The 140833-nt window shown below is 37.5% G+C and overlaps 12 protein-coding genes, 7 long non-coding RNA genes and 1 pseudogene across 22 annotated transcripts in view; 5 read left to right on the top strand and 15 right to left on the bottom strand.

The window, feature by feature from the left end:
• Positions 1 to 584: 584 nt before the first annotated feature.
• On the bottom strand, positions 585 to 5543 carry LOC113678733 (galanin receptor type 1-like). 2 transcript variants are annotated; one of them, XM_089214595.1, is made up of 3 exons: positions 4433 to 5540; positions 4093 to 4184; positions 585 to 3177 (listed from the first exon to the last, which is right to left on the bottom strand). In XM_089214595.1, exon 3 carries the CDS (start codon positions 3141 to 3143, stop codon positions 2103 to 2105), a length of 1041 nt encoding a protein of 346 aa, XP_089070721.1. In that variant the 5' UTR covers positions 3144 to 3177; positions 4093 to 4184; positions 4433 to 5540; the 3' UTR covers positions 585 to 2102. The 2 variants fall into 2 exon arrangements, with proteins under 2 accessions (XP_089070721.1, XP_089070722.1); XM_089214596.1 differs by lacking the exon at positions 4093 to 4184 and having other exon boundaries at positions 4433 to 5543.
• An 805-nt stretch (positions 5544 to 6348) lies between these two features.
• LOC113678760 (matrilysin) lies at positions 6349 to 12611 on the bottom strand. 2 transcript variants are annotated; one of them, XM_089214673.1, is made up of 6 exons: positions 11946 to 12610; positions 11241 to 11623; positions 10177 to 10490; positions 9524 to 9538; positions 8609 to 8719; positions 6349 to 7173 (listed from the first exon to the last, which is right to left on the bottom strand). In XM_089214673.1, the coding sequence occupies exons 1-5, from the start codon at positions 12018 to 12020 to the stop codon at positions 8613 to 8615; spliced, it is 894 nt and encodes a 297-aa protein (XP_089070799.1). In that variant the 5' UTR covers positions 12021 to 12610; the 3' UTR covers positions 6349 to 7173; positions 8609 to 8612. The 2 variants fall into 2 exon arrangements, with proteins under 2 accessions (XP_089070799.1, XP_027051471.2); XM_027195670.2 differs by lacking the exon at positions 6349 to 7173 and adding an exon at positions 7672 to 7794 and having other exon boundaries at positions 11946 to 12611.
• Positions 12612 to 14755: 2144 nt separating this feature from the next.
• Positions 14756 to 15994, bottom strand: LOC113678757 (uncharacterized). Its single transcript, XR_003446923.2, has 2 exons — positions 15772 to 15994; positions 14756 to 15026 (listed from the first exon to the last, which is right to left on the bottom strand). It is a non-coding gene; the product is annotated as an uncharacterized LOC113678757 (long non-coding RNA).
• Positions 15995 to 17070: 1076 nt separating this feature from the next.
• Positions 17071 to 19345, top strand: LOC149041426 (uncharacterized). The gene is made up of 2 exons (XR_016188990.1): positions 17071 to 17219; positions 18282 to 19345. It is a non-coding gene; the product is annotated as an uncharacterized LOC149041426 (long non-coding RNA).
• Positions 17753 to 18947, bottom strand: LOC113678768 (uncharacterized). The gene is made up of 3 exons (XM_089214017.1): positions 18811 to 18947; positions 18276 to 18610; positions 17753 to 17912 (listed from the first exon to the last, which is right to left on the bottom strand). The coding sequence occupies exons 1-3, from the start codon at positions 18945 to 18947 to the stop codon at positions 17905 to 17907; spliced, it is 480 nt and encodes a 159-aa protein (XP_089070143.1). The 3' UTR covers positions 17753 to 17904.
• A 3072-nt stretch (positions 19346 to 22417) lies between the features above and the next one.
• LOC113678772 (collagenase 3) lies at positions 22418 to 24438 on the bottom strand. The gene is made up of 4 exons (XM_027195678.2): positions 24204 to 24438; positions 23454 to 23827; positions 22944 to 23278; positions 22418 to 22579 (listed from the first exon to the last, which is right to left on the bottom strand). The coding sequence occupies exons 1-4, from the start codon at positions 24300 to 24302 to the stop codon at positions 22572 to 22574; spliced, it is 816 nt and encodes a 271-aa protein (XP_027051479.2). The 5' UTR covers positions 24303 to 24438; the 3' UTR covers positions 22418 to 22571.
• A 9860-nt stretch (positions 24439 to 34298) lies between these two features.
• Positions 34299 to 38970, bottom strand: LOC113678765 (collagenase 3). The gene is made up of 4 exons (XM_027195674.2): positions 38400 to 38970; positions 37367 to 37746; positions 36165 to 36499; positions 34299 to 35303 (listed from the first exon to the last, which is right to left on the bottom strand). Exons 1-4 carry the CDS (start codon positions 38529 to 38531, stop codon positions 35257 to 35259), a joined length of 894 nt encoding a protein of 297 aa, XP_027051475.2. The 5' UTR covers positions 38532 to 38970; the 3' UTR covers positions 34299 to 35256.
• A 2585-nt stretch (positions 38971 to 41555) lies between these two features.
• Positions 41556 to 42552, top strand: LOC149041427 (uncharacterized). The gene is made up of 2 exons (XR_016188991.1): positions 41556 to 41699; positions 41927 to 42552. It is a non-coding gene; the product is annotated as an uncharacterized LOC149041427 (long non-coding RNA).
• Positions 42553 to 45687: 3135 nt separating this feature from the next.
• On the bottom strand, positions 45688 to 47662 carry LOC149041428 (matrix metalloproteinase-18-like). Its single transcript, XM_089180869.1, has 4 exons — positions 47570 to 47662; positions 46827 to 47209; positions 46026 to 46342; positions 45688 to 45695 (listed from the first exon to the last, which is right to left on the bottom strand). Exons 1-4 carry the CDS (start codon positions 47660 to 47662, stop codon positions 45688 to 45690), a joined length of 801 nt encoding a protein of 266 aa, XP_089036995.1.
• A 1412-nt stretch (positions 47663 to 49074) lies between these two features.
• Positions 49075 to 57271, top strand: LOC113678735 (uncharacterized). The gene is made up of 6 exons (XR_016188994.1): positions 49075 to 49227; positions 50636 to 50739; positions 53142 to 53195; positions 53810 to 53832; positions 56001 to 56069; positions 56801 to 57271. It is a non-coding gene; the product is annotated as an uncharacterized LOC113678735 (long non-coding RNA).
• A 333-nt stretch (positions 57272 to 57604) lies between these two features.
• On the bottom strand, positions 57605 to 61152 carry LOC149041429 (uncharacterized). Its single transcript, XR_016188995.1, has 3 exons — positions 61003 to 61152; positions 58170 to 58239; positions 57605 to 57813 (listed from the first exon to the last, which is right to left on the bottom strand). It is a non-coding gene; the product is annotated as an uncharacterized LOC149041429 (long non-coding RNA).
• Positions 61153 to 61442: 290 nt separating this feature from the next.
• Positions 61443 to 76311, bottom strand: LOC113678740 (uncharacterized). The gene is made up of 2 exons (XR_003446919.2): positions 76102 to 76311; positions 61443 to 62430 (listed from the first exon to the last, which is right to left on the bottom strand). It is a non-coding gene; the product is annotated as an uncharacterized LOC113678740 (long non-coding RNA).
• LOC149041430 (uncharacterized) lies at positions 63074 to 68338 on the bottom strand. The gene is made up of 2 exons (XM_089214018.1): positions 67039 to 68338; positions 63074 to 66027 (listed from the first exon to the last, which is right to left on the bottom strand). The coding sequence occupies exons 1-2, from the start codon at positions 68285 to 68287 to the stop codon at positions 65441 to 65443; spliced, it is 1836 nt and encodes a 611-aa protein (XP_089070144.1). The 5' UTR covers positions 68288 to 68338; the 3' UTR covers positions 63074 to 65440.
• Positions 63112 to 65452, bottom strand: LOC149041431 (uncharacterized). The gene has a single exon (XM_089214019.1). The coding sequence runs from the start codon at positions 65416 to 65418 to the stop codon at positions 63976 to 63978; it is 1443 nt and encodes a 480-aa protein (XP_089070145.1). The 5' UTR covers positions 65419 to 65452; the 3' UTR covers positions 63112 to 63975.
• On the bottom strand, positions 69508 to 71393 carry LOC149041432 (uncharacterized). 2 transcript variants are annotated; one of them, XR_016188992.1, is made up of 3 exons: positions 71200 to 71393; positions 70969 to 71017; positions 69508 to 69668 (listed from the first exon to the last, which is right to left on the bottom strand). It is a non-coding gene; the product is annotated as an uncharacterized LOC149041432 (long non-coding RNA). The 2 variants fall into 2 exon arrangements; XR_016188993.1 differs by lacking the exon at positions 70969 to 71017 and having other exon boundaries at positions 71200 to 71387.
• On the top strand, positions 71378 to 74338 carry LOC149041433 (uncharacterized). The gene is made up of 8 exons (XM_089214020.1): positions 71378 to 71549; positions 71637 to 71714; positions 71836 to 71961; positions 72344 to 72491; positions 72589 to 72740; positions 72978 to 73051; positions 73301 to 73382; positions 73799 to 74338. The coding sequence occupies exons 1-8, from the start codon at positions 71474 to 71476 to the stop codon at positions 74197 to 74199; spliced, it is 1137 nt and encodes a 378-aa protein (XP_089070146.1). The 5' UTR covers positions 71378 to 71473; the 3' UTR covers positions 74200 to 74338.
• A 1215-nt stretch (positions 76312 to 77526) lies between the features above and the next one.
• On the bottom strand, positions 77527 to 110364 carry LOC113678739 (dystrobrevin beta). The gene is made up of 20 exons (XM_027195645.2): positions 110198 to 110364; positions 108667 to 108708; positions 107042 to 107109; positions 106360 to 106440; positions 105931 to 106144; positions 105281 to 105366; positions 105007 to 105086; positions 104178 to 104255; positions 102797 to 102914; positions 102323 to 102377; positions 101420 to 101459; positions 100876 to 100947; positions 99565 to 99695; positions 95934 to 96068; positions 93968 to 94009; positions 92404 to 92419; positions 91374 to 91477; positions 90525 to 90732; positions 79690 to 79957; positions 77527 to 79122 (listed from the first exon to the last, which is right to left on the bottom strand). Exons 2-20 carry the CDS (start codon positions 108702 to 108704, stop codon positions 78707 to 78709), a joined length of 2250 nt encoding a protein of 749 aa, XP_027051446.1. The 5' UTR covers positions 108705 to 108708; positions 110198 to 110364; the 3' UTR covers positions 77527 to 78706.
• Positions 110365 to 111868: 1504 nt separating this feature from the next.
• Positions 111869 to 140833, bottom strand: part of LOC149041434 (uncharacterized) — a 30374-nt gene continuing 1409 nt past the window's right edge. Inside the window, exons 3-24 of the mRNA XM_089180870.1 lie at positions 126385 to 126420; positions 125870 to 126038; positions 125563 to 125678; positions 124526 to 124696; positions 123796 to 124136; positions 123262 to 123541; positions 122595 to 122730; positions 121769 to 121877; positions 121565 to 121646; positions 121427 to 121515; positions 118448 to 118537; positions 118031 to 118103; positions 117517 to 117552; positions 115738 to 115906; positions 115351 to 115466; positions 114823 to 114993; positions 114167 to 114507; positions 113745 to 114024; positions 113162 to 113297; positions 112934 to 113042; positions 112737 to 112818; positions 111869 to 111919 (exon numbers count right to left, since the gene is read on the bottom strand). Of these exons, the coding sequence (XP_089036996.1) occupies positions 111882 to 111919; positions 112737 to 112818; positions 112934 to 113042; positions 113162 to 113297; positions 113745 to 114024; positions 114167 to 114507; positions 114823 to 114993; positions 115351 to 115466; positions 115738 to 115906; positions 117517 to 117552; positions 118031 to 118103; positions 118448 to 118537; positions 121427 to 121515; positions 121565 to 121646; positions 121769 to 121877; positions 122595 to 122730; positions 123262 to 123541; positions 123796 to 124136; positions 124526 to 124696; positions 125563 to 125678; positions 125870 to 126038; positions 126385 to 126420 (3170 nt within the window). The 3' untranslated portion in view covers positions 111869 to 111881. The remainder of the gene's footprint in view (positions 111920 to 112736; positions 112819 to 112933; positions 113043 to 113161; positions 113298 to 113744; positions 114025 to 114166; positions 114508 to 114822; positions 114994 to 115350; positions 115467 to 115737; positions 115907 to 117516; positions 117553 to 118030; positions 118104 to 118447; positions 118538 to 121426; positions 121516 to 121564; positions 121647 to 121768; positions 121878 to 122594; positions 122731 to 123261; positions 123542 to 123795; positions 124137 to 124525; positions 124697 to 125562; positions 125679 to 125869; positions 126039 to 126384; positions 126421 to 140833) is intronic.
• Positions 131452 to 133579, top strand: LOC113678767 (uncharacterized; annotated as a pseudogene).
• Positions 133659 to 140734, bottom strand: LOC113678755 (uncharacterized). Its single transcript, XM_089214615.1, has 11 exons — positions 140677 to 140734; positions 140514 to 140549; positions 140004 to 140169; positions 139417 to 139532; positions 138125 to 138295; positions 137343 to 137683; positions 136732 to 137008; positions 135462 to 135597; positions 134669 to 134777; positions 134467 to 134548; positions 133659 to 133828 (listed from the first exon to the last, which is right to left on the bottom strand). Exons 1-11 carry the CDS (start codon positions 140732 to 140734, stop codon positions 133791 to 133793), a joined length of 1530 nt encoding a protein of 509 aa, XP_089070741.1. The 3' UTR covers positions 133659 to 133790.

A 140833-nucleotide genomic window follows, 5' to 3' on the forward strand; every position in this document is an offset into this window, starting at 1 on the left:
TATTCATCGTCTGACAACACAGCATGTCAAAAAGTTACAAAAAAATTGATAGAAAGGGAAATTCACTTTGTGCAGAGGAACAATGTTCTAGCGTTCGAGAAATATTGACTTTGGATTGCTCTTGAACGAAGGAAACTAGGATCAGCAGATATTTTGTTTTTTTTTTTTTTTAACAATCTTGAGCCGCCTGTCAGTATAATCTCCTGATTTATGATAATCATATTCCATCTTGTCTTATGTTAGGAAGTATTGTGGTGATTAAAATTAAGAGCTCTCTTCAAAACCTCCTGGCGTTGTGAGCATCCTGACTAAGTATTATCATTATCATCATAGATTATTATTAACGTTGCTGTCGTCATTCTCATACTATTCATCATCATCGTTATTGTTGTCGTTACTGCTATTTTTATCGTTCAAAATGTAAACGAAATTTCTACGTTCTTTCCAAAGAGATTGATTAAAAAAATAAGAAAAAAAACAATTGCGAAATGAGACCGTTATTTCCCCGGAATGTCTAATCGATAAAAGGTAATAAAATGGGATAACAACGCCAAGTATTTTAAATTTTTTTTTCTATTTACTCATTTTTCCTCGTGCTCTAATTATCGTGACTATAAATTCAGTTTTTGTCTCTCACTGTGGAGCACTATGTCAAATGAATCTCAACAACATGTCAAATTATTTTTGAAAGCTGAAAGTAAATATCTATTCCCCCAAGGAGACCAGAGGTGCAATTCAAGCGCACGGACACACTGATTCTAGCAGCTCCGCACGCCTTGATAGCAAAATTTACCAGCCCGTTAAAATTAGTAAAGGACAGAATGGCGTTTACACTGCGGACGGCTACTCTCTTCCCTCCAGATCAAAAAAGGCCTTATGGAGGTCAAAATGGAAAGCAGGCATCCTGTTTATATAAAAATGGACGTCAAAGTTGTAAAAGCGACAAAAAAAGCTTTTTCAGGTTTTAATTATACATCCTTCTATTCTCAAAGGCAAAGCAAATCACGGACAAGACTGAAATGTAAAATGCTGTACTTATTAACTTCAGGTGATGACATCGAAGGTATACGGTATTTGGACAAGTTCTAAGCCCGGTAAATACTAACTTTAATTTTCATTTAACATCTCTTGCAAATAATTTTGAAATGAAGATCCCAGATCAATTTAAACCTCACTCGTAATTTCAAAATCTACACTGCGCAAACATGTTTGGTCAAATCAAGAAAACAAAGCTCATGCGCGTGCAAAATTATATTGCGAGGGCTTTCTACACGCAAATAAATTGGTGCGTTTTTTCCCCATAACGCTGAGCCAATTTTGCTTCTGTTTGAATAAAATTTCGAGAGATTATTTGGCCATGTTTTTTCTGCATTTAATTGATACTTAAGGGTAGACAGATTGTTGTGTGATCGAAAGAAATTTGCATAGTCGCGACCGTGTTTGCAAAATAATCGTGCGAAAAAAACTGAGCTTTTTGTTATTTTATTATCATCAGTATCATACAAATAACACTTGATATGGCAAGATACACATGCACGCAAGGGCGCATACAATTTGGATAATCTATTTAAACATTTTTATCTCTAAATTTAACTTTTATAATTTCTTTATCGTTTGTTTTGGAAGAAAATGATACATCCAAATTCACCACGCAATGTACATGTTCTTCTCGTTTCTCAGAATTTCATATTTCACGGTTAAAGTAGACGGGCCACTCGGGAGTTAATGGTTTAAGGCTATTCACTTTATCATTATCTCATAATATTTAACGGTTTTTAGATGGCACACATCAAGAAATTATAGTCTCATGCACATTGTCTGGGGAAATTCCGAACTGAAAACGTCTTATAACCCAATTTATGACAGGCCGGTTTGGTTCGATGTTTATTGGAAAAAGACTGCTTGTACGGAGTTTTTCGCAGTATGGACCTCCCACTTGGTAAGCAATTGATAGATAGATATAGATAAAAAGATCAAATAATTTCAGGGTGTTTCTGCTCTAACAATTTTTGGTAGGCTTCATCGTTTTAGTCAAGTTGCACGAAACCTCTTCCATGTTATTCCGAAAGACGAGATCAAAGCATTTCAGGATTTTCCTGCTCTTAAACAACTTCCGGTAGGCTTCTTCGTTTAAGACCAATAGCATGAACCTCCTCTCTGGTATTCCGAAATAATATTTTCTTGATGATGTACCTAAAGCAGCATCTGTAGTTGGTACTCGGGATTGCATAAATAAAAGGATTGGTGGAACAATTGAGAAGCGTTAAATATTGCACGGCGGTCTTGAAGCGACTAAAGATAACGCGTTTTTCATCGCTGCTGTTGGCCATTCCGCTAAACTGCAGAATAAGCGCTACGCCATAAGGAACATATGCGACGAAAAAAACTGACGTTAGAACCATGAGAAGTACGACAAGTCTCTTTTTCTCTCCCAATTCTTGTGGCGTGCTAGGTCCTTGCCCTCTGCTACAAATCGTGTTTTCAAAATACAAGCCGGAGATAATTCGGAAATAGCAGAACGCGATAGCAAGGAAGGGGATTATTGTAAGTAGGGCCATAAGACAATACACGTACACCTTCATCTCATCCATTTTGTTACCTGGAGAGCAAAGACTGTTGGAGTTGGGGCGATGATCGACCGACACAAACAGCGGCAAAACCATCGCTATAGCAACAAACCAAATGCCGACTATGATGTAAGCAATGTTGTCGGTGTTGACCCTCCGTGATGTGATCAGCGGTTTCACCAGAGCGTGGTACCTCTCTACAGCTAGAAGAGTTAGCGTCATTGTAGTTACCAGCAATGTAACCATGGTGATGTTGTTGGTATAAACAAACTTACAAAGGAAGCTGCCAAGAGCGCCATTTGGGAAGGGGCCCCGGATCGGAATGAGGTGCATTGCCGTGAATAACAGGGTTGTTATGTCTGCGGCGGCTACGTTGACAAGAAGATAGTTGGTGGTCGTTCTCATTCTGGGGAAAATTTTGAGTACAGCAACGATGAAAGAGTTACCAACAAGCCCAACTACGATGATGATCCACACAAACACGATACGTACGATGCGCTCCGCTGAAGCTTGATGTCTTTCAGTAGAGTCGTATGCGCTTAAGATGGAACTGTTGTTGAAGTTTACAGACATCATATTTCTTCGTTTGACGGAAACTTACACCTCTGCCCTAAAGAAAAGAAAGAGAGAAGAAGCTATGAACTACATTCGAGAGCTACCAAAATTTATGCAAACACCTGTCCTTAAACTTGTCGTCTGTCAAAACTTACCAGTTGTAAATAACATCATCCAGTGCCGTCCAGACCATAAATTTCATTGGATAATTCTAAATTGAATTTGGATGGCAGATGGCAAAAACAAAGGTTATCTCCGACCTTTTTTCTCCCATAGAGATATCAATGGAGTTCATGACAGTCCTGTTTGCTAATGAGTCCGATGAAAAATTTCCTGTCAACTGCAATGATCATTATTGGCCGAAGTCTCGTGCGTCGAAATTAAAGTAGTGAAAATGGAGATTCTATCAACTTTAGCCGAATAGTTGAAAGTGAATTCAAAGATATTTTGATTGACTCTAGATATTAACTAGTCTCGTTTAAAATTCTCCGAAGGAGGTGGGCAGATATCATCGGCGGCTTGTTTGACAGGCATTAACTTAAATAGCTATTAATACTTTCTGTCGATGGTTAAGTGAGGTATATGCCGCCATTCTATTCCACGAAGATGAAACTTAAATCGTCGTGTGAAATATGCGTTATCGGCAACCTGGTTTTAAAAAGGACAATACTGAGATTACGAGGAAGTTGCGACCGTACATACAAAAATAAATATGTTAAAGTTTATGAAAGACACTAAACCGCATTTGTTTTCCCAATAAAAATTCAGTAATTTCTAGGTTTTCGGATAAAAAAATATTTTAACATAATTTACATGAAAAGAAATTCATGAGAGCTCATAACTGGGAAAAAACGACAAATAAAAGCGTTTGAAAATTTTTTTTTTCTAAGGGTCGAAGCGGCTGTGATGAATTTGGAATATCCATCTATCCCAATTCTTTATGTTTGTTTTAACTTGTTTTAGAAATTACCTCTTTAGGTGGCGAAGTTACCTGCCGAGATGAAGTGACGCAGAACTTCAATTCAAATGCAATTCATGATATCTTTCGCCGCAAGTACAAACCTTTTTACAATCAAAAAAAGATAACGATGTCATTCTGCAGTAAACATTCGGCACTTCTCGTTTCCTCGCACATTTACAACTTAATATAACATTCAACTTTCGAACATAATATGAACACCTCTGACTTCAGCTGAATAGTTTACAAGTCACCGAAAAAGCGGTTTTTTCCTGATGAGCACGGGTCGAGTAAATATGTGGTATCACTCGGTGAAAATCAAACACTAGATTTACAATATTCAAACACATACCACCTGGTTGATTTTTTTTCTTCTTTTTTCCTTCCAAAGTGAATTGCTTCTTATGCTTTCCAGATGAAAGGCAAAAAATTGTCATTAATAGACTCGCGTCGGACGCTTTCATAAAGGTACTTCAAAAGCGTATTTATACTTCTATTACAGTGATTAAGTATTTTTAAAATTATAGATGAGGTTCTTACTTTCACATTTAAAGATCCCAAATAAGTAATCAAGATAATATCAAATAAGGGACTGTAGATAATTTGTCTTTTCCACTTAGACCAGATGTTTTTGTGAATGTTGGTCGGTGATCCAAATTCAAATTTGATGGGAATGAGAGAGATTGAAAAGATTAAGACAATAAATTTTATCAGTGTTTTCAAGTATGCAAATGATTATATCTTCTTTTGCTGTTTGTTAATCCTTCTCACCTGTAGAGAATACTCTATTGTTGATAAGATATGATGTGAAGTCAAAATTGAATCTCTGAAACACACAAACGGAAGCAACCCCCGATTGTATGTAGATTAAGCTGCAAGGCTGTACCATATTCAAGCGAAAACGTCAATGTAAAAAAAAATATGAACTTTCCTAACTGAATAAGTTCACATTTTCCACCGTTCAAGAAAAAAAAATTGTAGATGAACCTTAGTACTCTACATCAAAGATTCTGTTTCCGTAAAACGATATCATGAGGATTCTGCGCGTTAGGTTTTTCAAGGTTCGACAAAGTGGCACCGTGACGTTTCATACCATTCAGCTATTGCCTGCACTAAGTTAATCCCTATTATGTATACTTTTGTGTTATCTTTAGAACGCCGATAGTCAGGTTAGTGTTTTTTTCTCTTAGCTTAACCTTGCTGCCCATTCAAAATTTTCTGGGTCATCAATTTTACACATTCGACCCTTATCCCAAACTTGTCTTCTCTTTCAGCTTGTTATTCAAAAGCGAGGAATAGGAAAGGTAAAATTCATTCCACAGAGGGCTTGTAATAGACTGTTGGTTTCATGGTTTAAAATGACCTTTAAATTTCATCTTACTACGATTACTAATCATTTTTCATATCCTTTTGTAAAGGGATAGAGACATTTGTTACCGAGTTTTACACCGAGCATTCAACTTGCTCTCCTCTTAAACAATAACTTATTTTGGTAAAAAAGAACGAAGATATTAATCAACTCTAAGCGATCTCGTGTACCCCGATAAGCAATCGTCATAAAATTTTCTTTTTAGCTGAGGTCAACTTAAAGTACTTCAGTTGTTTAAACGTACGTCGTCAAACGTTTCCGTTTTTACTGGATGCTTGTATTTACCTCGTTTAAAAATCTTTTGCCATAAAACTTTCATCTAAAAGCTCGTTATAGAGGGCTTGCCCACTTCCTGATCCATAGGAGTCATTGAAGGTCAAGAACCTTTCGATCTACTGTTGAGAATTAGGGGAAAAGCTTACATATAGGAGTTATAGAGATCTTCAACCCTTCCTTGAATATTAATCACAAAAATGATTATAACCAAACAGCACAAGCTGTTTTAACAGCATTGATTACTTTTCTTTGAGGAGACCAATCAGCATCCACGAAAAAATAACGGATATGTGATAAGTAAGGTGATAATGGACTAAAATCCACTTGCAGGTACACCTAATTCAATGCAACAACGGTTGTTATATGAAATTAAGAAAAAAAAAACAGAAAGAGAAAAACCCAGATTAAATAGAGTTCAAATAGCATCTGAAACTAACTTTGGCAGCCGAACGATTTTTTCAGAATTTCCACCGAAAAAAGTTTTGAAACTTCTTGAGAGTGTCAAATGTTGTTTTGAACTTTCAAGCAATACCACAAATTAAAAGATGTGTTTATGCTTGTGCCGTATGATTATGCTATATGCTAATTGTTCAAATTTGGTTTTTCCTTTTTTGCTCTTTTCTATAACAATGTCACTGCAATTAGGTGTAACTACCCTAAGTAATGAAATATGCTAATGATTTTCTTTGACTGGTGAGAGCAGACTGTTGACGAGTCGTCGTGATTCAGGCTGCGAGTTATTTAGTTTTCTTCTAGAAAGAAGTTATTTTTTCTTAAAAGGTTACTAAACGATACAAGTGACTAATCTTACGTTATTGAAATGATGGAAGGCCGGAAGAAATCACAGATTTATTTTCGTAAGGTTTAGACTCTTATACGTATTTATATATTACAATCTCTCCCTTGACCAATAATTCCAAAGTGTATTACAGGGTTAGGAGCATATGCATATTCTCCACAATGTTCTCTATACATTTCCTAAGGTGCTAACAAAGAGAATATGTTTAATAATCAAGAACGTCTTTATTTGTTGATCATTTCCTTGATTCTCGTGACCTTCATGTAATATATAGATTTCGCCAAGCCTAAAAGCGGAGCTCGCATTTTTTTTCCCACACAACTTTTCCCGGCCAGGACTAGAACCTGGGTCGTCCGACTCGGAGCCCAGTGCACTGACCACTGGACTACTGAACAAAGCCGTGGCGTTGGCATGTCCGCGGTACAGTTGACCACGCATGTCAAAAGTAGCACCTTGTACGGTCGTACGGTCGTACATCCAAATTTTTTCGGCTTGATGGGTTACTACTATTTTGTATAATTATGGGGCTACGCTCTGCGAGCTCCGCTATGATAGAAGAGTAATATTGTAAGGAGAAATTAGATGCTTGTCACTCATAGGGATCCAGGCTTTAAGATACATAATCCGCAAGAGTTTCAATTTTCTAGACCTATGAAGTCAAGAAAGTAAAGAGCATTAATCTAAGATTGAGCACCGTTGCCATTTTTGCACCCGTCGTTTATTATTTGTCATCTCTGAGAGTTTTTTTGTGAGGTATCTACTTAGAGTAATTAAAACTTCTAGAGTCTGACGTGTCAAAAATTTTGTTCCCCTTTCGTCAATCATTGGCAGTTATTTTTAATTAACGGATGGCTCATGTGAACAAGCAAAGAAAAATGTCGGTTAAATAGTTAATTCAAAGCAATTTCTTTCGTGCAAAAAGGTGCCTTAACGGTTATTCAAAGTTCTTTCGATTATTTCGATTGGGGGGGGGGGGGGGATATGTCCAATCAGGTATAAATCTTGAAACTAAAGATTTTGTCATCGAACGTCATAAACACAGTGTCCCGAGCAGCCTTGCTTACTGATTTAAAACCCCCAAACTTTACCTCGACTGATCCACACTTTGATGATCTTTACTCGGATGATCGTAAATTGTTCATAATTAACAAGGATACTATCGGTCATAACCAAAAATAATAATTTTTTTTAATAGCATTTTATTTCTAACACACGCGCTTTGCTGAACAATACTATTTAATTCCTTTGCAGACAGTCACTTCTACGTAACCTGTAAAAAGACATAAGTAAACTCCATAAACACTTGAAATAAAAAAAATGAGATCAAACAAAGGGGTTAAATACTAAAGCTAAAGATCTTATTAACCCTTTAACTCCCAAGATCTGATTGTTAATTCTCCCCTCTAGCTCTTACACATATCCTTGTAAATTAGTTATGAGAATTTGGTGTAAGATCAAGATGACAACTTCTACCTGATAAGTTTGAATATTCTCATTACCTGTTTGCTGGATAATGTAAAGCTATTATAGGGAGAAGTTTCCCGTTAATTACTTGTGGGATTGAAAGGGTTAATGAAATTTTTTACTGGCGTAGTTTAACAATGTTAGTTACATCCACCCCCCCTTCCTATTTAAAATCATTCAAAACACCCCTTTGATGTTTCATTGATAACTAATCACGCCTTGGATAGTTTTCAGAGCTTTTTTAGAGAAAAGTATCAAACAAGTGATCTAACGAATACTATTAACGTGTTCCTAGAAAAAGGGAAGACTCGTTTAATAGTAGGACACATAAGTTATTCACGTGGTTTTCAAGTTGCTTTTGTAGCACGTATCTGTATTTCCATGTATCCTCTGTTTCCACAAATATTATGTCGTTTTGCTAATTTGAGTTTTTGACAGAGATACTTGATTCATGTATCTATTCAAAAGAACCTTTTCTTTTGTGTATATCCAGAAGATCTAGTAAAGGAGAGTTGTATTGAGTATGGGGAAGCATTTTTCTTAAAATAACTGCCGTTTTGGGACCTCCATTTCCGTAAGATTTCTCGTTCATAAGCTAAAAAGGCGTGTTAAAGTGATACCTTATTAGCAGAAGTTGCAAGTCGCTCTGCAATGTTCTCTCATGTAGTTCTTAATCTCGTTGCACCTGTACTGGTAATTTACACAATCATCTCTCTTGTCAGCGCAAAGAGCTATTCGAGTTTTATAAAAACACAGAGAAACATATCAATTTAGTACAGCATGATTTACTTTTTTGTTTTTCTACTCGGAGATAACTCTTTACTAGCTGTTTCCGCCCATAAGCGGTGATCATGTGGAACTATGGTATATTGGTTTATGACTAGAGTGGTTAGTTCGATTTGCATAGACGTTAACAAACTATGGTAATAAATTTAAACTTTGCAAAGGATCCTTTATTAGACTGGTATGCACGCGGTCCTTAAACTATCTGAAAACCAGAATCGAAACTCTACATTAGCCCTTTAGGGCGTCAATGAGCTGAAGGTAAAAACGGCATAATAGATTGTCAATCAAGGGATGCAGCCGTGGAAAACTGTTTCGACCTGGTTGTCATGCATGAGTCTCATCTTCTGGGTGTAACAGCGAGAAACAGAGCTACAAGGGCACAGGCCAACTGCCTACAAAATGCACATCGGCAACAACCACAACTGTAACTCAAATCTAGAATAATTTTTGAAATAATCATTATGAATGTTCTTTAATAGACCTGTAGCCAATCAGATGGCACTGGGAGGCCTTGCAAAATTTCCATGCTTTTTTTCGTTGTAGCAATTTGGTTTAAAAGTAATGTTTTAAAAGACTGGATGTTTCTGCCCAAAGAGCTTTAAACTTTGTAGACATCATGTGACCCATAAAACCATTGTTAAATGATAACATGAATAATCAAATAAAAGGAAACATAAATGAATTCGCTCGGTAAAGAATTAATGCTAGTCTCATAGTCACTCAATGTTAGTTTCCGGAGAAAACATTACCTCCACCTCCAGAGCCTGAAATAGAACGAGAAACACAACAGTGGTAAATTCAGACTTCTTCTAATGAAAGGATTGTGGGAGATAAATATTCCAGAGCATCTTATGGAAGATAGGGCTCTCTCCCTTCGGTTACAACACCTTTCATTCAACCAGGTAATTTAGTGTTAACAACTGAGTTGAAAACGTAAATTGGGCATCGTAAAGAGTTAAAAGCCTGACGTTTCGAGCGTTAGCCCTCCGTCAAAGCGATTGGAGGAATTTTGGATAGTGTGTAGGCTTATATGCAGAAAATGGAGCTACGATATATTCCCACCAATAACGTAGCTCCATTTTCTCCACCGACGCAGCATCACAGTTTCTTTAGAAACTTACCACCTTTTTCATTTAACCAACCTACCTTTGATTTGTTTACTTTCTTAGTGTGTCAGTTAAAAGAGGGATGATGTCTCAGTAATTTTGATCCGAAGGAACCTCTAAACAAATGGATGGATTTTCAGTAAATCTGTAAGTCTTTCACGCAGGAAGCTGCTTTTTCAATGATTTGTCTTTTAAAAAGTGGTTCCTCTTTTTTTCAGCTGGCAGGTATAATGAGATCTATACACAAGTTCTGGACTATCTTTTTCAAAATCGGGAGATTAAATAGCAAAACTTACCATAAAGTGATTGAATGCCAGAAATATCATCACTATGAAGCTTCAAATCAGGCTTGTATCCCAGATAAGCCGGGTACATCACTGCATCTCGCACGCTGGAATGCCTCAGACCAAGATTGTGTCCAATCTCATGAACAGCAACGTACAACAAATTGGTTCCTTGTTCAGAGAGGTCGGTGAAAGTTTCTTCTTCATTAAAATGGAGTCGACCATCAGATGGCGCGAATGCATGCGCCAGAACACCACCTTCTCCATCAAAAGGATAACTGCACGTGTTTTCTTCTGAAGTTCCTTCGTGAGTTCTTGGGCCAAAACTATGGTTGAATAAATACAATCGGAGCACCATGGATAAAACTTTTCCACGTTTGATTTAACGACAAGGATTTTTCGTCTGAATCATCCCAAATGTCACGTTTGCGAAACGAATTGTCTGGTAGAAGCGACCTGGTTAGCACCGCAAAACGTTACTTACTTTATTTTGTTTTGTAAAATCAACGGCAACTATAGCATCACAAAAGGATTGATGTAAAAAATATTTTGGCTATTGTCTTTTGTTAAAGTTTACACCGATATAAACTTTATTTCCTAAGCTTAGTTCTGCATCTGGTTTTTATCTCAGGGTCACAATCCTCCCCGTTATTTCCCACATTTCAGTTTTTGGTCATTATTTCTTTAACTATTTCTTTTGACAGGAATACTTTTATTCGATTTCGCCAATTTAGACTTAAAAATTCGTTTTCCTTTCAGACAAATCTTGCATATCCTTCGGCATAGAGAGATTTCCAACAATGAGCTCTGAAAACTGAAAGAGAAGGGGGTGATAGAAATCGTTCACGCTAAAAGATAGTGTTGGATTGGTCACTTGCGGAGAATAATATTGAAATGTATAATAAAAAGAGGCCGTCCCAAATCAACCTAAAAGGGCACTGCGGATGCAGACATAGGAATCTAAGAGAAGAGTAAGCTTCGTGGCTTGCTAAGGACTACCTGAAAGCTTTCTGGTACCCTTTACGCCTTTGGACCGACATTTATAGACAGAATGTCAGGAACCTCATGTAGCTTACCTCATTTTCAAATCTGCCTGGCTTGGATGACCAACGCGCGAAAACGTTAACGGAGACACCTCACTCCAATACTGCAAGGCACGTTCGATTACTCGGTTTTGTGTTGAACGCGGCAGATCCTGGCCGTGTTGGAGATAATAAGTCAGGTGCGTTTTAGACCATCTGGAGCCAAAAACACTGTACCGCCTTCTACGAGTTTTGAAAGCACCATCTTCGACATCTGCTACACCACACCGTGGTTTTCTCATCATTTTTATTGTGGCTTCGTCGACATTCCCAGTGACTGGTAAACCCATGAAATGTTGAAAATTCCTGATTGCTATGTTAAAGTCGTAGTTACCAGAGCGTGTTGGAGATATGTAATGGTAGGCTCGGAGGTATTTCTTAATTGAAAAACGATACACTCAATATAGAATGGGCAGAATATCATATAACTGTGTAGCAGTGTAACGATGCTAAAAAAGACAAGTTAATATTTCATTATCGTCCGTTTCCTTTCTCTCTAAATATAATTACGGTTGTTTGAAAATTGTCTTTCAAGAGTAATATTACCTTACGTTATGAACAAAGCAAACTGAGATCGTAAATTTTTTCCAAAAAAAAATTAGATGAAAATCTTTGGAAAGACGGTTAACTTTAGTGAAGCATCAAATGTTGTACAATGTAATAGTTTGGAACTCTTCACATCTGAGCAAAGTTACTTACATATGCCTCTTCTTCATGGGATGCAGAGAGAGCAACAAACGCCACAAATAAGGCTGGTAGTAGGACTCCAAGCATCACTATGCTTTGCAATTCTATGTTCGAAAACGATTCGTATGCGCATACGAAGCAATGTCAAATGAACAACTGAGATCGCTTATTTCTTTTATAGCTAACGAAAACAAATTTTGATAAGCAAATATTTTTGTTTCAACAGAGCAGCAAGACAAACATGACAGTTCCCCAAGGGAGAAGAGCTAGCAAGAATTTTCGTGCGCCAAACAATCACCACTGTGCGAGCGCATTAACGTTGACTTTGAAGAAACAGGAAATAGGGCACAATGTAGGTGTCACGCATATTGCATGACACGAGAGTCCAAGAATGTATACTTTATCTTTCCCTCTGTAGACTTTTGTTTTAACAGGCACTTCCTCAGTCTTGCTTACAGACAAGTTCTGCATTTAAAGACGTCAGTGCAGCAGTTGTGCAAAAAAATGTAAAAGGTGAAGAAACAAACCCAGGTGCTTCCTAGCATACGTTCCTACTTCATGAGGCAAGCGTACAACATTTGTTTATTAATGTTATCCATCAGACTACATACAGCTGCCTTTTCTACAAGAAAGGGCTATTCTTTGTCAATAAATCGTACGATTCGTGGACACATATAAACAGCTAAAAAACCAAAATTGAACAGATGATTTAACCAGAAAACAGGATCATTACCTTGTTTTGTAGCATGGAAGAGTGCAGTCATTACCAGGTCCCTGGTTCGACTCTCAGCAGTGATAGCCGACTTTGAGGGATAATTCTTAGAGGTAAAATGAATCAAAGACTTTTTCTGAGGCAGGAAACACGATTTTTCATAGGTAATTGACACAAATGATCAATTTTGACCAAAGATGAGATATTTTAGCACACGTCTTCTCTTGTATAGAGTTCGAACAAACAAAGATAGGTTTAACTCTTGCCCATCTAGATTTCCTTTTCTTAAAAACAATAAGAAATTACCAAGAGGTGAAATCTTATAATCTCACAGCTAGGATTACTCATGAATTAGGCATAGGTATATTAACAGTGCTCCTATCGAACAAAATAATTTGAGAAGTTCATGGTTTACTAAAGAACCAATCGTAAGTCAATCAGAGTTACTTTGGAATGGCTGTCTTGGCTAGTAATATATTCCGTATCAATTGAAGAAAAAAGAAGAACAAAAGAAAAGACAATTCATCCCTGTCACACCTGAAACCTTAGCTCGCTTCGCTCCCGCAGCCCGAAAAACAAATTTCTTAACAGTTCTGGAATATTGATTTTGAAGGAGAAAGATTTTTGTCGAGTCAAAGATACAGTTTTTATCGATAAAATTCGAAAAATTCGCTGGCTAGCAACATTTTGAGAGCTGTCCTGTAGGTTTCTATTGACGGGTATGACATTACTCCTTTAGCTCCCAATGCAAAATCGAACTTTTCATTCTCCGCTCCAGCCGTCTCACACAACATGATGCATCACGATAGCGACTTCTACCAAATAAGTTTGTGTTTTCTCGTTACTGTTTTGCTGGATAATGTATGGATATTAAAGGGAGAAGTTACAGGTTAATCACTGTAGGAGTAAAATGGTTAATAATGGAGGATACAATGGATAAAAACCATTCTTCGTTTCTTTGCCCTATAGCTTAAAATTTCACAGAGCACCTACATTTTCAAATTCGCACTTCACTTAATTAAACAATGCACATAATTTTTCAAATACGACCAATTCTTAATACATTTGATTTGGCGAACAATTTCTTAAATTCGACAAATTTTAACCATTTAGCTTATATTCATCTAATCAAGGGAACTTAACTCTTCCACTTACTCCGAAATATAATTATGTGCGCGGTTTTAAATAACTTAAGATAATTGGGCTCAAACTTTGTCACATTTTCATCTCAGCTTCGAGGTTATGCAAATGAAAGATCAATCGGCTTAAATTTTTCGAAAACTCAGCTTTTCCAAGTTTAGGACAGGATGATATATCGTTACCACTTTGGAATTGCGTGAGGTCTTTTGTTCGTCCAGTTTCCCAGCACGTCACTTGCCCACTTAAGAGAGTGGGTTCTTAATTCACTAAATTATAATTATATATAATGGACTTTCAATAATCGGCAAATAATTAATTTTTTTAATTATTTCTAAGCGAATGGTCATTATTTATCGCCGGAGGGGGTGGGAGTGGGGGGTCGGGAGATTTAGGTTGTGTCAAAATACAATTTACCCAATCCCCTCCTAGGGCTCTCCAATATACTTATGATTCCCCCTAATTAGCTGTCAATTTTCTTTAGTCCCCTCTTGTTAGCGATGACTGATCCCCACTCTGTTCCCCCTAAAAACCATATACAATTTACCCAATCTCCTCCTAAGGCCCTGCAGTATTCTTATGATTCCCCCTCATTGGCTGTCAATTTTCTATAGTCCCCTCTTGTTAGCGACGACTGATCCCCACTCTGTTCCCCCTAAAATCCATATGAGCCCCCAAAAATCCACAGACTACCCTCCTCCCCACTCCAGGTGATATTTAAATAGTGACTGATTTCTAAACGATTAAGTTATCCGTTGGTTTCAGTGTTGGTTTTTTTTTCTTTAGTGAGAAATGCTAAAAATAATCCTCTCTGAGTCACTCATGAAATGAGATGACGTGGATCAGTCGTCCTTTTAGAGAGTTCTTCATTCAGTGAGGTTAGCAAAGTTAGGTACTGCCGACATTGTGGTAAAGTGCTAAAACAGTATGCAAACTGAGATACTGGAAAAGAAGCCATATATGAAGCCAGATATTTATTCCTTTATGCCAGATATTTATTCTTTTTCAATTTACATGATTGATAGGTTTCATTTTATCTTCGTTATTCGTTATCAAAGCTTAGACTAATCATATCATTTTCTTGTTGTTACGCGATTCAAGTCTGCTCCTCTGACGGCCGCTCGTCATTGCAAGGAGCCGTTCTACTTTGCGCTTTCATCGGGGTCACGAAACTCCCTCTTTGCCAGGCCCTCACAGTTCAATGATCTAGCTGCAGCACAAATCTCCCTCGTTGCACGTTTCATCTAAAAAACATCAAATACACTGCAGAGTGATTAAACGTCAAAAATGATAATGTTTATTTAATATTTGTAATTTCGTTGCCGAAACATTTCTAGGTCAAGAGGAAAATTCTAGTGCTCTAAGACCATGAGATAAAGAATTTAAGACAAGAGAAATGGTAAACCAGACCACCAGAGTTTATCACAAGTGACCAAGACAGATTTTCTTCTTACCATTCGTTGATCTTCTACCAACTTCTCCATACTAACCTCATAAGAATTGTATGGCAGACAGTGAGGAGAATTACTAAATGAGATCTTGATAGTGGGAGGGTTAAGCATGAAGCGACTAAAATTTTTGCTACTCTCCTTGAGTAGAATGCTTTTGCATCAACGTCAACCGTAACAATTTCACAGGTTTCACCCTCAATTCGCTAAGAACCGATATCTTGATGAGTGAGAACCGTGAGCCTCCCTCAATACCGCAGTGGTTTGAGCGAAGTAAAGCCATGCCCTTTGACTCCGTAGTCTTCCGTGATGATTATTGGGCAAAGGTGTCCATTGTTATAGTCTATGACACAAGAATTGTCGGGAAAGGTCAATTTCTCAGAAATCTAAAAGGGAGGCGGCCTTATGACCTTCGAATTATCACTTTGAATGCTCTGCCCCTGAACAAATATCCACCTCAAGCTATTTACCAGATAATAAAGGTTTCTTATTTCTTGTAGAGTAAACATTTTTTTAAACGTATCTGGGTTACTGGACTAACCTCAAACTCTCTCCTTTGGTGTTTTGTTACAAAACAAGTTGCCTGATCAACCAGGAGAGCAGCGATGAATAAGATACCCAACAGAGCAACAATTTTTTCAGATGTTTTCATCGTCGCTCTAGAGTGTAGATGATCGACTCTTTTCGTTTACCTCGCTCTTCTGCTATAATAAAAAAGATATCTGCTTTTATATGTTCCTACCATTTTAGAAGATAAAACCACAACAATCTTAGATCATCATTTATTTATACACGATGACTTGTGATCGAGTTTTTTCCTCGTCTTTTAATTAAAGAGTGTTTTTGTGGGAAAAATTGTATCCGGTTGTTAAAGCATTTACAGTTCATGACTATTTCATTTAACAGCACCATTGTTAGGATACTGAGTTCTTGGATATATTTTCTTCTTATTCCTTCTTCTAAAAATCTTAATTTAAATGGTACCAGTTCAAAACCGTATTTAATGCCGCATACTTTGATCAAAATATCAAATTGAGAGCTGAAAGGTGAATAAAGATATTCATACACCTATTGGTTAACTGTTTTCACGTTCACTGGAAATTCATATAAAAGCACTGTCACGAAATGTGGAAAAATTCATAAATGACGGTTTTGTTTGTTTGACACTGAACCAATTTAAGACCTCGAATGGCGGAAACCTAAAAGAAAATCTTTAAATGTGACACAAACAATTAGTGTTTGAGCTTAACTACAGACAGTTTTAAGTTCGGTTTCGTGTCTTGCTACGCCCGAATGTTGGAAATTGTTTGTAAACACCCAGAAAAAGAAGGTTCTGGGAGAAGACATGCAACTGAAAATAATTAATTGTTATCTTTACTATCATAATCTATGAGCCCATTAATACAAAAAGAATAATCAAAACCTAAGTCATTCATTAATGGTTCACAGATTAACCTTCGCATGGCCAAAATTCATTTTATCTCTTCTGCCTTTCCTATTTCGTTATTATTTGACTAAGATGAATGAGAAAAGCAAGGAGAACTGAATGGTCAAAAATTAAGGGTGTTTTTGACAGGAATGCGACAAGAATGTAAAGTTCGCCTTGCAAAAGGTAAAACTAATCTTTTTTATTCTAGCATACCAGTATTTTATCTGTTTTGGCGACATGTTCCACAAATTTTAATAAAACCAAACGACTAAGTGCTGATTAATGGATAATATTCCTTTATCTTACATTCTAATTGATTCACCATTTAGTAATAAATAACTCTTGAGAAAACATCAAAGCATTGCAGTCAGAGTAACTCAAGCAATTACTCACCTGTTAATGTCACGCAGCGTAGGTTGTACAAGAGGCAAAAGAAATGTCATTACTTGTTGAATATTGCAGCCCCTTGAAATCGTTTCAACACTCTGTTTCTCTCTTTCTTTCCACAATAATCATTGAAGAAGGAAGGTTTTATAGTGCGAATAAGGGGTGAGTTGAAGGTGGGTGCATGTTCCCTTTGCTATGGCAAAATCGAAAACGGATTTTCGCATTTTCCTTCGACAGTAACTTGTAAGCAGAAAATATTTTCATCTGGCTTTCATCAACCATTTATGAGAAACAAAATGGATGAACACAAAAGGGGCTTTCATTACTTTGACAACAACAATGCTAGTTCACTATACTGCCATGTTAATCTTAAAACTGATGAGCAGAATGTGGCTATGACAATCAAAGGGGTTACATAGCTAGCCGTGGCCAAATATTTATCTTTAAAAAGCTTAAAAAATCTTCGAAGAATACAGAAAAATTGTACAGTAACGAATAAATGCAAATTGGCGATCTCTATCGAGTACATCAGGTCCTCGCTTGTTGATTATTAACCATACCGTTCCTCCATAAGAAGAAAGGTTTTTGCTTTCTAGATGGAAATATTGACTTTGAACTGAAACGACCCAGCAAAGCGAATAAGGATTAAAATTCCTCAGTCAAAATCTATTCTTAGAAAAGCAAGCCACTACCAAACAGAAACCTTACATTTCGACCTTGATCTTTATTGGCTTTATTCCATGTGTTTAGAACTATGATATCCCAACACCTGGTTTTCTCACAATCACTATAATCAAGATCCCTCGTTTTCTATTCATCAACGATTAATACATCTGTCGATCGGCTATTTGCGTTTCTTCACGATCCTGCAATAAACAATAGACATAAACAACTGATCGGCCAAATAAAAAAAAGTTCTAAACGCCGAAATATGAAAAAATATTCCTCGTGGCCGCCTTTCAAATTTTGATCGAGCAAAAGGGGGTCTATGATTGGAAAACAACGAATCAGATACAGAGATTTCGGTTAATTCCTTTTAAGAACTCCTTTATAGCTTTGCTAGCTTAAATTGGTCTAAAAAGTTAATAGAAATGCTACAGTTGTCTCATATTAGTTGAGATCGTAGCAAGATGATAACTTTTTTGTTCATTAGAGTTTTCTTAAAGTGTAGTCTTCTAAGATTTGAAGTTTTCATAATAGAATGTTTCTTATATCTGACATTTGCTCACCAAAAGGGTACTGTATGCCATTGATGTCATCCTCATGTAAGTCGGAATTTCCTATGCGAGCATAGGGCCACATGACGGCGTCTTCATTGTCAGAGTGATCCAGTCCTAAGGTATGACCGAACTCGTGCAAAGCAACATAGCTCAAGCTTCTGTAAGTCTTCGACGTCCCCCACCACGTAATGGTACCGCCACTCTCATTGAAAAATTCATCGTCATCAAAATGGACTCTACCGTCTTCAGGGAAGTACGCATGTCCAAGGACACCTCCCTTTCCGTCGAAATCGTAATAACAGTCTTGCTCATTAGTGACACCAGCATGAGAGTAGGATCCAAAGCTTTGAGGGAAAAACATTACTTTAGCAAGGGAAAAGGTAACTTCAACGAAAGCCCTTGGCTAGATATTCGCAACGGCTCATTCCTTCAACACTATCAATATCACTAACATCATCTTGAATATTATTATTATTATTATTATTATTATTATTATTATTATAAATATTATTAATATTATCGTTTGAACACAAAGTGGTCCAACCTTATCCTTATATCGGCATTGCCGTAGTCATCTGTCCATGTAAACTGAAGACTTGAAGCAGCACCAACCCATTTGTCTAAGGCCTCCTCGATAATACGTAGCTGATCATAGTGATACATATCGTTAACGTACTCCATATAATATGTTAAACTTGTCTTGGACCATTTTCCTTGCGTGGTGAAACGCTTGACGCGTCAATCTTCGTCGACATCGGGCATTCCACATCGTGGTTTTCTCATCAGATATAGAGTGTCTTCGTCCAGTTCCCCCGTTTGTAACAAATGGAAAAACTTCTGGAAGTTTTTATTGCTTTGTTTAGGTCCTGGTTCCCTGATCTTGCTGGTGATATGTAGTGATACTTCCTTAGGTAACTCTCTGTTGATGCGAAAAAATTGACTTGAGTTGAAGTCACCTTGATATTGTGTTCACCTGTTATTATACAAGTTCGCTTGAGCGCTAGTTATGAGGAGAAGCCTTGTAAGTAAGTAAACGGGAAAATAATTAAACAGAAAGGAATGCTTGGTTTAGAGTTCAATTCAAGTGAAATCTAAAGCACTAGATAGAGACTACACATCAATACATTCAGTTGTTTGTGTTAACAAAAGATTTTGCCAGATCAGGAGGCTGACATAAAACTGCTGCACCGTTGTTTCAAGTTGAATTTTACCAGACAAAACACACAACAGTCAAAGAGTCTTAGCACTTGCCTCAGCGAAAGATTCGTCGTCCTCAAACTCGTCAAACGACGATTTTTCCAGCAAACAGCAGGGAAACTAGCAGAAAGGAGACCAACATGGTTGACCTGTTCAGCTTCCTAGCATGAGAAATGCACCTTTCTGCCAATAGGCTACAAATCACAAGACAAAAGATATATCATAACTGGGAAAACTGTTTGCACAGGTGTACAGCGAAGAATATTCTGGTCATTTGTTTTTCAATCTCAGTTACACCAGAAGGTATCCGGTGACCCTGCAGTTGTACTTGAAATGACTTTTGCTGGCGTGTATCTTATTAAACAATAGAAATATTCTGAATCACAATGAACACACAAGATTTCTACATTTTTCCAAAAGGGAGAGAACCTGGTCTAAGTACTGTTGCAAAAATTGCAGCGTTGAGATGGTTTCAAAATATTGGCCGATTTAAACGAATCGAATTAAGTAGAATTTGATACAAAGATCAATGTTTTCACATTTTAGCTATCAACTGTCTTTTGAATAGCTTACTACTCCACTTGGGATGACTATTCAACCAATAAGTTACTCGGATACTGAGAGTTTGAGCGACTTTGCCATACAAGTTTGTCAAATTGCATATACAAGCGTAGTAGGTTGGAGATAGAAACGAATCTAAGAAGTGCCATAGTGACACACATTTCTATACCTCAAAGTTTTCCTCTTCTCTCGCAATTCAACGAACAATCATCTACCAAACACATAACCTCTTATGATTATTTCTAGAGTGTTAGAACTTGATGAAGATTTTTTTACAGCTTTTTAGTCATAAATAACTCTTTCGATCAGACAAATTGCTGTTGAAAACTTTATGAGGTAATAAAAATGATAAAAAAGTTCCAGTTGCCACCTTTAGTTACGTGTAAGTTAAAACATTTTCAAACACATGATTCATGTTTGTCTCGTGTTTATTCCAATGAAAATGTTTTTTCAGATGGTGTGGATGTAGGAAGAACTTAAGTAAGTTGTCATTACCCTTTCATTCGTGGGATCATGTCGCAGGAATTCTTATTATTGCACGTACAGAGATTGTTTAATTAAGAATGATGTTTTAAGCACATAGTTGACAGCCGTGGTATGAGTAAAATATAAGAGGCAGGCTCTCGATTTCGGATTGCCGATGCAATTTCTGTTGTTGTATAACGGTCAGGAAGTTTCCCTTCCTTTCGGGAATCGCGCTGTTGCTCCTTAACAAATTCCTCCCTTGGCCACACTGAAGCTAGATTCTCGGCACTGCTGTTAGATCTCTTAACTATAGTATTTCGAGAAAGAAGGAAGTAAAATTGCGTCAAGTTGTAAGTTGAAAACAAAGTCCTTGTAAAACTTAATGTTACTTAGAATGATTTCAAATCACACATTCAAATTTTTCCAAATTAAAGCTCAAAAAGCAATAGGAACTTTTTGCCTTCAGCAAAAGCACCTTAAAATTCTGTTGCGATTTAGAGGTATATCCCAGTATAGAGGATCTCAACGGGGTGACGGCTTTTACGGTTAACAGTTCAAATTTTGGCTATTTTTTGGCTAACGTTAAATTTCTTTCCATTGTGATCAAAACAAATAATTTTTACGGTTAACTCTTTTTACGCCTAACGGCTACATCTTTCTCCCGTTTTACTCCCATCGATTAACCCTAGCGAGACCTTTACGCAAAGCAATGAAGAATATAAGAATTTTAGAAGCCTAACTTGCGTTTCTAAACCACCAGCTAGTCACGTAACAATTTTCACTCTGCCATTTAATTCTGAAATGTCGAAAGTTCTATGCATCTGGTGTAATGACAGAGGCTGATTGTGGAGCTCAATTTAACTTCTTTAGCTATGTTAAAGCACCATTGAAACAATGAAATATTTGAACAAATGTTTCCAACAGAGATTAAAGTTACCAACAGTCCTAACATCGAGGTTCCTGGGATCACGTTTCAGATATTCTCACAATGCTACTTCGAAAGATTGCTCTATCCACATTTATATGTTCCTGCCATTTTAGAAGATGAAACCACAACAATCTTGGATCATCATCTATTTATACATGATGACTTGTGGTCGAGTTTTTTTCTTCTCTTTTTTTAACTAAAGAGCGTTTTGTTAAGTCAGAACGTAAAAAATAAACATCAGAGCATTGCAGTCAGAGTAACTCAAGCAATTACTCACCTGTTAATGTCACGCAGCGCAGGGTTGTACAAGAAGCAAAAGAAATGTCATTTTATGTTAAATATTGCAGCCTCTTGAAACCGTTTCAACACTCTGTTTCTCTCTTTCTTTCCACAATAACCATTGGAGAAGGAAAAGTAAAAGAGGAAAAAAAATAAAGAAGGTTTTATAGTGCGAGAAAGAGATGAGTTGAAGGTGGGTGCATGTTCCCTTTGTCATGGCAAAATCGAAAACGGATTATCGCATTTTCCCTCGATATCAAGTTGTCAGCAGAAAATATTTTCATCTGGCTTTCATCAACCATCTATAAGAAACAAAATGGATGAACGCTAAAGGGGCTTTGACTTTGACAACGACAATGCTAGTTCAATATACTGCCATGTTAATCTTAAAACTGATGAGCAGAATGTGGCTATGACAATCAAAGGGGTTACATAGCTAGCCGTGGCCAAATATTTATCTTTAAAAAGCTTAAAAAATCTTCGAAGAATACAGAAAAATTGTACAGTAATGAGTAAATGCAAATTGGCGATCTCTATCGAGTACATCTGGTCCTCGCTTGTTGATTATTAACCATACCGTTCCTCCACAAGAAGAAAGGTTTGTGCTTTCCAGATGGAAATATTGACTTTGAACTGAAACGACTCATCAAAGCGAATAAGGATTAAAATTCCTCGGTCAAAATCTATTCTTAGAAAAGCAAGCCACTACCAAACAGAAACCTCACATTTCAACATTGATCTTTATTAACTTTATTCCATGTGTTTAGCACTATGATATCCCAACACCTGGTTTTCTCACAATCACTATAATCAAGACCCCTTGTTTACTATTCGTCAATGATTAATAAATCTGTCGATCAGCTATTTGCGTTTCTTCACGATCCTGCAGTAAACAATAGACACAGACAACTGATCAGCTAAATAACAAAAATCTAAATGCAGAATTATCAAAAATATTCCTCATGGCCGTGTTTCAGATTTTGGTGGAGCAAAAGTGGGTTTACCGGAAAACAACGAATCAGATATAGAGATTTCAGTTAATTCCTTTCAAGAAATCCTTTGTAGCTTTGGTAGCGTAAATTGGTCTAAAAAATGCAATAGAAATGTTGCAATTATCTCATATTAGATGTGATCGTGGCAACGTGATAACTTTTTTGGTCATTAGAGTTTTCTTAATGTGTTGTCTTTTAATGTGTAGTCTATAAGTTTTCATAATAGAATGTTTCTTATATCTGACATTTGCTCACCATAAAGCGACTGTATGCCACTGATGTCATCCGAATGTAAGCTGGGATTTCCTTTTCCAGCATAGGGCCACATGACGGCGTCGTCATTGTCAGAGTGACCCAGTCCTAAGGTATGACCAAACTCGTGCAAAGCAACATAGTTTAAGCTTTGGGATTCCTTCTCCGACCACCACCACCCAGTGGTACCACCATTCTCACTGTACCTTTCATCGTTATCAAAATGGACCCTTCCGTCTTGAGGGTAGTACGCATGCGCAAGGGTTCCTCCCACTCCGTCGAAATCGTAATTACAGTCTTGCTCATTAGTGACGCCAGCATGAGATTTAGATCCAGAGCTTTTAGGGAAAAATATTACTTTAGCGAGGAAAAAGGTTACTTCAGCGAAAATATGAAGGTATCAGCCGTCAAATAGATATTCGCAACAACTCATTCGTTCATCATTATTAGTATGATTGTTATCATCTTTAATATTATCACTAAAATTATCGTTAGAACACAAAGCGGTCCAACCTTATCCTTATATCGGCATTGTCGTAGTCATCTGTCCACGTAAACTTAAGACTTGAAGCAGCACCAACCCATTTGTCTAAAGCTTCCTCGATGATACGAAGCTGAGTGTCCTCACTCATATCGTTACCGTACTCCATATAATATGTTAAACTTGTCTTGGACCATTTTCCTCGCGTGGTGAAACGCTTGACGCGTCCATCTTCGTCGACATCGGGCATTCCACATCGTGGCTTTCTCATCAGGTATAGAGTGTCTTCGTCCAGTTCTCCCGTTTGTGACAAATGGAAAAACTTCTGGAAGTTTTTTATTGCTTTGTTCAGGTCCTGGTTTCCTGATCTAGCTGGTGATATGTAGTGATACTTCCTTAGGTAGCTCTGTTGATGCGAAAAAATTGACTTGAGTTGAAGTCACCTCGATAGTGTGTTCACCTGTTATTATACAAGTTTGCTTGAGCGCTAGTTATGAGAAGATGCCTTGAAAGTAAGCGGCAAAATAATTAAACAAAAAGGAATGAGTGGTCTAGAGTTCAATTTAAGTGAAATCTAAAGCACTAGATAGAGACTACACATCGATACATTCAATTGTGTGTGCGAACAAAAGATTGTGCCAGATCGGGAATCTCCTAACATAAACTGATGCACCGTTGTTTTATGTTGAATTTTACTGGTTTTCCTGACCACCTGCCTATACCAACTATTTTCCTATTCAATGTGACAAAACACACAACAGTCAAAAAGTCTTCACACTTGCCTCGGCGAAAGATTCGTCGTCCTCAAACTCGTCAAACGACTCATAGCAGACGATTTTCCCAGCAAAGAGCAGGGAAACTAGCAGAAAGGAGACCAACATGGTTAACCTGTTCAGCTTCTTAGCATGCGAAGTGCACCTTTCTGCCAATGATAGGCTGCTTTAAATAAAAATTACAAGACAACAGATATATGATAACTGGGAAAACTGTTTGCACAGGTGTACAGCGAAGAATATTCTAGTCATTTGTTTTTCAATCTCCGTTACAACAGGAGGTATCCGGTGACCCTGCAGTTGCACTCGAAATGACTTTTGCTGGTGTGTATCGTATTTAACAATAGAAATATTCTGAATCACATTGTACACAAGATTTCTACATCGTTAGTAAGCGCGTAAAACACTAATATCTTTTTTCAAAAGGGAGAGAACCTTGTTTCAGAGCTGTTACAAGAATTGCAGCGTTGAGATGGTTTCAAAATATTGGCCGATTTAAACGAATCGAATTAAGTAGAATTTGATACAAGGTCAATGTTTTCAAATTACAGCTATCAACTGTCTTTTGAATAACTTACTACTCCACTTGGGATGACTATTCAACCAATAAGTTACTCGGATACTGAGAGTTTGAGCGACTTTGCCATACAAGTTTGTCAAAAGGCATACAACAGCTTAGTCAATTGAGGATAGAAACGAATCTAAGAAGTGCCATAATGGCACAAATTTGTATTCCTCAAAGTTTTTCTCTTCTCTAGTCATTCGACGAACAATCATCTAACAAACACATAACCTCTAATGGTTATTTCTAGTGTTAGGACTTGATAAAGATTTTTTTAAAGCTTTTTAGTCATGAATAACTTTTTGATCTGACCACACTAGATAAACAGACAAATTGCTGTTGAAAACTTTCTGAGGTAATAAAAACGATAGAATAGTTCAACTTGCCGCCTTTAGTTACATGTAAGGTAAAACTTTTTCAAACACATGATTCATGTTTGTCTCGTGTTTATTCCAATGAAAATATTTTTTCAGATGGTGTGGAAGTAGGAAGAACTTAAGTAAGTTGTCATTACCCCTTCATTCGTGGGATCATGTCGCAGGAATTCTTATAATAGAATTTATAGTGATTGTTTAGTTAAGAATGATGTTTTAAGCAGGTGGTTGACGGCCGTTGTATGAGTAAAATATAAGAGGCAGGCTCTCGATTTCGGATTGCCGATGCAATTTCTGTTGTTGTATAACGGTCAGGAAGTTTCCCTTCCTTTCGGGAATCGCGCTGTTGCTCCTTAACAAATTCCTCCCTTGGCCACACTGAAGCTAGATTCTCGGCACTGTTGTAAGATCTTTTAACTATAGTATTTCCAAAAAGAAGGAAGTAAAATTGCGTCAAGTTGTAAGTTGAAAACAAAGTCCTTGTAAAACTTAATGTTACTTAAAATGATTTCAAATCACACATTCAAATTTTTCCAAATTAAAGCTCAAAAAGCAATAGGAACTTTTTGCCTTCAGCAAAGGCACCTTAAAATTCTGTTGCGATTTAGATGTATATCCCAGTATAGAGGATCTCAATGGGGTGATGGCTTTTACCGTTAACGGCTCAAATTTTGGCTATTTTTTGGCTAACGTTAAATTTCTTTCCATTGTGATCAAAACATATAATTTTTACGGTTAACTCTTTTTACGCCTAACGGCTACATCCTTCTCCCGTTTTACTGCCATTTGTTAACCCCAAGAAGTTTAGAAGCCTAAATTGCGTTTCTATACCACCAGTTAGTCATGTAACAATTTTCACTCTGCCATTTAATTCTGAAATGTTGAAAGTTTTATGCATCTGGTGTAACGAGAGAGACTGATTGTGGAGCTCAATTTCGCTTCTTCAGCTATGCTATAGCACCATTAAAACATTGAAATATTTGAACAAAAGTTTCCAACAGAGATTAAAGTGACCAACAGTCTTAACATCGAGGTTCGTGGGGTCACGTTTCAGAAATTCTCACAATGTTACTTCGAAAGTTTGCTCTATTCACATTTATATGTTCCTGCCATTTTAGAAGATGAAACCAAAACAATCTTGGATCATCCTTTATTTACACATGATGACTTGTGATCGAGTTTTTTTTCTTCTCTTTTTTTAATTAAAGAGCGTTTTGTTAAGTCAAAACGTAAAAAATATCTGGAAAAAACTGTGTCTGTTTGTTAACACATTTACAGTTCATGACTATTTCTTTTGACAGTACCATAGTGACTGTTGGGATAGCTGGTTCTTGGGTATATTTTCTGTTTATGCTTTTTTCTAAAAATCCTAAATGAATCGGTATTAGTTTAAATTTGATAAAATATTAAATTGAGATTTGAAAAGTGGATAAAGGTATTCATGCACCTATTGGTTAACTGATCTCACGTTCACTGGAAATTTTTATAAAAGCACTGCCGCGAAATGTGGAAAAATGCATAAATGACCGTTTTGTTTGTTTGACACTGAACCAATTTAAGACCTGGGATGATGGAAACCTAAAAGAAAATCTTTAAACGTGATACAAACAATTAGTGCATGAGCTTAAATACAGATAGTTTTAAGTCCGGTTTTGTGTCTTGCTACACTCGAATGTTAGAAATTGTTTGTTAACACCCAGAAAAATAAGGTTTTGGGAGAAGACATGCAGTGAAAATAATTTATTTTTATTATTGATAGTAATAATAATATGATAACTGGGAAAACTGTTTGCACAGGTGTACAGCGAAGAATATTCTGGTCATTTGTTTTTCAATCTCCGTTACACTGCAAGGTATCCAGTGAATCTGCAGTTGCACTCGAAATGACTTTTGCTGGCGTATATCGTATAAACAATAGAAATATACTGAATCACATTGTACTCAAGATTTCTACATCGTTAGTAAGCGCGTAAAACGCTGATATCTTTTTTCAAAAGGGAGAGAACCCTGTCTCAGAGCTGTTACAAAAATTGCAGCGTTGAGATGGTTTCAAAACGTTGGCCGATTTAAACGAATCGAATTAAGTAGAATTTGATACAAAGATCAATGTTTTCAAATTTTAGCTATCAACTGTCTTTTGAATAACTTACTACTCCACTTGGGATGACTATTCAACCGATAAGTTACTCGGATACTGAGAGTTTGAGCGACTTTGCCATACAAGTTTGTCAAAAGGCATACAACAGCTTAGTCAATTGAGGATAGAAACGAATCTAAGAAGTGCCATAATGGCACAAATTTGTATTCCTCAAACGTTTCCTCTTCTCTTGCAATTCAACGAACAATCATCTACCAAACACCTCCTATGGTTATTTCTTGAGTGTTAGGACTTAATGAAGATTTTTTGGAAGCTTTTTAGTCATAAATAACTCTTTCGATCTGACCACACTAGATGAACAGACAAATTTCTGTTGAAAACTTTCTGAGGTAATGAAAATGATAGAAAAGTTCAACTTGCCGCCTTTAGTTACGTGTAAATTCAAACGTTTTCAAACACATAATTTATGTTTGTCTCGTGTTTATTCTAATGAAAATGTTTGTTTAGATGATGTGGAAGTAGGAAGAACTTAAGTAAGTTGTCATTATCTCCTCATTCGTGGGATCATGCCACAAAAAGAGCCTTCATCAAAATTCTTGAAAGAGCGCACCCGGATAATTTCGGCTTTAGGTTGCGGTAATTTCTTATTTAGAAAAGATTTAGATTTATAAAATAGACAACGATCACTGAGGCCAACCTTCAAAATTCCTGATTCCCTGAAATAACGTGGAACATTCGTCAGGATATCATCTAAGCACGAAGAACGCTGAGAAGATGTTCTTGTGGGTGAATTATCTAAAGAATCCAGATCATAAATGTCACAAATATCCAGCAGACTTCTCCCTTTATTATTATTATTATTATCCAAAGCATAACTAATGTCACAATTCAAATCCCCCAAACAGATAATGCTGTCGCTCTGCGAAGTAGCTTTATTCAATAGACTGTACATGTCGAAAGTAAAGGGGGCTTGTAGGCTGCTATCAGTGCGAATCGAGTTTGACCGATAGTTAAGTCTAGTAGTATTGCTTCCATAAATTTACATACCATCTTGATGGGCATCGCTATGATGCTTTCACGTACAAAGATTATGACGCCACCACCGCCTTTCTTTCTATCTCGTCTGAAGATATTGTACCCATTTACATGGAACTGAGAATTAGAGAAAGCGCTGTTAATTTTCGTTTCTTGAATGCAGAGAATGTCAAAAACACCATCAACAAGCCATTCCTTGATTGCAATAAACTTGCTAGGAAGACTATTTACATTTAGAAGAGCAATTATGCATTCTTTCTTGTTGGTTTTCTGTGGAAACTTGATAGTTGGTTCTCCGTGGGAGCCCATATTTTGAAGAGGGTCGTCATTAGCTGGATCTTGTTCGTTTATATTATCAACATTCGCGAAAGGTAGCTGTTGTGACAAATTTCCTATAGAAATGGGACAGTAGTAGCAATAATTTGAGCAAGACAGAAGCTGTTTGTCGCGTTTCGCAGTTATCCTACCGCACTTTAAGTGAGTCTGTTGGCAACAACTATCACAAGTAATCGCTACTTGATTCTTAACCACGGCACGTCCACAAACGGAACACTTGCTTGCGGTTTTTCCTGCAGTGGGTCCGGGTTGGGATGTCACCACATAAGCTGAAAAACTCCAGATTAAAACTGGCGTCACAGTTGTTGTAATAGTTTACTCTGCAATGAGTAAATCTTACACGCTTGATAAGGTGGATTCCAATATGGCGTCTTACCAAGCCATCGGCCACAAAGCGGCTTGATAAACATTTTGCTGTGGATTCTTGGACTACCAGCTTTCTCACACTATAGCCTAGGGAAAATGAAAGGTTTAAGAATGACTGGAAATCAGGTTTCCAGGGAGCAATGACGCAAAACAAAGTTAAAAGAATAATGTACACGGAGCTCTTCCAAACGTGTCCGACCGCCACCGTCGCGTATCTCAATGTTGGAAATTGTTTGTAAACACCCAGAAAAATAAGGTTTTGGGGAGAAGACATGCAGTGAAAATAATTAATTTTTATCATTACTGTCAATATATATGCCCAATAAATACAAAAAGAATAATCAAACCTGAACCATTCATTAATTGTTCACAGATCAGTAACCTTCACATGGCCAAAATTCATTTTATCTCTTCTACCTTCCTTATATCGTTAATATTTGACTACGATGAATGTTCCACCATATCAGCGATTCACAAATTTTATTAAAATCAAACGATTAAGTGCTCATTAGTGGATACTATTTCATTATCTTACATTCTAATTGATCACCATTAAGCAATAACTCTAATAAGCAATAATCATTGCATTCAGAGTAACTCAAGCAATTGCTCAACTGTTAATGTCACGCAGCGCAGGATTGTACAAGAAGCAAAAGAAATGTCATTTTATATTGAATATTGCAGCCCCTTGAAATCGTTTCAACACTCTGTTTCTCTCTTTCTTTCCACAATAATCATTGGAGAAGGAAAAGTAGAAGAGGAAAAAAAAAAGAAAGAAGGTTTAATTTTGCGAGAAAGAGATGAGTTGAAGGTGGGTGCATGTTCCCTTTGCCATGGCAAAATCGAAAACGGATTTTCGCATTTTCCTTCGATAGTAAGTTGTCAGCAGAAAATATTTTCATCTGGCTTTCATCAACCATTTATAAGAAACAAAGTGGATGAACTCAAAAGGAGCTTTCATTACTTAGAAGACGACAATACTAGTTCAACATACTGCCATGTTAATCTTAAAACTGATGAGCAGAATGTGGCTACGACAAACAAATGGGTTACATAGCTTGCCATAGCCGAATATTTATCTTTAAAAAGCTTAAAAAATCTTCGAAGAATGCATAAAATTGTACAGTGATGAATAAATGCAAATTTGCAATCTCTATCGAGTACATCTGGTCCTCGCTTGTTGATTATCAATCGTACAGTTCCTCCATTAGAAGAAAGGTTTGTGCTTTCTAGATGGAAATATTGACTTTGAACTGAAACGACTCATCAAAGCGAATAAGGATTAAAATTCCTCAGTCAAAATCTATTCTTAGAAAAGCAAGCCACTACCAAACAGAAACCTCACATTTCAACCTTGATCTTTATTAGCTTTATTAGCTCCATGTGTTTAGAACTATGATATCCCAACACCTGGTTTTCTCACAATCACTATAATAAAGATCCCTCGTTTTCTATTCGTCAATGATTAATACATCTGTCGATCGGCTATTTGCGTTTCTTCACGATCCTAAAATAAACAATATCCATAGACAAACTGATCAGCTAAATAACAAAAATCCAAATACATAGATATCAAAAATATTCCTCGTGGTTGTGTTTCAGATTTTGGTGGAGCAAAAGTGGGTTTACCGGAAAACAACGAATCAGATATAGAGATTTCAGTTAATTCCTTTTGAGAATTCCTTGTAGCTTTGGTAGATTAAATTGGTCTAAAAATTGAATAGAAATGCTGCAATTATCTCATATTAGATGTGATCGTGGCAACGTGATAACTTTTTTGTTCATTAGAGTTTTCTTAATCTGTAGTCTTTTCAGATTTGAAGGTTTCAAAATAGAATGTTTCTTATATCTGACATTTGCTCACCATAAAGCGACTGTATGCGGTTGATGTCTTCCGAATGTAAAACGGGATTTCTTGTGCCAATAAAGGGCTACATGATTGCGTCGTCATTGTTAGAGTGACTCAGTCCTAAGGTATGACCGAACTCGTGCAAAGCAACGTAGCTCAGGCTTTCTAAAATCTGCGCCGACCACCACCACTCACTGGTACTACCAATATAGGTGTACCTTTCATCGTTATCAAAATGGACTCTTCCGTCTTCAGGGTAATACGCATGCGCAACGGTTCCTCCCTCTCCGTCGAAATCGAAATTACAGTCTTGCTCATTAGTGACGCCAGCATGAGATTTGGATCCAAAGCTTTGAGGGAAAAACATTACTTCAGCGAGGAAAAAGGTTACTTCAGCTAAAATATGACGGTATCAGCCCTTAGCTAGGTATTCGCAACGGCTCATTCCTTCATCAATATCAATATAACTAATATCATCTTTAATATTATTATTACTATTAATATTATCGTTAGAACACAAAGCAGTCCAGCCTTATCCTTATATCGGCATTGTCGTAGTTATTTGTCCATGCAAACTGAAGACTTGAAGCAGCACCAACCCATTTGTCTAAGGCCTCCTCGATAATACGTGGCTGAATGGACTCAGACATATCGTTACTGTACTCTATATAATATGTTAAACTTGTCTAATACCCCATTCACACCAGCAAAACATGTTTTGTTAAACTGGTTTTCATTGAATGAAAATTATAAACAGAGAACTGAAAAACTTGATTTTCCATAGGATTCAAGTACTTGCTAACTTGCATTTCCGATGTGCTACATTCAAGTCAAAAATATTCGGTTAAATAGTTTCTATGAAGAAAAAAAAAATTAAACTGTTTTTAACAAAACAACTTTTAAACATGTTTAAGCTTTGGTGTGAATGGGGCATTAGACCATTTTCCTTGCGTGGTGAAACGCTTGACGCGTCCATCTTCGTCGACATCGGGTATTCCACATCGTGGTTTTCTCATCAGGTATAGAGTGTCTTTGTCCAGTTCTCCCGTTTGTGACAAATGGAAAAACTTCTGGAAGTTTTTTATTGCTTTGTTCAGGTCCTGGTTCCCTGATCTAGCTGGTGATATGTAGTGATACTTCCTTAGGTAGCTCTATTGATGCGAAAAAATTGACTTGAGTTAAAGGCACCTTGATGGTGTGTTCAACTGTTATTATACAATTTTGCTTGAGCGCTATTTGTGAAAAGAAGCCTTGAAAGTAAGTGGGAAAATAATTAAACAGAAAGGAATGCTTGGTCTAGAGTTCAATTCAAGTGAAATCTGAAGCACTAGATAGAAACTACACATCGATATATTCAGTTGTTTATGTTAACAAAAGATTGTGCCAGATCAGGAGGCTCCTGACATAAACTGCTGCACCTTTATTTCATATTGAATTTTACCGGTTTTCCTGACCTCCTGCCTATACCAACTATTTTCCCATTCAAAGCGACAAAACACACAACAGTCAAAAAGCCTTTACACTTGCCTCGGCGAAAGATTCGTCCTCTTTAAATTCGTGAAACTACTCATAGCAGACGATTTTTACAGCAAACAGTAGGGAAACTAGCAGAAATGAGACCAACATGGTTTACCTGTTTAGCTTCTTATTTAGCATGAGAAAATGCACCTTTCTGCCAATGATAGGCTGCTTTAAATAAAAATTACAAGACAACAGATATATGATAACTGGGAAAACTGTTTGCACAGGTGTACAGCGAAGATATTCCGCTCATTTGTTTTTCAATCTCCGTTACACTGCAAGGTATCTGGTGACCCCCGCAGTTGCACTTGAAATGACTTTTGCTGGAATGTATCGTATTAAACAATAGAAATATTCTGAATCACATTGTACACAAGATCTCTACATCGTTAGTAAGGGCGTAAAACGCCAATATTTTTTTTCAAAAGTGAGAAAACCCGGCCTCAGTGCTGTTACAGAAATTGCAACGCTGAGATGGTTTCAAAATATTGGCCGATTTAAACGAATCGAATTAAGTAAAATTTGATACAAAGGTCAATGTTTTCAAATTACAGCCATCAACTGTTTTTTTAATAGCCTACTACTCTACTTAGGATGACTATTCAACCAATAAGTTACTCGGATACTGAGAGTTTGAGCGACTTTGCCATACAAGTTTGTCAAAAGGCATATACAAGCGTAGTAACTTGGAGATAGAAACCTCTTATCGTTGTTTCTAGAGTGTTAGGATTTGGTGAGGATTTTTTTAAAGCTTGTCGGTCATAAATAACTCTTTCGATCTGACCAAACTAGATGAACAGACAAATTGCTGTTGAAAACTTTCTGAGGCAATGAAGATGATAGAAAAGTTCAACTTGCCGCCTTTAGTTACAAGTAAGGTAAAACTTTTTCAAACACGATTCATGTTTGTCTCGTGTTTATTCCAATGAAAATCTCTTGTTCAGATGGTGTGGGAGTAGGAAGAACTTAACTGAGTTGTCATTACTTCCTCATTCGTAGGATCATGTCGCAGGAATTCTTATAATAGAATGTATAGTGATTGTTTAGTTAAGAATGATGTTTTAAGCAGGTGGTTGACGGCCGTTGTATGATTGAAATATAAGAGGCAGGCTCTCGATTTCGGATTGCCGATGCAATTTCTGTTGTTGTATAACAATCAGGAAGTTTCCGTTCCTTTCGGGAACCGCGCCGTTGCTCCTAAACAAATTCCTTCCTTAGCCACACCCAAGCTAGATTCTTGGCACTGCCTTTAGATCTTTAAGATCGCTTTCCTTAACTACAGCATAATTTAATTCTGAGATGTTGAAAGCTTTATGCATCTGGTGTAATGAGAGAGACTGATTGTGGAGCTCAAATTCGCTTCTTCTGTCATGTTAAAGCACCGAAATCTCAAGAAACCCCCATGAAACATTTGAAATATTTGAACAAATGTTTCCAACCGAGATTTAAGTTACCAAACAATATTAACATTGAGGTTCGTGGGGTCACGTTTCAGAAATTCTCACAGTGCCACTTCGAAAGATTGCTCTAACCACATTTATTTAATCCAAAAATTTTGGCTATGACCAAATAGCTGTGATAAAAGGGTTTGAAAAGGCTCTCGTAGAGATCCTCCAAAGCTTAGCTCAAGAACGATCCCATAAGATTATTGCTTGTATGAGAACGGTTTTGTAGACAGTTTTTTTGAGTGTCAATCAAACCACGGCATTCTGACGAAGCTTAGCTCTTTTTCCGAGTAGAGGAACAACCTGTGATATGATTTGATATATTGAACGAGGTTTTCAGGTACTTCTTTAGCACTCATTCGACTTCCAATAGTCACGAAAGTATTATTAATGTAATCGGGCAGTTGGATGTACTAGACTTAAAGCGAGAAGAATCCTATCAACGCACAAAAAACCATCGACATTACATAATTCCTTCGTTACTTTGGCTCACATCAGTAAAAGTGCACACAACAAAATTTAATTTAAAATACTGTATTAAACCCACGTTAGGAAACCACAATATTTGGACCATTTTAGTTATGTAGATAAACAAAATTAAACATGAAGCACCCCAGCTAAAGAAATTTCTTATTACCCACTTCCTAACCATTTAGACATTTTCATTTGACCTAGAGGTACAGTAGCTGCCCTTTGAAAAGAGAGAAAAATGAATGTACAGATTTAGTCACGCTTTTGTCAAGATCTTTTCTGTACATTTCCAATTTGTGCAAGACCATACGATCACTAATCAATCATCGGTGATCAAGGGATCTCGTAGTCATGAAATTGAGATTTATTTTAAAGTTCAACTTTGGTTTATAGTTTATTGCAAACTCCTACCATACTAGAAAGGATACATCTTATAGAGAAATATAGTAACGTCTTTTAATATTTTCTTTGTATATTAGATCTTGGGACTCTGTTGCGGACATTTTAACAGTACATTATCTACGCAGGGGCTGTTTGGTAAAGAGCACGTCTTTAAACAGAAAGTGGTTTAACAATCGTTAATATACATCCAAACTAATATTCTTCCCAAAGCGAGCTGTATTTCTCTTAATTTATCTTATTTTCAGTTGATATTTGAATATTTCTTGGTCGTTCATTTTGAAAAAGAAGACCATTTTGAAAGCCTGAGAGAGTAGGCAAGTACTAGACTTTGACAGGTTATCCAAAACAAATAGTGTACAGAATAATATTTTGAACCCGCTCATGCAAAATTACAGCTGGTTCATAAAGATTCCTTTTGATCACATTGAATACTTCTGTCTTGTGTTCGCTCAATAAATATTCAAATAGGACTTAAAACCCTTGCTTTTGAAAACAGAAATATATTGTATAGATCTGTATAAGATTGGGACTGTTTTAATAATAATGCCATCTTGATACCATGTTGAAAGGACATTTGGAATATTTTCTTGTTTTTCCTTTACTTCAAGTTTCTACTTCTTCCTTATCTGTCTGCGTTCTCTTGGGGTTTCCTGCAATCCGCATTAATTCTGTATTAGTAATATTAGAGGGAGTCTTACGGAGTTAAATATTACGAAATGATTCATTAAGTATCAGCAACAGAAACCTGAAAAACTGAATTTTACATAGGATGCGCAAGGAATCAGTGACTTTTATTGCTGGCAAGAGATTTCATAGATCAAGGGTTCCGTTGTGTGCACGGGAAGCATATATAAGAGTCTAATGGGGCTAACTACTAACTGTGAAACGGCAAAACATTTAAGCCTGTTGAGAGTAAACCTGTACAACTTTTAACTGGTAGTCGTAAAAAAGCTAACCGTAAAAATTTTACTCTTAACTTAAACGGAACTAAATTAACCGTCAGCTTTAACATGGCAAGGATTTTAACTGTTAGCCATAGGGGCCATGATCCAATTGAGACCCTCGTATATCCTTTAGCGAAAATTGCTGCACTCTTCCCACCATTTAAACTCTTTAAGCCCCGTCATGAATTTGCCCAACAACTGTAACCGCTGTAATAAGCTGCTATTTGGCTTCTAGACGCGGGGCTTATTAGAGAGAGAGAGATAGAAACTGGAGATTTAGAAGAAGCTTTTTTCTAACGTCCTATGAAACAAATTGCCATTAATCTTCTGAAATATCGCTTAGCTTTCATGAACACCACATGAAATAAGCATCCAATATAATGATTCACAACCAAAACTAATTCATTTTTATGACACGTATGGATATTTTCGTACCGAAACGCTACCTATTCTAATTGAATAACGTTCTTGAAAGGTTTAGTTCAAGAGAGGGGTAAGTGAGGTAGGGGCTCTTCTAAAGCGCCTAGGCTAGGACACACAAGGAATTTCAATTTTGGGTATACCTACCATACAATGAATTGATCCCATCAATATCATCTTGGTGCAAAACAGGTCTCCCATTGCGTGCAAGCGGCCACATTACGGCACCTTGAACATTAGAGTGCGCCAGACCTAAAGCATGACCAATTTCATGAACGGCTGTGTAAAGCAGAGAGCGGGATTGCCGTGAATTCCACCACCAGCCTTGAACTCCACCAAGCTCGGTAAAATGTTCGTCATCGTCAAAATGGATAAATCCTCTAGATGGGTAATACGCATGCGCTATAATTCCTCCTGTTCCATCGAATGGATAAGCGCATGGCTTTTCACGCGGGACACCACCATGCAACCGTTTCCCAAAACTGAGGATGAAAATAATAATGATAAAATAATAATTACAGCAACGACAGTCACAATGAAAATGACGACGACGACAAAAGTAACTTCTTGTCATGAAATGGTATAGTTGATTCAAATGACTGGTTCGGAAAAACGAAATGCTTTCGTGGCTGTACGTTTTCTTAGCTAATGATAATTATAACAATACTCATAATACTAGTAACAATTGTGATAAAAATAATGGTGATAACATTTGATAATATTGAGACGGGGTAACCACTTCATTTAGTGAATTGTTATCAAGGTGGGCTATGTTGAAACAGTAAATGAAATGATAAGGACAAATAAACAAAAACATATAATACCGGAAGTAAGAAAGCATTTAAAAAGATGATAAAATACTAAAGACGCCAAAAAAGATTCCTAGGTTTTTAAAATCCGACCGTGGACGGTGGGTCAAATTTCTTCCGCTTATATTGAGCTTACTGATCTATCAAGATTTGCATCAATTCATTTTGTCAAAATGCTTGAGTACAGCGAGAAAAAACTTTGGCGGAGGTCTAAACAAAAGTCAGAGGCACAGTACCTCTGGCTAAATACTACATAATATCTATATTTCGTGGATGTGAATCGTCCATTACAGATCCAAATTTAGTGGAAAGATAATCTATGATAATGTATGAGTTTCTCGGTTGTTCAATATATATATAATATCAATAATTCCGTGTGTTTACACTCAATGGCTTGAATATTTATCAAGAGAGTAAATGCAAATTTTTTATTTTTTCGAAGCAAAATCAACAATCTAGAGTCTTAAATTTGAGATGAAATCACATTAGCGGCTGATTTAAAGAAACAAGAAAAGAATGCAGATTAAGGAGATAGCTGACCTGATTCTTAAGTCAGTGTTGTTGTAATCGTGAGTTCTGTTGAATGTAAGGTTTTGTGTAGCGTCGCTCCAATATTTGAAAGCTTCAGCGAAAATTCTTGACTGATCGGCCCGACTCATGTCATCTCCGAAAGATAAGTAATAAGTTAAGTTTCTTTTTCTCCATTTGCCCCTAGTTACGTAACGCTTTATACGAAAGCCCTGGATGTTAACATCCGGATCACCACAGCGCGGTTTCTTCATCATGTACAAAGTATCTTCGTCCAGATGACCGGTGACTTGAAGTCCGAAGAACTTCTGAAAGTTCTCGATTGCTTTTGTGGTGTTTTGATTGGCAAGGTCTTCGTCAGGTGAAAGGTAGTGGTAGTTTTGTAAATAGAGCTGCCAAAAGAGAAATAGCTAAAAATTTCAGTTTGGACTAAATCAGTTTTTACATTTTGATGGTCCCACTTTCTCATTGAAAAAACAAGGCTGTCCGCCGGTTAGATGTCACCTATTTTTAGTACATCGTGACCCCACAACCCTCATCTAAGTTCGTTGAAACGACCCGCTTCCCTCCCAATGTTGCTTTTTTCTTTGTTTTGAGATTTTTTTTCAGGAGGTCGAATGGGACAAGGGAGAAATGTTTCGACAATTTTGACGACGATTGCAGTTCATTTGGCAGTTTTATGATTTATGCAATTAGTTGGATTGATGTTTGTTATGCACAATAAATAATTGTTGCTTCCACACACGAAGAAAGTGTACTGGACGTTGATTAAAATTATTTGTTTAACTTGAAATACTACATGCGCGAATTAAATGAGAGAACGCATTGAAAAATACGTGGAAGGGAAACTCACAGCACAAAACGAAAGGGGTAGAATCGCGATGTGTTCAGTAACTATTCATTAGTAAGCGATTCTCCAGCTAATCCTTTTGTATCATTACTGCAGAGAAAGTATTAATATTACTATAAGAGACTAAGTTTGGCCAGCAATGTAATATAAATCTTAAAGTCATATGAAAAATTTGCCTAACTGTTTCACACAAACCATAGCGAATCCTTCATCGTCCTCGTCGTCGTCCTCGTCGTCATCCTCATCGAATCCCAGTGCATAATGATCTATAAACAGCATCGAGAGAGCCAGAAAGACCAGAAACGAAACCATGTTTCCCTTCATCATTAAAACGTTTTGCTATCAATTCACCACCGAATAAGACATGTTTACATGTGCACATCAAAACTAATAACATGGATATTGTTGGATTATCTCATTAAAGCAAGTATCCGTTACCAAATATGGATCTAAGAGGGACTTAAAATAGTTTTTGGTGATTTTGCTCATTTGAGTGTTTTTTTTTCTCTTCAAGTCGAAATACTATTTTTAAGAAGATAAGGATATGCGATCTCGACCATAGAATTGTGCACTATGACTGGACATGACCTTTGTGTGAATAGGTTATCATTCTTATGATCAGCTGGCGTCAATTAAAAGTATTCGCCGCATTAGTTGCATGGATCATCAAAGCAACCGCAATAAAAGATATCCCATGGCGAAAATTGTATCATTTCAGTTTTTTTTCCATGTATTGCTACTAAAACAGACTATTTTCAGCTGTTTTGATTAAAAATTAAAAACCAAAACGTAGGCGGAAATCGACACTTATCGTGCTAAAAACTGAGCAATTACTTAAGGTTTAATTATGATTTGGACTATATATTAACGACATTACATGATATTGGATATTGGCCTTGCAATAAGGGAAGGAATTGTAATATTCTGAGCATGATACTATTGAACGGGAAACTGCATGTGAACCGCCCGAACCACAATTTTGGTTCAAAGCAGATATATCCTAGTAACAAGTGGCGACAGAAAAACAAGTTGGTGAGGTACTTGTTCTTATCCTCAAGGTCATCATGCGATCTTGTTTGGGAGACGTGGGAAATATTCTGGTGAATGATATTGTTAACTTATGCAATCATTACGGCCGTGTACGAATTTTAAGCAAGAAGTTTTAAACGTGAGCTGTTTAACCAATATTTTTTTGTTCCAAGTTTAATGCTAAACCATTCGTAGCTCTGCCCCAAAAAGAATGTCACTTTCGATTATGTTTCAGCATTTCAAAAAAAATGGAGGAACATTAAACCATTCATAACGATTCAACAGCAGTTGTGGGAACTGCGCGGGGAACGAAATAGGTTTCTTTACTCAGATTAGGGATGATTTTGCTACACTTCAGTATACTTGAGTTAATATAGTGGATCGTCTCAAAGGAAATCTGCCCATTTAATATATTGGTAATTTTTTGACGAGTAGATTGATTCCTCTCTACGTTTACAATAATGTAGCGAAATGATTTGATAATTCCTATGAATATCATTTAATTATTCTTCGCTGCTTAGGTTTGACTTTTAGATCACTGATTAATGTATGTAGTATATACATTATACAAGGATGCTTTATATTTGCTTTACAACAGTATGTTTGTTTAAAAATGGGATTGATGGTGTATATAGTAAATATTTTTAGTTTTTTTCCCGCTTAAAAGGGTGTTCTAGTTTCTGTTTTCAACACAGTTCTTCTTAGGGTGTTTCTAGTCAGCTAGCACATGATTCATAAATCTCATAAACTCATCTCGTTGTCAATTTTGTCCCAAGTGTTTTGATTCCACATGTCTCGATATGTTTTACAATACGTATGACTTACGATTTTGGACCCATATCATTTTGTGTTTATTTTCTCGATTGTTACATAATATAGAGTGTTCTTAACTAGGAAAGACACTCTTAAAAGTAGGATTTGAACATTATGGAGGAGCAGCGCTCGGAGACAGTTTTAGTGACAACCCGGCATGACTTATGATTTTTGGACCCATATCATTTTGTGCTTATTTTCTCGATTGTTACATAACATAGAGTGCTCTTAACCAGGAAAGACACTCTTAAAAGAAGGATTTGAACATTATGGAGGAGCAGCGCTCGGAGACAGTTTTAGTGACAACCCGGCATGACTTATGATTTTTGGACCCATATCATTTTGTGCTTATTTTCTCGATTGTTACATAACATAGAGTGCTCTTAACCAGGAAAGACACTCTTAAAAGAAGGATTTGAACATTATGGAGAAGCAGCGCTCGGAGACAGTTTTAGTGACAACCCGGCATGACTTATGATTTTTGGACCCATATCATTTTGTGTTTATTTTCTCGATTGTTACATAATATAGAGTGTTCTTAACTAGGAAAGACACTCTTAAAAGTAGGATTTGAACATTATGGAGGAGCAGCGCTCGGAGACAGTTTTAGTGACAACCCGGCATGACTTATGATTTTCGGACCCATATCATTTTGTGCTTATTTTCTCGATTGTTACATAATATAGAGTGTTCTTAACTAGGAAAGACACTCTTAAAAGAAGGATTTGAACATTATGGAGGAGCAGCGCTCGGAGACAGTTTTAGAGAAAACCCTTGAAATAATTTAATAAAAATCCTGGCAAAATCACGGGCACTTTCAATCTTTCAGTCTTCTTATCTCTGGCAAAAAACACATCATGGATTAAACTTTTTTATGAGTGAGGGTACATATGAATGTTGTGCTGCGTAGCACTGGAAACACAAATGGTGAAACACAGAATTAACTCTGAAGTGTAAATTAAAGTGCTACAAAAACCCATGAATAACGCACTTTAATTAGCACTTTAGCACTTTAATTTACACTTCAGAGTTAATTCTCTGTTTCACCATTTTTTATGAGTGAATTCGACAAGGTAACTTACCTTCTCATGTCCTTCATTCACTTGAGATAAGAAAGGAAACTTAAAGTTCTCACTTGTAAACTTTTAACCTATGCCAATTGCGAGTAATCTCAATCTTCAATCACCTTCTATTACTGCCACGGTAACATGTAATTATGACCAAAATTTTTATCAACGGGTTATCTCCTTTAATTTATTTTATTCAGTTATGTGTGCACAGCCTTCATGGAACTTAGGTGAACCTAAATGATGTTGTTTGCTTTCATAAAATAGCAAGACCATCTTTACAAGACGACTTCCTAAGTACCACCTGATATCAGCCGACAATGCTCAGGTTATATCAGACAGTGGATAGGGATGTTCCAGAAAGTTCGACCATTAAACGTGACCGGAAAAGATGGAAAACTTGTATCCTCGTCCATAACTTGCTACCCCCAGTCGAGCGTGAGGATGGGAAAACCCACTCAAGCAAATAAGTTCACACACACACACAATCGTTGTTGTATCCTCTGCTTTTTGGATGTGATTCCTATCAAAAGGATACGATGTTTCATCCTATCTTGACAGAGTTTAGAAAGAAAATTCACTGAAGGTAAAGTGACTGTGTCATTTGGCACAGGAATGTTTTAACAGGGTTGTTATGGTAAAGAATCAAGGAAGTTTATTTTCCAGTGCTAATGCACGAAATTACATTGCATGAAATTACTAGTTTTTCTGTTAAGTGTATTGTGAAGTGATTACAAATATTCTAGTTTTGGTTTTGCCGGTCTTTGGTTCGCTCATCATTATAATTCACCTCATCGCTTTTGACATAAATAGACTGCCACGTGATATTCTAGAGGCAGAGTGCATGTGGCCACGTGTAGGGTGAACTGGCTTCCACTCAAATGCCGTTGTGAAATTGGATTAGAAGAAACCCGAAGAACGGAGGAAGTGGATCGAACGGTCCAAATGTCATCGTATTGCCGCTGGCCTCGACAAAGAGGACGGCAAGAAACTGATAAATTACTAAGTTGGTCTACGCGTTGGTTGGAAATACGAATAAAATCACTCTTTGCAACACGCTTATTGAGCATGGAACTGTTATACTACAACAAAAGAACGGCTCCAGAGGAACTTGAGTCCGTAAGTTTTCCAAAACCCTTACGAACTTGGAGAGTTCTGTTAATGTGAATTTCTGTCAAAAATTTGGAAGACAAAAATTTGGGACTTCATGCAAGCTACATTTCCAAGTTAGTTGCAACAACAACAACAATTACAAGAAACGCGTTGTGAGTTCTCAGACAGCCGACTGTCATAGTAGATTAAAAGATTTTGAGAGCTACTTTAGATTATTTAAAAGAACGATGACCATCTGAGGGGTTATCCAAGTGATTTATTTTTAAAAAATTGGACGGACAGAGCGGACTTAGAAGCGATATTAAATAGAGGTGAGCGGTAGCTTATTTAACGTTTGCAGTCAGGTTGCAGATATGAACACAAATGCCACTAAAAATTCTCTGTTCCGCCATTTTTTGGGCTAGAACCTCGTTATGTTCATAGGTGATATTTTTCTTGGAAATTTCCGTAGAACTCCATCCTATTCTCAAACAAAGCGGTAGTCGCAAAGGCAACCTAACGTTTTGGCTTTTGTTTTTTTTTTCTTTTTTTTTTTTTTTTTTGATCCAAGAACTGTATATAAATGGAAAATATTGGGTTCTACAGAAATCTTGGCTGTTTCTATTCCACGGTAGGATTGTGGAGCTCAGCAACTTTTGTTAAAAGCTCGTTCTGAGCCGAGCTATAACCCATTTTGTTGTTGCAAAACCCGATACGAAGAGTTGCTTATGTGCCTCTGTTTCCATGGTGATTGTAATGCTGCACGTTTTTCAACATACCAGTTTATCTCGTTTAAAACAATGTTGAGTGAAGCCATACGATATCTTGGCGACTCTTTTTTCAACCTTCTCTTTAAAAAGAAAAATTTTGGTACAGGTAGTAGCTTTTGGGAGGTGAAACATTTTTTTCAAGGAAAAAACTAGTGCCCTATCAAATGAGATATTGCATTCTTTACTGAAGCTGGAGATGTTTTTTGAGACATATCAAAACAAGGATACTTTTTGTGTAAAATTTCAGTTTGCTTGATCCAAAAATATATCCGATTTTCATCCAAAAGGTGGTTAGTAATTTGTTTTATAAACCCCTCTAAACAGACATTTACATTTATATGAAAAAAACCTTCAAAACCTTCAAAAACCAAGTTGGACATTACATGAATGGGCTCAGCTCCCAAAAACACACCAATTGTTTAACTCTTGATTGGACCCCCCCCCCCCCCCCCCGAGTAAGTAACATTTTATTTCTCCTTACATTATCACCCCCAAAACACAGTAAGTTCACAAGATTAAAAGAAATGATCACCAACTATTTAAGAAGCTCTTGACTGTTAAACAAATTCTCCTTGTCAGCACCTTGGGAAATGTGTAGAGAACAGTATGGAGAATATGCACAATGAGTCTGATTTTAGGGTGTAAAGGGTTCATTATGGGTGCCCTGTGATTCAGTTACTATTTTCACCAGATTTCTCAAAGGCATATTAATATTAAATCTTATGATTCATTAATCATAATAACTTGTTTAATTTTCACTTTTTTGCAAATATTTGATCACGTGTGTCAGTTAGGTTTCTAGACAACAAACAATGAACAATCTCACTTTAACAAAGGTTAAAATGAGATTGAAAATTTAGGAGGAATACAGTGCAGTCATCCTTTTCACTTTTCTTTTCTTATTTTCTGTTTTATTTTGCAAAAAGGCAATATATCATCATTGACTTTAAATGATGCTGGGTGAACTGACATGTCATCTCATGACCAAAATCAATCTCAAACAAAAGGTAGATTCTTAACGAAACAATTATTTGAACATTTTCTGGCTCATTCACTCATAAAAAGCAGGATTCACTAAAATGACGTAAGCCTAAGGCTTGGCCTATTTCGCTTACGGCGACTTAAGCAGACTTTGCAATTTACTCCAGAAACTTCCTTCCTCGCTAAATTTTTTGTCATCATCAAATGAATGCGTCCATCCCGCGGTGGGAAGGCGTGGCCAAACATGACACCCTCTCATCAAAAACAGAGTGGCTCGTAAGGAGTTCCAGAATGCCTCATTTGCCAAAACTAGGCAGAATTGAAGATAATTGGTGCATAAAAATGTACATAGAATCTTAATATACACTCCATAGCAATAACGGTCGAGAGAGACTTGTTAAACGAAAGTTTAATTTCGGAATTTTGGAATTTTGTTTATTAATTCATTTTTGAATGTGTTACAAAAGTACCGCAATGAAATTACATTTATGAACGCTGCGCTTTTCTACTGTTTTTAAAAACAAAGTTTCTCTTTCACAAAATAATGACTAGTTCGTACAAGGGTGCATAGTTTGCGGGGACCATGCAGTCCCGCTAGCTACTTTGAACGTGAGAAAGGATAACTTTACGGCATGAAAGTCAACGCATCTCACCATTGCGAAGCTAGTTTATTTAGCTCTCCAAACAAGACTCAAACCACTTAAAAAAAAACATCTTTGGCCAAGAACAGAGCTAAGATGTTAATTGACTTTTTTGACATCTTTGACATCTTCGGCCCAGGAACAGAGCTAAGATGTTAATTGACTTTTTCATTAAGGCAAGCTTCACAAGTGAACTGCACATCCTTTGTATCATTTGCCACTATCTGTCTGTTAGGTCAGTTGCCCAGTTGTAAGATTGGCTATTCAATCGCGCAGTATTAAAGGTTGCGTTATTACATGTTTGTCCTGTTACTTTTCTTTTATTGCTCCCTATAAATGTGTCTTTCTTTTGCGAAGGGCTTCTCTGAAGATTTCAGACTACAGTGAACGAACTCCTTGACGATATTTCTCACATTCCTTATTAACTACAACTTTACTTGAGCAGATACATCAGCTCTTCTCAAAAATGATGAACTCGTGAACTTAGTTAAGTTTGTTACATTTGTCCTTTAGACACGAGGTTTCAGTAGTTTAAGGAACAAGTAAAATCATTAAGCTTGCAAATAGAAACATTTATTAGATATCAATTTTTTTAGCTGAACTTAGATTTTCTCACTTTTGAATAAATACTTGCGAAAATACCATCCCCGTCACGAGGTTGGTTTCTCATTAACTCCTTGTGATATTTTACTGTTCTTCATCGACTTGTCTCCCTCCCTCCCTCCTCCCCCCCCTTCCTTCTAACGCTATTTAAGACGCGAAAATACCATCCCCGTCGCGAGGTTGGTTTCTCATTGGCTCTTGTTGATATTTTCTTGTTCTTCATTGGCTGTTGTGATTAATTTGGTTTCGGTGTCACAATATTTAATTGTAAAGTGTCTGATGAACATGTATACTTCTGCATGGGTAAACGGAAAATTGTAGCGGGGAGGGGTCAGAGCGGAGGGAGAGTTGACAGTTAAGGTGATAGCATTATTAATTTATTTCAGACAAAATTCAGATATCCATTTCGACTGCAAACATTTTTATTGTCACTTTGAATAACATTGGAAGATTCCCTTTAACCAATGTCTGCATCGCTGAGTTCAAACTAACGACCTGCAAAAAATGTAGAAACAAAAATTGGCGAAGTACAATACGATTTTAAGGGTAAAGGAGAGTGCTTAAACTACTATTGAAAAATGACTGATAAATTGTAATCGTTTATCAAAGGAACAATTGCTTAAGGTTTGTTAGATACAGATATTCTAAACAGCATGAAAGTACTGTCACTATTTCAAGCTCTGAACTGTAATTCGCAGTATTTTTACCTAGTGAACGTATCGTACTTTTATTCCTAAATTCGTGCACACATTTAAAAAAGGCGAACCAAAGAGACAAAGATTAAATGAAATACGATTTATGTAAATCATCGAAAAAAAGATTTACCGTAAAGGGACCTAACGCCATCGATGTCATCTTTATGCAGTTTAGGAGTTCCCCGGCTGGCAGTTGGCCACATCACTGCACCCTTAACATCGGAGTGGTACAGTCCCAGAGCATGGCCAATCTCGTGCACGGCAACGTGAATAAGACTGTTAGATCCTGTCCAAAACGATCCAGTCTCGCTAAACTTATCATCATCGTCGAAATGTATACGGCCATTTTGGGGATAGAAAGCGTGAGCGAGAACTTTTCCTTTGCCATCAAAGGGTGTATAGCACTTTCCTTCACCAGGGACGCCTTGATGACTTCTTTTTCCAAAACTGCAAAATAACAGATTGGATTTATGGTCATTAATCGCTAGAGGGGAGGGAAGATTCCCCGCTCCGTCCCCCCTCCTCCCCTCAAGGATGATATTTAATTGACTGGTCTCTTAATTTATTGTTATACTTTTTAAAGCTGAATTTCATATACGAAAGTTGCCCATCAGAAATTTGACTAAAAACATTCAAACGACAAATCTATTTATTGTTAAAAAACTTATGAGAGAATTATGCTGGAAATAAAAGATGCTCAGAACGCCTTGTGGTTCATGAATAGAAACTTCAACGGATCTGTGTCACTAAGTGAGTCCTGAACTAGTTTCATTTAAAAAAGGAGACGAAACAGGATTAGTTTGTCAAGATGGAAAAACCGATGGTAGTAGTTGACAACAAATCCGGAGAGAATAAAGCTGCTGAAAGATGTGAAGATTTCATCGGATTGTAATTAACGAAAACAAAAATTAGCAAGAAGAAAAATTGGAACCTGAGTCTGAAGTCCGCTTCGCTAGTTCTAAATGTCCTGGTAAACCTCAGAGGCGTGACGTCACTCCACATTTTGAATGCCTTAGCTATAACTCGTGCTTGGTCAGAAGCTGACATGTCCTCTCCAGTCGACAGATAGTATTTGAGATTATTTTTTCGCCATCTGTCCCATGAGGTAGAGTACCTTTTTTGTCGGTGAGGTTGGCCGTTTGCGTTCAAATCTGTGTTTCCACATCGCGGTTTCTTCATCTCGTACATGGTCTCCTCGTCTAACTTGCCAGTAACGGGTAAACCAAAAAATTTTTGGAAGTTTTTCACAGCAGTAGTTTGATCGTGGTTGCCTGATCTGGTTTTTGAGAGATAGTTGTAACTTGAGAGATATTTCTAGGATAAGAAAATGCACAAACATGATTGTAATGATGGTGGTTTATGAGAAGGGGTCTAAAAACTGTCATGAAATCCTTACTATTCTGAACTTTGTTATTCATGAAGCATAAGATACTGGTAGAAAATTTCTCCCCAATCTGTGTCTTTAATTCAATCAATCGTACACAGCCTTTTCCATTACATAATTTGCTGGAAAATTTCAAATATTTGGTTAAGGAATTTTCGAAGAGAAAATTGTGTCCGTTTAGGTGTAGGGAAGAGCTATTAGAGAAGGGTGCTTATTGGCTTTGTCCTTTTTGCTATTTGTAGATTTTTTTTCTTTTTTGCTATCTGAAAAAAAATTGTATCGAATCTTACCAAAGCAAATTCCTCATCGCTTTCCTCTTCTTCAAACGCGCAAAATGCGCTGTGAAGAAGTAACAAAGATACCAATAAAGCCGGAGAAAACATGTCTGTTGACGCCCTTACAGGTACCAAGGGGATCGATTCTAAGATCGTTAACGAAGGAAATCGTACAGTTCTTTTATTCTGTAAAAAAATTCTGCAGCTGAACATTGTCAATAAACCTGGTTAAACAAACAAAAATTAGTCTTTTGCTTAATCGAGTTAAGTGTTTTTTGATTGCTTTCAACAAATTCGAAAGGATTAAGAAACTGGGAATGTCAATAGTCTCTCCTTGAAACTAAAATTCTCCGCTACGAAAATTAATTAGAAGTAAAAAAGAGAAATCAGTAATAACCTCACTAAACGAATACGAAATTTCGTTAAGCTTAAATAAGGCATCGATGACTTGTAATTTAAGGAAAACGTAAGGAACTACAAAAAACATAAGATTTGCGGAAACCATAAACAACGATGAATTTCTCCAGCGGGTGAAATTTGATTGAACCTTTTATACATGCAACTAAACTCAAAATGATATGTCAGATGGGAGTAAAGACGGTTGAATCTAAGTTAACCGAGATACGAAGGGTACTAAAAAAGTCACATACAGAAAGAGACCGTGTCACTTGTTGGCGCCGGTTTAAAAGCATATTCTTAAAACGTGGTTGAGAGAGTTTCGTTTCTTTTTTCTAAAACTAAGAAAACAAACGAGTTACAACGATAAATTTCCTTCCCTTTGAAAATGAAAAATAGTTATATTTAATCACGTTTGGTTGTACAGTTGGAAAGGTGTTAATTGAAAGTCTAGAAAATTAAAAAGCAGGCATAATCACAAAGGATTGCCGGGATTGAATTGGCATTTTGGGATTTGTTGACTTTCGTTTAAATAGATATCAAAAGAGGGAAGGAAATGGTGAGATCATGAAAAGGCTAAGAAAGGTTCACGGGATGGAAGGTAAGAAAGGGGAATTTAAGGCTGGGCGCTGAGTTGTGTATCGTCAGTTTTCTTTTGCAACACGCTTCCCGGGCTCTCTGTTCCTCTTTGTTCCAGAGTCCTTTCCTTCTCCATGTCTGCTCGTTATTATGTTTCCCAGTGTCCCTGTCTCCCACCTTCCGTCTTCAATCTCCTGCCAGTTTCCCGCTTCCCCGTTATCTCTTTTCTCTTTTTCCTGCGTTTCTCCGTTTCCACGAACACTTTTCCCAATTCAACCCTCATTCTCATTTTCCTGGAGCCCATTAGTTACCTTCTCCCGCTCCCCTGTTCTTGTAATTCCCTATTCAACCACAAAAAAGCGAGCGAAGCAATTGCTCCTTGTTCTTAAAATATGACTATATTTATCCAATAGAATTTTCCTCGTTACGACAGCAAAAAGTAAATTCCACCTTTCGCGTCATGTTTATACTTACAGATCCAAATTAGTGGTTGCGCGAACCTAAGGACGGATCAGCCTTCGTGTACTTCCCACGGATCTTTGCGAGCATAGTTGGTTCTGCCATAGTGTTGCTTTTGCAAGGAATATGTTATCGTTCTTGGTGTTCATGCAGGTTGAATTCTCAGCAAATATCGACTGGCTTATTTAAGGTACTTCCACGTAGCCAGGAATGTATACATATCGCACGTAGATGTAAAGGTAAATTGTTGTTCGCTTTAACTTCTTACACAAGAACACAACACTGAATGTTACCCACGTTTTCCTAACACTACTTGCTTCAGCTTTTCTCGAGCAGGTAAAACGCAATGTTTATTTGTACCCATGATATGGACATCAAACTGTGTGGAAAGATCTCCGTATAACCCCATACTATTCTAATACAAAGTATTCAGTCCCGAATGTAATCTATTGTTTTCGCCATTGTTGTCTTTTACCATGGTATGCAAAATGAAGTATGTTGTTATACGGAAATCTTGCCTCTTTATTGATCTGCTGGCATGGTTTTGTGCTTTAACCCAGTATAGTCTTAAAGTATTTTTCTGGTATTAAAAATGTGATAGGAACATGCAGACAGAAGTTTTGCCACCTGTTTGACTACATGTACTTACTGTCTGAGTGGGTGGCCAGACTGGATAATGTTTGGCATGACAGTGACGTAACAATTTCCTTCTTTGGCCCAACCAAACTCAGTTATTAAGCATGTTACATGACATCACATGACCACGAATAAGTGTTGAATTCCAAATGTTTCTTTTGTTTTATTATTAAGTTGAAATACACAACTTCAATTTACATTCTCAGAAAATTAAAAAGAACCTTGTGGGTGCTGGGCTGGTGGCTTTTTGCAAACCGGCTCATGTTGACCAATTAATAGCCCAACACACATCAGCTTCTACTATGCTTTCCTATAGGGTTTAAGTGCGCAGGGCAACATCATTTGATCATTTTATGTGTTGATCACAGGTCATACTCAATCTTGTCACAGGGTTTCAAAATCTCACCTTTTGACAAGAATTATTGTTATTAAACTTAACCCACTGTCAAAAATGACATTTTTGAAGAGTTGGTCTGTTCAACTGTTACTGATAGATTCTATATGAAATTATGTTTAAAAATCTATATGAATTTAGCATCAGAATTTTTCACAAAGATCTCTTGACTGCCAGTAAATTCATGTTAATTTAAATTCAGTTAAAGGCCCAACCATGTTTCATACTTATTAAGTTTAGGCTTGCTGAGAAGGACAACTTTGTTCAATCATTTTATTGGGGCAGAGAGAATTATCTTTAAAAAAAACTGATGTGAAGATGTTAGAAATAAATTTTTTCATAAATCAGTTGTGCATCACCATAAGATAACATTTGGAAGTTAATGAAGGGAACTCTCTTGGCTACACCACAATAAACATACATGCTTACAATCTTTCATGCTCTCCAAATTTCCCCCGAGCTTGATATTACCCAATGAATGTATACCGATGGATGAAGTTGTTGTGAACTGTTACAGGATATCAATGATATGATAATCAAAGATTTTTTTAATTCACCAGTAACATACTGATGAGGAGACTGAATAAAATTCTGATATGTTTGACAATTGTTTGCAGTTTTTCAGATACACTTGAGAAGGTACATGGTCTAATAGGAAGAGGATTTCCAAGTCATTTTTGGCAGGAAATGGCAATTTTTCAGCCCCTAAGATTTTTTTCAGGTGAGGATTGACTGAATTTTTCCTGGCTCTAACCTAGAATTGATCATAATTGGCAATAATTGACCAAAGGTCTTTTTTCTTACTCCCAAAACATTATGTCATAAATTAGAACTTCACCAGGATTGATATCTGAGCATGCATAAACTTTTGAATCTTCTGTTTTTTTCCAAGTCTTTTCTCCCGTGTCTCATTTTCTTTCCTTTCAAGATTTGAAAAGTGACACAGCTTTGATTGTTAAGTCATGTAAACTTTGTTTTAAGAAATGACTCAGCTTTAAACGTAGACAGATAAACGTAGACAGATAATAAGTAAATTTTATGACACTTTGTCTAATTTGTAGTATCATTGAGTATTAATTTTTAATTCATTGTACTGGACTTGCCCCACAAGCCTGTCAAATTAGGCTTAACTAATAGCATGTACACATCAATAACTATCAAATAATCAATTCTACATTTATTTGAATTCAATTTCAAGGTCAACATAAAATTCCCAAGAGACTTTGCTCCTTACAATGGAGAACCTTCCAGCATTAAATGTCCAATTGAACTTGTTGAGTGTAGAATTGTCAGAAAAAACCATAACTGGAAATTTCCCTGGTCAAAACCAATGATGGTGAAATTTGAGTAAGTGGGCCTCTTGCATTGCGATGAAAGTCACCACCAGATTTGGGTCATTCTGGTGATAGCAAAGGTGTAATATAAATAAGATAAACTTGTATTAGTGGTCACCTACTGGAAATGGCAAGTTGACCTCCTTATACAGGTTGACCACTAAATACAGAACATGGGTCAATACAGTTAAAAAAATGTCCATTTAAACCATAGTTGATCACTTAATATACATTTTTATTAAACAACCAATGAAACATCAACAAAATGGTAGACCTCTGGTTGGTTACAACCATCAAATTACTTGCATGATGTTTGTGCATAATATTTGTCCTACCAGCCGTTAGAAAAAAGCTGATTTAAAATGAATTGTTGACATTTGCACTCAAAATACATGTACTAACACTGATTTCAGGATATAAACATGAAGTTAATTTTACTTAAGAGACCTTATTTGTCAAGCTTGTCTATCAGTATAATATGTATAATGTAAACTTTGAAACACAATCAAAGCAGTCTAAATGTCTAGTAGGGCTATTCAAATGGAAGAATTTAATCTAACATTAATGAATAAATACACCTGATTTGATGGTTTAACATATAACACACACATATATTTTGGGATCATATCGTATATATCATACGAATTGTGTTTGCAAGTTGTGCATTTGCAAACATTCCGATAAGCATATGCCAGATCCCAATCAAAATTTAGAAAAGTCCAATCCAAGAAAATATATAGTTTCGAGTCTGACAGCCCTTAACACAAATTTTTGCAGTTCTAAAATTCATCAGAAGCCTTTGAGAGCAATTGCTGGAGGAAGTGTTTGTGGGTTAGGTGCACTCACAAGCCAGTTTTGTCAATGAACTCCAAGCTTCTGTTGTTTACATTTAAGCTATTGTTATTGTCTGTTGTGTTTCATTGTTGTAAACACAAACAAACTGCTCCAAACCCAAGGGCAGATGACAAAGTTCAATTCTCGCCATTCACTATTCACATACACAAGGAGGTTTTCTTAACTTGTGTTTTATTATAGAGGTACAATGCCTTTGAAATTCAGTGTTCCTTGCTTTGTGGTAAAGAAATAAAAAGCAAAATTTTCGGAATTGAAGTTATTGCTTGTTTTTTTGGATGATAAACAAAAGAAATTGTCATAAACGTCATCAAAGGGCTTTCCAATTTCTATAGCAGTCTTACACTTCCGAGTGAAATCCGACAAGAACCCAAACAATAGCATGAATATATGAATACTTAACAACCCACAAAACACGGGTACACACCTAAATCAACGTGAAGTTGTAATGTTTACATGTTATTTTTCAAAGTACAAAAGGGGCTGTGAGAAAAATACCAGCAATGAACAAAATGTCTGCTCATATTATTTATTAATCCATAACAATCAGGGATTATTTCATTTTTTAATGTTTGGGTATTTGCAAAATATATCCAACTGCCCTAATTGTATCAATTGCAAAGGGACTTGGTGAAAGATGAAAACACAATAAATGAAACTATTAAGTGTTCTTAGTGACCAACAAAAAAAAGTCCTTCTTAAAAGATTGTTTCTTTAAAAGTCCAGCCAAAAAAAATCAGTTTCAGTCGTTCAGTGTGGCCATGTCATTACTCCATATTTTTGCCCTGGTTTAAAGCCTAATACCATGGCATATTGTGCATGTTCTCATGGCCTTATTTGGTAAAATGACTCAGTAATAGAATAATTACAAAAGATAATATGTCTTGTTGTTTCATACTATTTTGTTAACGCATTGTCTTTGATCTGTGTTTTACAGATCTTACATGAAAATGCTAATTACTGTTCCAAAAGGCTGGACATGTGTAAATGGGTAAGTTTGAAAGTTTGTAGTCCTCAATTCAATCCAATTCAAACTGTAATTTACTTATACTACATTTAGTAAACATGTATCAAATTTTGTGCTTCGTCAGAAACAGAAGTTCACATTTTTCAGTGCTGATCAAAAATTTCAAAGTTAATGGATGACAGTGGTAGTTTCAAATTTAAATACAAAGGGAGAATTTCATTCAAGAAATGCTCCTAATTCATGAACAAAAACCCAAACTTAACATGCAGTCAGACTCAATACTTGTAAAAGTATTTATTTAATCATATACAGCATGCAATGACACTTTGAACACCAAAGATCAAGAAATGTGTGATATTCTAGTGAACTCTGTCACTTTTCTTTTTTGTACTTTAATTTGCACCTACAGCTTTCATCCTTTTTCTTGATAATGGAGTCAAGATGACTTCAAAATTGTTAGTTTTAGACTGCTAATAATTATACATGCTTAAGTGTATTTCAGAAAGGTATATTAGACCTTTATGAAAGCCACTTAAAAATCTTTGTAACTCCTTCTGATATACTTATTAAGTATATTAACTTTTTCCTTTGTTTTCCTTGTTCAATGTAAACAAAATTAACACCATCTGGACCAACAGCTTTGTACAAGCTCCTTGAAGAGGTAAGATACTGCCTCACTTAATGTTGTTGGAACTCTCTCCTTTAAACAAACATTAACAGCCTCATATGCATATACAAAATTAAGCAGCAGTAGCTTCATGATGTTTTGTCTCTGTTACTTTTTATCAGTAATTTCTCTGTGAGGAAACAAAATCAAATATGACATCAAATGTTGCATTTCTTATTTCATCTCCATTTCCTGATTGCTGGACTGGCTTATATTTGACTGACTACTTGTTTGGTAGCCCAGTCGACTGGCAGAGTATCAGCCGGCTGGCTGGCTGCCTGATTGTCTGCCTGACTGACTGGGTAACTGGCACTCTGATTGGTAGTCTGGCTGACTGAGTGGCTGACTTACTGGCTGACTGGCTGACTGCATGACTAACTCACTCACTGAATGACCTTTTAGCTAGCTAATTGATGAACTGGCCATCAGTCAGCCTGATTAGCTTGCTTGCTGACTGACTGGCTGACTTACTGCCCAACTGAGTGGCTCATACCCACTGAATGACTTATTAGCTCACTGATTGATGAACTGCCATCAGTCAGCCTGATTAGCTTGCTTGCTGACAAACTAGCTGACTTACTGCCTGACTTAGTGACTCACTAACTCACTGGATGGCTTGTTAGCTAAGTGATTGATTAACTGGCCATCAGTCAGCCTCATTAGCTTGCTTGCAGACAGACTAGCTGACTTACTGCCTGACTTAGAGACTCATTAACTCGCTGAATGACTTTTAAGCTAGTTGGTTGATTAACTGACCATCAGTCAGCCTGATTAGCTTGCTTGCAGACTGACTGACTGACTGACTGACTGACCTGCTGCCTCATAAGCTTGCTTGCTGACAGACTAGCTGACTTTCTCCCTGACTTAGTGACTCACTAACTCACTGAATGGCTTATTAGCTAGCTGATTGATTAACTGGTCATCAGTCAGCCTGATTAGCTTGCTTGCAGACAGACTAGCTTATTTACTGCCTGACTTAGTGACTCACTCACTCACTGGATGGCTTATTAGCTAGCTGATTGATGAACTGGCCATCATTCAGCTTGGTTAGCTTGCTTGCTGACTGACTGGCTGACTTGCTTCTAATACTGGCTGACTGAGTGTCTGATTGATGCACTAATTCAGCATGTGGCTGAGTGGTTGCTTGACTGGATGACTGGCTGAGTGACTGGCTGGCTGCCTGCCTGAGTGACTGACTGGCTGGTTGCCCTACTGCATGACTAGCTGACCTGTTTGGCTGGCTAGTTGACTGACAAGGTGCCTGATCGCTAGAGTGGCTTGCTGTGTGGCTAACAGACTGTCTGACTGGCTGGCTAGCTACCTAAGTGACTGAGTTACCAGCTACTTTACTTACTGACTGACTGACTGAATAGCTGACTGGTAATCAGTTGACTGGCTGGCTGCCTCACTGACTGACTCACCAGCTAGCAGACTGACTGGCCGGCTGACTAATTGACTTTCTAACTGTGTCTGCATGACTTGGTTACTGACTGATTGAGCAACCGATCAAAACGCTGGTCAACTGACTTGCCGATTGACTAGCAGACTGAGTGGCCTATCAGCTGGCTGATGGCCTGACTGACTGGCTGATTGTTTTCTCTGAGCTGCATGTAGTTTGCCAACTGACTGGCTGACTGCCTCAATGGCTTGCTGTGTGGCATCTGAAAGACGGACTGCTTGACTGGCTAATGCCTTGCTGGTTGCATGACTGGTTGACAGACGACCTAATTGGCAACCAGGCAGCCTCATCGGCTGACTGATGGATAAACTGAGTGCCTTACTGACTGACTGAACTGATTGACTGATTGAGTGCCTGCCTGATTAGCATCTTATCTAGATGCCTGGCTGACTGTTTGTCTATTTGTCTGACTGTTAGATTGACTGCCTTGCTGACTGACCTCCCGATTGACCCTCTGCTTGACTGAATGCTATGCTTGCTGACTAATTGCATACTGACTGGCTGCCTGATTGGCTGACTGACTGACTGACTGACTGAATGAATGAATGAAAGTATGACTGACAAATGCTCGCCCAATTGAGATACTGAAGCCAGACTGGTTTCCTGACTGGCTGGTGTGCTGTTTGACAGGTTAACTGACCTGCTGACTAACTTCTCAACAATCTTTGGCTCAGTGATTGTTTTATTCTTCGATTTATTCCAGATTCAGAGAGAGAAAACGGAACGGATTCGAAAGGCAGAAGAAAATTTCCACTTTGGAAGCGAGATAAACGTACAGTGAAACTTGATTTATTGTAATTTGTGCTGTGAAAAAAATTTCATCTGCAGATATAATCATCCTTACCATCAGTATATTTTCAGGTAGAATCAGAGCATCAATTTCTTTTTCGTCCTTGTCCTCTTTCGTTTCAGATGTTCAAAACATCATCAGCGAAGTGAAATCACCAAAATTTGCGTGGTCTGAGAACGTAAACCTTGACGAAAAATTGCGGAACTCAACGCACCTCCCATACGTTGCGCTGAAGTTGAGGTGTGGCGCCGCAAGAGGTGATGAACACATTCAGCCATTAGCGAAATTCTAACTAAAAATATAAATACATTTTTAATCGACGTCGCCCTTGGCGCTGCCGTCCTGATTACTTAGTCCCTATGAGGGACCCTAAGCATTTCTTAACTTTGAGTTCCAAATGGAAATTAAAAATAATTTGTCTTCGTGGTTTCCGTTCGCAAACGACGCAAACTGTGGTGATTTCACGCTGTTGTTTTGCAGAGGACGGCTGAGAATTGTACAAAGCTATAAAAGACACGTGCTGGCTTTTGTTCTGCTCATTGGGTCTTTCCTTTTTTGCTTCGTCCTCGTTACGGTGGTTTGCTTAAGGTCGCTACTGTTGAACCGCCCGAGCTGTAACATGACAAATTCTGTTCAGGTTTCCATTTGAATGCAGTAAATGAATTTAGAAATTTTTTATCCTTTCTCTCTCTTGCTTACTTTTTTTCTTGCAGGTAACGTCAAGATTACCGCGTAAGGTTACAAGTGAAAAACGCAAGGTCAAGAGTGAACTGAGAATATTTTGGCAAGTGTAACTGATGTGTTATTGTCAAACCTCATGAACCTGTGTAATTCTGTAGAAGTTTACCCGTTGGATATTTGAATCTTCAGATATTTTCAGTGTCGATTAGCGCTGATGCATCGGGTAACTCGTGTTTCACGGGTGATTAATTATATTTCCCATTTTTAGTTCACTTCAGAATGCTAGAGATAGTAACAAAGAGACAAAAAGGCTTGAGAAGTTATCAGCGTGGAACTGGATAAATTTGAAGAATATTTTATTTCTTCACTCTCGTGCAAGACTTGACGTCTTATTTAATATACCTTATGATACTGTCACCAAGCCTCTGAAACTTGCACTGACTTTGATACTTTATTTATTTAGTAGTATCTTAATATTTGAAAATAAAGGAAAATATTACAGCTGTTTGCTTCATGTTTTCAATTTCAAAACCAGGGGAGAGACGAAAGAGCAATTTCAACCCCTAAAAAAGTGGTCAGAAAATCGGGGGTCGATCCGCCACCGTCCCCCACCACACCCACCTCTTATAGACAGTTTTTAAATCTGTATAAAAGTTGTCTACTTTGTGGTAGTAACATTAATTTTCAACGTCTGTCTTAAAACACATGCGTATTACAGGATAATTTTGATACCACAAGGTAGATAAATTTTAAACAAACTTAAAAAACTGTCTATGAGAGGCGGGCGTGGTGGGGGACGGTAGCGGATCGACCCCCGATTTTTTACCACTTTTTTGGGGGTTGAAATTGTTCTCTCGTCTCTTGCTTGCTTCAGCCTTCTTTCCGCGGTTGATTATTTGTCCATGGTCTCTTGTTTGAGGTCATCACACAAAATGAAATAAATGCGCAGGCGTCTTAAACTGTGCACCACAACTGCAGAGTGACTGTCACAAAACACATCCCTGCCAAAAACCACAACTCTTTGAATTGGACATCACCAATACATCTGCATGAAAGAAAATAACAGAGCTTTAACTGGGGCGAATAAATGTTTCGAGCCAGAATACTAACAAAAAACCTTAGTTCAGGCTGGGAAAAAGAAAAAAAGCTTTAATCCTTTAACTCCCAAGATCTGATTGATAATAAATTCTCCCCTCCAAATGACACACATTTCCTTGTATATTAGTTACGAGAATTTGCTACTAGATCATGATAACTTCTGATAATTTTGAGTATTCTCGTCACCTGTTGGCTTCATAATGTATGGAAACCATAAGGGAGAAGGTAATCACTTTGGGGAGTTAAAGGGTTACGTACCGTGTAAGATGGAGAAGAATACTAGAATTAAGAGCAAAGTCTTACCTTTCCCCAAGCTGTCCGCCCACTTGAGAGCACGGCGAACTCTTTGGTCCAACTAAGAGTTCCTACAATCCTACAGAGACAAGATAGGCTATGTTTTTAAATACCAAGAGGTCTCGCATTGAATTGGGTGTGTCAGAGTAGATATGCAAACTCAAACGCCAAAAATCAAACGCAGCTTTAGGCTGACGTTGTTGATTGGTAAATAGGCGCATCACTTATGACATGGGAAATGACCTCTGGCTACTTTCTGAGTTCGTGAAATGATATTGAGATATCATTGCACTTGTTTTCCGATGCGACAAGGAACGCGAAGCGCTTAGCCATTATAACAACCTTTTGAATAGGCGAAATGTGACTCTAGCCTTCTGGTATATGTGGGTTTTGTGTGCCAACGATTTTTTCTCGGCCGCACCACCCTACGAGTGTGCTGCCGACAAGCTAATAAAAAATTGGCTGAGAAATCAATGACAGTTACAAAGTAATGCACAGAATGATAAAAGTTCTGGTTTCTATTCATTACAGCGAATCCGTTTCTCTTTGTTCCTTCCTTTAAAGAAATAAAATTGTTTTAACACAACGCCTCCACATCCTGCGTGGCGAGAGTCACGTTTCGCTTATTCGTAAGGTTGTTATGTAATGGTGTACTTTCCATATCACGCATCGGTTTTGCTTTGCATGGTGTCTTTTGCCTACGAAAAATGAAAAACCTCCGTCCGTTTTCAGTGAGCCATGGTCGCGAGGAGATTGATAATTTTCGAAATAGGAATTTACATAAAGAAACCATCATGCCGACGTCCAGGGAAACAGACTTCACTTTCTGCCCAAAGCTAAAAATAACCCATTTAAAACCGATATATCCCGACCAACACCTTGTTTTTCCCTCTCTCTCTTTCCTTATTCTCTCTTGACCTTACACAATTACACCCATCAGTTTTCCAAATGCGAAGTTGTTCTCCCGATCTGACTTCAATTTCGTAACATTAAATTGAATTATTTGCCCCCCAAATAAAAAAATTTGTCACCTACCTTTCGTTTATTGTTAATTTTTTAAGATAGTAAGTCAATGAGGAAAGGCAGGGAGTACGAGAGGGTCAAACTATAGGGGGATTGGGTTATAGCATCTGAATTCGATTGAGCAATAAACACAAGACTATCTAGTGACTTGCGCAACAATAGACGTTTCTTTCCGCATAAGTCACAAGTTATGGTTTCTATTTATTATTGCGCTCTTGCAAACAAAGCTCAGTGTTTACCAAGAATTCGACGGAAATATCACCATAGGAATAATTTAACACTTCTATACAATTTTAGCAAGGGAAGGAGTCCTAAAGGCAGTTTGAACGAAATGTGGATACATGTGATACGAGAAAAGCATTGCTGTTCAAGAAACAAATGTTTTAGATCACAAAGCTTGGATTTGAATTTATGCTTTGTCTATTGGTTTGCACAATGAATACTAGTGTTAAAATTTCTCCCTATACCAAGTGCCTTTTGGACGAAAATGTAACGGAAAATATCAACGAAATACAAAATGCCTACATTGGTTTAATTATCTTGACTTCTTAAATAACGTTGGTAAAAATCAAAAGGGTTTTTTGGACGGTATAGAATGTTCTGGTCGAAGGATCTAAGTGCCAAGAATTACAACCAAGTCGCCCACGGACCATACACGCTTAAAATTACTTTTCTGTTGCCTTTAATGTTTCTTTTTCAACTCTCCAAGTATTGTTAGAAACTTACTAATTTTTTTTTTACAGTTGCCACTGAAGTATCAATAAAGTGATCTGCATAACACTTGAACGAGTTGGCATGGGCGAGTTGGCACGGGCGATTTGATCCGTGGGCGACTTGACTATATACCGGTGCGAAGGGTAGCCTCGGAAGAACATGATTCATATCCAAATTCGATTTTGCAACTTAGCTATTCTTTCTACCAAAATAAAGAAAAGACAGAAAAGATCTGTCATCCTACTAAAACATACAAAGAGCTAAGAAGTATTTCTTAAGATCACAATGTTATAGAGGGCTTTAGTAGACCAGTCAAATCTGTATTAAGCAGTCACCCTTTGGAAATGACCGCTTAATACAGGTTTTACAGAATAGGGGTGTTACCAAAAACACAATGTTATTGCATAATTGACCACTTGATGCAGAAAAGCTGGCTCAAAAATACTACTAACATTGATTTCTAGAGATAAATATGGATTTAATTTTACTTGAAAGATTATTCTTAGTTTATTTGAGTGGTTCTGCTTTTAAGTGACTGTTTAACATGTGGAAGACATACAAAGGGGCTGTTGGTACTTAGTAAAAGTGACCACGAATGCTTGAAATAGAGGGGAAATTTACAGTAACTAAGGAAAAAATTTGTGATTTTCACAACCAACTACTTAATACAAGGTGAACACTTAATACAGTGCCACTAATACAGGTGCGACTGTAGTGGCAGCAGTAAACCAAAAGTGGGTTTATCATTCCCTAGAGCTATGGAAATAACCTTTAAGAATTGTGGTGGCAGGAATGTAGCTAAAAAAAATGGAACAGCTTGACAGGAACAACAAACTCACCATTGAAACATAGCCACCAATCCAATGAAAACCCAGACAAAATCTGAACAATAATACATTCTTCAGCTGTGGCACTAGCTGTTTTCATTCTGTGTGGCAACCCAGAACAAATTGTCAAGCCCTGAGGTGTACTTTCTAAAAAGATATACTTCTAGAAAAGTATATCACACCTACTGGATAGTAATAAATTTATTATGAAAGCCCCATATAGTTTAATTGTAGTTGAATTTGTTATCCTGAATAATTATGACTATGACATTACTTACTTTCAGTCACCCATCTCTTGTGCAAAGTCCATGATCAGTTCAGGAGGTCATGGCACCACAGATCAAGACCAAGGAAGAGATATGTTGTGTGGGAGCGATGCCTTTGAGGGTCAGCTTTTAGCCACCCATCTCTTGCACAAAGTCCACTCTCTGTTCTGAACGTGTAAAGACAGTCCATTGGCCAAAACAATCAACACACTCACTGCTTATTTTTTTCCTTTTTTGTGGGACCAAGTCTTTGCATCACAGATTGAGACTAAGGAAGAAATTGGCTGGGTGAAACTGACTTCTTTTTAGGGGTTCAGCTCTTAGACACCCATCTCTTGTACAAAGTCAACTCTCTCATCAATGCATAAAGACAGTCCTGTAACTAAGTATTAACACGTTCCCTGCATATCCTTTTCCTTTTTTTCAGGACCAAGTCTTTGCATCACAGATCAGAGATTTGTTGGGTTGAACTGACTCATGTGTGAGTCAGCTCTTAGGTGCCCATCTCTTGTACAAAGTCCACTCTCTGTTCAGCACTCTAAGACAGTCCAGTGGCCAAAACAATCAACACACTCCCTGCATATCCTTTTCCTTTTTTTTTGTGGGACCTAGTCTTTGTAGCACAGAGTAAGACTAAGGAAGAGATTTGTTGGGTTGAACTGACACCTTTGTGGGTGATCAGCTCTTTGTCATCCATCTCTTGTAAAAAGTCCACTTTCTGTTCAGCACATAAAGACAGTCCAGTGGCCAAAACAATCACACACTCCCTGCATATCCTTTTCCTTTTTTTTTGTGGGACCAAGTCTTTGCAGCACAGATTAAGACTAAGGAAGAGATTAGTTGGGTGAAATTGACTCCTTTGTTGGTGATCAGCTCTTAGGCACCCATCTCTTGTACAAAGTCCACTTTCTGTTCTGAGCACATAGAGACAGTCCAATGGCCAAAACAATCAACACACTCACTGCTTTCCCTATTCCTTTTTTTGAGGGACCAAGTCTTTGCATGACAGATTAAGACTAAGGAAGAGATATTTTGGGTGAAATTGAGTCAGCTCTTAGATGCCCATCTTCTGTACAATTTAGTCCACTCTCTGTTCAGCACATAAAGACAGTCCAATGATTGAAACAATCAACACACTCACTACATATCCTTTTCCTTCTTTTTCAGTGGGACCAAGTCTTTGCATCACAGATTAAGACTTAGGAAGAGATTTGTTGGGTGGAACTGACACCTTTGTGGGTGATCAGCTCTTTGTCACCCATCTCTTGTACAAAGTCCACTCTCTGTTCAGCACATAAAGACAGCCCAGTGGCCAAAACAATCAACACACTCACTGCATATCCTTTTCATTCTTTTTTTGTGGGACCAAGTCTTTGCATCACAGATTAAGACCTCATAGTGATTTGTTGGGTGAAACTGACTTCTTTGTTTGGAGCACCTCTGTGATCAAGGAAGGAATCGATAAGAAATGGTAAGAAACAATTAAAATAATATAAAGGAACATCGTTCAAGACATAGGTTTGAAGATGCCAAAGATCTGAAGAGATGGCTTATAAATGATAATTTTCTAAATCCACAACACGTCCACGATTTGTGATATACTTTAGTTGGAAATTTAAAAGAGGATAAATGCCCAAACGCAAATTTCGGAATATCTCTCCCTTCTGGACTGTGCCTAGCCTCCCAGCAGGCCCTCTTTATCATCATTCAGCCTGAGTTATTGTTTCATTGCCTGGCAACAAAGGAAAACTTCACATCCACATTGTGATAAATTACACAGGAAAAAAATAGAGATACCAAACTGGAAAATCATTGGTAAATAGCTAATTTAAGATACCATTATTGGAATATTATTGGCAAATATTGATGATACCAATATAATTCCAACATTGGTAAACTTGGGAAACACATACTAAATGATCATTGGAGTTTTCTTGGAAATTTGTAGGTAAATTGATATGTTTAAAATCCAATCTGGGAATAAAATTGGTATGTTTGATTTTCCAATGATGTCCTTAACAATGATAATCCAAAAATGGGAAATTAATTACTATAACAGCATACCAACATTGGAAGATTACAGGGAACATACTGGTATCATTATAATATTATACTCCAAGCTTGGAATAACAATGGAATCTATAATTTTGTGATTAAAACCTTCCATTATTAGCCCAATGTTGGCAAAATAGTCAATTACAAGGTGTACCAACATGGGGATATTTAACGAAAATTACTGGTATATTAAGCATTTAATACTCCTAGCTTTGTGAATTCCTGGTATAGTAATATCTGTTTTCTGAAAGATGCCATTGATACTGGTAAATAGTGGTAAATAGTCAAGGTTTTGTGATACCAACATAGGTGTATTTCAGGAAATTGACTGGATTGTTAATCAAGTAAACAATTGTATTCCTAAGTTGGAGTAATAATGAAAGAATATATACTTCTAACTTTAACAATCCAATGATAACAATGATAACAAAATATGGAAATTTGTGATTTTCCAGGGAATTCACTGGTGGTTTCTTTCTTCAATTAATTCTGCAAACTTGGAATAAAACTGGTACATTGTCAATAAAAGTAAAGGTGTGGTAGATGTCCCAATGTTGGGAAAAAAGCAAGTTATTGTTTGTGAAATACCAGCATGAGAGTTATCTCTAGACCTTAATTGACTAATTAATGGAAATGCTCCAAGATATCACTGCTAGCTAACTTTGCAACCATCACATTGAAATAAATGATTAAATCATGGTGCATGAAGCAGGCCATTACATGCCAAACAGCATGTTCTTAGCAGTAAATACCTTGAAATAACAAATTACTCTTGCGCATACAAATTTAATGTTTAGAAGTGTTAATTCTTATTTCTGCTTTATACACAACTTATAATTATTGTAGTGACTACGAAGTAGGGTAGCATTTTGGGGCTTGGAAATAGACTTGTTTGCTAAAGGTTTACACATGTATCAATAATATTTGTGCTTAAAGCTCAAATTCCTCCCAGCGAGTGTAACAAGTGGCCCATTCTCCCATCAAGTCAATTCCAAGAACACTATTCAGATGAACATCTTGGGCTGGTGAATTCTCTGGTATCCATATTGTGCCACTATGTTTTACAAAAAATTGAACAGTCACAGTTCTCTGCCTCATATTGAAGGCAAGGACAAGTGCCTTCCACAGTGAATCTTCATCATCACCTCTTACTTCAATCATATCATTTCGTACAGGATAATAAGGGACGACCACTGTGCCAGCACTGATTGGAAAAATTCTTCTCATGAAATCGTTTACCACATATATTGGCCCTCTAGCAGCCTCATCTGCATGAGGAACGAGCATAACTTTCCTGCTTACATTTAGAAGTGGTAAAACTATGTCAATGTCAGTTTCAGAAACAACCTTCATACCATTGTCACTTAACCCCTGTTCATCAAATTTCTTTGCTCTGAAAAAGTGTTGCCATTTGTTAACGACAAATGCACAGAAAAAATTGAAAAGCTTAACAGTCACCTCTCCATCTTGAGCTATGACGATGGCATCTTCCTTTTCTCTAAAAAGTAAGCCATCATAGCCATGGGTTGGAAACCAAGCACTACGGCAACATATGCCATCTTCTTCAACACTTGCAATAGGTACAGAGTGTTCATTAGCAATGGCTTGCTGTATCATTCCATTCACCGGAAATGGGTTTGCGCCCCCAACAAGAATGCCTGTTACATCAGCTTGACAGTGAACCTGTTCGTTGGCAAAGTACATTTTCTTGGCCTGTTCAATAGATTTTGCCCATAATTTGTTTGGATCAGTTTTTGCTGGGTTTGGTACTTCTTCTCTGGGATCTTTTCTAAACTTAAGAACTTCACGCCGTTCTTCATTGGATGCAAAAGTACATTCAATGTTTTTGTGGTTATTGGGCTGACGTACGTATCTCCTAACTGCTCTCTCCTTGTTCCAGCAAGAGTAATTGTCTTGTCCACTGAAATTCACTGTATCTTCTTTAAAATGAAGAAGATTATGAACAATCATTGTGCAAGCTGTTGGACCTTTTCGGTCTTCAAGTAAAATGGCATACCTTAATGCCATTTGCTGGAAAGTTTCGGCATCATTTTCTGTCCACCCATGCCTTGCATGGTTCTGGAGAAACTCCACCATTCGCGCAATGCATAGCCATTCTTCTTGTTGATCTTGTGAAAGAAGTCCGTTGAACACAATCTCAGATGCTGGAAAAGCAAACTTGTTCAAATCATCAGCTTTCCAGTAGCCAAGACGTTTCTCTATACCCCTTGGGATGCGTGAACTTTTGAATTCTGTGGTCCATGGAAAATCATTTAAGCGTTCATCTGCTTTAGCCCAGTCAACTGCATTGTCCTCATCTTCTTTCAACTTAAGAATAGCATTCTTGACAATGTTAAGATGAATCGTATGCATCTCATCAAAAACCAAGTCTCTATCATACAAAAATCCATAAAGATAAGATTGACAGTCCAGTGTAACCACTCTCTTTGGAGAGTCGCTGTCTTACACTGCTTCTTTCCTCTGTGGCTATTTCACTTAACAATTCCAAGTTGTCAAGGATACTTTTCTTTTCTGCAGGATAGCGTCCCTGTTTTCGGAAGTTGGGGTAATAGTAGTGGAGTGTTTCTGCAACATACACACTTTCAGGTTTGCAACGCCGGCAACCTGATTTCCCCATCTTAGTAAATTTCCCAACTTCGCACAAGCCACAGTGATCCCCTGAAAAACACAAAATTAAATGTCTTATGGTTGTTCTTCCAGCAGGTTTACCACAAGTTGCTAGATTATAATTGACTTGGATGCCATTGATGAAGCCGTCCTCTATATCCGCTATAAGTGGTTCCAAAAAAGGATCTAAGGAAATTGGTCTTTTCTTTGGAAGCATATGTGACGGTACAAATCCTACCACGTACACCTCTTCAGCTTTGCACCTTTCTACCTTTGACATTGTTGCTATAGTGATCTCAATTGCTCCACAACCACGGAGTGATGAACTAAATGGTTGCCATCCATCCCAATGTGCTGAAAAAAAGAAAAGGTTTGTTTATTAGGCAAAAGGCATGGATAAGTGTAATTCTGAGTGGCTTATCGATCTCAAGCTTCAACTGTAAGCAATAAGACTGGTTTCTGTAATAACTTGGTCTACCCAGCTGTCTAAGAAATGTTAATGATCTAATAAGATGGGCCCAGGCCACCTGCGGCCACGCCCATCTCATGCTCTGATTCAGGATTTTATTCCAGGGATGTTATTCAAGGCTACGTATTTTCATTCGCTCAGAACAGGTCATCTTTCATCAGCCATGAGTTTAGGTGATGACAGATGTTGCTCAGCAGTTTATATGAACATTCCCTGCTTAAAGGAAGGGCTGGAATGTTACGAATTTACATGTTGCACCCTACAGATATACAGTATTTTACAGTATATTTGCAATGGGCTGAATGAAGCACTGACCAAGAACTGATGCAGAATTTCAATTTCAAAGATGCCAATGCGACTTTTGAAATGAATGCAAATTTGTGGCTCATCAGGCAAATGACCCTGGAGATCGATTATGGGAGCCAGCGAGTAACTGGTACCTGTTCAAAAAGTATTACACTGTCCTATAGTGTGACAGTCGCCACACTATAGGATAATGCAATACTTTTTGAACAAGAGAAGTAGTGAAGTAATTATTAATTTTTTATATATTTTAACACTCTCATCTTTTATAAACCAAATTTATTAGCCTTGTTCAGTTCTAATCAGAATGTTCATTGAGTCCTTCAGTTCAGATATGGAAATAGTTTCAAGACCCGTCTATGAACCCACAGAGTTTCTTGTTATTTAAGCTTTGTGTAAAAAATAAAAGGGCATATGAATAATAGGACTATATGTTTGTTAACTGATATTTTAAAATGTGCCCAGATATATCTATTATTTGTGTACGCTTAATGTCAGATTGCTTCTATGATACATGTAAATACTGGGGAAATGTTGAAAAATTGAACAAAAAATGGGGAAATGGATTGTTAACAAATGAACATTGTACTAACCATCATATGCAATATTCCTTGGATCTCCTCTAGTTGTTTGGATCTTGTATATGAAAGTATGAAAACATTCATGGCACTCTATTTCACACTCATTAACACTACCAGCAAGTTTAGGTGAGCTTGTGATAACCTCAGCAGAAATAACAGTCTTGCAGTCAAGTTGTGGACATTTAACAGGGAGAATCCACTCTTCATCCTCATTCCAAAAGTATGACAATTCAGCAAAACGTTTTCCATCCCAGAACTCCTTTTTAAGGCCCTGACCCCAACCTATTTTTTTATCAGGTGGCAACCAGTGGGCCCTTTGTTGCCAATGAGAAGTCATTTTCATGCACATTGAAGAAGAGGAACACCACCTTTTAACCTTGCTTATGATGCTTAGGTAATAATAAGGTATGTTTCCAAGTTTTCCACAATAAGGGCAACATTCTTCTTTATTTTGAAGCAAACCATACTGACAAGGGTGGCTTGAGTCTAAGCATACCCAGTACAGTTTTGGGGTGCTGTATCCAATGGTCTCAAGCAGAGAACATACTTCATCCCATTTGGAAGGCCAGATAGTGTTCGCCTCATCAACTCTATTGTTGTTTCTGGAATACAGTTTCTTTCCCCAGTCTAAGAGGTCTTCAAAATTCTTTATAGAGATTGCCATTTGATCCTTCATTTCAACAGCTCGTAAAATTGCATCAAAAATGAACTTATCAACATCATCCCCTTCTTCATCGTTTCCATTATCAACATCATGATCATAAACATCATCATCAGGCCCGGCGGTATCAATTTCTTCCCAGTTATCCATTCCATTAAACTCACTGTAACTTGAACTTCCGTCGCTGCTTATGGAGTTCATTTCGTCAACATCGTTTACGTTTTCAGCAAAGTTACAAAATTCATCAGGAGTGTCTTCTGAATAAAATCCACACGCGTAAGCTGTAATTTGCTCACAATTGTCAACACTTTCTCCCGTACGACTTTCAATGTTCACCGGTTCTGCCGTGAAACAGCAATCAACTACATCTTGAACTTCGTTATTCGAAAACTTGGCTTTCTTCGATCGCTGAAGGTGTCTCCATGCTGTTGTAGGATAGACTGGCTCGCCTGTGCACACCTCACAAGGACAATGAACATGACCATTTGATTTTAAATTTATGTTTATCGCTTCTTGGTTCACTGTACAAAAGCAAACGGAAGGGCAAGTTTCTTCGTCTAATTTTTTGCACGCCATTTTTTCCCGCGACAAATCTTCCATCCCGGAGCCGACGTCATGGTGACCAGCGGTTCATGGCTTTATCCATGCGCGATAGAGCGAAAATTCTCCCGCCATTTTGCGCCCGGGTTTTACGCCATTTGTCAGTGGGTCAGCATTAGATTCCATCCACCAAAACCACCTCGGTCGAGAGGGACTGAGATGGAATATTTAATGACTTGCAAAACATAACCGAAGATTCTCGGAAATCCGCAACTGATGTAGCCGAACATCAAAAGCTGCAAATCCCATGATTCTTGAGGAACAAACAGAAACAGCATAGCGAGAACTTTAAGTCGCGAACCACTGATGGTAGACATGCAAATAATTTAGGATACGTAAATTCTGTTGATGAGGCGCATAAACTTATTGCGGAATTTGAAACAGGATTGACGACGAAGTTTTCTTTCTTTAAAGCTGTCAAAGGTTTCGGGAACACATATATATATATTGATATAGCTCTTTAGCATTACAAAGCTTTGCTATCGCTATTGTGCATTCTCACTAGTTTATCTAGTTCAAGTCCTCTGGCATGGCTTGGATGATACCACAATTGTGGAATCATTCGGGTTAATTTAATGCTTACACCTCCTTCCTCGGACAGAAGTCACAAAATACTGGGGGAAGATGCATGAGTTATTTAAGGAGCAAAAATTCGTTTTTTACTGGTGTGCCTTTCCTAATTTTGGGAAGGAAAGTGTTCAAATGCCAGCACGGCATAGATAGAACAGCTGGAGAGAAAAGGAAACGAAAAGATGCAGAAGAAGTACTGTATATAATAATTTCTTTTTATCCTCAACCTTTGTGTTTTTTGTCAACTATGGCTTGCTAATTCGAAAGTTCAAATACTTGAATGGGTCATATGACATTGATCTCAGAATACTTTTATGACAAACGCGATAACAGTTCAATCTTGGCTAAATTGAAGATGGTTTAGAAGTTAACAATTATAAGAACTTTTCACTAACATATGCTGCTGACAAAGGAGAAAATATATGCAATTCTGCATTTCTTGCTTTCTATCAAGCAATCATATGTTTGCTCCTTATCACGCTATGACACTTCCGTTTTGTCACATTCCAAAAAATAACTTGAGAAATACACTGTCACTCATCTTACACTGTTATATTTACCTATTACAGAAGGCTGGAAACAAAGATTTTGTTTTCAAGAAAATGAGATTTCTTTTCCAAGACACAAGGAAGTTTGACTGCAAAGCACAAATAAAAATGCGAGAAATTTTATTTTTTTCAGAGAACAAGGTAGTTCTACTCATGTATAAACAGAACAAATGCGATTTAATAAATCAGATATGCGGCATGACTCCTTTTCTTCCATCCCCACTCAAAACAAGCAAACACACCTATAGAGGTTCCAGTCTGGTCTGCAAATGAAAAGGAGGAAGGTGATCACTGCAAAATTAGGCATTAGGGTTCTTATTTATAACATATTGATTATTGTATACTGATATCAAGAAATTAAGGTTGCAAGTAGCAGCCAGCTGAGTTATAGTTTGAGTTTTATCAAGTCCATTACTTTGTTAAATTTAGAGTAACCTTGTCTTGAGAGAGGAAAATTGAGGAGCTGTAATATACTTATCATCAATTAGGGACCACTAAGAAAAATTTATTTATAGAGACTTTTGAAGGAGAGGGGTAAGACTTGTGACAAGCTGGCAGACATATAGATAAACTTTACTGCTAAATGGGTTACAATACAAAGTTCTCAGTATTTGGATCAGCTATGGCTCAACTTAAACTTTGCTTTAGCTTCAAGTTTAATCCTTTGTGGTTTCCTTTCTCTGTGTTTATTTTTCACGTTATGTACACAGAAGAACACAAAAATGACAAGGAATGCTTTTGAATATTAAGAGGCTGGAATAAGCAAGAAACCAAAACTGAATTTTAAACAGTACAAAGTTAATTTGATCTTCCAATGTTATTTAATTTTAACCATTAATAGAATTTGCTATTTAAATTTATCCCCTCCATTTTTCTGGATATTGTGAGCAAAAACAAACAATTATCACAAAATGCATGGTATTCAATGGTTTGATTCACCAATGTGGCAAAGGCCTTTCACTGTCTATCCATAAAAAGGGAAATAGTTTGTAAAATGTAAGACATTCTGCATCTTGAGCATATACTTATTCATCCATGTGAAATTAAAGGTTACTTGAAATAAATGTGAAAGATTTATACGATTTTCAGACCCCTGATAACAATTAGTAATGTGCTGATTTGTTGTACTTAAAGTTATGATTTTAGCGGAAATAGTGGAAGAAATTTCTGGACCTGGAATTTTGTTGCAAATGTCTGTTTAAATCAGTTTAAGTCAGTTAAAAACTCTCCTGTTTCAAGATGATTACCACACCAGAACCTTTTGTATTCTATATTGTGCACCATGTTATGATTATGGTTTCAATAATAAAAGGTGCTGACTCAAGAACTTTGCAAAATATCTCTACATACAAAGAAATAGATTGTGGTTATGTACTCCAAATAGCAGGTCACATCAGTCTTCTGTAAGGAAGTAGCAGAAATTGCTATGGTGGTTTTGGTGGATGGAGAGAAACATCCACCAAAACCACTTTATTCTATGTGTTAAGAGTTATGATAATCATTATGGACGTTTGGTCGGTCAGCAATTGTGCACCATAAAAAATAATTAGCCAAAGCACTAACTGCTAATTAGTGGTATAAATCTTTTGTCTCCCTGAACATCTAACAGTGGCTATAGATAAAATTTAAAAAATATATTGTTGATAGTTTTGGTCAAAGTTTTGGTGGATGTTCCCTAATGACATCCACCAAAACTACGTAACATCTGGGCACCTTTTAAATACGTGAAATATCTGCATAAAATTGCGTAAAATGTTTTATAATACTACAATCGAACAATAAATTAATACTTACCATTTCTTGAGTAAAAAGTTTTGACGCAATTTCCCAAACAAATGATACACTTAGGTCATCGGGATAAGTCGGCATGTTGTCGTAGCTTCGTAATTTTCATTTAGTATAACAAGTCATGAGTTGTCCATCATTCCATCTCAGTCCCTCTCGACCAAGGTGGTTTTGGTGGATGGAATCTAATGCTGACCTTGTCAGTGATGCGAAGGTGTTTGGCACTTTTTTCCGGGTTTTGTAGTGTAGGAAAGAGTTTTATTTTTCTTTTAGCCGCCCAAATATGTCGACAAGTGTAAATACGGAAGAAAGCAGCGTTAATATGGATGAAGGTGTTGCTCTGCCGGAGGATTTCAGAGGTAAATAGTTCGCACTGCTTTATAAACCTACTGCCGTACTGTAGCTGGTTGTGCACAAGCATATTTTTCTTAAATCTTTATTCTCAGAATGGAGTTGTTCTGATCTAACACAGTGGATGACAGACACTGACAAATTTAAAAAGGAAGAAATTTCGCTTATGAAAGGTATGTGCTGCCGCAATATTGGAACTTGATATGCAGCAAATTTTGTGATAAGTGGACCCTGATATAACTGAGCTAAAAATTAAGCTTTGATCCAGTTCAGTTTTACGTTGCACTTTGACAGGAGCCGAAATTTCCGGAAAGTCGTTACCAATGGTGGACCGCCAAGTGTTAAAAGATATTGGCATAACGAGTGTTGGGAGACAGCTGGAAATTATCCAAGCGTTTCAGGAAGTAATTCAACCAGCAAGTAAGCCTTGGTCTTGAGCAGTACTGTAAAATAACTGTGAGGATTTAACTTTTCTACCAGCGGGATATTTGGGAAGTTAATTGCATTTCTCCGAGAGTCAGAAATTGATCAAGTTAATTCAGTTACTTTGCAATAGTCCATTTTGGATTTCTTTGCTCCTTCTGGATAAAATAATGTAGTCCTGACTGTGCAAATTTTAAATTAACTGAACATGAGGCACACTCTGTATAACTTTTGTGCCTACCATGTTTTCATTAATTAGTAGGAAAGAAGGAAAATGACCAGTAGTAGTGATGCAAATGATCTCCATGTTTTAGTCTTTATTTAGGTCAGATTTTAATTTAATTTCTTTCAAAATAATTTCTTTCATTAATAATGCCAGGCACTGAACAAATGTGTGCTGACAGGGATCAAGAAGCAGGAACCTCAACTTTCAACGTTTCGACGTTCAACAATCAGTGGAAAAAGAAAGTTAAGAAATCAGACCAGCGTAAATGGTCAGAGTGTAACAAGAACTTATATCGTACAAAGTAGGTAGAAAACCAACACTTAATACTATCACAATTAGATTCTTTTACTTACAACAAGGCTAGAAAATGAATAACTTTGATTGACCTGATATAATAGGATTGCTGTTGTACGAAGAGAAGTAGGCAAGATTTGGCCAGGAAATCAGAAAATCTACTTCAAACAAAACCAGGCCAACCTACTGAAGTTGGAAGAGCTAGCATCAAGACTAGCTGATACTTGCTCAATACCTGAGATCGGATTTGGACGAGGTAATAAAATTTATGTAGCTGATTCTCTGTGTGAGTAAATTATAGAAAAAAAAAAATAACAGCAAGTCAAGGAAGTTCTTAAAGGTCAAAATATAAACTGTATCTACACTTTGTAGCTCTCCTAAAGAACTTCTCATTATACAGTTTAGAAAATCAGAAAGACTTATATAGCTTTTAAATATGTGTATTCCTCAAGTCTTTAAACATCCTGATGATTTATTCCTTTCCTTTTTCTAGAAGCCACTCGATCACATATCCTCCAGTGGTCTCAAGAAAAAAACCGCAGAATAGCTGATGGCTATGATTTTGAGGTATAGTGTATGCTCAAATAGCATTTTCTTCATATCATGTGTTAATATGCCTGTGAACAGGCTTCCTCTTATGAGGAGTACATCTAGTGAAGAAAGAAAATCAAATGAGTAGTGTCTTTAACTTGAGCCCCATTTATACTTCCTTCTCATATCCCCTTTAAAAAGTTCTTCCCGTTTTTCCCAGTCTTCCCCATAGCCTATAAAGATGGAACACAATTAGATCAAAATTTTGTTACTTCAACTTTTTAGGTTGAACATACACGTGCTAAGGGGGCAAAAAAGTCAGGCATGGAAAGCCCACCAAGCACAAGTACTAGTGGCACTGACGATAGTAAGCAAACCTTCCAAACCTGTTGCTTATAAACAGTTAGACAAGTTACTTTTAATTGTGTGCTTTTTTACAGTCAGTAAGAGGCACCTTTTTACCCTCAGAAATCTAGAAAAGTCCCATAATTTTCTCTGTATGCTTACTTTCACCAAAGTCTAACTTGAAAGAAAACTGGTGGCCAAGTTGTTTTGAAGAGAGGTTAACTATATGTGGTCTTATACTATTACACTTGCTCAGAACATTCTTACAAGACTTGGCTTTGAATTATGATTTGTGCAAACCTTTACCACAGTGTATATGACTGAAAAGAATCATGCTTGTCTTTTTATGCATGTTTTTTTGTCCTTCATTTGTCAAGTGTCAAGTGATATATGGTACAGTTTTGTCAGTGACATTTTTTCAATTCAATCTACTTTCAGGTGGAGATACAGAAACATTGGAATCAGGAGATACTGAAGCAGAGCAGGATGTGGAACGCGACATTGAGAAAATCTCAAAGACAGCAGCCAAAGTTGTTTTGTTAGTTGCATTCAGTGTTAATTCCTTTGACTACTTATCTATTAATAGGAATCTTAATCCTCTAGCAAAACATCTGAAAGTCAAAACACGGGGAATGGGTAAATATGAAATGGCATGTTCAATAGCAAAGCAATTGTTAAAGCAACAGTATATTGTTCCAAGGGACCCTGCACATGAGTTAAATTACAATTGTATTAAAAGAACAGAAATTAAAAGCAACAAGAGCTTAAATTTCTTATTTGATAAGTCACCTAAGCCATCTTCAAGTGATGAGGAAGAAAATGATGAGAATATGGTTTAATCCAAACTCAAAGTCATTAGACAGTTTCTGATAGTTTCTGAAATAAGGACATGTTGACCAAGTTACCATTATGGGTATAGTTTAACTCATCTTTATATCAAATTAAGTTGAAATTTGAAATTAAGTTGATACTGAAACAGAGCAGAGCACAACATTTATAAAATCTCGAAAACCGCAGCCAAAGTTGTTTTGTTAGTTGCATTCAGTGTTAATTCCTTTGACTACTCATCTATTAATAGGAATCTTAATCCTCTAGAAAAACATCTGAAAGTCAAAACATGAGGAATGGGTAAATATGAAATGGCATGTTGAATAGCAAAGCAATTGTCAAAGCAACAGTATGTTGTTCCAAGGGACCCTGCACAAGAGTTAAATTACAATTGTGTTTAAAGAACAGGAATTAAAAGCAACAAGAGCTTAAGTGTCTTATTTGGTAAGCCACCTAGTAAGCCATTTTCAAGTGATGAGGAAGAAAATGCTGAGAAAATAGATTGAGCACAAATTCAAAGTCATTAGACAGTTTTTGACAGTTTCTGAAATAAGGACATGTTTACTAAGTTACCATTATGGGTATAGTTTAGCTAATCTTCCATATGAAATTAAGTTGATGTTATTAATTAAATATATATATCTTGAAAAGTGATTACAAGTATAAGTGACAGTTTAAGTGCAGACCTTTTGTTTGGTTTATAAAACTAAATTCAAGAAGCTACAAACTGTGCATAAAATATGTTTTATTGGTTACAGCTTTATTCAGTTGACTTACAGATCTGTTTTAACTGAAAGAAGGAGATTATCACTTTATAATTTGATTTTGGAAAAAAAATAAAGTTTATTTTGGTAAGGCAAATGTGGTATTACTTTGCTGGATTTAATGTACCAATAGTTTTTATATCATTACATAATAATTCAATATACCAAGACTGGCAAAACAAACTATAAAACAAGATTGACAAAAAAAAACCTCCACTAATATTCCAATAAGTATTATTGTTTGCCAATAATGGAAAATTAATCAAATATGCCAACATTGGAAAAAACGTATTCAAAATTCCAGTAATTTTCCAGTCCAATATTAACATATTCCAGTATTGGGAAATTATTTCAGTGTACCAAGGATGGTAACTTAAAACTATTCTTCCAATAGTTTTCCAAACAGTATCAATATATCCCAAGGCTGGAAAAGTAATTTTGATATTTCAAGGTTGGAAAACAAAAACAATTTTCCAATAATATCCTAATGAGAATCATCATTTTCCAATATTGGAAAGTTTATTTCAAATACCAACATTGGTTTTTATATCATTTTCCCAATGTTGGTATAGTAAATAACTTTCCAGTGAAATCCCAGTAAAAAACCACTGATAATCCTATGTTGTTCCAAAGTTGGTATTTCACTTTTTTTCCTGTGTTAGCGTCTACATAGCAAAATCTCCAAACAACAAACATCACGAGTCAATTTGAAATATTGTTAAGTTATTTCTAAGGATTAACATTCTCCAAATTTAAGTGCCTTTCAATGACTGATGAAGGAGTATATTCTGAGTAATATTTTGCGAGGGTGTCGGCCATTTCTAACAAATTTCACCCCAAGTGTACCCTCTACTTCTATCAGCATCTAGACACTTAAACAGAGTGGGGCTGTCCTGGTGTACCGGTACACGGGGGAATTCCTATTGTTTTCATATCCATACATGGAGTTGTGACGCAGTTCGTTAATGTTTCGTTCCTTTGTGTACCGGTACACGAGGACACAACCAACAGAGTCTACATGTAAGTCCCCTGTGAGTTCCCCTAAGTTACACATTAAAAGTTTCTAATAAAATTCCTTCAAAAAATACGGGAATAATCCAGCAGAGATCAAAAGGGAGAAAGCAAGTTTTGAAATATTTTCTTACGTACCTTTTGGTGACACGAGGTCATGATTTCTTCCTTTTCCGACCACTCTTTCCGTCTATCTTTGGTCTATTTACCATCAAATGACGACGATAATATTTTAAAAGTAAGACATGCCAAGGTGCTCTCTCTTTCCGGTCTTGTATCGAAGCAAGCTGGTTTTTTTTTTTCCAAAAGATTTCAAATCCTCCGCCACCATGTTGGATTTACCAATCTGTTGCCCAGTTCTCCTCACCTTACGAAAGAACGCGCGCGTTTCGTGTTGACTTTTCCGTAAGCGTGGAAATCGCGGGAGGGCTCGAGGGATTACGGTATCTGTTCACGAAGATGAATGAAATTTTCGCCATCATTTTTGTCATAGGACAGAGCTCATTAATTATGACTAAGGCTATGTTAAAAAAAAAAAAACAAAACAAAACAAAACAAGAAGAACAGGTAACAAGTACGGTTCTAACTTGATAACCACTAAAAAGATTGTGAACTGAATCTTAAGTCTTCCTGAATTCCTACTGTGAATTATCGATGTTTCGAACAATTTGACGGAAATGTGTGGGAAAGCAACTCAATGAGGGGGGGGGGGGGAGGGGGTATGCCTTGTACGTGGGATACATACTTAAGCAAAAATGGAAATCAGACAACTTCTGACTCACTCAACAAAGTTTAAAACCGCGTGAGATGAACACGGGGTAATGCTGGTCTCCGGCGTCCCAGCAACCATGTAAAAAAGCTTAAAGAAGACTGGGGCGGAGGTTGAGACCCAACATAAAGGTAAAGGCTGATCATTTCACGTTGACCGACGTAGAAAACCTAACGTGACCGTGGCACGATAGAGTTAGATCCGCGTGTTGGAACTGAAACTGAGGATAACTATTTTGGTCTTGTCGGCAGTGTTAACTCAGCGAAAAGTGACGACCTCAGATGAAACTCAAGTCCAAATGTTCCCCAGTTGGCCAAAGCCATATATAAAAGGCGTGGCCATGAAAAGTCAGCAAAATCTCTCTTATCATACTGATGTCTGGATTAGAAGGTTCTGGAAAGATAAATTTAGTCCTACAGATCTTTAAATAACAATCATATCAGACCAGAAAGATTTTACAGAACGAAGGTATGTTCCAAGCTGTCTCGTTGGTCTCTTTCCCGATCGTAATCACATGACATGACTCGAATTCCCAGCCCTCTTTGCTCATTAATTCCCTGAGGCGATTAACATGGAATTTCTCCCCATAATATCCATACATAATCCAGCAAACAGGTAATGAGAATATTCAAAATTATCAGGAAGTTAATATCTTGATCTTTCACCAAATTCCCGAAACCAGCTAGAGAGGAGAATGAAAAATCGGATCTTAAGAGATAAAGGGTACACATTTCGCCCACTTTAACCTGGACATTTCGTTCCTCCCTACATGACCTACAGTGAAAACAACGCCATTACATGTGTTTTTTATTCATCACATTTCACGTATTGGAACCTTTCACAGCTCCATTTTTCACAGCCTTCAAGCGGTTAATAAAAAATTAATCAATGTATACACCTTGCAAAGTTTTAAAAAGCAAACAAGAAAGCGATGAAACATTAGATTTAGAATTAACAGCGAATTAAGTAGCATTAATTATTTATCTTAGTTGCGTTATATTTATTTTACGCGCGTCTGAAGTTAGTTCAATTATATTTTCTTGTCACTTTTCATGGCAAAAATAAGCACCTGGATGACGATAATGGGTAATTTGATTTTTCCACGAAGAATTTGACGCAAAAGCAAATTCTTCAAAGGAAAGTGAAATTATGCAATACGTATGGATGGAGTGTAAAGTGGAGTTCGAATAACCACGGAAAATGATTATCGATTTCCACGCAAATCATAACGAATCGAAAGTTATCACCTAACAATGTACCTCATTTCATTCACTTGGCTAAAGAACAATTGTAAAATCTCATCAAATTAAATTACATTACACGTAAAATCAAACTAAAGTTGACACTCGTACGATGAAATGGGCGAGACAAGCAAAAAAATAAAAAGTTAAAAACCAAGACTTTTAACTAAAATGAAATATTAGTAAATAATCTGTAAAAAGTATTAAATAAAAAGACTTAAATTTGCTTGACCAAACCCCTATTTTCTTCGTCAGTGAGCAAATTCAAGCGCAAAAGTATCCTAGTCACCAAGCGTTCCCGCTTGCTTAGTTGTCTGCTCGAAACCGAGGAAGAGCTTCTCAGCAAAGTTACAGATGCATGTTTTGACCAAGCGGAGAACGTCCTGGAAACCAGGTTGCGCTTGAGGTAGCATTCATTGCTATTTCGGCAGGCCAGTCTTGCCCACGCAGTTAAGATAGGTAGCACACCCTTGAAAAAACTTGTAAATATAAAATATGTAAAAAAAAAAAAAAGACTTTTTCACTTTTGATGAGGGTCTTCAGAGTTACAAGTGCACGTAAGTCTAGCCAAGACTCCGTTTAAGTTTGGTAACAAGGAGACAAACCCAAGTAAAAATTTCACATTTCACAATTATTATCAGTACAAGAGACATTGTACGGTCGAGTAAAGATATAAAAATAAAGATCACTATTATCTTAGATATACAACAATCTATCGATTCTTGGCAATCATCTATCGATTGACCCATCGCTTGATTGATTCCTGCCACTCCATATCTTCGTCATCTGTTCGTTGGGTACCTTCGTCGTCGTCGGTTTGAATGTAACTCTCGTCATCCGTCATTTGAGATCGGGACGAGGTCTTGTAATCTCCTTTGCGAGCGTTGAGGTCATCATCGTCTGTATCCGTATCGCCTTCGGAGCCTGCTCGTCGACCCTTCGGAGTTTTTCCGCTCCTGCTCGGACCGTGAAGGATAACTTTCTCCGATGGCTCTGTCATGACAATGTCTCCATTGGTCAGGTTTGAATTTTCCCTGGCTTCCTGTGATTCCAGTGATTCCCTAATCTGATTGACTTGCTGTTCAAGGGCCTCCAGATCAGTGTCATCTGTGTTTCCGTTGGGAAAATTCACCGCTTCGTCTTCATCCTCTATTTAAAGAAAGAAGAGAACAAAATTAAGTTGAAGGTTTGTCGAGTGTTACATACTTTTGACGAATAAACACCCCAAAAAGCTTAGACAAAATACGTTTTCTAACTATTCACGACTGAGCGGATTTCAACAGCTTAGTTGAATTAGAACTATTTTTAAGATAATACTCGATACCATAGAGAACATATCTATCTTCTTCAACAACTTGTGGTGAGGGTGATTTCTATTTCTACCACTTGCTTTGACTTGTTATTTACAATCTCCTTCCTTAATCATCCTCGCTCATTTTAGGGGCATTCTTATCTCTTTGGAGGCTTGTGCACAAGGGTCAAGATTAGGTTGTCCTCTTCTACCCTTAAACCAAGGGTAAATGTTATCAATTTGATAACATGCTATTTCTTCTGACACCATCTATACATTATCCAACAAATAAGTAACGTATCAGCGCAAAAGGGTTACCAATTTCTCTAACCAATTTTCTACGACATTAACAACAACAGTGAGAAATGGAACCAGAGCGTTACAAAGTTGAGACACCTCTCTATAACCCCTATGAACATACATACCAGAATTAAGTTCTTTGACGAGCGAGGACATCGCACTAGTCACATTGTCAGCAGCCAATAGCAGATCATCTCTCAAGTTCCTGCCAGTGGCTCGGTCTCCAAACGCTTGCTTGATATCACCATCTACTCCACTGAGCGGAGGAGGCTCCGATCGAAGGCCTGGTTCTGCAGCAGATGAGGACAAAGGAGACCTTTCGAAATCCAGAGGCGAGCCTTGATCCTCCATTCTCTGTGCCTTAGGGCTGCGTGGCGCCCGGGGTGAACCGGCCTGAGGATCAGTGAAAAATTGAGTTGAATGGCGAAGGTTTTCAAAAGCGCAGGTTACATAAAAAAGAGTAATACAATTTTTCAATCGAAAGAAATTCGGTACTGCATTTGGTTCGCTCTAGTAGCTGTGAGAAACTGAGGGAATTAATAGATGCCTCAGAAAACGATACTCTCTCAGAGAGAATCCAAAGTAATGCATATCCTTTCATACAAACATGTTCTCAGCAATTAGACGAAAGTCAAAGCTATCTATTCGGCCTTCCGTGGCCTCAGAAGACACGATTTACCACGCAAACACTGCCGTACAACTTGAGGCTTATTAAAGTAAATGTTCCCAAATCCAGTATCCATTATGGAAACATAACTTCATACACAAAAACTGCAGTGAAAGTTGTTGAAATATTTCTTATTCTTAAACAATTATGAGAGAGATTGGTATCTTCTTGGCGACCGCGAATACATTGCGAGCATCGAGCTCTCTATTAATATTAAGTGCTTTTCACTTAGGAGGCTAGCTCAAAGGAGATAAAGTGATATCGTGGTTAGGGCGTTACCTGATAACGCATGTACGCACATTGTGTAGACAGAGAGATGCATGTTCCTTTAAAATTCAGTTTTTTAACATTAAGAATAATAACTGTAACATCTTTTCCCACGATCTCAACTATTCATTAAACCCATTGCAGACCAGCTCTTTGAAGTGCAGCAAGTGTTTCTGCACAAAGGCAATATCGACATAGGAGAATTTAACAAAAAGGATTGACGCAAACGAATAACAAAAGCTACCTTTAAAAAAAAGTATTTACATATACTTTTTTTTTTTCTTTCTGGAATTCGACGAGAAAAACGTAGGCGAATGTATCTCACGCCATCCTTTTACGTAAATCGTTAGTCAATTACATACACGTGCAAACGTTTTGTCTTCTCAAAAACAATATTGATCTTCGGTTCAAGAGAACGAAATATTTAATCACTATGGCGCGAGGACAAATTCAAAAAATGTCTTCAAGCACATTACTTATATAATGAGAACCACGTAATTGTCAGTAATGATATTATAGATATAACAGCAATATCAACAGGATCATAGTTCAGTTCAGTTTATTTGCTAATTAACCTGCTCCCACGCTGAAGAAAGATGTCTGATTTGATAAACGCAAAGAGATGCAAACTTAAAAACTGTCGACGAAGGTATTACTCTACTGATTATGAAAAGAAACACAAAATTCCTTCTGGATGATAAAATACAACCTTCATGAACATTAGACTTCACGTATCCTTCACAAGCTATTCCAATACTTGTAGCTGAGAGAACGTGAGACAGATCTCGTTCATTCCACGTCGAAAACACGTGATTGCCCTGGTGGTTTATTTTGGCCCTAGGAGCACTTGGACTTTCAGTTAAGATGCCTTGGTATTGCTCGTGGGAAGTTAAAAGTGGTTTATATTAAAAACATTAATAAAACATTGAGAGAATTTATGGCCGAGTAAGAGTTGTTCACTGATTTTAAAATAAATTTAACTTTGTTACTTGAGAAATGTACACAATTTTCTGGTAGTATATAACTCAATCACTACTTTCACAACAAGACCGCGTTTGCTTTTTTTTTTTTTTTTTTGCTTCACAAAATCTAGTAAGAAAACTCAGCTAGTTTTCCTTTTTACTTCTCTTTCGTAGTAACTAATAAAACATCTATTCACAGATGAATAAAGCTCAAGTCCTCGAATTCGATATCGTTCATTTTCGGGAAAGAATCTGTAAACATTGTTGGCCTCAAAGTGAATTCACGTATTATTCCACTGAGAGATTGTTTCAACATAACGCGACTTTTCCACATGGTGACAAAAATATACATGCTATGAGACAAGCAAATAGACTATTACCGCAAGCGCGGAAATGACGTAGACATTTTAAGGCATGGCGGCCATACACCCATACCTTATTGAGACTAAAATCTCAACTGAGCAAAGGCAGATGGTAAGGCTTTAGCAAAGGGGGAAAGCTCTGAGGTTTCTTTCGAAATTCCAAAATGGGATTTAAATTGCATTTCTCATACCATTCGTTGACTTTCCATCAGTTTTTTAGCTTTCACAGCTGGCAAAGTCGAGCTCAGCTTGGACACAGTTCACTAAAAATTTGCTACATTTTGACGGTTTTCGGTAACGAACTTATCGCGGAAGAATTAATGGGAAAAAAGCGGTTCTGGTTTAAAAACAAGTTAGGGATATGAAATTTAAATGAAATAACGATTTAATTGAAGGGGAATAAACGCACTTTACAAAAAATTTTCGCGCCAAAAAATTGCGTAAGCCTAGCGAGAACACGAACTCCTTCATAGTAAAACTAACGCCACACAACATCAATACTTATAATATCAACAAACCATACCTTAAGAGAATTAAACTCAAAGGGAACTGCATCGTAAGAACACCCTCCAAACCCTGACAATGCCCTTGTCACTGTGCACGACACACATGGTGCTTCAAATACAGTAGAAAACTTCGCTAAAATATTTGTCACAACGAAAAAAAGCACAGTATACGACAACGCTTTGTTGTTGTTACAAAAACTGAAAATTTTTCCTATAGAAATGGCCTTGGTTTCCATGTCGAGGTTGCCGCAGCGCCGGGGAACTTAAAGAGATGTTTCCACTTCAGATTTTTTGCAAGCAAATAACAGCTACAAATTGAAGATATTTAAATAGCAGCGTTTCTGCTATGACGCAGTTGACAGACAAATAAAAAGCCTGCCCCTAAGAATTATGTAAGTGATGCCGAGGAAAGATAATAAGTTAAATAATTCGCGCAATATTGTGTTTTCTTCCGAAGCGAATATCTTACATCCGGTAAAGCATACCAAAGTTAAATTTAGTACGGTAATATAGTGGTTTAGAGGGAAACGTTGAAACGCTTAATTATCTTGGACCTTACATTTATAGCTTTTTACCCCACCTAAGGCTATTTCTAAGTCTTGCCTTTTACAGTCAAATAGCATAAATATCTTCACAAGAAGAAAAAAAAGCTCACAATCTTATCAATAACACTTAAACTCAGTGAAGATAAAACATCCATTGATGAACAACGAAATAACTCCAAGGGAAGGTAGGTTTTAATTTAAGTTTGGCTCGTGAGTGTGAGAAATAGCATTGCTAGGATAAGTTAAACTGCAAGAATGCAATTTATTCCTTTATAAGAATTGAAACAGGAAAGCGCCAAAACCCAAGGCATTTTTTTGAGAGTTTTCTCCGCAGTTATTGCCTCTGAACCGACGATGCATGACGAAGAAAGGCACCGCTTATAAAATATATAATTTTGTAGAAAATGTGAAATGAAATGCGACCAACAGAAGTTACCACAAAAATTTGGGAACCACTTCCAAAAACAAATATTTAAGATTGATTAGGAGCAGTCGCTGATGTTCTGCTGAGAGTAAAGGCAGGTAAATTTATACTCGAACCAAGTGACCCATCCAGCCATAGCTGATCCTGTTTTACTTTACATGAAGCAACTACGGGTATTACTACTCCCCCCTGGATGGGACTCCACAGTAAATAAGGAGAAATAACGTAAGAAAATTCGACAAAAGTCTAACTCCAAAGGGACAGACATTGACCCTTTCTCAAATATATTAATTTAAAGCTCAATTAGAAGACGACTCGTGAAACTATCAAAGGTTAAGTACTGAAAAGTCTGCGCATCGACATTGTACGTCCATCATCGAAAACTGAACCATCAAATTCTTCGTTATAACAACATGGTTTACTAAAATCTTATCTGAAAACTCTTAATTTAAATCATTTCTTGCTTCTGAAAGTACACTCAGTTCAAGTTGGCTTTTACAAATCTTATTTACATGGCGACGTTGATATTTCTATCACTTTGAAAATGACAAAGAATACTCGAGATCCTAGAGGAATATCGATATAACATGATTCGTCAAACCAATATCAGTGCCATTATCTCAAATCCATCTTTCAACTACTAAGCCTGTGGAATGCAAATGAGCTAATGTAACTAAAACTGTAGGATGAAATATCACCAGTATATAAGACCTGGTTCTTATTTTTCACCACAACGATCCATTTTAAAAATGAAAAATCTGCGTGCCCACATATTTTTGTCTGTTTCACAGCGCGCACTAATGAAGTGGCAGTAACTCAAGATCAGACAATTGATCCTTTGTAATCTTCTCCTCGACTGTCTGATTAAGAGTGTATTGACAGTAGAACGAGAAGTTTGATCTTCATCGTGTTTGAGAGGCTTGGGGGAAAAACACTTGATCAAATAACCGACAAACGGTCGATAGATCTTTAGATGAGGGCTCCTCTACTATATAAGCATGTTTATGATTGGTTAGCTTGCACTTTACATTCCACGACGGAATGCAGTCAATTACTAACTGTCTCTTTTATCTTAATTAGTTTGTCTGAAAACAGTTCAAAACGAAGCGAGATGAGTCGCCCAGTTCCTTTTAACTTTGCCGCTCTACAATCGATAAAAACAACGGCAACATCGATAAGTGTATCCACATCAAAGACGGTTTTTAAGTAAGCAGCGACTTTCACTCTTTGGACATTGGCAGTGCAAGGCTGCATTTTAGGTCGTTCAAATGGGTTGAAACGTGTCGTCCCTGGGTGGTACAAATTTAACCCTTTCCATCTAAAGATTTAAAAAAATCAATTTCCGACATAGTCCACCATGTATTAATTGGAATTTAAGCTCTAAGAATTGGGCGTTCAACAGTATCCCTTATTTACATTTTTTCCTTTTATTCATCACCTCTCTGCTTGAAAATGGAGCAGTGCTGTAAGGAGAAATTCCGTTTTGGTCACTAGAGGGAGTTTACCATGATGACAAACTCAAAGGAAGCAATAATAAGCCCGGTAGGGACAAGAATGATTAAGATTGAAAAGATTGCTTGGGTTGGACACACAAAAAAATTGTAAAACTTTTTAAGATCCAGAAACGTTTCTCTCGCCTTCTGACCTTGTAAACCACTGAATAAAATTGGGTGTGGGGTTAATTAACCTACTTCAAGTTATTAGTGAAAATCACCTTCAGATTTCTTCATTTATTTCATAGCATCATAATAGATATGTAGTGACGATGTAACAACAGCCAACAATCACTAATAGTGGATAATTGCAGTTGAAAAGGATTATTCAGTTACTGCCCTTCATTTGCTTAAAGAAATCCTTACTAAAGTCAGATACATGGGAAGACAATATCTATTGCAAGTTCTTAGAAAATCTGTCTTTCAACTGATATCGTACAACCTCTCACTCCATAAAAATAACCACAACTATAGGTTTCACTGCAAGGTGAGGTTAGTCACATTACTTGTCACTTGAAACTGGCCAAATAAAAACCTGTCCATCTAAACAAACAACGAAATGATCCTCAGAGCTACACTGAGTTTGAATAGATAGCATAAACAGAAGACCAAAAAAATCGCGGTTCCACGGTAAATAAACAAGTGACTCCCAGATACTACTTGCGCGCTACTGCCAACTGACCTATGAAACCACATTCAAGGAGCGAGGCAAATCTTACAGAGTTCTTAACTTCCCACAAGAAATCTGATCACATATAGATGAAATACATCTTTCTTCATACATTTATGTTTTACACCTGTGATTAATTTCACTTTCCAATTAGGTGGTTACCTTCCACCTTCTAGAAATGATTCTTTTTTTTCCCTACAGGGATTAAGATGATCCTGGAACATGAGACACAGCAAAAAAATCGGTAAAAGTCACTTTCAGCTTCTGAGGAGTAATCAGGTTTTGTTGCTCCTAGTTACTTTTCACTTAACGATCTGGAAGCTAATTCTCCCGACTGATACCCACACATATCATACCAGAGAATTTGTCTTTTATCAAGACATCAACCACTAGGTAATAATTTTCACAATTCTAATCACCAATACCTATGATTGAGTATCAAACTTGTAAAGAAATAACAATACCGATAACTGCTAGAGAAGAAAGAGTTAACTATTCTTTAAAACACTTTCAAAAATTTCCACGACCGCAAGCTGTCAATTCTAATATCAATTCAAAGCTAGAATTCGTTATCTCCCAACGAAATTTTACTAATCTTATAGTTTGATTCCCTTTTTGAGGCTATAACAGCTTATAGTCTGATGCATCAGGGACTGATATCATGAACTTGTAGATTAGTATAGAATGTTCTGTTTTAAGTGTAAAGCATTAGGAGGAGACTTCATCTTATCACTCATGTTGAAAATCTTCCAGTAACATACATTTTTTCATTGTTATCTTCAATTTCGGCGAGCGAAATATAACGCAGAATACAAATTCTTTTTTAACGATCAGAGGCAATATTTGCCATATTGCACCTGAGAAATCATCCCACATAAACAAGCAAGTAATTTAATCCACAGATAAAATAGCTTAAGCTGACCAAAACTGAGGAGGCTTTCAAGGACTCCTTGGGCAAAGGAGCTTGCGACTTAAACTTAATACAACGCGGACAGCTAAATCACAAACTTCGATTTCCATAGGCTCCATCAAAATCACTGTCACAAACTACCACGCAATCACCGAGTGCTGGCCCTGACCTTCGGTCGCATAAGCATTTACCTAGGATGGTATTGAGTCCAGTAGTCTCAGCAGCAGTCCCTTTAGTGTCAGACTCTCGAGAACAAAGGATAAATATTTGGATTTGTAAGAAGATATAATTGTGACCTTGGGAGTGGATGGAAGTGTTTACCTAGTATAGGAAAGAGTAGGTCAATTAGAGCGGTTTTCGATTAGGTGTCATAAAACCGAACCCAAAGCAATCAGAACAGCCACCATGGTAAAGAAAATATCACCAGGAGCCACTAAGAACTTAAAGTAAAAACAAGCAACCTGCCTGAAGCGCTGGAAAACGCGAGTGACCCAGTCACGATTGGTTTTCATTGGGCGTCAGATTGGTTAAGAGCAAGAGCGAGAGCGAGTTTTCTACATCAATCACGTTAAAAGAGTTGCGTTTAAGGCAGAGCGCGTATTCCTGGGTCGAAGAAGAGACCAAGATTGGGAGCGACGAATCAAGGGAATACTGAACTAGCAAGTGATATATCCGCAAATACTGTTAACCTAAATAGAGTCATTGATCTCCCTCATTACCTTGAGTGAGATCTATCGGCAAAAAAAATTCTGCAAGAGTTTGCTTCTCACAAACAAAACACTAGTTCAATTGACAAGGTTATCAAACTTCACTTTTTTAATACTTTATGACCAATGCCTTTCTTTCCGTTTGTTAAAGTTGCTCTGCAAAGCGTTTACTAAACCGCAGTTTGACACTTCTAATTATTTCACAAGTTAAAGCAGTGCGAGTAGCTTGACGAGCTCGCAAGACGTTTCTTCCTGATGTGATAGGAAAAAATTTGGTCTGCTCAGTTAAGATGATTTAGACTTCATGCTTGCAATACTTAAGTCGACATTTAGCAGATTTCCTTGAAGTGGTCGTAAGTGAAAATTTATCTTACCCGTAACCTTTTAATCTGAATACTATTATTACCAAAGCGATAACACACAAAGCACAATGCTTCCTAAATTCATATTTCTTCGGATTTACAATAAAGATTTTTGAAATGTCACCAATAATTTCAAAAGCAACAGCAAAGATAAGAACAATCGCTCTTATGCGCCGACTCTAAACATTTTTTTTAAAGAACATTTCAATAAACATCAGTATTTTTGGGGGGTCGGTGAGTCACGTGACTAAAATGCAAAAGTCACGTGATATCACTTGAAGCTTAAAACCATTTATATACTCTGTTGGTGAATACTATAATAACTCTAAGCTAAAAAATTAAAACCGATTAAATTAATATTGTCTCCGCACAATTACGCAGTTATTAAAAATATAAAAGAATATAGAGCACAAACGATTTAAGAAAAGAATTCATAAGTACGAAACCTTAAAAAATACATATGTAAATATATTCATTCTAGTTACAATTTAAAATAAAAAAAATAGAAAACAAATTAAAAAAAACAACAACAACAAAATGAGCTACTCTGGCACATACTACAATTCATTGTTTCGATTCTCAGACTCAGGCCGAAACAGAACTTGTGCAAGAATTATAGACATGAAACAAAACCTGTTACGGGGGGGGGGGGGGGGGGAGGAGGGAGGGAAAGGGTGGAGGGGGATGATTTAATTTAATTTATGGACTCCTGTTTAATCCTATTCATGGTAAACACCCACCCATCCCACCCATAAGGAAATATTTTTGAGACACAACTAACAAATTTAGCTTAGACAGATTTAACACCGAAGGTGTTTGATATGTTGGGATAGTAGGCCTATTAGAGGTCTTCCCCTATAAGGGCTGTTATGAAATCTTTCGCCAGAACTGTTGCGTGACAACAACGTAACAGCTACAGGTAGACCATGGGTGAATCAATGCATACAGCGATCTTCCAAGGTAGGTTCTTCAAATAACATAATAATGAAAACTGATCGTCCTCTCGTCTTCAGATTCATATGTTTTCTGCCTGCAAAGAGACAGAACAAAGTGGATTAATAAAACACGACCAAGACTTGAACATAATTTCTGAGTTTTTCTTTTTTTGTTCGAGGGCACCGTCTCGCTTAATTGCTTTTTCCATATCTTTTTTTTTCAGGGCATCGTAAGTTTCATGCCAAAAAAGGTTTCACATGCACAAAATTAATTCAAAAATTAGTAGCTGAAGAAATTAGACTACTGCATGTAAACGTATGAACGTAAAATAAAAAATTCCTATCTTTCCAAAAGAACCAAAATAAACAACACTCATAAAAGTTCACTTTCCATTAATCCACTTTGTTCAGTCCTCGTTACAAGTATAGTAAAGAAAAAAAGACAACACAAAAAAAACAATAAATAGGTTTAACTGTCACTGACTTGAGTTAACAAGGAAGCAAAAATAATTGTATAAAGAGCTTACATATGGTTACAAGTTTATGGTTAAAATTAATCCAAAGAAATCCCTCCACCAGTCAAGCTTTGTACTTGAAAGTAAAAGCACATTAAAACACTTTGCTCTTACAGTTCATCACTGTTTGTGATTCACTATCAAAAAGAAGCCGCTGAGCATAAATGACTGACGAGATCAGGAAAATTTGAGCTCTTTCGTGTTTAATTCTTCACCCAAACACTGGCAGTGTTTCTCCCTACTCCAGACGTATTAAAGTGGACAGTCACTCTCCCTCCGGTAATAGGCGGGGAAGGGTATGGGAGAAGGAGGGGGTGTACCACCTGCCACGACCATCGGTAGAAGATACAACGCCATGAACACTTCGAAGCTGTCCCATATTTTCTCTCAATTGAAAACGAATGCTCCCAGTTTCACGTTATAGATTTCTGAAACCCCATTTTAGCAAAACAATTTCCCTTTCACCCTCATTTACTCTTTGACGAGGTTCAACAACATTCGCTTGGTTCGTCGTTTCTGTTTCAAGTCAAGCCAAGTTTTACCATGCCATTTTTCCTGATGCTGTGAAGACAATTGTGCGCCCTTTTTCACGGCTGTAATAAACAATTCCCTCGTACGTGCCCCTAAAATATCTTATAAATGGCGTCGCAGTTTAAACGCGAAGAGGAATGTTGCTGCTAAGTTGCAAGATGACGAAAAGGGTAAAATATAGTTTCAAGAAAACGCAATTTTATAGAAATTTAAAAACAACTACTGCACATATTCCGTTCGATAACAAACGGCGTGGTCATACCAAAAGGCGACATAAGTGTTTCTATGAAGTAGAGTACAGTTCACTTCTGGGACGAAAAGCGCTACTAAATTCAAAGTTTGACAAGCCAACAATACTGAGCTACTTTTGGGCTCACAAACAGCGTGACATCTAAACTTGGAAGGCAAATGGGCGGCGGTTATAGTTATTAACTGTGTAATCATACTTGAGGAGGAAGAAAAGCGCGCCCAGTGTGCCAGGGAAACGAAAGGAGCGACAAAGCCCCAAAATGAAACTTTTTGAACACGCAAGCTTGCAGTACTTGTGCAAATCCTATTACCCAGCCTCACACAATCTCTGATACATTAACACAAAGAAAGGTAACTCTCATTCGAAGAACAAAAAAAAAAAAAAGCGAGGGTAGTTTGCTGTAAGTTATCAAGAGGTTTGCACCCCGGCAATATCTTTCAGTGTACGTTATTGATGATGTAAAAAAATTATTACGGTACTGGGAGAAAACTTGTTTTTAACAGCAACTCTGATGAAAAACGAGCAGCTTTCAGAAATTAGACCTTTCATTAAATTCACGTGTTTAGGTTTGAACACCAGATGAATGCGAAGATTATCATTCTGAAGAGAGCTCTGAAACATTGCAGGCAAAGGCGTCTTTCCGGTCCATGGCAAGCTCTCTTCCTTGAGCAACGTTTTTTCACTGTCGCTCACATTTCCCACCCTTGATAAGGGCTTAATACCTTTCCTTTACTAAGGTTCACTTTCTTGGCAATCGTACCCAGTCCCCTGCTTGCTTACAAAGGCAATTACACCCACTGGCGCAACTTACATATTTAGGAACCTTACACTGCATAGTTCATACGGGTACTTACTTTGAGCAGGTTCATCAGTCCTTCTAACTGTACCATCAGTTCTCGGCGGCTCTCTTGCAGCGCAGACATGCGCAATTCTAATTCATCTTTTCGTTGCCGTAACAACTTGAGTTCAGCCAATAGCTGGGGATTTTGTGCGATTTGGGCCGCTGATCGGGATGTTTCCTCATGCTCGTCGCGCAAGCGTCGAATTTCTTTTAGGAGAAGCCTGTTTAAAATAAGAAAATTTCAGGAGCTCAGATTATGAGTAGAATATTATTCTCTTTGTTTGTATCAGGAATTAAGTGGGCAATCGAGCTGAAAATTTCCTGTCTCTACTCCTCGTTTCCACAAAGAACGTTTTCAAAAAAGCAAGCAAAAAGCGCGACACTGATGAGGCTAGTGTATGCTCTAGATCACTATGCTGCAGTCATTTTAAGAGTCCTAGGACATCCTCAAATGCGACTCAAACCTTATCCGGAGCCAGATACAAATGAATTAAACACCTTCAACTAATGCCCTTGCTGGTAATTAATCTGCCAGATTAATTACCGGCAACGACTTTAAATGATCTCCACAAAAAAAACGTTGAACGGTGAACGTTCATTGCGTATGAACTTCGAAGTTTTCTAAGCCAAGACACTGAATTCTCACACCCAAGAGTATGAATGGTACCAACTTTGCGCTATGTTGGGTCTTGGAATTTTGCTTTATGCCCCGGAGACCAGAACTTAACTCAGACGACTTATAGGCCACCTCACTAAGTTGAAGACATAACATACTTTTTCACCAAATGAAAAATTAAACAACTACTATTGTTTAATATTCAATATGTTCCTCTTTCCTTATTTTCTCTTTTGAAATTGTTACCTGTTTTTGTTTTGCAGAGTCTGCATGAGTTCTCTCTGTTCCCTGTTGGCGTCAATGCTTGACTGACTTGGAGACTTGGTCACTTTAGCGGCCGGTTTCTGTCGCTAAAAAAAACAAACAAAAATGATTACTACGTTGCTCCTCAAAAAAATTACTACAAACTACGCCTGTGAGCCTCTTAAAAATTTCTTTCTGAAAGTGCAAATTGATTTTGTCATGCCACACTGTTTCCTTACGAACTGAGTCTGAATTGCTAAGAACACTCATTTTTCAAGCGCAAAACTCAACACTAGAAATGTAGTTGTGCTTTCCAAAAGGAAGGATATATTACAGGGATGTATGTGGGAGGTATGGAGTCAACTGAAGACCCTTTTAACCGAAAAATAAACCGAGAATTTCAACCAAAAAGTGGGCCGAAAAATACTTTGCGCTTTCGTGGGTCTAGATTAGCATTTCACGACTTGATGCTTGCGTGACTTTGAGAGATAACTTCCCACACATTGCGCTCACTGTAATTATAAAGCGATCACTAGATTGCTCGTTGCATAGGTCACCTGCGATTAATTTACCCGTGTAAGATAATGAAATACCCCGAGAAAAAGAAATTCCTTTCACACCCTTAATAAAAATCCAAACGGACACGGCATGATGTCCATTCCAACTATTGGCTATCCTGACCGAGAAAATCATCAATTGATAATTCTTCCAACTAGCTACAAACGATAGTTTACTTCATGCGCTGAGGTAGTGATTAAAAAGAAAAAAATTCACAAATCCCACATATCTGACTACTGCATCTTAGCAAAGCATTTAAATGTGTAAAGCAGGCCTTATGTTCATCAATTCTGAAAGTCAAAGTTATCTATTTCGATTTGTTGTTCATTAAAATTCGATGTTAATCAGCGCGCTGCAAAACAAGGAACCCTATGGATGTGTTATGACTAAAACACTAAGACGTTCTCTGATCTCAAAAAGATTGTGAATATGTCACATTAAAGACAAGTCAGAAACACTACTACAAGATACTTACCGAATTGGCTGCGAGTCTGTCCATGAGCGAGCATAATGCAACAACAAAGAGATAGCAATATATCGTTAGATAAAAGAAAAATAAAAAAAATTTTAGGCCAACAACATTACATCAACAAGATCCGGTTAGAAGCACTCGATAGAGAAAACATTTCGTTTTATCCTTTCGCGTTCAGATGGAGATTCGTGACACTAAGAACGGCGATAATAAAATTATTTTAACTTTCTCACTTGCTCAGCATGGGTTAAGCAAATATAGGACAGATACACATGTGGTCGCTTTAAAAAAAAAAACTAATTCACTGGGGATTAAGATGGAAACCACGAAATCTAACCAATCGTTTGCAAATTGTTACTTATTTTTCTTGTACGGGCAAACACATACTCAGGTCAACTGAATTTAATTCATTTATTCAACGGAGTAGATCGATGCAAAACGTATGATTGAAACTGCCATTTAATTACAGGCACAAATGAAACGATGTTTTTTCGAGTTTTATTTTTTTATTTTTTTTTTAAGAGTCATTAGGTAGAATAGGCGTATTCAATTCATGGAATCTGTGGTAGGCTAAAATCACACCAAAGAAATTAAAATATCTTTCATTAGCGGTGTCTTAATGCGAAATCACTCACGACCAATCGCACAGGACGCGGCGGCGAAATTTTCTAGCAAACAGTATACACAACTCACATTTGTCACATTTTCAATAGCGCCGTTTTTCTTCTTCATATAACAAACGAAACATGAAAACTTTTCTTTTCAAATCTAAAGCGGAATTCATCCAAACGACCCAAGTAAAAAAAAAAGATATTATTCAAACAATGACCACAGAATGCGTTCACTGTAAGTCAACGCAGTTGTCACTAAGAAATCAAACTCGCGTTTATCAAAACATTTTTTAACAAAGCTTAAAATAATTTATCCCTCTGGTAGACCACCAGACATTCATTCCATAATTTCTAGAAACCTTAGTTCTCCATAAGATTTTGTGTGGATGTTCTATGAATGTGGCTAAGCGAAAAACAAAGCACTGCTGTGATGGAAATTTAAATGACAAGAAAGATTGTCAACTTAGAAAGTTGTTCTTAAAATATTTTTAAGAAATACCATCAATCTTCGTGAGAATAATTAAGCAGTTTGAGATCTTGGATCAGCTCAAGTTTCGAAAGCGAATACGCATTAATGCAAAAGAAGGTAAAGAATGTAAAATTCAAGACCGTATTCTAGTTTTGTGATACGATTGCGGAGATGGGGATAGAAGAGTCGCCTTCCTTTCATAAAAATGATGAATAGGTACAAGAACATAATAAAATAAGGCTACACGAAAAATTGAAGGGAGATATCATTATCACAAACAACCCACTCAAAGTACGCCGTCCTTGAACAAACCTTCACGGAAAAAATTGGAAAGGTATTCATCGACAGACATCCAAGACAAAGACAAAAACCCAAGCCAAGCCTGACCCGACCACTACGCAGCATGAGTGAAAAAAGCGGGTCTCATGTACATAAAACCACATTTAGCTTGTAACCCAGTCATGAAATACGGATTTTATTAACTTACCTAGCCGCATATCTTGATATCAACTTGTGCTCATCATCCATTCTGGAATCAGACAACCAAAAATTACGCCCAACATAATGGGGAATAAAACTACCGTTGGGCATGATAATAAAATACGATTTCGTGCGACGAGGAACACGAACGGCGATACACAACTTCTTGCGGGCGTTCTTTGCCAGCTTCCACCGCCGTATTCAGTAGCTGAGCTTGCTGTTTGAGTATACTTAGTATCGCTCGCTATCAGGTGTTAATAAAACAAATCTACATATTCATAATGAGTTTTTCAACGACTGTGAAATAAATTCACTCACTTAAAGAATACATGCACTGTTCGTTTCAATTGGTCAAATTCACCTTCATAAAGATAATGGCAATTATCGCCACGGGGAAGCGATGAAGCCAGAAAAATGATTTCAGATCATATCTGAAAGGTGTGCTGTAAGTCTTTTTTCCCACGCCTTACGAAATGAAAACAAAATAGCCACGAATAATAGGCTAGGGTTATTGCTCTTGGGAGACAAGCAAATAGAAATATTAGATAAATTTTATGACAATAAAGGACGAAAAAAATGGGAATTTCATTGTCGTTAAGAAAAACAAATAGTACATGACTCGAACAATTTGTCTCCTTTTTTTGCTCGACTACTTGAAAAAGTCTATTTTCGTTCGATGCAAATTTTCATTTCAAAGGGGAAAAAACCTGTTTCGCTTCATTAGGGTGGGTGTCCAATTTTGTTTGCTTGACCTTTTATAGCACACATCAAAGTTTGCAGCTTCTTACCGCTCATATTAAAGATTGAAATATTTGTTTCCTGAATTTAACAGAATTAATTCCGCAAATCCTAATTTCCATCTGAAAGACACGAAACGAATTTCCTCACTAAATAGATAGGAAAGAACGTCGCCAAAGCATCGGACACTTATTGATTTATCGTTCATTAAGCTGGAAATGTTCTTTTCTCAACAGAAAGTTCGATATTGAATGACAGCCATCGTTTTAGGGATTTGCATGGAATTATTTCAAAGTGCTCTTCCTTTCTGCGAATTTTTTCTAACGATCAATTATAATCTGTAGATACCGATTCCACCGTCTTTTTAAAAGCTTCATTTTTGTTTCCGTTTCCTTTCTCTTAATTTTTTTCTTAACTATCATCTTAAAAGACGTCCTTACACATCGCAGTAATTCAACTTCAACTCGGGTTTTAAGTAACCCGGGGTTATTTTAAGAGGTAGATATGGTCAACTAAAACCCACTTCCAAGATATCAAGCCGACATTAATTTACTCTGACGAAGGACTTACGCTCGAAAAGTCGGCTTACGAATCTCTTTACGATTGCCAATTTACATTATCCACTCTGTTGATGAAACCAAATTATCGCGACATTCATTTGGCCGATCAAGTGCAAGAAGTAACACATGTGATTAAATTAAGATGCCTTTTCCTCGTTTGTTTCTTTTTTTTTATCCTTTTTTTCTTATCGAGTATGAATGAAGACCTCAAGCAATTACCAACTCTCAAAGTCCAGAAAAGACAGGAAAACTGTTACCTTTATTACCGCGGTTTTAGCGGTTTTAGCGCCAGATAACTTGAAAGACTCTACTATCCTGATGGAAAGATCTGGGTTCCCTTTTTTTTCCTTTCTATTTTTACTCGGAGAGTGGTTTATTTTTAAACCTACTGATAACCTGCCAGCTGGCCCTCATTACTAGAGACTTAACCACATTCTGCTCCAGCCATGGAAATTTCGTTAAACCCTTTCACTCCCGAGTTCTAAATATTAATTCTCAGTACTGTTCCACATGTGCTGCTTGTGATTCTAGTTAGGAGAATTTGGTGTTAAATCAAGCAACTACCGCCCCTTGTTGATATTTTTCCCTCTTCTCCTCACCTGTCTGTTGAAACAGTTTAAATAATGTAAAGAGAAATTCCTTGTTAGTCACACAAACGAGCCAACTAAACCTTACCTTCCGTCCAAATCCTCCGCCATTTTAGTTGGCTGTGACGACTCCATTGAGGTATCCACTGACTCGGGTGACGTAGAGCTTGCGACGTAATCAACATATTGATTTGGACCGGAAAGATCTGAAGGCAACGGAGGTCTGCCAACACAAAAGTAAAACAGAAGGAGCCTAAGTTAAATGGAATCTTGGCGTTTTAAATTCCTATAAATGATACCACAAAAATTAAAATGAAATAAATACGCAGAGGAAAAGTACATCAAAAATACATCAGATTTCCAGTCTCTGAACACAACTTTTAACCCAGTAAAATGGTTGTCGACGAACATAATAATATTCAGTAACTTTGAGAAACTTATTAAACGTTTCTTGTGATGTTTGAGAATGTGAGCGAGGCATAGAGCTATCTCTAAAAAAAAAAAACCGCACGGAATTTTAAAACGAGGTAGAATCGACTAAATTTAAATTCTGAACCTAAACAAGCAGTTAACGATTTTCAACTACGTTATATTGTTAGAGTCTCCAAATATGAAAACCGCCTCTTTCTAATGGGAAGATAATTCGTTAATTCAACTCCTCGGTACCGTTATCTAAGTAACACCGTACAACGTAATTGCGATAAGCAATTACAAACCCACTTTAATCTAAATTTATTCACGGAAGAAGCGAAAACATTCACAGACGACACGAAAGAATCAACCTTTCACATAAAAACACTTTTCGTTGCCAAAGAGGCACGACTGCAAATAATACGCCCTTCCAAGAGTAGACAATAGACGGCATTTATGTACTTCAATTCTTAAGAGCAACAAAGACATTTGTTGTTTTGAAAAGAAAGGTTTCATATAACTTTTCTCTTCAGCTTATTGTTCACTTACGTAATTCCACCGCCTTTGACGCGAACTCTTAATGGACGCGTAAAGATATAGCATGTCTGACGAGCGTTTGGTTTTAAAGTTATAAAAAGCCGCTTTTCCGAGTAAGAATCATCGCTGCTGCCACTGCTACCACTACTGCTACCACTGTTACTAGTGTTTGAACTCCTCTCACTCGAGCGACCACCACTAGAACTGCTACCGTTTGAACTACTGCTAGGGGAATTCATCCTAGTTCAACTTTCCTCTCGGTACGTAGAACGGGTCGTTTAGCGCAGAAACCAAACCAGAATTCCATCTTTGCAATTTGTAGATCATTCTAGACTAAACTTGTGTCGAAAACAAATTTTTGCAATCGAAGTTTCATCGCGCTACGCAATGTTACGGTCAACATAAAAACTTCCTTTCAAGCTCATAAATAAATTATTAATTGTTACTTCAGATCGCAATCGGTGATGTTAAATATTTAGTACATTTCGGCCAATCATGAAGACATGGAGTTTACTCGACGAAGGCAATAAACACAAATCATATGAAAATAGATAAAACAAAAAAATATTGCTGCGTCTTTCAGAAACCGCGGGGTTTCGTTTAGCCAATTGCGTCATTCCATTAATCATCCTTGCAAAATCTACCGTGAAATGTAGCAAGTGTATCTATTTTTTGCCACTTTTGTTATCATTTATTGAACTCAGCTAATCCATTATCAAATTAGCTGCTTCTTTAAAAGTAAGTAAAGATTATCTCACGAATAACACTTTGGCGTTGTGAAACGATCTGCAGGCAACCAATCCTTCTGTAATTTCTCTCCACGTCGGTTATGAAAGTAAAATCAAAAACTTAAATTCCAAGATTAAAGAAACAAAGTGTTGTTCCAAGATTAGAAGACCAAAGTTTGTCGATATAAAAAAAAACCTAAACCAAATACTACGATAAAAGTGTACATTGAAAAGAAAATAAAGGAAATTTCAGTGTTCGTCGTGTTTATCAGGAAATTGAAATTCGGCTTCCTCTAAATCCTCTGACCCTTAAGAGTGACTAGCATCTAATTTCTCTTTACAACATTACGTCGAAATCACACTTTAAGGTCACGAGAATAACGGCGCCGATCAACAACTAAAGAGGCTCTTGATTGTTGGACAAGTTCTCCAAAAAAAATTGCATTTGAAACTGAAGAATTGCCATAATTTGGAACTCGAAACATTCATTCTAAAAGGTTCAAACTTTCAGAGATTTACAAACATCTTTCTATGTCATCTTTAAAACAAATTCGCTCGTTTTCCCGAAATGTTCCATTGCTTGTGGTCAAAAATGATTCTTTGAATTCCACGAGAAATCTTGGTAGTTAAGAACCTTTAATAAGACCGTGCATGTTGACAACAAGAGATGAGCTTCATGGTTCTACAACTCAATCTCAAAGAAACTTTCCGTCAAAACGAAATTCTATTTATCGCCTTGCTTTTGACTCTCGAATCACCCGATACAGGATGAGTAGAGCTCTCAAACTGATTTATCAAGATAATAAGGAGGCTAAAGCTTGCAACATCAGCTTTTGAAGATTGTCTCCCTTAATCAGCGTCGTGTTGATAACCAACCTAGTCTCATCTGCCCTCCGACCGCCCATCGATACAGCTTTTTGCAATCAAATAACTTCATCCAATCGAGTTCCTCTGACGTGTACATTGTTTACGACAGTAAAAAACAAATGTTAATATCAGCCTGTGGTCGAGAAAGTAGGTAAACGGGCGTTCCTTTATCTTCAAATGCCAACTGGAAAAATAATAAAAACTTATCAAATGTTCAGTTTAGCTTTAGCGTTTGGTATCAAGTCTCGACACAATGTAAATAAGCGATTACTCAACACGGAAAAGGATGCCGTCATCAGTAGAAAAGGACGAAAACTTCGTTTCCTTACATCCGTTATCTATCCTCGTGCACAGCTCTTCACCTCATCAATCCACTACTTTTACTGAAACGTAGCTCAAATTGGCCCGAGATGTGTCACTCTATTACGTACATGTAGTTAGTAGAGTTGTCCTCACGGTGACGCGGAAGTCCCGGGTGACGATAAAATTACTCTAGGTTTTTCCCCAAAATTTCCTCCTTCTCATAGCTCCTACCAACAGAGAATCTTGCCTCAAGAAATTCCCCTTCAGGCAGACGAATGTTTAGCTAAGTTCGCAAACAGTATTTTGTCAGGTTTCCCACACTGGTACCATTTCATCGGCTTACATCACGATATTACTTCGCCATTTATTTACAAGGTAGCCGTAAACGTTTTCAACACCAAAAAGGTAAGATAAAACAAAAAGTAGACGAGGAGTACTTAGTAAGGATAACAAAACGCATTTCGATTCACCAAAGTAATTCCAACAGTCAATCAGAAGCTAGGAAATATCACGCAGAACCCAGTTAAAACACCCACATTGCCATAAGCACGTGAAACTCGGGTGACCAACACGTCATAGATTTCAGTTTTGAATCTGATTGGTTGAGAAAGTAGCGCGAGTTTTCTAGACCAATCACAAAGCGAAGAAAAGCAAAACCAAACCAATACCGGATCGCTTCGAAATTAACTTGAAATTGAAAATTGCTTCATCGACACGTATTTTGAAGACTAAATTTATGTAACTCCTTCGAAACTACTAAATATCTCTTGCCAGTACTTTAATCTGAATCTCTCGACCTCGCGTCTCGAGCAAAACACAGGATTCGTTGGGAAACAGCGTCTGACACATCCGGCTAAATGTTATCATACTTACATGATGTTCGTGACATCTAGTGTCTTATTAGGCTCTGGTTCCCTGGGGTACTCTGGCAGGGAAGGTCGTTTCTTTCGTCCTCCACCGCAGAGAAATTTACTTCGGAGAGAATTGCCTCTCTCGCCCGCGTTCTGAAACAAGAATTTAGCATTTTTAGAAATTGCCTAAGGAGTCTTCCTTATAATTTTTCCCTTTTTTTTCGGAGAGGGAAAGGGGGCGTTTTGGTTTTAGCAGAGGATATTTTCACTCGAAGGCGATTGGTATGAATCCCGGATCAATATCAGTGTCTGGGAAACTGTTCACCTACCCCTCCCCTAACCCAACACTAACCCTAACTTATTATCAATTGACTACTGTTGTTAGTGGAGGGGTAGGTAGGCAGTTGCCCAGATACCGATATTGATCTAGAATCCCAACCTTCTTTTTACAATCACTTTGATAAACCCTTTAGCCCTTGTGGGTGATTAGCATCGTCTTTCTCCTAACAACATCACTGCTGAATAAAACATCAAGGTCAGGAGAATAAAGGAAATGATCACCAATTAAAACAGCTCCTGATTGTCGCAAAAACCCTCCGTGTCAACACCATAGCAAATGTGTAAGGAGCGTCAGGTGGGAATTACACGCGGATGACCCACAAATCACGGAAATTACAAATCATCAAGGTTAATAAAAATGCATGCGTACACGTGCAAGTCACGTGCCATCAATCACGTGAAAATGTTTCAATGCGCGTATTGCGACAGAAGTGTAACAAAACAGAAAGATTTCTTTACACCTTGAACCCCTGATGTTCAGCACGAGCATGAGCTTCACTGAATCGTTTGCAGAATCAGTTTTAACTCTTTACACTCTTACATCAGTATGCATATTCTCCATACTGTTCTCCAAAAATTTCTCTAGGAGCCGACGAGGAGAATTTTTTCCACAATCAAAACTTCTTGACTGGCGATCATTTCCTTTATTCTCATGATCTTAGTGAATAATTTAGCAGTATCACTGTAAGGAGAATTAAGATGTTGCTTACTCTTCACAGTGTAAAGGGTTAATATGAAGATGCTATTCAACAAGCGAGCACTAGAATACAGTGTTCTCCCTTTCAGGTAGTAACCGGTAACATTTACCGCCTGTAGTACCTCTTATAACCGTTTAAAATTGCTTGGAATTCTTGAAAATTCAACAAGTAAAAGGATTACTTAACCGGTTTGAAAATTTATTTTACCTGTCATGCTTAAAATACGGGAGAACACTGGGAATATGGCCATGAAATGAAATTGTAAAAACAATTGTACAATTAAAATATTTATTTACCCAAGTGGAATACTCTCGCACATCATGATCCTGTTTATGGCCTTGTGAAGACTTTCCTCTCCAGAAGCAGTCCTGGAAAGTCAAACAACATGCCGGTTAATCTTCTTCTTACCAAATAGAGTCGTTTTCCATGACCTAACTCGATATTGTGGCATACAGGGTTCACGCCCTTTTTAGAAACAAATTTCAAGGACTTTTCCAGAACTCAGATTAATTTTCTAGGACTTAGCCTTAAACCCTTTCGATCCCAAGAATTCAAAATCAGTTCTCCTACCGGTCTACATACAATTCTTAAAGCGCAAATTGTGAAAACTTTATTGCTTGAGTAAAGCAGATTTCCAGGACTTTCTAGGACTTGTAGTCTTTTCCCAGGACTTTCCAGTCTTGGAAAATGTCAAAATAAAATGCCAAGACTTTCCAAGTTTTTCTAGGACCCGTGCAAACCCTGAGCATAAAAGAACTTGAAAATAACAGGCGCCTAACAGGCAGCAATCTACAATTACATTATTTTGTGAGAGAATAAATAAAGGAACAAAGAGTTTACCTGACAGAGAGTGTAATTGTAACAGTGAAGACATTTGTACCTTAAAAAAAAAGAGGAACACGACTTTAAATGAACATCTAATTGGTTCAATTATTGGAGAGGAGATTAAAGAATCAAGAGACAAGTTTCATACTGAACGTGGCCACATCATGAAGACACCAGTATGTTGTCCTAAGTTGTGGAAACCTTGAAGTTTTTGGGAAGCTAGAAACACTTATTAAGATGACTACGAGATTCACTTAATGATGACACTGTGTGTTTGTGTGGGTCAAAGTCTGCTTAAGCAATTGAAACATGATGTGCAATTTATGTAGCCATAATCATTTAACTTTATGATCCTTTAAGAACGATATACAGTACATGTATTTGAAAAATGCTACTGTATGCAAACTGGTGGGTGGGAATGCAGCACAAGCAAACTGGGAGGATGTAACCCGTTTGCTAAACACACACAATGATAATGAAGGGTTTTCTCAAAAAGTACAACTCAGTCACGCCAAGCCAGTTCGTGAACCCAGACCTTCAATACAAAAGCTAACCAAGACAGACCAGGAAGACAACTGTGCCCCCTCAAGTAAAATAAAAACTGTAAGAGGTCCAGTTTTCCAGTAGTCTGACTAACTCACACAAAGACAGAGAGACCAAGAAGGCAACTGTGCCCCCCTCAAGTAAAATAAAAACTGTAAGAGGTCCAGTTTTCCAGTAGTCTGACTAACTCACACAAAGACAGAGAGACCAAGAAGACAATGGTGCCTCCTCAAGTAAAATAAAAACTGTGAGAGGTCCAGTTTTCCAGTGTTCTCATACAATCACACAAAGGCAACTTCCACCTTTTATTTCCTAATTTTGGCAGATGATTTTTTATACCTGTACCTGTATATTTACTAAAACACATCACTTTACCTGAAGCCCACAACAGGCTTTGTCTTGCAAACTTGACATGGAATTTGATGTTCACCTGAAGATAAAAAGAAAATGAAAATTCAATCTCTGCAAAAAAATTCTGAAAAAACACTAAAAATAAACTGAAAAAATGGATCCATACTCCTCGCCTAAAAACTTTATCTCTAACTCTTCCTTACCATTCTCCTCTCATTCTCCCTTCTACCTCTTTGCTCACCCAGCCCATACCCTTTCCTCTGAACAGACTTTCCCCATTTGCTCGGACAAAGGGCTAACACTCAAATGTCAGCTTTGAACTCTTTACAACAGGCAATTTACATTATCAACCTAGTTGATAAAACCAAATTATCTTGTTTCTGCTACTCAAACTGTTCACGTCTTGTGTGCTAAGAACCCTTCATAGTCCCAAACAGCAATGAAAAGAAAGAAAACCAAAAACATAACAACAAGGTATGTTCATGCATAAATACTTACATTTCGCAGCATTGGCCATTTTCTGCATGGTTCCAAGCCAAACATAGCAAAGGGGAGCATCAGTACCCATGACACACTCAAGAAAATTAAGAAGAACTGTTTCATTTCTTTTCAAGGGCTAAAATAAGAAGAAAAAACACCAAATCAGTGAGGGATAACACTGTATTTAACTGTACACAGTACTTGCACTTTATGTATTGAGGAATGTCAACAGTACATGTATACATAAACAGTTAAACACACCAAGTACTATGTAATAACAAATGGGTTAAAAAATCTTTTTAGACTATAGAAAAACATTTTCAACTTTAATATAAATATTTTAGTTACTACTTCAGAGAAAAGTTTGAACAAAATAGGTTACATAATTTTGTGAAATTTATGGTTTGTTGTGAATATCCTAGCTGTGACAGTTTATTTATTTATTTATTTATTTATTTAGCTTCACCTAATTATCTCAGGCAGGGAGACCACTACAGCTTTAGCCAATTTTGGTGGATCCCAAATTGACAATGAAAAGGCCAGACCCCCCCCCCCCTCCCCAAATTCCCAGTAAACAGGCCAGACCACATCACAGTAATCTCGTGAGTGGGTTCTTTAACATCCCCTGCCTAACCAAAATTACTAATTAATAGAAGCAGGAGACGGGACCTACGGTTTATTCTTCCTTATCCAAGAAGACTAGAATGTCTATCCATTTCTTGACATAATAGAAAGGTAGCATATTCTCCTTAGTTATTTTAAGACCTTAGTGTTGGTCCAGCCGGGGCTCAAACCTTCAACCTCCCACACAACAGTCCAGCACTCTAACCAATTGAGCTAACAGTTTTTCTTTTAATTCATGTCAACCCTCTTAACCCTTTACACCCTAACACAAGAATGCAATTCTCTATACTGTTCACTATGAATTTCCTAAGATGTTGACAAGGAGAATTTGTTTAACAATCAAGAACATCTTTAGTTAGTGATCATTTCCTTTATCCTCATGACTTTAATGAGTGATCCAGGGGTGATACTGTAAGGAGAAATTAGATGAGTGGCAAGTCTTAAACAAACTTGAACTACATGTATCCTGCTGTAAATTTTTCCATTCCCATTTTTCAAGCAATTTGGTTTACATTGATCAATGATTTGACAAATATCGAAACAAAAAGCAAATCCCATTTCTCTTAAAAATTTGCATACCAGTCAGAGCAAGACATAGTCGTGACAGGTTATCATACTGCAACACAACACCATTAAAATAAGCAAGTAGAACTTATCAGTTTTTGAATAAATGGTGAGATGAATGAACCAGTTTTCGAGAACAGCATGTTCAGTAATGACAAAAGCTATGATAAAAGCTATGCAGACAGAGAAAAGGGACAATCAATATTCCTACCCCATCAGGACTGAAGAACCTGACCACAATCTCTTCAGAGAAACCAAATGTGGGTGCCTCTCCAACAGCTGCAGGGAGCTAAGAGAAGTGAGAACAAACATCAAACTTTCATGATACTGTGGTTAAAAAATTAATGAATGTGTCATTTATCATTTCTTTCAGAGGGGTCAACCTGAACAACATCTGAGTGGCTCATGCTTTTACAATTCAACCTGCATTTCTGATGCATTGTGTGACTACATGTATGACTGTTGCCTTTGAGCAGGTGCTTATCAGCCAATTGATACAGGAGTGGCAGAAGCCACTGATTCTGAGCCAGCAGTGATGCAAGCATGCAAAAGATCTGCAGGTTTTTGGCAAGAAAAGTTTTAGTGCCAGATCCCTCAGAAACCTCTCTGATGCTTGTCTTGCTGGTTGGCTCCAACCTTGCAGGCTTTGTTTCTGGTCCTGCAGTAGCTGGAGGTGGCCTGGCAAAGTGGTTAGGGTGCTCAACTTGTAATCTAGTGGCCCTGAGTTCAAACCCTCCACCTGGCTACTCACTGGATTTGTTCTTGGTTGCCCTAAATTAAAACCTTGCCTGCACTGTGTAAATAGCCAACTGGTCTGCCTCCTGCCAGTGGGGATTTACAAGCACTTTATTTCTACACAAAATATTTGTTTCTCTCTTTGCGTGTATGAGCATAATTATGTTAAGACTGTATGTGTGTCATGTAAGTGTTAAATTTATTACTATTTTTTTTATTAGTAATGACAGCCTGCTTAAAGGCTATACTACAAAAGTTTAGAATCTAGTTCACAACATTTTATCTTTATGAACATCTCCACAGACCTGCAATAATTCCCTTAGGTAAGCTTCAAACTTGGGGAAGTTCAAATAACCTCTGTCATCCTCAATTTGTGAAAAATGATCTGAAAAGTGAATAATTAAAAGGATAGGTTACTCATCAATAATTAACATTAAGCTAAATGCATGGACTCATTTGTCAAGAGCTCTTTCAAGACCAAATTAACAATGAGCAAAAGATTAAATAATAAAATACATATGGTCATCAAATACATTTTTACCACATTTGATTAATAGGTCAAGAATAAAAAGTTCTTACATCTCAATTTATCTATGAGACGCCCAGCACAGAGTGTAGAAAGAGCAGTTTTTACTGACAGCACTCTGATTCTACCTATGGCATCACTGAAAACAAAAAAAGAGCAACATACTTATCAAGTTCCTGCCAATTATAGGGGAAAAAAACCATCATACATGCATCAAATTAATAATTACTGCAGAAATAACTAGCAAGTCTAGTCAGCAAACAAGTCACCCACAGTGCTTAAAAAAAAACTAGAATTTGTATTAATTTTATCTCAAGCAAGTTACAGGTATCACAATAATTTAAATGTTGTAGTAAAAGAAACCTACAGAGTAGAGGAGAAAAGAGCAGAAATAGCCACAGGGGCACTAGAATTAAGAGAAAACTAACAACTAAGAAAGTCAATTTTTGGCAGAGATGATGAGACTTGTCTGTCATGTAGTCTCCCTCTCGACTTGGTGAAAAGAATTTCATTTTTTCACAAATTTTTTTGTTCAGAAACTTCAATTGCATCAACCAATATAACCAAATTTTAGTCAATTCCTCCCAATTTTCAGAAGCAAGCACACTGTATTCAAAATGTTTTCCCAAAGCTTTGTTTAAAAAACAGTAAATGGGTTCAAATTGCATGATGTTCTTCAAAAAAATGTCACCCTTAACCTTACCTGTCATACGCATAAAGAAGCCAGTTGGTGACCAGACTTATGGATCGTTCTACATCAATGTAGTTAGTTGTAGGAAGCCGTTTGTTCAAAGCATAAAAAATACTTGATACAATTGCTTCCAGCCTTGTTTCATGGAGCTCTGTGTTGTGGTCGAGAGTATTCAGGCCATTTTCTCGAAATGCTTCAATCATGTTAAACACATCAACCAAGTGCACTGTGTGTAAGGAAAATAGAGTAATTAGTTGCAACAATGTTATAAAGTAGTCTGGACATCAAGCTAAGCAAGCCTTTGGGGAAGAATTGTAGGTATACTCTCAGAACAGCATCTGAATATCAAGTCTAAAGGGTGATCTGCCATGGACTTTCTGCTTTTAAGATGAGTAAAAATCACCTGGTAAAAGTATCATATATCATATACCATGTACTCACAGTTGGTTTTGTTTTGAATGAAGAGCAGTTTTGCTGCTGTCCTGTAAGCTGCAAATCTTATTTCATCAAAACTCTCCTCATCTACAAAAGGCACACAAAACAAAGAGGAAAAAGCATGTTAAAAAATGAATGCATCATATCTCACCATGAACATATTAGAAGACACTCTTTATATTTAGCAATAACAATAGTTACAGTACAGAGATAACGTAATGCATGTATGGTTTAACCCTTTAACTCCCATGAGTGATGAAGACAGAATTTCTCCTTACAATATCAATACAATATCAACCAGATAAGTAACGAGAATAAAGAAAAATATCAATTTGGGGATAATTATTTGATCCACTACTAAAGTCTCTGAACTAACATTAAAATTGTATGGTTGATAGTAAAGAGAATTACAACTTTGATCTGGAAGTTAACGGTTAAGCTCCAAAATCCTATAGTGTATATTGATTCCTAACACTGTCAGCTGGACACATCTACTGTAAGTTCTGAGAATTTGTTGTTCCATCAAAAAACATTCTTAGGTTGATTTTTTTGTCTTTTTTTTCTCTTGGCCATTAAGCTTGACAGTAAGAATGGATTTTGAAAAAGATAAATTTATCTTTTGATCACTTCAGGGATTGGAAGTATGAACAACACTCTAGCACTTGCTCTTTTATCAAATGTTACTTACTCATCTCATGAAACAGGTCTTGAAGAAGCTGATCAGCTTCATCTTTAGGTATGGATTCATTCAAGATGCTGAAAAGAATTAATTAATTCAAGCATATAAGGTTTACATGGAATAAAGCTGTTTGATATTATCCAATTACTAGCTCTTCCCAGTAAGTTTTTTTCTTGACTACCCTTGCATTTAGTTTGCTTTTCACTTGTAGACTTGGTTAGATTTCCCTTTGGATTGAATTTCAGTTAGTATTCTTGTTTCAATGTCACCAATACCACTTGTTAAAAGAATTTCACCTGGCACACGTGAAAGATATGATGTAAGCTATAAATTCAATTTCTACAGAGTAGATCTTGTACATTCTGTAATCTGAAGTACAATGTGTACATGCTTTTTATTTCAATCTGAGGTACAAACTGCAAAGGACTACCTACCAAAAAAAAGCACTAAAATCTATGATTAAACAGAGTGCAAATTAACCCTTTCTCTCCCATGAGTGACCAAGACAGAATTTCTCCTTACAATATCAATACAATATCAACCAGATAAGTGATGAGAATAAAGAAAAATATCAATTTGGGGATACTTAGTTGATCCAATATTAAATTCCCTGAACTAACATTATAAGGATTGTATGGTTAACAATAAGGAGAATTACAAATTTGATCTGGGAGTTGAAGGGTTAAGAACAGGACTACTTGGACAATTGGTTTAAACTCTTTTAAGACATTTGTGCACATGATACCAATAAAAGTAGACTCCCAACCAAATGATGCCTGTATAGACCCTGGCAAAGTTCAATATGACATGTTCTAGAGTGAGATTCTTGATTTTCATCTGCTCTCCAATCAGGAATACAAGAAAAAACTGGTCTTTTGCAAGCATAAACCCGACAATTTGGGTTAAAAGTAATAAAACAGCATCTCATCTGGAAAAAGCAACAACCATGGCTGTTTTAAGCCTTTGAAGCAGAGATATAATGTAACTTGTGGTGAATACAGCTTGCCTTTGTGCAAACTCAAGTCTAAGCCACCAAACATTAAGCTAACTTATCCCAGACTTATTCCACTAAAAATAACTCATAATTAATTAATCATCTGTATACCTATTCACAGAGCTATCATTGGAACCATTTGAGTGAAAAAGGATGTGGATGCTATAAAACTAACTGATAAACTCACATGTCAAAGAACAAAAATTCAATAGAAAGGGTGATCAAGCTGGTAACTTCTTTAAAAGTAATAAATATATGCTGAAATACAGTGAAATCTACTGTTCTAATTCATTTATTCAAGTCTAGCACCACAAATGCCCCAGTTCTCTCTTTGTGAAATAAGCTTAATTGATTTCTTTGTCTGTCAAACTCAATTCATGCATCCCAAAATTTACTCTGTCTATAAGACAGAATTCTATAATTTTCAAATTAAATTCGAGGCTAATAATTACTTGTAGTATATGAGAAACCTGTGTCAGCTTCTTTATTATGAATGATTACTATCCACACGAAAATAATCCTCCTGCTTGAGGAAAATTATTGGGTTATTTTAAGAAATTAGAATTGGATTGCATCCCTAGGCAAAGTAAGACATGATTTTCAGTTTTTACAACAAAATAATGTAAACAAGTTCACTCACTTGCCAGCCAAGATAGGTGAGGTAGTTGCTTCCATCATTTTCCTAAAAGGCAAAGAAAGTCATTTTGAGCACATTAAAAAGAATCACCTATGTAAACATGATTGAACTCACAACTGCTTTGTTTTAGGGTTAAACTGTACAGAGGACTCTTGACTTAATTTAGCCTTCTTCATTTTGACCTCACTAACAAGACAGAAAGTTGTCACAATTCTTTATTAACAGTACACAATGCGCCTCTTAGACGTGAATATCTTGAAAAGATGTCCCTGTCTGTGTGACCCTGAAATATTTTTTATCCAGTATTTATATTTGCCCTGAGGCCGATTCACAGGAATTAATTTAATCTGCTTAACTGAAAAATGTACAATACTATCGTGCAACAAAACCCACCGCCTACATTATATCTAAATGCATTTTTGCGCAAAAACGGATGGTAGTAGGGAAAACATTTCTGTGTAAACATCAGTGAAAGCCTAGGTACATCTTTCGAATAACTCTTATAAATTAATTAAGGTTTCGCAAACTCGATAGGCCTTAAATTGATTTTTTTTTTAGAAAATTCAAATATAACTTCAAGGTATCGAAATAAATCGTATGGCACTAATAAGTATAATCTATGTTCATGGGAGCGTAAGAAATATCCCTGATTTTATTCGGATTTAATCGCAGATCGATCAACCATAATATTCAGTTGTGATCTCTCATCGCAATTCAAAACATCCAAAAGGCGTTGACTCGGGTAGGGTCATTTCGCTTCAGTTAACTACAATTAGCACTTTTAACATAAACTAGAATCAATAAAATACGGTTACAAACAAGAAACTAGATTCTACAACGACATGAAGACTTGGAAAATGGAAACAGATGCGCGCCTTTGATATTTCCCCTCAACATTGTGCTTATTATGTGTTCAGTTGTCAGTTTGAAGAGATTCAAGACACTTCTACAAAAACATATACTGCTAAACCTACGCCCTGTAAAAAAATAATAGCCTAGGAACATTCCAAAACGGAAAAAGTAGTAATTAAAAAAAGAATGCTTGTAATCAAGAAGTGCACTGAACACTTGTTCGTAGCAGAAGCTGCTTCGCGGATTTCCGGTCAACGATTCGTGTTGAATATGTTTACATTTTACTACAATTTCTCTTACGGTACTGAGGCAAATTTCGCTGTCATATCGAATTAAAAGCGAGAATTACCGAACGAACAATATTTCTTTCAGTACAGCGCTTAATCCGACAAGGTTGGTGATTACCTTATGATCATACCTTGCTGTGCAGGTACAGAATATTATCATAACAACGATGATTCTTTAAAACCTGATGCACTTATTCATAAACATCATAGCCCTTTCAATATTCACCAGCAGTCGGAAACGATGCGCCAACTCATTCAGTAAGAAATAATTCTTCGCGCTATTTGAATCAAATTCCAGTGAGTACGATTGCCATTTTTTTGCGGTCAAGCCATCAAAAAGGCATCAAGTTCGGTACTATTCCGACAAATGTAAGTACCAAACCGTAAATCCATACCTTAGATTGTAGGTCGAAAACAGATATTCTTTCCTTCAAATCTTCAACGTAAACCAGTCTGACGGTCTCAATTCCGCCATTTGAAGCCTTCCTTCGCCATAATCTTCACCGAGCCTTATCTTTATCACGTGACTTATGTTTCCATACCAAGAACATTTCCCGTGACCAATCAATAGTTATAGTAAAGAGAGCAAAGGTTATCAATTATCGAGATCATGAAAAACCACAAAATGAGTTGATGCAAACGAAAACTTTCGAATTCAGCAAATTAATTCATGTCTAAGCTTTCTTTTTTATTCTTTCTTTGAGACAGCTTTCAGCACTTCTAAACGCAACGCGTGGAAATCTGAGCTCGCAGAGATTGCGTGACATTATGTAAAGATGAGGTTCCTTCAGCCAATATTTCGATCGAGCGGTCAGATCTTCCTAGCCGGAAGGGCTGTTACTGGTAGTAGTGACTGACATTTTAACAAACTTAGCGGAAGTCATCATTAGAGTCGAATAGAGATTTATTATTGTCGGTCAAGTGTTACAAGTCCGGTTTGCGTAAACTGATTGGTCAGTTTGGCCGTGACGTTATGGTGCATAGTCTGTCCTGATTGGTCACATGCATCGAAATGTTAAGTTGTCCTATTCGGTTCGTCGGAAGAGTAAATTTCATTAATAAATCATTTGTATTTTGTCAGTAGTTGGTGACAGCTGTTGAGCCAATGTGTCATCAGCATATTCTTAAAATTTTGGTCAATCTCAGCCTTAAAGTTTTGATCCATGGGAGCTTACAAATAATGAAGAGTGTAAACCATTCTTATCAAAGTTCTTTGTAAAATCTAGATAAGATAGGTATTGTTGGTGGCACATCTTGCTTGCAGCAGTATGCCACATAGCCTAAGTATGTGACAAACAACTTGGTACTACGTTACAGCAAAAATTTCACTTTAATGGGCTTCCTGATCACGTCCATATCTTACTATTAAGTTGATAAATACATTCAACAGAGGAAACATCTTGGTGTTATTTTCAAGCCTTAATCTCCGGAAAAGAAAAACGAACTTTCAGCCTCAGCTCCAACATAGTAATAATAATGATTATTATTATTATGTTCCTTCAAATATTTTTGCACGGACCAGTCTACACGCAGCACGCGACTCGCGACTGAACATCCCCCAGCTCTCTCCCACTCTCCCTCTCCCTCTCCCTCTCCCTCTCCCTCTCCCTCTCCCCCTCTCCCTCTCTCCCTCTCCCTCTCCCCCTCTCTCTCTACCCCTCTCCCTCTCCCCCTCTCCATCTCCCCCTCTCCCTCTCCCCCTGCCTCTACCCCTCTCCCTCTCCCCCTCTTTCATAAGTTTACTTTAGATTCATATCTGAGAAGCAGATTCAGGATTCTGACAAGCAAGATGCTATGAGACAAGACTCGCCCACGCGCAGCTAGCCAAAAGAAAAAAATAGGCCAGTGACATGTAATGTTATCTCATCCAGATTTTCAAATCGGAGCAAAGTTCATAAGCACAAACTCAAGTAGCAATATCAATAGAATAGACATGTTTATAGGACCAGCAAATGAAGATTGAAATACTGAAGGTTTTTATTGGTCATTCATTCATATTATCATATACGACAACATTACTCCTGTCTTTTTTGCTTTCTACACTTCTATTGGCTGCTCTCCTTCGTCTCGCATTTGACTTTATGCGTCGATCGTTTCCTCAGGTTCACTTGGTGTGGCTGAAAAATACATTATCACATCCTTATTTTTTCCATTCACTTATGTCAAGCTATCGGCCAGGGGAGACGAACAGAAAAAAGGGTATGCGTAAAAGGCGGCGAAGTTCAAGAACTCTTAGTTCCCTCATCGTTTTTTCCTCACAATTTATCATAATGCAAGTGTACTTGTGATAAGAAGGGAAAAAAAGGAAGAAGACTTTGATTTCGTCAAGTTGCAAATATGCTGCAGAAAAGGCGTGGTGTCGTAATTGTCAAAGCGCCGAAGTCTACAGTTAGAGCCCCATGCTGGGTACTTAACCATTATTTACTATCACAGTATCTCTCTCTACCCGGTAGTACAAATAGATGAGTATATTTGCATCCAATTCAGTTGAATTAAATAATCCGATTTTCACTCAGAGCCGCGGAAACTGAGTTGGGGGAAAAACTTTATACTTTCCTTATGCGCTAATTTTTTTTGGATTAAAAATGAACTTTCATCCTCAAAAAGCCCCATATATAAATCTGAAGTTAAGTCGTAACTACTGGAAATCTTAAATTTGTAAGTTTTACCAACACTTGCCCTGTTTAGGTTCCTTTTTTCCCCATTCAGATCATTTCAAGGCGCGCTTTTTTTCAAATTTGCCATTTCTCCGTTATGAATAAGTAATGATGTCCATACATTCTGCGCGACGAATTTTGCTTTCTTATTTCTTTTCTTTCTAAGACTTCCACCCCAAAGCTACACAGTATTCCGCGATTTTCATCCACCAAGGACTACAAAAAACATTTAATGGATGGTAAAATGCAAAAGCTTATTAAAAGTATTTACCCCTACCAGATTTCCAACTGCTATCGAAGGCTCCGATGTTCTCATTGAATACTGCAGTTACAGTTTGGTCACCCTGTGTAACCTCAACCTAAAAGAAGAAAAACAAACCAAAACTCTTATTGAGACTAAAACAGCGCTAAGTAACTGACTGGAAAAGTGTAAAGAGCGTAAATGATGATGACTCTTCATTACATCTACTGTACCTTTCTTAGTTCCCAGCCTGCCTGACCTTGGATTCGTCTGTCTGATCTGATTCTCACCTCTGTGATGTCTCCAACATCTATGTCACTGAACTCGTAACTGAGTGATACTCTGAAGACGTAAAAATTCCGAAGAATTTTTTGGTTATTTGATTTGTTTCACCACTGAGATGAAAGGCAGGAAGGGATGTGGATAAAGCGATTTTTTAAGTGAAAGAGCTAATATCCTACCCTTGTGTTGTCTCAAGAGCAGTTAATAACTGTTCTTCTGTCATTTTTCCATCAGTTCCTATGATCATAGTGAACAGACGAAACTCCGACGTGATGATCCTTGTATCAGGGGTGAAAACAACCAGCGTGTAGGGAACTTCGATGTAAAAATATTAACGATCAAAAGAAAAATAACAAAGAAAATGATAATGACAACAACAACTAAAGGACAATAAAAATGATGATGATTATCACAACGATAATGATAATGATAATGAGTGTGAGAGTGACGATGATGATGACAATGACGATGACGATAACGATAATGATAATGATAACGATAACGATAACGATAACGTTAACGATAACGATAGCGATAACGATAACGTCAACGATAACGATAAGGTTAACGATAACGTTAACAATAACGATAATGAAAATGATTACGTTAACGATAATAATAATGATCTTGATGTTAATCGTAAAAATACCAATCCAGTTGGCATTGATCTTATGACATATTGAGATACTAGGGAAATGTCGTCTAACAATGTTGATGAATGAATACAACTAATAACTAGAAAATTAAACTTAAACTTCTCACCGCGACAGACCAATAATCGTCTAACCCGAAAGGCGAGGCGGTCGGCAATTTTGTTCAGGTTTGCCTCAGTAAATTCCACGTTGATTGCATCATTTGGCTCGGACACAATGCTTTTCAGCTGATCTATTCGCTGTGTGTTGTTTACGTTGGGAATAAGAGCACCCACAAGATTGATGTCGTTTTCGACTCTCAGAACCTTTTCTGCATTTAGGAGTTTGAAGGTGTCCAACAAACGACCATCACCATCTTCCGTGTTTCCGTCGGTGAAGAGCACAACGATCTGAAATTTAAATTAAGGAGATCAACGCAATTTCCAAAGACATTTTTAAATGAACTGATAGCGAATTTCTTATTTCAGTATAACACTGATGTTGCCCCTGCCCCATCCCTCCCATCCCAAGATCCTGAACACACCCCTATACCTTCGCTGGATCTTTACCCTTCCTGTAAGCTGAACGTTCGTCGAACTTCTTTGGGACTTTTTTCTTCAGGACGCGATTTAAGCGGTTGTAGGGGCCAAGTCCTCCTTTGAGGTACTCGTAATTCACGTAGTAGATTGCACTAGCTGCTGAACCCCAACTATTCATTTTTGTCTTTGAACCGTATCTTCCCATCACAAACTTGTAGTCAGTGTCATCGCTGTTCAGTGAAGTCAGTAGCGTTCTCACTATACATTGTATACTTGAACGAATCCCTTCAGAAATGCTCCGGCTGTCTTGGATCAAGACGATAACATCTGCCTTGGTCTTGCATAAACCACCGGCTGAAATTATGAGCAGAACAAGAGAGGATCAAACCAAGAGAGAAAAGATCCGGCCATAATCACAAAATAACTGATCGAAAAGTAAAGTCTAAGCACACTCACAATTCGTTTCCCCTTTATAAAAAACATTAATTTTTTCCCTGCACACAAAAACTCGCTCAATTTCACCAATCTTAACAATACGCAGCACTATGAAGCAATATCTGGCTGGATTCGGGATCTTGTGAGTTCAACTTCTGATCGTAAAATTCAGTTTCCCTTTCACCGCTAATTTCTTAAAAACATGATGTTCCCTAAGTCAAGTTGAAATGTTACTTGTGATAGGACAAAATCCTGGATTGCTTGTCGTCCATCCAACGTAGGTTGTTAAGTTAAGGACATTCTGAAACTTTTTAAAGCACCGGAGTAGCTCCGTATCGCAAAGACATACGGCATAACCACACTTCCCTACTTCGACATCATTCGAATCATATTCACTCGCGGGAGCTAAAAAGAAAAGAATGGTATTAATACTTTTAAGGGGGGGATATTCCGTTTGTCTCATTTTACAGATTTCTATAAATTTTTTATATTTTTAGCAATTTTGCGTGAGCTAGGTTATTTCTTATATTTCCTTCAGAAGACGACAAAACGACGTTAGATCGTTGTGTTCTTGCCATTGAAAATTTTCCAGAAATACTCTCACGTGCTCTCGATCCAATTCAATCTTTTTCATATCGCGTGACTGAAACGACACAGGTGACTGCGACGAAAAGTAGGAGCTAAGGACTTGGGCCACATGAAACACACAACGACAAAACATAACGAGGATATTACACAACAAAAACATCTGATAACACTTACTGCATGTGTCAGTAGACGCGTTGTACTCAAATCTGTTTTCCAAATTGAAAAAGTTACCACCACATTTTGCCGGTTGAACTAAGTCAAGCTCGCAAAAATCATGGGCCTTGCAACAACTGAAGTTAAAAGAAAAATAGAAGATAAATGAAGATCATCCACGAAAAAGGAAGATGAAACTGGAAATGGAAAGCAAGAGTGAGCGCAGAATGCTGATAAGAGATCGGATGATGCCACAAAAAGAGAAAAAAAGGTTGAGGTTATCAGTAGTGAAATACAATAGCAATCAAGTTCTGTCGTTTGTCTCGCTCTTTACTCATTTAGAGTATGAATCACAAAGTTTCCACAGTATGCTGCGCGTCCCTTCAACATTCTTCTCCCTCAACTTACAAATCAAAGTTATCCACGGTTTTTCCAAATCCACCAGCGCCACACCAACAGCCGTAGTTGAAAATACTGTAAGCCTGTAGTAGAGTAAGACCCAACCTTTCTTGCACCAATCCTGCAACTTGTTGAATTCTTGGGTTGAAGCCAAGTGACTTTTTCTCCCATTTATGTGCTGGTGAAAAAAATATTGCATGGTCAGTTTTCGTCTTAGTTGATTAATGACCGTTTGATCGCTTGTCTCCCAATTAAGGTTTATATCTCTTACTAAACGGGTTTGTGGTCCGCACTGTAAGTTCAGACCGAGTTTATCCGCTCGAGTTTCTGGCCCAAGCGCGAAGGGCGCAGGCCAATAATCCGAGTGAAAAAATCGAAGTCCTGTACTCGAGACCGAGAAAACGAGGTTAGTAAGATATTTATATTATCTCTAGGTTAAAACAGAATTGGAAGGTTTTAATTCAAACAAACTTTTGAAATTAGCGCACCGTACATTAAATTACGGCCTGCTAAATTAACCAATCATACTGCTCGCGCTAAATAAGAGATGTAATATTATTCTTTATTACCAGACTTGAATACTTTCAATTGGGGTCAATAATTACGCATTTCGCCACATACGGCATGCTGCACGACAGAAAAACATATCCTAATGAGACTTAACACACTTTTTAAAATCCACCAACAGTCTATCAAGATTGCTGCGATCTCATTGGCTATGTTACTTTTTATTCCGTGACAGACTACGAGTGTCATAGCCTACTAGATTACAGCATTTGGTCGAGAAGAGTGAAAAACCTAACAGTGCATGGTTGTAAACAGAAGAAAATAAACAACATGAGCCTGCCATGTTGTTACTTTTTCAACGACTAGTAAATTTATATCACTACAATTAGATAATTCGTGCTCGATTTATGTACATGATAGTTGATTCGGGCTTCAAGTATCATGCGACAAAAGATCTCAAAACAACGATATAATTGATAAACAGGAATGCAGAAAGATTTATTTTTTTAATCGAAGTGGACAACTGCATTGCAAATTTATCTGTTTTCTTATCTGGGCCAAGTTGTTCAAAAGGTGAATAACTCAATCCAACGGATAAATCACTATCCAGCGGATAAGTGTTCACGAAACATATTGCGCTGCCCAGCGGATAGGAATTTATCCGTTGGATAGCGTTATCCACTCTTTGAACAACCGGGGCCTGGAACTGAATCATGATGATTTCTTTTCGCTAAGACAAGATTGCATGCGCACCTTATTTTTCTTCAAATTCGTGATTTAACAATGATTATGATATTCATAATCATAACAATAATGATAATAATGATGATGATAATGATAATAATGATAACAATAACAAAAATCTTGAATGAACACTCCTGAAAGGGCTTTGTAAGGACAATGTACAAACAAAAACTTTTTATTTTTAAATAAACACAAAATGACTGAAAATCCCAACTGGTGCGGAGAAGCCAACCAATTGCCTATTTACAAAGGCAGCCATGGAATTGACCCGGGGACAACTGAGAACAATGGCTGGCGAGTTACATGGTGGAGGACTCGAAAATACGATTAGTAGAAAACAAGTCCGATGCCTTAACCAATGAGCTACGCTGCCTACTCTAGCATATTCTACAGTCTCTAAAACAGGTTTTAGTTTCTGATCTTATAATCCCTAATTTGATATTTTAAATACTACAGTAATTTCAAAAGCTATTTGTTGGCTAGGAAAACCTCCCATGTCCCAACCATTCCACCCTCCACCCAAAATCAAAGACTTACCTTTAGTCAGACCGCCACTTATGGATGAGGTTAAGCCTATAAAATAAGGATGCGGGTACCGAATTGACATGGAATTATTTCAAGGATAATAAACGTAAAAACCTTCATTTGGCGCGAAAATATGTTCCCATATTTGTCTTTGGACATTATCTGTTCCTCGATTCTCACAATATTCATGGTATCCCTAAACAAATTTCAGTGCATATTTTTGCGCTAAATGGAAGAGACTGTTTTTATTTGTTCTGATTGTCTTACGTTATTTCTTTAGCAGTTTAGCTTTCTTGGTCTTATCCCACCCAATAAAAATGTGCTATTTCGTGCGTTCCTCGTTCCATAGGAAGATTTATAAGACAGAGAAGAGTCTCACGTCAATAATTTCAATTTCAATTCGATGTCTTATTATTTGAAGTTTTTCGCTTTGCGACATCCATGTAATTAGCGCTGTGTCACTGAAATTTGTGCGAAACATTGCCATTGATCCTCTTATGAATCATACAACATTAACTGAGGTTACCAGAGTTTAGGTCCATCAGAAGAAATGCCATTCCCACAAACACACACAGAATATTCATCTTTCCAAAACGATCCTGTAGAAGAAGGCGCAAGCTATAAAAGTTACAAAATTTATACAATTTTCCCTCGTACAAATCTTACAAAGAGCACAGTATTGACAACTAACTGAAACAAATTTCTCAGTCATATTCTGCTATTTAAATCTGAATTCAGAGGGGACATGGTCTACATGTAATCATTTATAAGGGAAATCTTTACAATATTTTGCGAAAACAAATTTGTGTTGCTACTTTTCTTCACTTAAAATGGCAAAAAAAATCAAATTCTAAAACTGCTTACGTTAGAGCATACTGAAATACGATTTCATTTCAAATTGGACTGCAAAATAATAAACGACGATCTTTTTCAATATACTTACGTTGACAGAAACTAAATTTCTGAGTTCCTCCTCAATTTCGTTTAACTGTGACCGTGCTAAACTACCGGTTGAGTCTGTAGGCCACTGAGGCTACGAGTAATAATTATGTATACCAACTATACTACGAATAATGCGTGCAACTCATTGGAATTGTTATCTACGGTTGTCGACCTAGTGAACTGGTCCCCTCCCACGTTTGAATCATTCAAACCTCTCGTTAAATGTTGGAAATATTCTCCCACGCATTACCCCCCAAAAAGGTGATGTAACTACTCTCTCCTTAAGAGTGAACTTCTTAAGTAAAGTCCTTATTCATAGAAAGGGCCCTTGGCTTTGCAGCGGTAACGAAATTGAGAAAAGCAAAAAAAAATAGAGCGTGATAACGCTTCTCGAAATAGGTATTGTAGTTAGTCAGTTAGCAGACGCCTGTAAGCGAACGTTTCCCAATTCGATCATCAAGTTTGAGTCTCCGAGACCAGCATTCGTGGATGGTGATCTTACTGGTGTGCGTGGGATGTAACCGGTGATCCGATTGGTTATAATGTAATAAATGGAGAGCATAACAGCAAAGACAAAAGTAGAATCAACGTTTTAAGATTTTGTCATGCAAACCCTCGTTGGGTCCATTGAATATTTACGCTGTTATGGGATCGACAATCACTAAACTCTACTTAACCACGGGCAATCCATCAGCTGTTTATAAAAAGGATCAAACTATGACTACACAACTATAACTATGAACTACACTATATTAAGAAGCTACCTTCCGTGACTGCCGTGCCTTAGAGAACTTTGATGATTGTGCGTCTAAACGACGTGAGCGATTCCGCACAAATAGCTTCGCAAGGGAGGCTATTCCCTAATGTGGCGCCACTGTAACTAAAACTGTTTTTTAAATAATGTGGGCGTAGTAATCGAACATAAAGTTGGTTCTCGGAGTCCCTCAGTTCGTAGCCTGTATTGCGTTCAGTGAATTTCGATGTCAAATAGTCTGGAGCTAACCCATACAGGTAGGCATTTGAATACCATGGTGGCCATGTTCTGCTAGCGGTCAAGATTTTTCCACCCTAAAATTTCGAACAATTGGCAGCATCAGTGTCATAATTTGAGAATTTCAGAATCGCGCGAGCTGCTCTATTCTAAAAGTTGTGCAGCTAGTCTTGTAAAGGTACCCCACAGGTTCTCTAAACGGTACTGTAGTTGTAATAGGGAGGTTGTATTAAAGCTTGGTACATAAGATGTAAGGTCGTTTCATGGCCCCGATTCCAGAAGCGATCTTTTTGTTAGGTTTTTGGTGTGGCAGTTCCAGCTGTTTATCGTCAATTGTTACACACCAAGAATTTTTTAGTTAAAGCCTATTTTACCCGAGTACCGTTCACTGCGACTGATTGGGAAGCAGAAGAGTATTTAGCGTTTGGTCAGATCCTAGCAGTATAGGTTTGTTTTTAGTCATGTGCGAAGTTTTTTTTGCAGTTAACCAAGTATGCACATTCAATTTAGGTCCTCACTAAGACTTGATTCAATGCTGCCTCAATCATTATCCGCATATGTGAGATGGCGGTCACCGGCGCACAACCTCGGTTCACAGTTTGACAAACAATTTGGAAGCTCGTTTATATAGGATAATAATAACAGTGGACCGAGGATGGTCTCCTCCCCCCGCTGAGGGACACCGCAGGTTAGTACATGGCTGTCAGATAAGGACCCACTAACTGAGAATTGTTGTGTGCGGTTCTCTAAATACGACTGCAACTATTTCAATGAATTCCCAGATGTACCATTAAAGTCAAGCTTAGATAGAAGAATGTCGTGGTCAACGGTATCGAAACCTTTCTTCAGATCTATAAAAATAACCGCAATAATTTTCCCAATATCTTTATTATATGCCCAGGAGTCAGTTACCTCACGCAAAGCTGTGACAGCAGAGAAAATAGCACGAAATCCCGACTGATATCTGCATAGCACATCATGCTCCTCTAAATAGGCACATAGTTGTTCGTAAACTATTGTCTCCAATACCTGCCTCGCAACATCGAAAGGTAATTTTTTACGTCGTCGCGTTCACCTTGCTTGTTAAGGGATGTGATTCCAGCAGATCTCCAGTCTACTGGAATCACCATTGATCTCCATACGTGTTCTGCTAAGGGTCAAGTCTTGTGCAAGCGCAGCTAACCACGCAAAATGTGTGACAGAATGTCTACGTTATTTTATCCAAATTTTCAGAACGGGGGAAAATTCTCAAAGGCACAAATGAAATAGAAATATCGTAGACATGATGAAGGCAAATTGAAACACTATCGATTGATTTTATTTAATCGTTTAATTCATTCATATTTCTCAAAAAGACTTTTTATATTTATACGATGTATGACAACTTTATCATTGCATCTTAGGCTTCTGCACTTCTACTGGTTTCCTTCTTCGAGAATAACTTTATGCATTGACCGTTTCCTTAGGCTTTCTCGGTGTGGCTGAAAAATACGTTATCATATGAGGCTATTGATCATTAGAGACGAGCGAAAAAAAAGCTGTGTCTTTGAGCTTTGCTCTTTACCATAGTTTATTATCAGAATGTCTCTCTCTACCCGGGAGTATAAAAAGACATTCTTGTGGTGGATTTGCCCCCAATCCAAGGAAGTAGCAGAAATGATTGTCACTTAGCACCGTGGAAATTGGGGTTGAGGAGAAAATTTATAGTTTCCTTGTGAGTTTAGTTTTTTGATTAAAGATGAACTTTCATCTTCTATAGGCACAAAATGAGATCTGACATAAGTTATATCTCCTAGAAATCACAAGTACATTGCCAGACCACTTTGGGCTCCTTTTTCGCCTCCTTCAGTGCATTTCAAAGCGCGCTTTTACTCAGATTTGCCATTTCTTCGGATATAAATAAGTTTTAAAATTATTTCCACTTTTCTCTTTTGTTAGTATCGTCTTCCCTCAGAAGGTTCTTTGTCCAAAACAGCCAACCAGACTTACAATGGACAGAAGTCCCACAGGACTCCCACAGAAAACTCCGCTATCTCCACCGCTAAGGAATACCCCACCCATGAAGGAGTATAAAGAAACTTTAAATAGATGATGAATAAATAAAAAGGCTTAAGTATTTTTCCCTACCAGATTTCCAACTTTTATCGAAGGCTCCAATGTTCTCTTTGAATACTGCTGTTACAGTTTGGTCACCCTGTGTAACCTTAACCTAAAAAAAAAAACAAAACAAAACGAAAAAAATGCTTTTTGGGACTAAAACAGCGTTACAGAGGTGACTGCAAAAGCACAAAAAACGTAAATGATGATGTCTCTTCATTACGTCTATGGTACCTTTCTCAGTTCCCAGCCTGTTTCAGTTCTTATTTTTCTTTCCGATTTGATTTTCACTTCTGTGATTTCCCCAACATCAATGCCACTGACCTCGTATTTGAATGCATCTCTAGGGCGAAAAAAAAATCAATGAACTTTCTGTAATCAATTTTGTTCAAGCATCGAGATGTAAAACATAAATTTTCTTCATGGGTTATCTTCAGTTCCTTCACGATATTTCCCAACGTTTTGATAACTATCCATTGGCTTTGAACGGACTGCATTGAGAAAGCATTGCAGAAATTATCACGCACCCAAGTTCTCTGAGATCACCCTGCCTATGGGTCCGTCTCTAGAATGGTAGTCGCCTCTGCAGCCGTTGTTTGGTGTCGTCACGCTACTTACTATCTTCCCCACCAACAACGATTGCAAAGGATGCTGCCAAAATTGCGACCGAGATTAAAAATGCATCATAAAGGAAAATATAGCAAGTTATTCTTTGTTTTGTCAAGAGAAAGAAATAATTTAAGTCCTCCACGGGGAGCGGCATAAATATCCTTAGCATTCCGCTAATGTACCACTGAGCTGTAACAAACACAATGTCGATATTTTCAGATTTTGAAGGTCTTTGTAGGGGTTCTTGGTTCAATGAGTCTTATACTTTCACTTTCACTTATGACCAAAAGACAATTTCTCCTTTCCGTTGTTATTATGCCGTCCAACAGACTAGTAATGAGAATTGAGAAAAATGTAAACTATAGGGAATATTGACATTACAAGGAATATATGGCAGGCAGAAAGGAAAATTGATTTTGCAATCTAAAGAAATCATTGATTATTAGCCTACTCTCGCTTTGTCCTTTTTCGGTCATATAACAACAGGTCTTCTGTCTTTTTTCCACCAGATCCGACGAGCACGATGAACAGATGGAAGTTCGACGTGATGTCTTTTGTAGGGGTGAAAACAACCACCGTGTAGGGAACTTCGATGTGAAAATATTAACAATCATAAGAAAAATAACGAAGAAAATGATAATGACAACAACAACGAAAGGACAATAAAAATGATGATGATTATCACAACGATAATGATAGTGATAATGATAATGACTATGAGAGTGACAGTGCTGATGACGATGACGATAGCTATAACGATAAAAATAACGACAACGTTGACGTTAACGATAACGATGACGATACGATAACAATAACGTTTGCGCTAACGATAACTTTAACGATAACGACAGCGTTAACGATAACAATAACGATAACAATAACGATAACAATAACGATAACAATAACGATAACGTTAAAATAATGATAACGATAACGTTAACGATAACGAAAATGAAAATGATTACTTTAAAGATAATGATAATGATCTTGATGTTAATCATAAGAATACCAATCCAGTTGACATTGACCTTATGATATATTGAAATACTTGGGAAATGTCACCTAACAATGTTGACGTACGAATGCAACTAACTCAAATATTAAAGGAGACCTCTCACCTCGACAGACCAATAATCGTCTAACCCGGTAGGCGAGGCGATCGGCGATGTTATTCAGGTTTGCCTCGGTAAATTCCATGTTGATTGCATCATTTGGGTCGGACACGATGCTTTCAAGCTGATCTATTCGCTGTGTGTTTTTTACGTTGGGAATAAGAGCACCCACAAGATGGATGTCGTTGTCGACTCTCAGCTTCTTTTCTGCACTTAGGAGTTTGAAGGTGTCCACCAAACGACCTCTACCATCTTCCGTGTTTCCGTCTGTGAAGAGCACAACGATCTGAAAACGTAATGAGATTTACATTTGGAAAACAGTACACAGATTAAAATTATATTCAGAGGAAAATGTTTTTTTAGCAAGCACCTTTATGGCTTAAGATGTGTTTGTACATTTTGAGTTTAAATAAAGGAGGTTAAGGCAATTTTCAAAGTCATTTTCAAATTAATTAATAGCAAATTTGTTATTTTAGTTTAACGCTGATGTTGCCCCTGCCCCACCCCTCCCATCCCAAAATCCTGAACACAACCCTATACCTTCACTGGATCTTTGCCCTTCCTGTCATCTGAACGTTTGTTGAACTTCTTTGCGACGCTTTTCTTTAGGACGCGAATTAAGCGGTTGTAGGAGCCAAGTCCTCCCTTGGGGTAATTTTTATTCAAGTAGGAGATTGCTTTAGCTGCTGAACCCCAATCATTCATTTTTGGCCTTAAACCGTATCTTCCCATAATAAATTTGTAGTCAGTGTCAGGGCTGTTCAATGAATTCAGTAGCGTTTTCACTATACGTTGTATACTTGGACGAGTCCCTTCAGAAATGCTCTGGCTGTCTTGGATCAAGACAATAACATCTGCCTCGGCCTTGCATAAGCCACCAGCTGAAATTATGAGTAGAACAAGAGAGGATTAGATCAAGAGAGGAGATTCCCCATATTCCCAAAATAACCGTTCCGCGAAATAGGTGCATGTATGGGAGCGCGGGAAAACGACATGTCGTTTTTTTTGTATATTCCTCCTCTCGCACGTGACTCGATCGTTGCTCTCTCCTTCTGCTTCCCTCAGTACCCCTTTTGAGATGGAAAAAAAGGGCGCGTCTTCCACAAGGTTAATCTCGCATGCATATTCAAAATTATGTAACGTTCGCTAACTGAGGCAATATCTGGCCGAATTTGGGAGCTTTTGAGTTCAACTTCTGATCAGAAATTAAGTTTCCCGCTTGCCACTAATTAATTGAAAAGAGGTTTTCTCAGTATTGTTTAAAATTTACATCGGATAGGGCAAGATCCTGGGTTGACTGTCCTCCATCCGAAGTAGGTTGTTAAGTCAAGGACCTTCTTAAATTCTTTAAAGCACCGGAGTAGCTCTGAGTCACAAAGACATACGGCATAACCACACTTCCCCGCTTCCGGATCATTTGATTTATATTCACTCGCGGGAGCTAAAAGAGGAAAAGAATGGAATATAATAATAAGCTACATCCGAGGTACCCAACGGCTTCGCGGAGCCTTTGTTTGAGAATCATTTTTTATTCTTACTCAAAACTCATTCTCACGTGAAGAGTGTTGAACGTAGCCCCGTTTTCTAGGTGAGGGTTTTGGAGCTACAGACATGAACCCATAACCTAAAACAGGCCGAAAACCCGGACATGCGTACCAACTATTGGGCCAAGGCCTCTTTACTAACACAGCGGTCAAAGTTCTGCGCATGCACGAACGTTTTAATGGCTGAGTGGCATGCTTTCAGGCTCTCAGAACAAAATTGTCGCACAACTGCTATAAACAACCACGCATGCTGGTAAGTGATGGTGTGTAGATCAAAAGTGTAAAACTGATTTGCTAAAACCCTTAAATAATCTATGTCTTCGAAAAGTCTCGATTTTTTCCTTTTCCCTTTCTTAAAGGGGCGGGGGATATAGAGATTACTGCATGAAAAGTCCTTGAATGGTCTTCATTCACGAGTTGCTATGCGTCAAAAAAACGAACGAGTGAACGCAGCGGACTTTTTCGATGCATCGCAACTCGTGAATAAAAATCGTTGAAGCACTTTCCATGGTCCGATGTTTTTATTTTATACATACTGAGGTTTTCTCTCACTAACCGACACCTTTAAAAGATTGAAAGCGAACGACTGTGAAAATAAATCGTTCGTCCAACCAGAGACACGGACAATAGTTCTTCACAGTGTAAATCTCAGTGTGTATGGGACTGTGAGGAAACGTAGACGCCAAGGACTTTGGCAATATGATACACACAACGACAAAACTTAACGAAGATATTATACACAAAAAAGATTAATAATACTTACTGCAAGTGTCAGTAGCTGCGTCGTACTCGAATCTCTGATCAATATAATTGAGGTTACCACCACATTTTTCCGGTTTAACTAAGTTATGCTCACAAAAATCGTGGGCTTTGCAACAACTGAAGTTAAAAGAATAAAAAAAAGAACTTGATGCCGTGAAAAGACAAAGGTTGTGGTTGATAATCTTGATGAACGACAATGGTAATCAAATTCTGTTGTTCGTTTCACGATGTAGTCATCTTGGATATGAATAGCGACGTTTCGACAGTATATTGCGAGTCCCGTTCAACATTCTTCTCCCTTAACTTACAAATCAAAGTTATCCGTGGTTCTTCCCATTCCACCAAAGCCGCACCAACAGCCATAGCCGTTAATTTTGTAGGTCTGTAGTAGATCAAGACCCAGAGCTTGTTGTACCAATTCTAAAAGTTGTTCTTCCCTTGGGCTGAGACCACCGAACCTTTTCTCCCCTTTGTGAGCTGGAAAAGTAATAGCCACAAAAGGCGTGGTCATTTTCGTCGTCGTCATTTCAACATTTGACCACGTATCTATTTTCGTAAGAGGTTAACAACTACCCTTCGCCATATGTACCACACAGCACGAAAAAGAAACAAACCTTAGCAGCGATAAAAGGTACTCCATGGCTTACTCAATTAAAGTGGACAACTAAATCGAAACTCTGTATATTTTTCTTAAAGATAAGTTAAACATTCAATAGTTTGAGTTCTGACTCGGAGAAATTTAATAATCTAAGCGATTTTTCGGCTTAAAAATCCATCCACACCATCTCCCCTCCCCCATTAAAAAATAAAAATTAAGACTTACCTTTGGTAAGACCGCCACTAGTGGATGAGGTTTGGCCTACCAAAGAGGATGCGAATGAGGATTTGAGAAGATAGTAAAAACTGAATCGTTAATTTTGAGATCATGGTCACGAAAGGCAAGATAAATGTTATTTTTGGCGGTGAGGTTTTTTTTTTTCTTAGCAGTATAACTCGCGAGTCATCAGTGGTTATTTAATACCCAGCTTTGGAAAGGTTTACCTCCTTTTGCTCTGCGATTGGTCTTAAACTCGCCGCATCCTTGTAACCAATTGACTGCAATGTTAAAACCAATTAAGACTCCCGTTTTCCCACCCTCAAGCCCGGTACACGTATTACCTTTATTCTGATTGGCTCGCGTGATCGCTTAATCTTTGGTTCTTACGACAACCAAAAGTGAAATTTGCTCTTCTTTGCACCCTATGTTCCTTGTAACACAGAGATAATCTCTCTTCAGTTATTTAATTTATAACCTTCATAATAATTCATTGCCTACCAATTTTTATTTTTTTGCTCTTGTAACACACATTTGCTTATATCTGTCTCGCGACACACTGAAACTTATCTGCCAATCAAAACTATAACAAAATTCACAAATGTGATTGGTTATCACCAGCCTGATTTGAGCACTAATAGGACAGTGTACACGTTATGCTTGTAATTGGACAGTTAAAGGGACAGTTAACACGTCATACCTGTGTAAGTGGAGAGAACACGTCATGCGCGCGCGCTGTTATCTCGTATTTCGCTGAGTTAACTGAATGAAAATGTATAACCGATGTCTAGTTTCTTTCTCAAATTTTGCCATAGTTTTGATAATTGGTGACAGGACCTCGTGTCGTCCAATTCTGTCTGTATTCCACTCGGTCCTATTACCATTATTAATGAAACATATCATTTTAAGGTTACCAGAGTTGAGGTCCATCAGGAGAAATGCCATTCCCACAAACACGCACACAATATTAATCTTTTCAACACAATCCTGCATAATAGGGCGCAAGTTATATCAGTATGACACGGTAACAAATTCCTCTCAAACAAATCATGCATAAAGCATAATATCGGCACTTAAGCGAGGCAAATGTATCCATAACATTCAGTTGTTTAATCTAAATTCACTGAAGACATGTATATGACATTATTTTACAAAAGTAACCTGATGCGGTTTTTTTGTCTTCACCTAAAACAACTACTTGTTAAACGAAAAATACTGATCTAGTCTATTTGAGTCACTCATTACTTAGCATTTCCAATATGTTTTCGAATCAACTAAGTCAGTTTACAATCCTGTGAGTTTTCCGTGACCTCTGCCATTTTTCCTGTGATTCGTTTTTTCGCCTATCTCGTCAGCTGTGACAAGAGATTATTAACTAATAACACCACAGATGGGATGGCATGAGTGAGAGGCGCGGAAAAAGAATTGCAGATGATTAAAAAAAGCGAACAAAATACTTCGATACTGATTCTATAAAAGCGAATAAATCAAAATAAATGCGACATTTTTAAATATGATGATTTTGATTTTTTCAGATTGTACTGAATAAGATCTTCTTAAGACAGATTTAGTTTATACACTTTTTTCATTCAAGGACTTTTTTCACAGCACCGTTGAGGCTGAAATTGACCCAGATGTGAGAACATGCCTTGTACAAGCACTCGACTTTACACATGAGTCGAGTTAATAACACTTGGTGGCAGTTTGAGCGTGCCGAGTTACATTTCTTAGCTGTACACAAAAACTTCATTCTTAAGTTTTTAGTGATCAAGCTATGTTCTTGTTACAGCCTTACTATGGAAAGCCATTAAAGCGATTTTGTCAGTTGAAAAAATGGCAATAAAAGCCAAACCCTAGAAAAACCTAATTTGGAGCATATTAATCTAAAGTACTATTCCATTTCAGACCGGACTGCGAAATAGTATCGGAAGATCTGTAAAACAAAAAGGAAATAACATTTCAGTGTACTTACGTGGACAGAAAGTTAATTTCTGAGTTCCTTCTCAATCTTTTGACTGCGATCGCGCTAAATTACTGGTGGAGTCTGTGGGCTAATTATATTTATATCAACTATAACTACTCAACTATCAATAATGCAAGCTATTCATTGGAATTATTGTCTACGCTCATCGACTTAGTTTTTGAATTTTTATTTGTAATAAAGGAAGTACTTATTTTACCTTGATATATATGATATATTGATCTGTAGAAGCAACAACTAAATAACAATTTAGCCGTTTTCTCCAGAAATTTTATCTCTCTAAGGTAAGAAATATATATAATCCCACTAAAACAGAGGAGAAATATTAATTATGTATGATTAGAATTCAATCAGCTGTACCATCCTTGAAGCTAATGGCATCAAGGTAAGAGGGTTCATGTCAACATTGCTGTTAACAAAGCACTTTTACCTGTACTCTTTCAAAGTAAGTTTCATTGATTAAAAACCCATGCATTTTCTGAAAGCTTAACGATAACCGAGATTACAACGATCCCTTCGAAATGTTCTTACAGGTTAATTCTGCATGATGTTTAAAAAGGTAGATTTCGCAGAATTTCCCTCTTGTGTTGCAGAGAATTCCGCACACGCTGGTTCAGTAATCCTGGACTGTACACTTTCACTTAATTTAGGCTTTATTGTCGACAATTCAGTATTACTCGTTCCGTTCTACGATCTATGTACTCTATTACAATCTCATCCCACGGTTACAAAAATTTTACATTTATTAGCTAACGAAATCCACACTCAGATACGTACTTCCGTGTGGGATTCGAGACTTACTCACGTTCTACAACGATTCGTGGGCACTAATTTCCTATTAAACATGGCTTCACTTGACAATCATGCTACCAAGTTCCCATACGCGCTAAACGCCCTGCAAATACCTAATTTCATACATCACTGCTCGCAAAACTAATTTGATTACCCTTTGCCGCTCCCAATTACTTGCTACTTTTAATTGTAACGTTAACTCTGTACTCTGTAGAAAAGAAAAATAAAGGCCCGCTAGCACCTTTCGAAAGGGGTTTAATAGAATACTATTTCCGATTTTCAGCTAAAAAGAAGACGCTTGTAAACGAACTTTTCGCCCTTTGATCATCAAGTTTGGGTTTGCTGATGTTCCCATAAGCACTAAAAGGTGAAATGACCTACAACCACCTAAAACAGCCTAAAACCGCCTACAGGCACCTAAAACTACCTGCAACCACCTGTAACGACCTAAAAACCACCGACAACCACCTAAAACCACCGACAACCACCTAAAACCACCTAAAACCAATAATTTCTGAAAATACTTGAGCCTCTCTCAAACCGCCTTCCATCAAAGGAACAGCGCTCCGTTCCAGAGGCTTTTCGCGCGAGTCAAAATAAAGACTAACCGAAACCGAAAGCCTCTGGCACCCAGCGTAAGCCAAGAACTAAAATTGGAACAAAGTAATTCCAGTGTGTCGTAGGTTCCGAGAGCCGATTGTCTCGATCTATTTCGCGTTTGGGACTCGTAAGGATGCTGCTTGTAAGTGCGGTAAATGTCTCTATCCGTAATGAATTTGATTCCATTCTGCATTCCTTTGTTGAACGTGAAGAGGCTAAGTCCTTCTTTGATGAAGTTATTTCCTGGTTTAACAAAACAAACAATTCGAAATATTCACCAACAATGGCCGAGAAACTTTTTGGAATGTTGCATAATGGAAATGACAAAAAAACTAACTAAATTCAACTAATGCTTACTCTTCGCCAAATAATTCTTATATTGTCAAAAACTAAGTTCGAAAAAAGAGTGACTTTAATGAATTTATTAAGAAATTACTCCTTAAACTTCGCGTTGAAAATTTACTATAATTTGTACAGTATTACCAATGAATGCTTCTCAAGCCTAAAATCAATAGTGTACGTGTAAATGGCATCAATTAAATAGTCTGAACAGAGTAAATAATATCCTATAACAATGTTTCATAAGTAATGTAGCTAATCAATCTTTTGTTTTAGTAAGGAATTAAGTTAAGTAATTGTAAGTACAAGAAAACAAATTTATAGACGTAAGTACAATAAGTGATTTTTTTGTGTGTGTGTGTGTGTGTGTGTGTATCAAGCAAATATCATGTAAGTATCATGTAAATTCTCCCGTTGGTCAGGTGTAAATGTAAATAACCATTCCTTTTGTAAATAGTGTATCTTAAGTGCGTTTCTACTAGTGGTATTTGATGTAAGTAATATCATTTGTAACTGATGTGTGTAGAATAAAGTTCATTAATATTAAAAAAAAAATTTTGAAATTTTGAAAAGTGCGGTAATCTTAGGGAACATACAAGCTACATGCATCTCGCGAGATTTGCAAGTTCTGTTTATCACACTTCGTTTCAAATGTCACTGTTCTTTTCGTGGTTTCTTATTCTCAGTCAATTTAATCTTTTACTCTGAATAATACCAACTTATTATAAAATTGTTTTGTTTACTTTGTGGTATGCTCGCTCCGCTTCCCGATTTGAAGCAATTTCAGAGATTAGGGTTACTAAAATTTCCCTGAAACATATCACCCCTGATGTTATATTACGCAACTTCATCAAAGTTCCGACAACCTGCTTGGTGTCCCGTTGACCTCTGTCAGACGTTGAAAAAAGAAGACCTCGAAAACTCAAACCTCGAAAACACTGACCTCGAAAACACTGACCTCGAAAACACTGACCTCGAAAACACTGACCTCGAAAACACTGACCTCGAAAACTCAAACCTCGAAAACACTGACCTCGAAAACACTGTCCTCGAAAACACTTACCTCGAAAACGTAGTCTGTGTATTACTTGAAAAGCCTTAAGGCTCCTGTACAAACAATTTTCTTTGTGTTATTTCCTGGTCATGCGAGCCATTGGATGGGCTACGGAGTCCCTTAAGTGTCTTCCAAAATTTTCACTCTTCTTTCCTTTTTTTGGCGACTTTTTTTTTTTTTAACACCTTCCTTTTTTTTCGCAATTTTTTTTGTCGCGACTTCTCCGTCGCGACTTTTTTTGTCGAGACTTTGTCGGGACTCTTTTGTCGCGACTTTTACCGTGGGCTCAAAGCACAACACTCGCGGGAAAATGGCGTCGTCAGCGACAGATGATGCACTGAAAGAGGTAAAATGACCATAAATCTAAATTAAGAGCAGTTTATTAGCGTTATTGAACGTGCAACCGACCCTTTTAATCCTTCAGATAAGTGGATTTCTAAGGGAAAGAGGAATCGCCGAGGACATAATAGTGAACTTTGAGGAGGAACGGGTGAGTGATTATTTGTAACTTTGCACGGACACTGAGCTGTTGTGGAATCAGTTGTCAATTTTGATCGAAGTAATAAGGTATTGATAAAATAAAAAAGTATTGTCAATCGCCAATAGTCCAAGATCTCCCAAGTCGGGCATTGAAATTTAAACAGATGTTCCGCAATGTTGGTTTCTTGTCTTTCTGCCTGGGTAATTACGAAGACATGCAATGACCTGAATTCACCCAAAACCACTTACAAGCACCTAAAACCACCTGAAACCACCTACAACCACCTACAACCACCTACAACCACCTACAACCACCTACAACCACCTACAACCACCTACAACCACCTTTAGGATACTATTTTTTTCATTTATCAGGCATTTTTGTGACAATTTTTTTTACGAATGTAAATACAAACGGGAAGTGTTGTTTCCGCGACTTTTTATTCGCGACTCTTTTTTCGCGACTTTTTATTTACATTGTTTTAAGTTTGCGTCAGAGAATTTTGGCTCACAGAGGATTACGTAGAAGGTATAACCCAAGTGACATTGATGCTGTTTTACAAGCTGTTGAGACCGAGTTAAGCGGTAGTGACAGAATCGTTGGTTATCTTGGAATGTGGTAAAGACTATTACAAGGTCATAATCTTGTTATTGGCAAAGAAACTGTTTGTCATGTGCTAAGAATAGTGGACCCGGCAGGAGTAGATCGACGCCTGAGAAACAGGCCCAGGCGGAGGAACTACCGAGGTGAGGGACCCAACTACATTTGGCATGTCGATGGCTACAACAAACTTAAACCTTTCGGCTTCTGCATTCACGGCTGTATTGACGGATGCAGCGAGCGTATACTTTGATAAGAGGTGGGAACAAGGAAAAATTACCCGTGTGTCACAGCAAAATATTTTCTAGATTTTGTCCACTCAGTACGGGGTGGTCCACACATTGTCCGTGCTGACAATGGCACAGAGAACGTCAATATGGCAGCAATACAGTGTTTTTTCAGAAGAGAGCTGCTGATGCATTTGCAGATTAAAAGAATCTTTTGTACGGTTCTTCAATTTCAAATCAACGGATTGAAGCTTGGTGGAGTCAGTTACGACAGGGGTGAGCTGATTGGTGGATAACATACTCCAAAGATATGAGAGATAGTGGGCTGTATTGTGACAGCGATGTAATTTATGTACAATGTCTCCGGTTCTGCTACATGTCTGTCTTGCAGGATGAACTGCATAGGGCAACTAGATTATGGCATGTTCATAAGGTAAGAGCATCCTCGAATCCGGAATCACCACCCGAACGACCGGACATACTGTATTTTCTGCCAGAAATTACACCAAGAATTTTTTAGTTAAAGCCTATTTTACCCAAGTACCGTTCACTGTGACTAATTGAGAAGTAGAAGAGTATTTAGCGTTTGGCCAGATCCTAACGGTACAAGTTCGGTTTTATTCATATTCAAAGTTTTTTTGCAGTTAACCAAGTATGCATATTCAGTTTAGGTCCTCACCAAGACTTGATTCAATGCTGCCTCAATCATTATCCGCATATGTGAGATGGCGGTCATCGGCGCACATCCTCGGTTCACAGTTTGACAAACAATTTGGAATCTCATTTATATAGGATAAGAATAACAGTGGACTGAGGATAGTCTCCTCCCCTAGCTGAGGGACACTGCAGGTTAGTACATGGCTGTCAGATAAGGACCCACTAACTGAGCATTGTTGTGTGCGGTTCTCTAAATACGACTGCAACCATTTTAATGAATTCCCAGATGTACCATTAGGGTCAAGCTAAGATAGAAGAATGTTGTGGTCGACGATATCGAAAGTGTTCTTTAGATCTAGAGAAATAACCACGATGATTTTCCCAATATTTTTATTATATGCCCGGACTTAAGTTGCCTCACGCAAAGCTGTAACAGTAGAGGATATAGAACGAAACCCAAATTTTCATATCGGGGAAAAGTTCTCAAAGGCAAAAACAAAGTAGAATATTATCAAAATAGACAGGATGAAAGGAGACTAAAATACTACCGGTTGATTTAATTTAATCATTTAATTCATTCATATTTATCAATTAGACTTTTTATATTTATACGATGTATAACAACCTGATTATTACATCTTAAGCTTTCTGCACTTCTACTGGTTTCCTTCTTCGAGAATGACTTTATGCATCTACTGATTCCTCAGGCTCACTTGGTGTGGCTGAAAAACACGTTATCACATGAGGCTATTGATCATTCGAGACGAGCGAAAATAAGTTGTGTCTCTTAGACATCGCTCTTTACCATTGTTTATCATTAGAATGTCTTTCTCTACCCGGGATTATAAAAAGACATTCTTGCGGTGGATTTGCATCCAGTCCAGGGAAGTGACAGAAACGATTGTCACTTAGCGCCGTGGAAACTGGGGTTGAGGAGAAACTTTATAGTTTCTTTGTGAGTTTATTTTTCGGCTTAAAGATGAACTTTCATCTTCTATAGGCACAAAATGAGATCTGACATAAGTTATATCTCCTAGAAATCACAAATACATTGCCAGACCACTTTGGGCTCCTTTTTCGCCTCCTTCAGTGCATTTCAAAGCGCGCTTTTACTCAAATTTGCCATCTCTTCAGATATAAATAAGTTTTAAAATTATTTCCACTATCCTTTTTTTGGTATCGTCTTCCCTTAGAAGGTTCTTTGTCCTAAACAGCCAACAAGATTCACAATGGACAGAAGTCCCACAGGACTCCCACAGAAACTTTGCCATCTCCACCGCTAAGGAAGACCCCGCCCATGAAGGAGTACAAAGAAACTTAGATGATGAAAAAATACAAAGGCTTAAATATTTTTCCCTACCAGATTTCCAACTGCCATCGAAGGCTGCAATGTTCTCGTTGAATACTGCAGTTACAGTTTGGTCACCCTGTGTAACTTCAACCTAGGAAAAAAAAGCAGAACAAAACAAAAACGCTTTTTGAGACTAAAACAGCGTTACAAAGGTGACTGGAAAAGCATAAAGAACGTAAACAATGATGTCTCTTTATTACATGTATTGTACCTTTCTTAGTTGCCAGCCTGCCTGACCTTGGATTCGTCTGGCTGATCTGATTCTCACCTCTGTGATGTCCCCAACATCAATGCCACTGACCTCGTATTCGAGTGAAACTCTGAGGGCGAAAAAAAATTAGTGAACTTTTTGTCATCAATTTTGTTCAAGCATTGAGATGTAAGACACAAATTTTCGTTATGGGTTATCTTCAGTTCCTTCATGATATTTCCGAACGTTTTGATAACTATTTGTTAGTTTTGAACGTACTACATTGAGAAAGCATTGTAGAAATTATCACGCATCTAAGTTCTCTGAGATCACCCTGCCTATGGGTTCTTCTCCAGAATGGTAATCACCTCTGCAGCCGTTTTTTGGTGTCGTTTAGGTACGTACTCTCTGCCCCACCAACAACGATTGCGAAGAATACTGCCAAAATGGCAACCGAGATTAATAATGCATCATAAAGGAAAATCTGGCAAGTTGCTCTTTGTTTTGTCAAAAGTCCTTAGAATTACGTAGTCCACTAATGTACCGCTGAGTTGTAACAAACACGATGTCGATGTTTTCAGATTTTAAAGGTCTTTGAAGTGATTCTTAGATCAAGGAGTTTTAATACTTTCACTTTCACGTATGACCGAAAGACAATTTCTCCTTTCCGTTGTTATTGTGCTGTCAAACACACAGGTGATAAGAATTGAGAAAAATGTAGACTATAGGGAATACTGACATTAGAAGGAAAGTATGGCAGGCAGAAAGGAGAATTGATTTTACAATCTAAAGAAATTATTGGTTATTAGCCTACCCTGAGGTTGTCCTTGGGGCATGTAACAACAAGTCTTCTGTCATTTTTCCACCGCTTCCGACGAGCAGGGTGAACAAACGGAACTCTGACGTGACGATACTTGTTTGAGGGGTGAAAACTTTCACCGTGTAGGAAACTTCGATGTGATTAAAATATACAGCGATAAGAAAAACACCAAAGAAAATGATAATGATAACAACGATGAAAAGGACAATGACAATAAATGTGATGATGATTATAATAATAATAATACGATAGAAATAACGACAATGACAATAACAATAACTATGACCATGACAATGATTATGACAATGACCATGACAATGACATGACAATGACATGACAATGACATGACAATGACATGACAATGACATGACAATGACATGACAATGACATGACAATGACATGACAATGACATGACAATGACATGACAATGACATGACAATGACATGACAATGACATGACAATGACATGACAATAACATGACAATGACATGACAATTATAATGGCAATGTCAATGATAATGATTATGACAGTTGCAATGGCAATAGCAATAACAATGAAAATGACCATGACAATGACAATGAAAGTGGCAATGGCAAGGGAAATGGCAAAGGAGATGACATTGATTATTTTAGTGATAACTATAACTATAACGACAGTTACAGTTACCATGACAATGAAAATGACAATTACAATGACCATGGCCATGACAATGGCAATGAATATGGTAATGATAACGATAACGACAATGACAGTAACCATGACCATGACCATGGCGATGACCATAACAATGGCAATGATTATGATAACGAGGACGACAACAATAACGACAATGACAGTAACCAAGACCATGACAATGACCATAACAATGGCAATGATGATGGCAATGGCGGTGACAATTGCAGTGGCACTGACAATGATTATTACAATACCAGTGGCAATGGTGATGGCGATGGCAATGGCAATGGCAATGGTAAGGGCAAGGGCAATGGCAATTTCAATGGCAATGGCAACGGCAATGATTATGAGAACGATAACGATAACGACAATGACAATGAGAGTGATAATGAGAGCGATAATGATAGTGACGATGACGATACCGTTGATTCTGATAACGATGATGATTGTAATGATGATTATAAAAATGCCTATCCAGTTAACAGTGACCTCATTAAATATCTTTGAAATCATTTTAACCTAAGAATGTTGTTATACGAACGTAACTCACTGTGACCAAAGTAAAAAAAAATTAAAGAAAACCTCTCACCTCGACAGAATAATAGTCTTCTAATACGAAAAGCGAGGTCATCGGCGATTTCGTTCAAGTTTGCCTCGGTAAGTTCCATTTCGATTCCATCCCTTGGATCAGACACAATGCTCTTCAGTTGATCTATTCGCTGTGTGCCGTTTACGTTGGGAATAATAGCACCCACAAGACTGATGTTGTTAGCTCTTATCACTCTCTCTGTATTTTGGAGCTTGAAGGTGTCCAATAACTCCCCATCGCCGCTTTCTGTATTTCCGTCAGTGAAGAGCACAACGATCTGAAAATAAGGTGGAGATTTAAGTCCGCATTGAAATTAAACCCAAAAAGGGAAGAATGATTGACTAGGATAAAGGTTTAGGCACATTTTTGATACAAGGAATTCTGCGTAAATTTTCATATCTGGTTTGGCAGTGAAATCAAAAGAAAACCACTTGGCTGGACCTCGTAGTTTCACTCTAGTTTTGAACATTGTTGAAGTCATTTCAGTAATCAATAAGGTTACAGACAATGGAAAATTGTGATTGACTGCTACGAACTTCCAAATTCCAGTATGAGGTATGTTGCCCCCGCCCCACCCCTCCCATCCCAAAATCCTGAACGTAACCCTATACCTTCGCTGGATCTTTACCCTTCCTGTGAGCTGAACGTTCGGCGAACTTCTTTGGGACTTGATTTTTCAGGACGCGAATTAAGCGGTTGTAGGGGCCTAGTCCTCCTTTGAGGTATTCATAATTCACGTAGTAGATTGCACTAGCTGCTGAACCCCAACTATTCGTTTTTGTCTTTGAACCGTATCTTCCCATCACAAACTTGTAGTCAGTGTCATCGCTGTTCAGTGAAGTCAGTAGCGTTCTCACTATACATTGTACACTTGAACGAATCCCTTCAGAAATGCTCCGGCTGTCTTGGATCAAGACGATAACATCTGCCTTGGTCTTGCATAAACCACCAGCTGAAATTATGAGCAGAACAAGAGAGGATTAAATCAAGAGAGGAGATTCTCCATATTCCCAAAATAACAGCTCTTCGAGTTATTTTCACTGAGATCACTCCCGTTTGCGGGGAAAGCTCTAGTGGCCAGATACGTGCATGTATAGGAGCGCGGGAAAACGACATGTCGTTTTTTTGTATGTGCATTCTTCCTCTCGCACGTGATCCAATCGTTGCTCTCTCCTTCTGCTTCCCTCATCACCCCTTCAAAGACGGAAATAAAGGGCGTGTCTTTCACAAGGCGAATCTCGCATGCATATTGAAATTATGTGACTTTCGCTGACTGAGGCAATATCTGGCGGAATTTGGGAGCTTTTGAGTACAACTTCTGATCAGAAATTAAGATTCCCGCTTGCCACTGAATAATTGAAGATATGTTTCTTAAGTATCGTTTAAAATTTACATGGAATAGGGCAGTCTCTTGGATTTCTTGCCCTCCATCCGGCATAAGTATCTAAGTCAAGGACGTTCCTGAATCGTTTAAAGCACCGGAGTAGCTCTGAGTCGCAAAGACATGCGGCATAACCACACTTCCCCACTTCTGGATCATTTGAATTATATTCACTCGCGGGAGCTAAAAAAGAAAAAGAATGGAATATAATAATAAGCTACATCCGAGGTACCCAACGGCTCCGTGGAGCCTTTGTTTGAGAATCATTTTTTATTCTTACACAAAACTCATTCTCACGGGAAGAGTGTTGGACGTAGTGCCGTTTCCGAAGTGAGGGTTTTGGAGCTATAAAACAGAAACCCATAACCCAAAACAAGCCGAAAGTCCGGACATGCCCACCAGCTATTGGACCAAGGCCTTTCTAATAAAACAGCGATCAACGGGCTGTGCATGCACGAACGTTGTACTGACTAAGTGGCATATTTTTAGGCTGTCGGAACAAAATTGTCGCACAACTGCTATTAACAACCACGCATGCCTGTAAGTGATGGTAGGTCCAAATTGTAAAACTGGTTTGATAAAACCCTCACATAATTTACGTCTTCGAAAAGTCTCGATTTTTCCTTTTTCCCTTTCCTAAAGGGGCGGGGGATAAAGAGATTAATGTGTGCAAAGTGCCTGAACGATCTTTATTCACGAGTTGCTATGCGTCAAAAAAACGAACGAGTGAAGGCAGCAAACGAGTGACTTTCTTTTTGCACCGTAACTCGTGAATAAAATCGTTGAAGCACTTTCAATAGTATGATGTTTTTAATTCATACATACTGAGATTTTCTCTTACTGACCGACACATTTCAAGGATTGGAAGCGAACAACTGTGAAAATACATCGTTCGTCCAATCAGAGACACGAAAAATAGTACTTCACGGTGTAAATCTCAGTATGTATGAAATAAAACACTTTGTCTCGTTGTACAGATTTCTCTGAACGTTATATTGTTTTTTAGCATATTTCGCGGTACAGGTGTTTCTTATTTTTTCCTTCTTTTACGGGGAAATTGGCGCGAAACAGACCAAAATTGGCCTCCGTGTGCATGCGCGACGTTTGACCGCTGTGTTCTCGCCATTAAGAATTGTTCGGAGATTTTCGTCCGTGCCCTCACGGTCAATCCTTATCGTACAACGTGACCGAGACGAAACAGATGACTGTGAGGAACGTAGACGCCAAGGACTTTGGCAATATGATACACACAACGACAAAACTTAAAACAGATATTATACACAAAAAATATTGATAATACTCACTGCAAGTGTCAGTAGCTGCGTCGTACTCGAATCTCTGATCAATATTGCGGAAGTTACCACCACATTTATCCGGTTTAACTAAGTTAAGCTCGCAAAAATCGTGGGCTTTGCAACAACTGAAGTTAAAAGAAAAAAAAAATAGATCTTCCTTTTTAACTTCCATCGAACAAGTTGACCAGTGAGTGCCTAAAGTTATTAAAAATGCACTCATACACACAGACACACACACACACCTAAACAATTGACTACAGCACAAAAGCGATTGCGAAACCCCTATGTACTGGTCAGAAGATTCACTAAAAGTTAACAGGAGACGAAGGAAGGAATGACTGCCGAAACACAGAAAACAACTTCGTTTTCTGAGTAAAAAGGAAGAAGGAATTGGAAAAGGAAAGCAAGAATGCTGAATAGGAATCGAACGATACTGTGAAAAGACATAAAGGTTGTGGTTGATAATCTTGATGAACGACAATAGTAATCAAATTCTGTTCTTTGTTTCACGATGTACCGAGTCATTTGGGGTATAAATTGCGACGTTTCGAAGGTGTATTGCGAGTCCCCTTCATTATTCTTCTCCCTTAACTTACAAATCAAACTTATCCACGGTTCTTCCCATCCCACCAATGCCGCACCAACAGCCATAGCCGTAAATTTGGAAGGTCTGTTGTGGAGTAAGACCCAGAGCTTGTTGTACCAAGTCTGCTAGTTGTTGTAACCTTGGGCCGCCAATGGTCTTTTTCTCCCCTTTCTGAGCTGGAAAAGAAATAGTCACAAAAGGCGTGGTCATTTTCGTCGTCGTCATTTCAACATTTGACCACGTGTCTATTTTCGTATGAGGTTAATAACTACCCGTCGCCATATGTACCACACAGCATGACAAAGAAATAAACCTTAGCGGCGATACAAGGCACTCCATAGCTTATTCAATTAAAGTGGACAACTGAATCAAAACTTTCCATATTTTTAAGTTAAACATTTGATATCTTGAGTTCTGACTCGGAGAAATTTAATAATCTACGCAATTTTTCGGCTTAAAAATCCATCTACACCCTCCCTCTCTCCCCCCCCCCCCCCCATTACAAAATATAAAGACTTACCTTTGGTAAGAGCACCATTAGTGGACGAGGTTTGGCCTATCAAATGAGGATGCGAATAAGGATTTGAGAAGAAATTGGAAACTGAATTATTAGTTTTGAAATCATTGTCACGAAAGGAAAGTGGTAAATTGTAACTCAAGAGTTATCAGTGGTTATTTAATACCCAGCTTTGGAAAGTTTAAACTCTTTTTGCTCTGCGATTGGTCTAAAACTCGCTGCATCCTTGTAACCAACCAACTGCAATGTTAAAACCAATCACGATTCTCGTTTTCCCGCCCTCAAGCCCGATACACGTACTACCTTTATTCTGATTGGCTCTC

Source organism: Pocillopora damicornis, chromosome 8, assembly GCF_964200805.1.
Source record: "Pocillopora damicornis chromosome 8, jaPocDami1.2, whole genome shotgun sequence".
Taxonomy (NCBI): Eukaryota; Metazoa; Cnidaria; class Anthozoa; order Scleractinia; family Pocilloporidae; genus Pocillopora; species Pocillopora damicornis.

Bases quoted from the DNA above. Each gene is read 5' to 3' on its own strand.
- LOC113678733 (XM_089214596.1), bottom strand. From the start codon at position 3,143: ATGATGTCTGTAAACTTCAACAACAGTTCCATCTTAAGCGCATACGAC.
- LOC113678760 (XM_089214673.1), bottom strand. From the start codon at position 12,020: ATGCTTGGAGTCCTACTACCAGCCTTATTTGTGGCGTTTGTTGCTCTC. The intron at 11,624-11,945 runs GTAAGTAACTTT...TTTTCAATTAAG, and splicing joins CCCATGAAGAAGAGGCATAT to AAATACCTCCGAGCCTACCA. The intron at 10,491-11,240 runs GTAAGCTACATG...ATTCAACCATAG, and splicing joins CAGGCAGATTTGAAAATGAG to TTTTGGCCCAAGAACTCACG.
- LOC113678768 (XM_089214017.1), bottom strand. From the start codon at position 18,947: ATGGAGTACGTTAACGATATGTATCACTATGATCAGCTACGTATTATC. The intron at 18,611-18,810 runs GTTGGACCACTT...TTTCCCTCAAAG, and splicing joins AATGCCGATATAAGGATAAG to CTTTGGATCCTACTCTCATG.
- LOC113678772 (XM_027195678.2), bottom strand. From the start codon at position 24,302: ATGTTGGTCTCCTTTCTGCTAGTTTCCCTGCTCTTTGCTGGGAAAATC. The intron at 23,828-24,203 runs GCAAGTGTGAAG...TCGCATCAACAG, and splicing joins ACGACGAATCTTTCGCCGAG to AGCTACCTAAGGAAGTATCA. The intron at 23,279-23,453 runs GTTGGACCGCTT...TTTCCCTAAAAG, and splicing joins AATGCCGATATAAGGATAAG to CTCTGGATCTAAATCTCATG.
- LOC113678765 (XM_027195674.2), bottom strand. From the start codon at position 38,531: ATGATGAAGGGAAACATGGTTTCGTTTCTGGTCTTTCTGGCTCTCTCG. The intron at 36,500-37,366 runs GTCAGCTATCTC...TTTCATCCTCAG, and splicing joins AACACTGACTTAAGAATCAG to TTTTGGGAAACGGTTGCATG. The intron at 35,304-36,164 runs GTAGGTATACCC...TGCGGATTGCAG, and splicing joins TGGGATCAATTCATTGTATG to GAAACCCCAAGAGAACGCAG.
- LOC149041428 (XM_089180869.1), bottom strand. From the start codon at position 47,662: ATGTTTTCTCCGGCTTTATTGGTATCTTTGTTACTTCTTCACAGCGCA. The intron at 47,210-47,569 runs GTAAGATTCGAT...TTCTTATCCTAG, and splicing joins GCGATGAGGAATTTGCTTTG to AAATATCTCTCAAGTTACAA. The intron at 46,343-46,826 runs GTTCCAATTTTT...GTTATTTTGCAG, and splicing joins GAAGCGGACTTCAGACTCAG to TTTTGGAAAAAGAAGTCATC.
- LOC149041431 (XM_089214019.1), bottom strand. From the start codon at position 65,418: ATGCATACGATTCATCTTAACATTGTCAAGAATGCTATTCTTAAGTTG.
- LOC149041430 (XM_089214018.1), bottom strand. From the start codon at position 68,287: ATGGAAGATTTGTCGCGGGAAAAAATGGCGTGCAAAAAATTAGACGAA. The intron at 66,028-67,038 runs GTTAGTACAATG...TCTTTTTTTCAG, and splicing joins AAGGAATATTGCATATGATG to CACATTGGGATGGATGGCAA.
- LOC149041433 (XM_089214020.1), top strand. From the start codon at position 71,474: ATGTCGACAAGTGTAAATACGGAAGAAAGCAGCGTTAATATGGATGAA. The intron at 71,715-71,835 runs GTATGTGCTGCC...GCACTTTGACAG, and splicing joins AGAAATTTCGCTTATGAAAG to GAGCCGAAATTTCCGGAAAG. The intron at 73,383-73,798 runs GTAAGCAAACCT...ATCTACTTTCAG, and splicing joins TACTAGTGGCACTGACGATA to GTGGAGATACAGAAACATTG.
- LOC113678739 (XM_027195645.2), bottom strand. From the start codon at position 108,704: ATGATGGAAGCAACTACCTCACCTATCTTGGCTGGCAA. The intron at 94,010-95,933 runs GTAAGGTTTAGT...GTCTGATTCCAG, and splicing joins GCGGAGGATTTGGACGGAAG to AATGGATGATGAGCACAAGT. The intron at 79,958-90,524 runs GTAAGTACCCGT...ACTGATCCTCAG, and splicing joins GACTGATGAACCTGCTCAAA to GCCGGTTCACCCCGGGCGCC.
- LOC113678755 (XM_089214615.1), bottom strand. From the start codon at position 140,734: ATGCAGCGAGTTTTAGACCAATCGCAGAGCAAAAAGAGTTTAAACTTT. The intron at 140,550-140,676 runs GTATTAAATAAC...CTCATTTGATAG, and splicing joins TTTAAACTTTCCAAAGCTGG to GCCAAACCTCGTCCACTAAT. The intron at 139,533-140,003 runs GTAAGTTAAGGG...TTTTAACTTCAG, and splicing joins ACCGTGGATAAGTTTGATTT to TTGTTGCAAAGCCCACGATT.